Consider the following 110,394-nt stretch of genomic DNA (forward strand, 5'->3'; position numbering starts at 1 on the left):
TGACAGGGGGAGGCTCGGGAAAACAAGGACCCCCTGCCTCCACGATTCTCACCTCTTTGTATTATTTTTCCCAGGAGTCATTATTTGCTTTCTCCCTCTCCCCCCAGGGCAGGGAGAGCCCAGCACTGACCTCTTTCCTCGCCCCCACCCGGCTCCACACTGCCCCGGCTCTCTGCCATTAAACTCCTGCTGAGTGTTCAACTACTTTGTCAACACTTGGATTTCTTTTTTCCCTCAACTTCTCACACTTCCTCACACCACTCCCTTTCCAAATCCAGCCACAAAATACACTACAACCAGAGTGCTCTCTGGATAAAAGGGGGAAAAGACCCAGGAGTTTTCCTTGGAAACTTTCCTTAGCATCCCCATCGTCAGAGACAGCATCCCTCTGCAGTTCCCATGTGCAGGACGAAACATTCAGGATGCTCCTTGCTAGACAATTATAAAATTATTTCATTTTACACCTTTAAGCAGCTTTGAGTGACACTTACACTCCCCAGTTCTGCAAAATCAGCTTTTGTCAGGATCAGGGATACAGGAGAGCTGGTGGGTCACAGAGTCAGCCCTGCTTGCATTTTTCAAAAATGTGCATCTTTCTTATATATAAAGCTGACTTTTACAAGTATCTCAGAGTATGTATGTATTTATACACAAATATATCTACAGACACACATATTTCATGTATATATACCTATCTGTCCATAATTTAGGTGTGCTGGGAGCAGGGGCAGCCCACACCAGGAGGAGCCTTGGGGGATCCCAAACCTCCTGACCTTCCCTCCATGCTCACAAAGCAACTTCACAAACTCGCAGAAGAATGCATCCAAGCCTACAAACCCTCCAAACAGCACTTCCCATCTCCAGGATGTGATGTTGGCCCTGGGGGTTGAGTCCTCATCTCCTCCAGGGCCATGCTGACCACACTCACCCACCACACTCCACCTTCCTGCTCCCTGCCTGCTTCTGTTGCCAGGGAGATGGGGATGCTCACACAGACCTGCTTTGTGTTGTGTAGGTATCAGGTTTTGCTATTTTTAGGGTATTTATTTTTTAAAATTATGGGCTGTGCCAGGCACATTCCCACAGGATGAATGTGCTCAGAGCTTCCATCTCACCCACCCTGCGCTGTCTCACACCTTGGCTGTCCAGGTCTCCCATTTTCCCCTTCCCAGCCATCAGTTCCTGCCCTCAGCCTGCCCACATGAGTTCCTGGGCATTTTTCCATCAGGGAACTGAGTTTTGGGGTTTTCCTGGGATCAGGCTGCAGGGACAGGAGGGACAGGCCTCCCCTGCTTTGGGGAGGAGAGCGCTGGATGGGAATGGTGCCCATCTCCACTGGCAACCTCAGCTCCACAAGCACAGCTGCTTTAGAGCTGTGGTCTAAATGGAGACCTTGAAATATCTGTATCAAGAATAAGCAAATACACACAAAATGTATTCCCACCACTCAAGGAGGAGTAAGTAAGAAAAGTAGGAATTCACCTCACACAAATAGAATTGAAAGGACAAATAAAAAACACTATAGGAAGGAAACCCACAAGTTCAACTCACACACCACTGCTGTGCATCAGTGTGGAAAGTGAGAATATAATTTTTTAAAGGAACTTAACTCTTATTACTCAAATATAAATTATCAATCCCACCAATTCCACCTGAAGGTGAAGTGCCTTACCTATAACTTACCCAGATTTTACTCTTGCCCCTTTCAAAGCAGAGAAAGGATCTGAACAGTGACACGCTCAACACGACATGAGGATTTTCATTTTCACTGAGAGAGGCTGTGCCTAAATATCAGCACGTTGCTCTCCTGGGAAATTAGATATATTGTTCTTCATATTCCAATCTGCCATAATTGGGCAACTCTCCAACGTGTTCTCTCAAAATTAGAGCACCAAATGTATCACAGCAAACTAGAAAGCACTCACAACAATTTTTTTTTTTTGGCAACTTGATTTTGTTATTGGATTGCAAAAGTACATAAGTGCTTAAGTTAAAGCATGCAGTACTTTTGCAGAGCAGTGAAAGCCAGATTTGTTATGCATTTATGCAGCACTTTCACAGCAGTGTGGTACCATATCACAGCCCAAACGCTGCTTGTGCTGTTTGTACAAGTCCTCTGTTGACTCCAGAACAGGGAAACTCCCAGGAGGAAACCAGACAGGGTGCAACCCAGCTGCTTCCAGAGAATAACAGTAAATAAGCTGAGCAGGAAAACAAAGGGAAGATAAACTGTTTTCACAGGAAAGTTATTTCTGAAGGGGCAGAACAAAGTAAGATCAGGCAGTGGCTACAAGGCCTCCCCACAAGGTGCCCAGAGCTCCCCTCACCTTCCCACACCTGCAGCAGCACTGGGCAAGTTTCCCTCAGCTGACACAGGAAAACATGACTGAATTCCCAAAAGCAAGTTTTAAGGAATGTATTCCCTTTCTCTCACAGCTCTATGGCCTCTAATAACACAAAATGAAGGAGCTCTGGCTTGTCCCCACTAGGCTCTGGGCTCACAACCATTCCCTGGACTCCAATAGGAGAGGGGAGAGTGCAGGATTTGGCCACAGATTTGCAGGTGAGGGACAGATCTGGGCTATTAAAATGCAGTTTTAATACCTCCAGTTGTCATCCTGTGGGATATCCCAGCTGGGGGAAGCTTTTGTGGTGGGCAAATAAAAGGTCAGGCACGGCAGAGCAGCCCTGAGGGTGCTGCCCTCCCTATTCATCCCTCCAAGAAACATCTCCCAAATCCATCAGCCTGGCAACTTCCACAGAGAGGGAAATGTCACTTGCTAAAAAACCTCCCCAAATACTGAGGAGCAATCCTTGCCACGGGGACTGCTCACATGGCATTCCCAAAAATCTAAAGATTGGGATTAACCCACACTGCCTAAACCTTTTCCTCCTGGTTTATACCACATTCTAACACTTTATACCACTTTCTAACTTTAGACCCCATTCTAACACATCAGCTCCTTACCTAAAGCCCTACTGTGCAAAAATCCTGGCACAAGCACTGAAGATTTTGGAGAAGAGACCCTCCCACCCTCCACACTCACCTGGGCAGGTGGATCCACACTCCCACACTGCAGGGAAATGTCACTCCTGGAAGTGCCACCACCCTCCCTCACTTACCCCAATGGTCAACACTCTTCTCTGCAGATGGACAAACAGCTGTAAACCTAAGAAAGGGGTTAAAATTGTCATTGGAGTTCTTCTAAATTTGTAATTTCGACAATCTTATAAATGTAGGGAAACTTCTTGGATCACAGGGAAACCTCCAATAAAATCTTAATTACTGTGAAATTGGTGTTATTTATCATGCATGCATCTCTCACTATATATTAAAAGGTTTCCTGAAAACATATCTATTTAATTATAAACCTGAAATAAAAGCAGGCTGAATTCAGAGTGCCTTATTCTATCCTACTTGTTCTGATCAATTTTTCTGCTGGGAAAAGAATGATATCAACAGTTCAACATTAGAGCTGTGCAGTATCCAATCAAAGGTGTTTAAAAAATTAGAGGGACATCAACACTTCTGTAAAACAGGGCAGAGAGCCCACTACAAGTCACAGACTCACAAGAGAGAAGGAACCTGTCCCTGAGACTGAGCTGAAAGTGTGCTAAAATAAAGGTGCAATAAACCCTCAATGATTCACACACAGAACATCCCAGCTGGCAAACTGCAGTTTTGGGGGTGCTTACAACAAAGGTGCATCAGTCTTGGTACAGAGATCCAAGGAGGGGCCGTGAATTCTCTGGTGGAGCTGCAAAAGCTTTGGGGCCAGGAAAGAATCCCAATTTCTCTCTCTACAGGTCACTAACACACAAGAGGAGTGTGTTGTGCACAGGTATTGCCCTGTGAATGCCACCCCTCCCCAGCTGTGACTTTGAAATGTCAAATTTCTGAGCAGCTTCAAGAACAGGTACTGGTTTTATCATAAAACACTAAATCAACAGCAAATGAACAAAAGCTTTCAACTGCTGTGAGAAGTCCTCACAGTGCCAGTGTACTGACAATAATGGGCCAATTCCCCAGTCCAGAACTCCATGAATTTGAACTACTGGAGGGAGATGGACATTACTAGCTTTTCTGACTAACAATAAGAGCATTTATCTTTCAACTGAGAAAAAATCATATGGAGTGAAGAGCTGCCTGTGCACTTAAAACCAATGTTATTTAAAACAGAACCAAGAGCTCTCCTCTTACAGATCCCTCCCTCCTCCCTTGGCCTCTCTAAAATATTTCTAAGCTACCAAGCAGGGAGAGCAAAGAACAGCACACCATGGAATAACTTTAATTTTTCAGTTTCTTCCCCACTTACCTGCCGCAGCTTTGCAGTGCCTGGCCAGTGGTGATTAACAATTAAACCAGCTCCTGCTACAGTTCAGGGGATGCTCTGACAGTGTTTTGGCCAAAAGTCAAAGGTGTTCCTTTCCACTTAGCACAATGACACAATTTAAAGGCTGTTTGGAGTTTACAAACAATGAGTCTTGGGGTCAGTGTCACACAGTGTCAGTGAGCACACCCCTGTAGGAGCTGATCCTATTTCAGACACACTCATCTCCCATGGGCCTGCTGCCAGTGCCTGTTCACCGCAAGGCTTGGGCCAGCAGCCTCTGGACAGATTTGTCTGTAGGCAAGGAATAATCATCAAATTAATCAAAATTATTAGGTTAATTTGTCCATGAGAGGAGGAATTAAAAAAAAAAAATGTAACCTAAAAGCTAAATATTCAGTGCAGAACATCAGAGATGCTTCTCATATTTTCATGTTGATAATCAGAAGTGTCCCTGGTTATTTTCCTTCATAATTGTGCTCCAAACTGTGTTTTATGTCCTAGCTTCTTCTGCAAACCACTTTAGCTGTGTTTGAGGGAGCAGGCTGCCCTCAAGGAGAGGCTGTTTTATTAAACCTTCACTAGACAAACACAAAATATTTCAGATGTTTCAGACACCTTACCCTGCTTAAAAACCAACCAGACCAGACCCACTGCCCACTGATGCTGCTCCAAGACCCCTAAGACAACAATCAAATGCCAAAATTCATGAAATCACACACATCCAAAATACTGATAAAACAAAACATTACAAAAACATCCCAAAGTGCACCTTTAGCAAACAGCATCCCCTCAAGTAGACTCATCTTTTACTGCACCAAGAAAAATAAATCCAAGTGGAGAAAAGATTTAGAGAAAAATACATTAGCAAATACAGATAAATTTGTTTTTAATAAAGGAGTTAATTTTCTTTCAATCCTATATAAAACAATAGCAATTAAAAACTTCATTTTTGAAAGTAAAATATTTACATATGAACAAGTAACTGTGCAAAATTTACATGAAAAAAAAATGGAAAGACAGGATTTCCTAAGAGACAAAATAAAAGGGGTGTAACAGTTGTCAGGTGTTGATAAAAATACTGATCAGCATTCAGTTTACACGCAAGAGAGTTAAATTCTACCATGAGAGTTCACACAAAGAAAGCCAAAGTATTTACAGTCATAAAAGTACTATCAATAGACAATTTAATACAATAACCTCTGAAAATATAAAGAACCAATTAGTATATTTGTAATAAAAAAATAGGTACAAAGAAGGGACTTTGCTCTGGACATCTTTAAAGTAGGCCCACAGCTTGCATACAGTCTTTTAGCAAAATAATTATAGTTTACATAGCCATTTTTATGTTATGTGCCAAAAATTATGTACAATTACTGACAAAATACACCAACCATTTTTCAACACTTGATTCACACTGAGAAAGTCTTTCGATGATTCCTCTCAACTTTTGATTTTATTTAATCTAAGCTTTCACTTTAGCTAAAAAACACAGTGCAAGTAAAATATATTTATGCTGAAAAGGTTTCTCTTTTTTTCCTTTTTTTCCTTTTTTAACTTTACAGCTTTACAAACTATAGCAAATAAAATGCATTTTTACAGATGCTGCTAAAACATTCAGAAGTAACCCTCCTTTATGGGATTTCAGGGCCTCTAATAAGCAATAATGTGATTAAAATTGAGGTTATGTTTAAAATTAACTGTATATCCCTCTAGATTTTGAGCATTTGGGGGAAAGATAAATATTTTTAAAAAATCAGTTTGCTTTGCTAACTGACTGTTTAAAAAAAAAAGCTAAATGAAATGAGGTCATTTGCTGTAGACATATGCCTATGTAATGGATTTAGTTGAATAAAACTGAACTAAAATGAACAATTAATGTTGAAACTGCTACAGGGCTGACAAAGGGTAGCTAGTTATTTGCTAAACGATTCCATCAGTCTTTATATATGGCTTGTTTGGCAAGAAGGCCACTCAATCAAGAGATGAGTTAAAATTTAATTGTCCTTTTATAATATCCACAGGCCTTGTAAGTATCCTCACTGTTACAGAAATGTATTTCTCTTATACTGAAGAGTTTATTTATAAACAGGAATATAAAACTGTTCCATGTAAAGAGGTGGTTGTTTTTTAAACAATATCCCATTCGCTCGTTACAAAAAGGCGTCATTTGCAAATATATTAAAAAATGTCCTCAGGCGTCTCTCCGTCAAAAATACCTTGATCTTTTCCATTTTACTTAAGGAATGCTTTGTATAGCAATAGTGAATGGCTTGTCTCTCGCTCATTTTCTAAACAAAATATGAGGTCCCTGAGGTTCACCCGCGTTATCCTTTGTCGCGTAAACTGTCTGGTTGTTCCAACTCCAGAGCTGCCTGGGACTGCTGCACTCGAACCAGATCCCTGGGAAGCACAAGAACAGGTCAATCAGTCCATGCCTGAAAGCACTGCAAAACTTTACAGAGAAAATGTGTGACCTAAAAACTCTACACAGTCAGGTGTTGCTTTGATTTTTTAAAAAATTTTTATGCCTTCTGATGTTTACGTTCTTGTAACAAACTTTTTCACACTCTTTTTGTAAATAACTTATTGTTTTGCACTTTTTTATAGAAGAGGAGAAATTTGATAGACTGTTGGTTTGTTTAATTGGAGAAGTGGCACTTTCACCCTCCAATCCACTATCACTTTTGGAAATCTATAAATGTTAGAGTCAGAAAATAAACTTCCCGTTTTTACCTTAAGGACAGTAGTGTGTGTGCATTGTGTTATTCTGTGTCCTATAGTAACAGTCAGGCAGCTGTGCACTACTAGATTTGAGATTTCCTTTTTAATTCTGATTTGTTAACAACAGTTGAACAATCACAAATTTTCAGTGGCATTCAATACAGACGATAAAGCCCCAAAGAACTGCCTGTGTTTTTAGGAAGGTGCTAAGGACAGGCAATCCCAACAACCAAAACAAAAGGACAGGATTCTTCACAGTTCCAGCATAGATGCCAAGGGCAGCCCTGGAGCTGTGGATGACCTGGGGAGCAGTCCTGTTCCCAGGACTGTGAGGCCTTGAATCCATCATCTCCATGGCAGGGTGCTCCCCTTCTGATGGCAACAGCTGTAACCAAGCTCAGGACTGAATTTAGGAGAAGCTTTCCTAGACACAGTCACGTATTCTCTAATAACCCCTGAATGCTTCTCCCTCTCTCAGCATCACTCATCCCTCTGGCACACACTGGGAGTCTCCCGGAGCAGCAGGACAAACAGAAAGGATATTATTAATCGTTTATGAAGAAGAAAGCAAAAGCAGAAGGGAACAAACGAGCAGAGCGGGCCGGGGCGGAGCTGCAGTTCCGCGCAGTGCCCGGCAGATGGCGCGCACGGAGCGGAAGGCGGGCAGTGCCCAGCTCCAGCGGGAGCCTCCGTGCGCTGCCAGGGCATTGACCGAAATAATGAATTATTCCGGCAACGGGATCCAGCTCCGAGGCTCAGCTACACGTTCATTTCCCCCTCCAATTTAATTTATTATACTAATGTTATCTTTTATTTTTTTTTATTAAACTTTTATACTTCGCGACACCAAACATGCCCCAGCAATGAATACTTATCAGTCACTGTGCTTGGAGAATTTTCAAAAATTTTTCTCAATAAAAACACCCCAGAGTGATGCATGAGCCATGTGAATAAGCTGCTGAGGTTGTCACTAACAGGTGTGAAAATAATGTATTTAATCAATGAACATTACTAATGATCAAACCAACCTAAACCTGCACTGGAAATGCTCACTCTGGGTTCGCAGAACTCTGGGCAGTGCAGGTGAATTTGCTTCACCACACTGCTATCAGGAAATTGAGATTTTTGATTCTCGTGCATTCTGGTGACCCAGCAAACATCAAAACACTAAAATCCTGTTGTTAGGGCTGCTCAAATGCTGAATTTTCAAGGGAAATTTTAAGGCACTTGGACTATTTGGCCATCAAATTTTCACCAACTTCAGAGGAAATCAGAAGATGCAGGACAGTGTTGGATGCTAACTAAATTTTCTCACATATGATTTCTAGAGAACAGAAAGAATGGCTGGAAAGGACTTTACTCTTGTTTTTAAAATATTCTTTAGTGAATATGCTCTATTATGTAGACCATAATACTTGAAATGCAAAGGTAAAATTTCAGGAGTCATTGAAGACACAGAATTATGTATAGAATAAGTTAAGAAGCTTTTTAGTAACTTTCAGTAAAATCACATGGATATAAAACTCTCAAACTGACAGCAACTTGTTTTGTTGGATTTGGAAACAAAACAGAGCAATTACTACTTAGAAGTGATTTTACATGTAATTAAGAGTCAGCATTTGTAGACATCAAAAGCTTCCATTTACAAAACTGTGTCTAAGTAACAACAAACCTTATTTTCCACACTTCTTGTAATATGCCTTAACCACAAACTGCATACAAATGGTGACAAGTGGAGCCCAATTTAAAAATGTCAAGTGACACAGCAGCAAAAGCACAGCTGTGAGTATCAGATCAAAGGCAGCTGCTTCTTAATTAAGCAGACAAAAAGATTGGATTTCCAGGGAACCTGTAGTTAATTGGTTAACCAGTGATTAATCCAAGATAACTAAATTAGTCAGATTGAGATGAAATACAAACAAGTGTTCACAGGAGATGCAAAATACATCCCATAACCTAAGTGACATTAACAGACCATTAAGGTGGCACAGCTGAGCATGCAGGAGTAAGCAATACCAACATTAACTCTGCATGAGGCACTTCAGCATATTCTTCTGAGACAACTTCATTTGTGTACACATCTATCTTTGCAAAGTGCCCCATTCTGTAATTTTCATAATTTTAAACCACATCTAAAAACCTTTAATAGAGTCATTTGTCAGCTTATATAAAAACAAGTCTTATTCTCAGTAGCAGACATTTTAGTAAATTTCAAAACTTAAAATTACTTTAAAAGATGCTCGAGAGGCTTGATTTTTTATAAACAAAAATAACATTTACTAGTATTCAGATTTTTCTCTACCATTTTATATCAAGCACATGTAAATTACTGCTTCCAGCAATTCAGTATAAAACAAGGTGAACTCTTTTGAGGCTTTTCTGCAGTATAAATGCTTTAGCACTGAAAGTTCAGAATGCTCCAGGAGTAATAAACAGGACTATTAAACTATTACTATTCTGTCACTTGCTATCAGACACAAAACCCCACAGGGGAAAATCCTCAAATAATGAAGAGAGCTTTTGGTCCAACAAATGACAATTTTCAAGAATGTTTTGTTCTTTTTAAACATTAGAGTAATCCCATATTGAATATCTCATGTAGAAAGCAATTTTATACCATTTCTTGTTTATTAACTTGTTTAGAAATACAGCAGATAATCATGTACCAGAATGTAAATTAAATGAATCAGACACTGAGCATTCCAATACCTAGTCTGCTGAGAATTTTTTAAAAGGCAGATTCAACAGAAAGAATATACAGAGGATGTGCAAGAACATCCTGATCAGATGGAACTGGTCAAACTGATCTGCTGTGGAGACACTAAAACTAAGGCCAATCAACTGCTGAAGAGAAAAATTAGGTAAGCTCCTGTAACTTGAAGCTCCTGCTGTCAAATTTAGCACTGACTTAATTCACCCCACCTACCTCATCATTACTCTGCACTTCAAGTTAGATTGGTTATAACCACAAAAATCTCCTTCCAAAACTAGGGAGGCCCAAAAAGCTGAGACTTGTTAGATCAGAGATGGTTTTTCTAAGATCCCTCCAGTTCCATGAATCAGGGAATGACCCCTCAGATTCTATTCCCTGTGCCACTACAGGTGCTAAAAATTGATCCTGGCCTTGGAGTGAGCAAATCTGAACACAGAACACTGCTGCTGCTCAGGGAGCTTTCACAAACTGGGAAAAAACTCTGAACAGAGAGGTTTGCACAGAGGCTGAGGCAGCAAAACCAAAGGTGACAATGATACTGTACCTCTGTCCCTGATCCAGATCCTGGGGAATCTACTTTCCTTTTCTTCCTGGGCCCGATGGCAGCTAACGCAGTCAGGTTGGCATCCCTCTGTCTCATCTGTGCTAGCTCTTGCTGCTGCATCTGTGTGTGCCACAACAAGGATGGGTCATTACTTCTCCTTCAACTTCCAAAAGAAAAGTTTATGTTAAGCTCAGCACTCACCTCCTTGGCCTTCTGTTTCAACCTAAGCTGTTCTGGATCTTCTTGTCGAGATCGAGACTGTGTTGATAAAGGAGGAGCAGGAGGTGGTTGGAGGAAAAGAAAGAAAAAATAACTCAGTTACAAAAGCAGTTAAAGATTATATATGAAAAACTTCAGCAGGAAGTGAGGAACACCTATCACTCCCACAGAGGGTAACAGTGGTAAACAACTTCTAGAAAGTAAAAGTTTTGCTTTTCTTAACATTTCTATTTTTGAAAAAGGCATCCCATTTTTCTGCTTTGTTAAAGATAGCCAAGGAGTAGCCAGACAATTATGTCATAAATGCAATCATTACAAGACACAAATTACACAGATCTGTGAACTGAATTATACACTTTGCATATGAACAAAGGACTCAGACCTGCACTTTTTGGAACAATTCCTCCCCTTGCTGGGTAACCAAGCACTTACTCAGAGCTGATTTTCTGCTACACCTACACACACAGGTCAGGCTGCAGGCTGAACAAAGTGCACCTGAGTGACCCAAGACCATTTACATCAGTAATGCCCATTTCACTGGGCACCTGCATTCCTTGTGTGTGTCACACTTTCAGAATAATGAAATATTTAGATTAGAAAAGACCTTTAAGAACATCAAGTCCAGCTGTTTCCCCAGCACTGCCAAGCCCACCACTAAACCATGCCCCCAAGTGCCACATCTACACAATACTTCCAAGGATGGTGACTCAACCATTGCCCTGGGCAGCCTGTTCCAGGGCTTGACAACACTTTCAGAGATTAAATTGCTCTCAATATTCAATCTAAACCTCCCCTGATGCAACTTGAGGCCATTTCTTCTTGTCCTATCAAATCCTGAGTGTTGTTAATCCCTTACATTTTTTAGGCAACAACAAAATAAATTTGGATTTTGACATTGTTAACTCATGCTGGATCACAAAACTATCAGAACACAGGTTGTTTTGTGAATTATTTCTAGGGTACTTTTATCTAATCACATTCATTCTATATTCACTGAGTAAAACCACAGTTTACTATTCACATTCATGTTTACATCAACTGATTCCTATTTATTGTATTTCTCCAATTTGTAACAATCTTTCTGAATTCTAATTCTAGTCTCTCTCTATTACATTTAAGAATACCATCAAGCTATAAAATTCATCTTTCTTTGCCAATCCAAAATGGAAAAATTAAATTTCAAGACTCTCTTTAATTTGGGAATATGCAATGAGAGTGGCACAGAAGCTGTTTCCCATGCTTTACAATGAAAAGCAAAACTGAGCCCTAGTTAAGAACACATTCATCAAGTTCCATCTTTGAAGATTAGCCTTCCCCTTCATTGCAAGTGTTTTAGAATGAGAAGAAACTCTGCAGTTTTGATGTCAAAAGTGACACTTTGCAGACACGTGTGAAAGCTGAGCACTTGCCTTTGCTGCGCGCATTAAAATTTCCCTTTCTTGTTCGTCTTTACGCTGCTTTTCTATTTGATCAAGTTGTTCAAAGAACTTGAGCTGTGCCCGAACGTCACTTGCTTGTTCATATCTTTCATCATCCTGAAAACACAGCAAATACATTTCTCATTACTCCCTTAAAAACAAAGCTGTTAACTTGTACTGTACTGGGGAAGAACATACACATTCAAAGCTCCAATGTTCACTTTGTCCTTTTCAGACAAATAGCAGGAGTATATTTACACCAGTCAAACCAGCTAGAACTCTTAAAAGCATTTTGTTCTATTCCATGAATCATCAGATTTTGACTTCTAAACTAATATCATCACAGCTTTAACCTCTCAAACATATTTCACAGAGCTGTGTGGTTTTTTAAACACTGCTCAGGCATTTGCATCTATTAGGAACACACATCTGTCAGATAGCAGTCTCCTGGGAATTCAAAGCAGTGCTTTTATCTGTCTGACTCTACAATCACTCACACACTAAACATTTGACATAATAAATAAAGGGGAGGGCACAGCTTCTCTGCATTTGTTTTAAAACCATTTTGTATATGCAAGCTGAAAAGCTCCAGTCATCCACGTGTATTAATATCTTAATGGAAGGTGAATCAGTCAAAGAGAATAAACAACCTGATTTCACAGAAAAAAGAGCACCTGAACTCCTGCATTACAGTCAACACCACAGCCTGCTGATTTTGTGCAATTTTTGCCATTTGATTTGAGCAATTAAATCCAGTTACCTTGTAGGAAATATTCCTTTGTTGAGCAGTCTCTGATAGTTTTTCCACGAGGTTTTGTAGTCTTTGTTGTGTAGCATGTGATACGTAGCTAACTACATCAGGATGGATTTCTGTTATTCCATGTTTTTTACCTACAAACAAAACACAAGTGGGTTGCAAAAAATCATTTTACAATACAACTACATATGAGTAAAATCTCAGTCATAGAAATTGTAATCCCCTTTTCTAAATATGATTTGCAGGTTTTTCTCAGACAAGGATTAAACAGGAAATTAACACATATTAAAATTCCTATTAGTTTAACAAAATTGACAATCTATTAATAAATGCTGTGTACTACAGTGTAACAAAAAATTGAAGATTGCTTTTTGTTCCACCATCAATTCTAAATTACTAAGTAAAGCTGATAGAAGTGCTTCTGGACTTATTTCATTGTTTGTGTCATGCTTGATACACCTTATCAGTTTATACAGTCAGACTTTCAGCCAGATTGAGTAGTTTTGATGTTGAATCGCCATCACTTTAGAAGGCAAATCTATGTTAGCTATTCATTGACACTATTGACTTTTCATAAGACAAATGATTTCCCACAAGCATCTGAATATACCAGAAAATACCAGAAGGTAACGACTCCAGCAACTTTTAATTATTCAAACCAATTTCTTTGGAAAATGTCTTCAATTAAACCTAAGAGTAGTGAAATTTGTTTTTATTAATGTTCAAGATAAAAGAACATACCTATTTCTAATATCCTTCTTTGTAAAGGTGCTGGGAAAAGGAAGGTTTCATCTTTACAGGACCGTGTTAATGTGCCCACGAGCTCAGAGTTTGTTGCCAATATCCGAGCACTTTCTTCTGACAGGTTGACTCCAGCCATTGATGCAACATCATTAATGTCATCATCATCCCTTAAAGGAAAGAAAATTTATTATAATCATAACATTTAGTGCCTATCTGCACACACTGCTATGATACCACAGCTGCACATAATGAATTCCACCATAAACCTGAATAATTAGTTTTACATTTTATTTGCTTTTGTGATATAATAAAATACAACTCATTTGTTTGTAAATGAGAAATTATTGCTTTGACTTCAAAGAGCACTAATTTTGTACTTCCTGTTTTTTCCAAGATCCTTTCTTATGTAATGTTCCACCACCTTGAGAAACAAGACATCAGACGAATCACTACTACAAAACAATAATAATCTGCCCTCACCACCAAGACAGGCTGTACCTCAAGTAACTCAACCAGAGCTGGGAGAAGGAATGAATTCCATTTGCTTGTCTGGGCAGGAATTGTTTATGAGGTTTAGTGCCAGCTAAATGCCAAAACCAGTCTGGCACGAGTATGTCCAGTGCTGTTTGTTGAAGTCTTTAATGAATAAGCAAACCTGCCCCCCGAAAATCCACCTCAGGGTTATTGTGAGTTTCCCCAGATGGATTCAGCACCAGAAAGGTCTGAGTTCAGCTGCCCAAGCACAAACATACAGTTCCTCACCTAAAAGAGCCTCCCCCAGGTTCTTTCAGTTTATTCTTCTGAGCAGCAGCTACTTGTGTCGAAACAGTGGCAATAGCTTTGTTTCCAGGTAATACTGCTGGTTTTACCACAGGTACTGCAAGAAGACAGACAGGATTTGTACTCCATCAATAAGAGCTCACACATGCAAGCCAGTCACAAGTAGTTATGGCAATAGGTCTGGTACAAAGAGTTGACCTCTATAGCTTCTGTCAGCATTTCACCCAGGTGAAAACAGGACCCCTCCCACACAATTCCAGCAGCCAAACCATTTCTGTGCCAATGCTGCCCTGACAGATCTGTACCCTCAGTCACTATGGCACTACACAGTGGAACATTTTAGCAGTAGTACAAAAAGGGCACTTATGAACTGACATTCATAGAACCACAGAATGGCTTGAGCAGAAAAGGACCTTGAAGATCATCTTGTTCCAACCCCTCTGACACTTTCCACTAGACCAGGTTGCTCCAAGCCCCATCCAGCCTGGCCTTGAACACTTCCAGGAATGGGGTATCAACAACTTCTCTGGGCAAGTATTACCTGAAGTGTGGTTTAGGGATTGCTACCAAATATGGCACATCACAAATATCTTGACCTCTTACCTGTCTGCAGTTGATTCAGTTGGATTTGAGGAGTGGTGAGCATGATACGACTGTGTGGTTGCCGCAATGCCACCATGGGTGTCTGTGTCAACGTTACTTGTGGAGGCCTTATCAATGCCCCTGCTTTTTGAGACTGTTGAATTACCTGCAAATAATAACGAAAAAAAAAAAAACCTGTAAATAATCTGAGAACAAACCCTAAGAGAACTTTAACCAAGATGCAATTTAAGTTATACTTTTTTAATCAGATCTTTGACTGAGCCAAACCACCAACTTAAGAAGAACTATCAAAAAACCCCTGTGCAACAACCAATGCTGCACTCCAGCTCACATACCAGTGGTGTGGACTGCCCTTGTTTACTGACACCAACTTGTGTGGGCTGAGTGAGGCTGATGACAGGTTGCTGGAGGGTACTGGTGACAGTGGCAGTGGCCTTGCCCGCCGTGCGCTGCACCGAGGAGCTCAGCAGCACGGACGTCACCGACGGGATCGTGGCTATCGTCGCCTGCGTCGTGGGCTGCTGCTGCTGCTGGCTCTGCTGGATGAAAGCTGCAGAGTCTGGTGTTAACTGTCTCAAGGCAGGTAAACTCCTCTGAAAAGGGGAAAGGAAAGAGTTTGGTTGATTTGTTTAATATTAATTGTCAAGAAGCATTGTGTTCTGTTTCAGTCCATTGGATCGGTGTGTGCACACCTGAGGAAAGGTGAGCACACAGAAATACCAACCTGCTCCTGTTTAATAAGCAGGACAGAGGGACAATACCTTCTGGATATCATGGGCATCTAGGCTATGTAGCCCACCTGGAACCCCTGGTATGTATTTAACAACCCAAGCCCATGCTGCCTTCCTTGACTGTTGTCCTACAGCTTAAAAGTCACACTGGAACGCCAGGGAAGATTTCTGAATAGCTCAACAGAGACCAGAGTGTTTTGGTGCCTTCTTAAATTAGTCGTTTTCTTATGGCAACAGTTTTTGTCCTCAGGAACAGCTCAAGGTTGAACAAGCATTTAAGAACCCAGAAATGTCAACACACACCTACAACTCCATCCCATAATCATACATTAGTCAAGCAGTTACATTCTTACAATTCAGTGCTGTTGTATTTTCACTGATTTCACTGATGGTAAATGTTCTGCAATAAATACTATTTTGAGATTTGCTGAACTACTATAAAATTTATGTCAAATGTGATTTATCATTGAAAGATGACAAATTTCCTGCTTCTCCAAATGAGTTTACAGCACAGGCAAAACTTCCCCAAAAGGTACAATTTTCTGTATCACTGAATCCCTTTGCTTTCTAAGACTAAAAAGAGAGCAATAAATCAATTCATAGCTTTGTGGCTTAAGTCATAGAAAGAAAACTTTCCAGATTTCTCAAAAGAGCTACTATGTGTCACCATGGTAGAAGTTACATTACTGACTGTGCCAATGAATCACAGTAACAAACTCTAGGAACTAAGACACAAAAAGTATTTTTAAGGGAGCAAAAGCCTAACCAGGCACCATTTAAAACTTCCTTTAACTTAATTTTGGAATTGCATCTATAATGGCAAAGGATGTGCTTGTGTTCATTGCAGCTGATATACAAGCACAGAGATAAAGGAAGAGTAGTGAAGATAAGTTACCTTCAGGAAAGGCACAAGGTAAGGTTGAGGTGAAGAATTAAGTTCTCTGTAGAGCCTACTGGTAAAATCTTCTGGTTCAATTTTTCCATCCTTCAAAACAGAAAACTCAAGTGAACAAACTTGTAGAAATTAATTTTTATAACTATCCAACACTAAAAAAAAAAATAAGACTTGGGAACACACTGAAATTAGGTGTTTTTATCATCTCTCACTATTTTTAGTTACCAGCAGCTTTATGGTAGTAACCAACTTTACTACAAATTTCAGGTAATAAGATCTGAAGACCTCTGGTTACTGCATGATGGAATACACAAAACCACAACTTAAAGGTTGCTAACAAGTAGGCTAAGCAATACTAGCATTCACTCTATAAATATTAATAATGTCAAGCTTTTATATTAGCATCAGGCAAGGATTTGATTTAGCTCAAATTTTATACACCCCAGCCACTGAATTAAAAAAAAAAAACAAACCAACAACGAACTAGTTTTGAGTCTGAATTTGCCCAGATGCTGTATTTAACAACTTCTGATGAACTTTTCTTACCAGCAGACTCTGCACTAATTCCTTCACGTTAGCCGCAGTCTCTGAGGACTGTTTTCCAGATGATGCCAGTTTTATTAATGTGGACAGAAAGTTTTTGCATTTCTTCACATTTTCCATAGTTTCCTGAGCAGGAAGGGTAAAAGGAAAACAATCAGAGAAAGGAAGACAAACTTCTCTTAATACATGATCTGACCATATACTCCATGAAATAAAGTCCTTTATTTCATGAGGACAGAGTAATATTTATACATACACGTCCCTCACACTAAAACATAAACAGACAGATTATTATTTTTCTTCATATACTCATATATATTGTACATTTTTGTTACCAAAATTTAAAGAATTGTGATTCTTCATGAAATGAGGAAACACCAAGTATTTTAAGAATGGCACATGGTACATGGGAAAATACATGTTTTAGCAGGACAAAAAATAGTAAAGCTGTTGTTTCGCAGTGCACAGTACATGGATTCTCCCTGGATTTTGCAATCCTGGAAACATGCAGTTTGAATCAATCAGTGCAATTGTTTATCCTTTCTTATAGTGGTTCTCCTCTGCAGTGCTGAACAATTCACTGTTCTATAAAATACATCTAATGTACTTTTAAATGAGTGCTTTAATACTGTTACAGAAACAAAAACACTTTGTAACCTATCAAAATTCAAGTGACCTGTACCCACACCTTGTAAATTATATGGTTCTATTAAAGTTTACCTTTTCAAGGTCAACAGCTCACAGGATTCCTGCATCTTTACTAATCTCCACTCCCATCTGTGTTTACAAGTATGTGTATATGCACACCATGCATATGTGAGTGGAAAAAAATAGATGTTACATTTCTCAGAATCTTACTGTGGCAGCAGTGGAGGTGGCTGTTGTCCCTTGCACTGTTCTCTGAGGAGTTCCAGTTTGTACAGCTGTTGCTGTCCCCAACGTGGTTGTTTGTGCAGTACCACCCAGAACGATCTGAGGCTGCAGAGTATAAAAACACAAGATTATTTTCCGTGGAATGTATCAAGAGCCTGTTTTCCTGAGCCATCCAACAGAAGATGAGGCACAGGGCAGTGGAACACTTTTCACAGCTGCTATAAATAAGTTGCTCATGCTCTGGTGCAGTGGAAGGAAACGGCCACCAGATGGCACTAAAAACATTCGGAACGGGACAGAAAGTTGATTAAAAATTGCGCGATTTTTGGTCACCGAATAAAACACCATAAACATAATCTCAGCCAGTGGCCTCCAAACCTCAGCTAAAACAAGTGCTGAATTCCTGTGAATTCAATTTATCTTTTTGACTGTTTCATTAAATGCTACTTCCAAAGAGAGGAATTTCTAAAAAGGCACAACTGACACAAAAGCTTTGGTCTTATCGAGGTCTTTGTGATAAACAACAGGACAAAACATTTTCCTAGTTTTGTAGACAAATTGGTAATCTGAAGTAGAAATAAAAGCTCCAAAGAATCACAATTACAAGCAAGATCCTCTCACACAGCTCATTCATGGGCTTCCAACAGTCTAATTATTAACAACAACCCAGACTGAGAGACAAATTCCTACCAAGCTCCAACTGACACTCAGAATGTTCACAAATCATTTGTAAACTTGCTCTTTATATAAAGATGCACCAAAAAAAAGAGCTGTCAAAGCTAACTTTATTGGTATTTTGGAAGAAACTAAGGGAGATAAGTATTTAATATCTCTCTTTTTTTTTTTTTTTGAAATCAGGATAAATTAAGTCCATGGTGTGCTCATTACAGCACAAAATATGCAGATGGAATGATGGTGGGGTGTTTTTTTGTCCTGTATAACAGCAGTGCAAATTAAGGAGACTCAGTTAGGTAAATTAACTCTTAGATCTAGAAAGATCACTGGCATAGGGAAAGGCTCTCTGAGGGGAAAAAGGTTAACTGGATGCATAGCAAAACCTGCATGTTTTAAATTAAAACTCTCTAATCCTGTCTACTCAAAGGATGAAGAAAGCACAATGAGACAGATTAGGTGACAGCAATCATATTGGATCACTGCTGCCCAGAAGCCATGTGGAGAATTTCACACTCTTGCACTGGTTTTCAAACTCTTGACATCTCAAAGAAAATGCCCAAGCAAGCCCAAAAGGAACGGAGGGCAGCCCAGACTGACATCAGTCTCTCTGTGAGTTATCAGTCTCCAGAGGACACAGACCAAAGCAGACTCATGTGAAAGGAGAAGGCTTCAGGAAGAGAAGGCTGCCAGTGCAGTCATCTTTGCAATTGTAAATTTTGCTGCAGAATTCAGAGGGCTGCAGATCCACCACAGGAATAACACCACAGCCCAAAACCCAAGGGGAATTGCTGTCACCTCCTTTAAGCAGAAAGCATAAAGGTATTTCATTTCAGTCAGCTCTGTGACTGTACAAACTACAAACACAATACCTTTAAATGGAGATATGTACAGGTGTAATATGAAATAATACCAATATACACATAAAAAATTACACCCGTACATCCAAAACATACACTGAGACCTGCAGATGGTTTAGAAAGGCTAATCCAGAAGGCATTTCTTCCCTGCACTGAGCAATTGCATGTCCTGTGTGGCTGGCAGGCCCAGGCACACGTCCCTTCCCCACACACCCACCTGCACAACCGGGGGCCGCTGCAGCGTGGTCGTGGGTTGCACTGTGGTTTGAGCCTGAGACACTTGCTTGATGATAGTAGTTGGTGTCACCTGTCGTGCAATAATGGGTGTTCCTGGAGCCTGGGGAAGAGGGGAAAAAAATTATGAATATATCAGTGCCTATAGTTACATACCAACTGCTCTATCTGGTGTTCTGATTCTGCATTATTACAAATAGCAAAGAATGCATCTGAAGCACTATGGAACTCCAAGAAGGATTTTCAGTCTTGAACTTAATGCAACTGTCAAAAATCTTGGTGTACATATATCCACATAATTTTTTTTCTTTTAGTCTTGTATTTATTCTGGGGAGAACAGTTGTACACATTAACCATATATGGTCTCCTTTATATCAAAGTTTTCAACTTAATGAGATTCAGATATGTAAAAATATTTTTGATGAGTAACAGCCAAGCTGTAACAGAATTAGGAACACAATGCAATGCCTATGCCTTGTGGAAAGTAGATTTAGATTGGCTATTTGGAAGAAATTCCTGGCTCTGAGGGTGATGAGGCCCCAGCACAGGTTGCCCAGAGAGGTGTGGACTCCGCCAGGTTGGGATGGGGTTTGAAGCAACCTGGTCTAGTGGAAGGTGGCCCTGCCCATGTCAGGAACTGGATGAGCTTTAAGGCCCCTTCCAACAGCTTTCCAACACAAACAATTCTGAGATTCTGTGAATCTATAAACAGGCTGTACATCCCAGTTAGATCTATGGTTTCTTCACTAGTATCACACCTTACTTCCTCCTGTGTTCTGCACAGAACAGTTTTTAGCAGCTGGACTGACCTGCACTGTGGATATCTGCACTGGGGGTGCACTGGTAGGTGTAGCAGGACGAGGAGTCAGAGTGTTCTGAGGCTGAGACTGGGCGTGTGCCTGGGCCTGCATCTGTGCCAGGGCCTGCTGGGGGATCATCAGCAGCTGCCCGTTCTCGCTGCGCACCAGCACCATGCCTGCAAAACACAGTGGTCAAGAACACATCTTTGCAAATATCCAAGAACACACTTTTCTGTTTGTTTTTTGTAATTCAAGTTGGGTACATATGGAATTAATGTACTGCTGAAGGACTAGGCAGCTAGCAAGAGAGGTTTAGAATGAAAGTCAAATACTCAGCTGCATTATTGTATTTTGTCTAGAATAACCTAATTTCAGAAATACTCTATCTAAATGCTTAGTATGGTGTGTACAGAACACAGTGAGGTGTATCTGCCCCAACCACAAATATTCCATGTGACAGAAGTCAAAATGATCCTGTAAAAATCCTACCTGCTCCTTACTAAGAAATTTGTTTTATGAGATATTACAAATAGAAGAAAATCCTGCCATTATGCAAGATGCCTGTTAGTTTGTCTTTAAGAGGGGAAGAAAAATAATCAAACCTAGGCTTCACCATCAACAGCAACACAATTGTCTAAGTTCTAAATTAATTTCCCATAACCAATTTAGTAATGAAAGTGGCTATAAAATCATAATCTCTCTCATGTGCATCAGCAACAGACTGCACTGTGCCATGTTACACCCCAAATGAAAAATAAAACAGAGAGGGAAATGAGGAAGTCATTCCCTGCTCAGTCACTCAGATCAATACACTTAACCCCACTGGGTAGCTGTAGGGAAGCAGAATTTAACAGGCAGAATTTCAGATGTGATTCTCTCTTCCTTGAAGGCACAAACAGGATCTGGACAACATGAACTGTGTGCCAAGAGCTCCTTCATTCAGCTTGCCTCACTCGCTCCCTGAGAGCCTCAGGACCTCATCAGCTCTGAAAAAGCCACCTAAGGAAACAAACTGGGCACTCAAAATGAGTTGGCTTTTCTGAGCAGCTACAGGAAGAACCTTCACCATGAAAATCAAGAGGTACTAGTGAAATCAGAAAGTTTTTCTTAAGTGTTGTTCAGTGAATCAAAAGCCCATACACACTCCCCAACAGTATCTGGAGATGTGGTCTATTGCATCTCAGAGCATGACTACTTCAAAAGAATCAAGCTTTTATTTGCTTTTCTATTCTGGTGAAGTGCTGAAATGTTTACAGACAACGCCTTAAACAGTTTTCTTGGACAATTTTGCAAAAATTCATATACTGATTTCTACAAAAATGAGTTCAAAAGAAAAGCCTTAGTTGATTTGCCCCTAATTTTTTCCTTACACTCTCTACATTAATGAAGCAGAGTCACACAGAGATGTTAAACTATTTACATCCAAAATGTGACTTTCCATCACAACTTATTTAAAAGTGTTAAGGTGGGACCCACAAAGTGCTATGGACAAGTGTTATATCTAGAAACAAATATCCTCAAAGGGTTTTCTGTAGGAAGGAGGAGGGAGAGAAACTTATTTATTATCCTGCAGACTGTAGAAGTAAATACTTTTTGTTCAGCTGTCAGGTCCAAAAAACTATTTTCCAAGCCATTCCAAAAAGTAAAGTTTCTTCTCCTGTAACTTATGTAGGGAGAAGTATTTCCTTTAAAACAGCAAAGGCACACACCACCATCACATCTTAGGAAACTTAAAGACCTTAATAGTGAACACAGAGCTTGATGCTGTGGGCTGCCCATCAGAACCATCACTACATTCTCAGCATCAGCCTAACACTGTGGGGAGGGGCTACTGGCAAAGGACAGAGAAATTGAACATTTTAAATACTACAGAATGACCTGCTACTACATCAATCTCATTCCTGCACCAAAAGAACCTGGCATCCTCTTCCATGTGCAAACATAAAATCTTGGGAAATGAACTCACACTGCCCATTTTTTTTTGTCATCCCTCATAACGATCAGCTGAAGCAGCTAAATGCTGAATCAGTTGAAATCTTCAATATTATTATAAACTAAATCATCAGTACAGTGGAAATCTGATTAGAGGAGCTATTTTCAAGACAACATCAAATATTAAGGCTTTTTGAGTACTTATTTAGTTTCTAGCAGCTGAAAAGGCCCCATGGAACTCCCTATGGCCAAGCTTTCAGAAGTCCTCCAATGCCACAGAACTACACTGACACCCCACAACAAACCCTTTTTCCTAAAATTCACCAGTTTGGGAGCTCCCTAAGGTATCCTAAAGTTAATGTGCCATCCAAATTCTTCAAAGAGTTATGTGTTTTTCTCCTTACAGAAGCAACATGAGAAATACTAAACCTAGTTTTGGATGAGGGGATGTGTTTAAACTTCCTTCTCAGTGTAAAAGTGACTGCAGTTATTGGAAAGCACCAAGCCAAAGCAGCTCCCCTGCAGATGAGACTTTTATGGCATCAGGCAGTGGCTCAGAGCTCTGTGATACCTGTTCCTGCCTCCAGCTCAGCAATGTGTCTGCATCACACACCAGTATGGTCAGCTTACTGCTGTGCACCCCAAAATATGAATGAGGACAGAGAAAAGATGGGAAATAACCACAAAGTGAAGGTTCAAAACCTCTGAAGTGCAAGCACAACATCTGAACAATGAAATATTCTCCCTGAGCTACATGCAAAATTAGAACATGCCTACACACTAACATAGCACAACTGCTCAAACAGACAGTTGAAAAGCATATTAATGTGAGCTTTAGAAAACATATCAAGAAAGTTCAATTTTTGGCAGCAGACAGACAAAACAATCATTTGTAATTCAAACCCTGACTCTAAGCACTACCCTGTTAGATTTCCTAACTCCAGGAAGTCTGAAGTACTTCTTTAAAGTATTGAAGTCATAATAAAAAAGTAACTCATACAAAGCCACATTTATATCTGTTGTTATTTAAATAGTTCTTTCATTCCCACTCAAATTTGATACACAGTTATTTTTAATTTATATAGTTTCTAACATGTCATTAAGTCAGCCTCTGATAAATTCCTGAACACACAAGGCTACATACAAACATAAAGACAGTTACTACCATCTGCATAAACTTTAATCACAGTATGATGATATGAGACATTTTACTGCTTGGAATGTTAGCTTGTTGGCAGCTGGGTGACTTTGGAAAAGGTGTAAAAATTCAGAATGTGATGAACTTGAAATCTGTGTGCAGAAGTTCTCCAGTACTACAGTGGGCAGGCAAGGAAGTTTTGACTGAACACAAAACCCCTCCAGCTTGATGGGGATTCTTTAAAAGGGGAGATGGAGCTGCTCTCTGAGCTTCTGTCCCCACAGTCCAACTACAAACTCTTTTCCAACCCAGTTAGCTAAAAAAGGAACTCACTAACCCAAAACTATACCCAAGCTGGCATTAAGTGGATTTTCAGTGAAGTTCAGAGGGGTCATTGGAGATAAGTCCCATTTATCACCTACTTTTAAACAAAATCACTGTGGGACTGTAACACCCCCTCTCCCCATCCATCCATGAATCTCAGTTAACAATTCATGACAATGAAGAACAGGAAGGGCTGACGGCCCCATGTGGGGAAAAAGGAATTTCTTTCCAAAACTGACATTTTAAATATTTAAACACAGGTAAGTATCATAACCTCAAATTCCAATGCATAAGGCTGCAAATGCTGAATGAACCAGGCCAGAACTGACTACCAGGTACCAGAATTCAGCTAGAATTGTGTAACTTATCTCACTGTTTCAATTAAATTCAGCAACATATTTAAAGATGGAAAACATCTTTGTGTTTTATCAACCAGGTTTTTGTTCCTGGATTAATGGATTAATTACTGCTTGAGATCAAACACCTAATCAACATCACAGGAAACATTCAATTAGAAAAAGGTGACAATGAAACCTGGCCATTTTAAATATCTTTCTGCCTTCTTTTTCCTAGAAAGTCTGATCACGTGTACTCCAAAATCATATTCACTATTAAAAATGCAAACATTCAAGAATTCTTTCCAAGTCTCTCATTAAAAAACTAATTAAAATTAAAATTAATTACCATTTTTGTTAGAAGTTAGATGCTTAAGAGAATCCTGAAAGAGGTTCATATTTGAGTTTGAATTAAACAATTCATCATGGCTCCAAATGAAGGATTAACAAACTCAGTTGGCTGTTTCTGATGCCAGAGTTGTGCTCCTGACCAATACAATGGTCATCCCACATGTTCTTGCAGTGAAGATCAATCCTGTTTACAGTGTTCAGGATGGAAAATGCCATCATTATGTGATGTAGCTGCATGATTCTGCAGGGTCATCTTTGCCTCTTGCTTATTTGTAATTCCATTTGCTAATGACATTTCCATTTATAAAGTGTTGTGCTTTGGGGTTTTTTCTTTGTTAGTGTTTTTTCAATTAATAAAATGTGTAAAATCATGCACTGGAATAAAAAGTGAAGAGTTCTGGCCATTGGACACATCAGAAAAACACAAATCAGATTTTTTTTTCTAATACTTCCCTCTTCCTTCTTTCTTTGAAACATGGTTTGGCTTAACAAAGACTAAAGAAAAAAATTAACAGAATGATAAGGAAGACTAATAAAATATTTTGTAGCCTTTGCACACCATTCTGAGTATCTGTGTAATTTCACACACATACTACTTGCTTACTAGAGAACCCCTACATGCAGAAAACAAACTAAAACAGTTTCCTGATTTGTTACCAGTTTTAACTGGCAGATCTTGATTAGTAATATTTATAGGAGCTGGACTTTCCAGTGAGGGAGATAAAACCACCTGCAGACACAGCAGCACCTTCACATCATGTTCTGAGGAAGTGCAGCAGTGTCACCTCTGACAGCCACACCCAGCAGAAGGCCACTCCAGCAGCAGCACGTCCCAGTGTCACCTCCAGGACAGCTCCATGTCCCAGTGTCACCTCCAGGATAATGCTCCATAGCCCAGTGTCACCTCCAGGATAGCTCCATGTCCCAGTGTCACCTCCAGGATAGCTCCCTGTCCCAGTGTCACCTCCAGGATAATGCTCCATGTCCCAGTGTCACCTCCAGGATAGCTCCCTGTCCCAGTGTCACCTCCAGGATAACTCTCCATATCCCAGTGTCACCTCCAGGATAACACTCCATAGCCCAGTGTCACCTCCAGGATAGCTCCCTGTCCCAGTGTCACCTCCAGGATAGCTCCCTGTCCCAGTGTCACCTCCAGGATAATGCTCCATGTCCCAGTGTCACCTCCAGGACAGCTCCATGTCCCAGTGTCACCTCCAGGACAGCTCCCTGTCCCAGTGTCACCTCCAGGATAGCTCCATGTCCCAGTGTCACCTCCAGGATAATGCTCCATGTCCCAGTGTCACCTCCAGGACAGCTCCATGTCCCAGTGTCACCTCCAGGATAATGCTCCATGTCCCAGTGTCACCTCCAGGACAGCTCCATATCCCAGTGTCACCTCCAGGATAATGCTCCCTGTCCCAGTGTCACCTCCAGGGTAATGCTCCCTGTCCCAGTGTCACCTCCAGGGTAATGCTCCCTGTCCCAGTGTCACCTCCAGGGTAATGCTCCCTGTCCCAGTGTCACCTCCAGGATAGCTCCCTGTCCCAGTGTCACCTCCGGGATAACACTCCATGTCCCAGTGTCACCTCCAGGATAGCTCCCTGTCCCAGTGTCACCTCCGGGATAACACTCCATGTCCCAGTGTCACCTCCAGGATAATGCTCCATGTCCCAGTGTCACCTCCAGGACAGCTCCATATCCCAGTGTCACCTCCAGGATAATGCTCCCTGTCCCAGTGTCACCTCCAGGGTAATGCTCCATGTCCCAGTGTCACCTCCAGGATAACACTCCATGTCCCAGTGTCACCTCCAGGATAGCTCCATATCCCAGTGTCACCTCCAGGGTAATGCTCCATATCCCAGTGTCACCTCCAGGATAGCTCCATGTCCCAGTGTCACCTCCAGGATAATGCTCCCTATCCCAGTGTCACCTCCAGGATAATGCTCCATACACCAGTGTCACCTCCAGGATAACACTCCATGTCCCAGTGTCACCTCCAGGATAACACTCCATAGCCCAGTGTCACCTCCAGGATAGCTCCATGTCCCAGTGTCACCTCCAGGATAGCTCCATGTCCCAGTGTCACCTCCAGGATAACTCTCCATATCCCAGTGTCACCTCCAGGATAACACTCCATAGCCCAGTGTCACCTCCAGGATAGCTCCCTGTCCCAGTGTCACCTCCAGGATAGCTCCATGTCCCAGTGTCACCTCCAGGGTAATGCTCCATATCCCAGTGTCACCTCCAGGATAGCTCCATGTCCCAGTGTCACCTCCAGGATAGCTCCCTGTCCCAGTGTCACCCCTCCATGTCTCAGGGACTCCACCCATCCCATGGGGGACACACTGAGGGACTCCCTCTCCAGCTGGCAAGCACCCCACCAGAGGGCACAGCAAGGTGTGCTTGTGCTTCTCACAGGGCTTGACAGTGTACAAGGACCAACCTGTGAAATACAAATCCTACACAGGACCCTGATCCCCAGTGACATCATCTGTCACTACCTGATCCCAAGTGACATTATCTCTCTTTCTGATGCACACACTCAACAGAAGAACAGAAGGTTCAAGCTTACAGATATTGCTCGTTTCCCACCATGTGGTTCATGGTTAATCCAGATCAAGTCAGAACCATCTAGACTAATCTAGACTTTGAATAAGTTGTTTTTTTCTGAGACATAACAGAAGAATTAATGGATGTATGATCTTGAAAGTGTATGGATAATATCCTTTCCTAGCCTCCTGAGGATATTCTCTTCTAAAGTAAAAATATAACTATAAACTTCCCAAGAAAAAACAATTGGGGTCAGGGAGAGCTGTTAGGCAGCAAAGAATCAATAGAGGTTCTTCATAAAGAATGTCCAAGCCTGAAAGAATAACCAGAGGACTGATACTTCTGGTGTAGAAAACCAAAAATCCCTACAAACATCTCTAGAAAAGGAGGTTATTGATCATACAATGCACTGACACCTGACAAACCTTCAAATCCTAACTAGATCTGCCAGGGAAGTTCACTGAGAGGTTATCTTCACGTCAAAGCCCTTTGGGCCTTAAGCTCTTGAGCACACACTCATTTGTGGCAAGATGCTGCAAACATTTGACATGGCAGAAAAATCTGACAGTAATCCTAAGTGGGCTGTGCCATATTAGCAGGAGAAAGCTTTAGGAGAGAATCCTTTTGGTATTGTCAGAACAAATTCTGTTGCAGAAAAGAGAAAGTGAATGTGTGTGTAAGGTTATGCAAGTTATCACACATACCACAAAAACCATCCAAAGCCAAGGGGCTGAGTCCATGCTGTAACTGATTGGATCAGGTTACACAGAAACCCACAATGACAAAACCCTTATAAAAGGACAATGTTTTTAAGATTTTTCCAACACAAAAACGCTGGAATACCAGAGTGAGAGCTGGAGAAAAAGACAGTTGCCAATACAAGCTGCAGGAAGAGCTTCCAGAATAAGTGCTACGTGTGACAGGGTTCCTTACTGCAGAAAAGGGAAAGAGAACCTGGTACTGACATCAATGCTGTCCAAGAATCCACCAGTAACTGATCCACCTGCAAAACTCCCACTCTACAGGAATGAAAGCCCAAGGAAAGCAGAAAGAACCTACTGAAGTCTACAAGTCCACTGTAGCTCTGTGAAAATCTGGGTCATTAAGGAAATCTTCCCTAACAATAGACAGTTTCTAGCAGATTTAGAATTATTTACACACATTAAAGAGCAGCCCTCTGTAACAAACCAGATGAGTAGCAGCTCATGAAGGACCATCTACACACCAACTCATAAGAAACAGAGATTACAAATCAAGACAGGTAGAACAGAACTGTAAATGGTAACAGAAGTGCAGATTAGATGTTATTGAAGACACACTACTTTGTACTTGAGAAGAAATGGGCACCACTGTTAAGTATAAATTAGATACACTTCAGTTTAGGTACCTGGAACCTCAGGAGACCTGTGCTGCACAAATCCAGAAAAAATCCTACTTGAACTTTCTTGCCAAAGCCTTTGGCCTCATCAGCAATCTGAGCTTTCAAGTTTCATCAACAAACGTGGTTGTTTTGAGATTTCTATAAAGACACCTTAGCTCCACAGGGATGAGCACAGTGCCTAAGGAGAAAAGTCTCCACAGTGCAGGGATCAGGAGGTATCAGAAATGACCCCATGACCATGTGAGACTGCAGCTGCTCCAGAAGTGCTGCCCTGCACTGGCACTTTGAGGCCAGGCTGCACAAACACAAGGCAGTGGTAGATATGTTCCCTGCTGAGCTGCAGGTCTGCAGGCTCCAGAAAGCTGCCAGGCAGTGACAGAGCTGTCCAGCACACAGCACAAACCTGGGCCAATGCCCTCATGCCTTGCTCCAGGGCAATGGGCACCCCAAAGCTGGGAGGATGAGGTTCTGCACACAGCTGTGCTGAGCACACAGCACACCCTGTGCCCAAGGAAAGGGACCTGTTAAATGCTCAGCACCTGCTGCACTCAGGGTGTTGCTACAACTCACCATGAAAAAAAACATGGCATGGCTGTCAGGTGTTGCTTCAGAGCACCTCTAATACAAAATACTTGGAGTTTCTCCCAATAGGCACTGAAGATTGGCATGGCACAGAGTTTTAGACAGGAACTACAAAAGCAAATTCCATTTCCTTTTCAACGCATGTCACTCTGGAGTAAAGGAGAATTCTACCCAGACACAGCACCTAAAAGTTAAGATACAACCTACAACAGCAGCACTGCACTGTTGGTTACCACTGCTCTATCCAGCCTGCACACACAGGTTCCAACCAGCCATTATGGTCTCAGCAACATCAATTCTTCAACAGCTGATTTATGATTGTTGTCAACACAGGTGAAAGATACGTTTGCAAATATCCTCAAGAATCCTGCATTTTGTACAGACCAAGTACAAAAGTTCACATTATGAAAAACTGCTTGTTTTTTCTTACAGAAGAGTCAATAGACAAAAAATTCGATTTAATTTTAAAAGCTTTTGCTTACTCGTCCATGCAAGAGTTCTGTTTCAAACAACACAACTAACTACCTAAAACTGTACTGTCTAAAAGGTAAAGAAGTGAATCATTTGTAAAGTATTGATTCACAAACCTTTTAAGAATATAGTTAAAGGAATAATGTCATGTTGGAATGCCAAAAAGACACTGCATTTAAGAGTGATCCCATATGTAAAAAATCTTACCTGCTCATTTGAAGAGGTGTGTAAGAATTGTTTTGGAAAATGCATCATTTTATATAGCAACAATTAACAAATGCTTCAACAACAATGTGATTTGCAACTATTTTGACTTCTCTGGAAAGCTAAATTCCTTGAAAGTGTGTTAACATTCCTTTCTAGTCAAGGATACAAAGCTAGAACACCAGAGTGCTCTGTCAAATTGCAACCCAATCATCACACAAATCTGTCTGATGTCGAAACAGCTCTAAGAAAAACACTATCAAGAGCTAAACCAATTGCTTTAATTATTGATCTCCAAGCAATTCAGATGCAGCTCTGCCATTAATTCCAATATACTTAGATCAAACAACAAAGCAATTATACCAAAATCAGATCTGGGTTTGAGAAAGGAAGACACAAAATAAAGTGTCACTAATTCTTTATGTCTGTTATTTTAAATAGGAGGTTTTAAAACTCAACCTGTCTTTATTTGTGACAGTTTGTTTGTACCAAGGTGTGTCAACATTAGTGCTGCTCAAGCACCTGAAGAAATGGGAAGGCTGAGTTACTTTGCATTTATTAGCAGAGTCTGCACAGAAATATTGAATGAGGAGTAATGCTTTAAATCACTGCTTTGAATGCAACAGCCTAAAACAACTAAGTCCATGAGAAGCCACCAAGAACAAATTTATTTTAATTTGTCCCCACAGTGAATGCCCTACTCAAGGTATAGACTCTCTGTAATTTTAGCTGATGGCACCTTTCCAGCTGAAGCTGTGGAGACCCAGAGCTGGACAATTGCACTGACTGACAGCTCCCCAGGGCAGCCTCAGCACAAACATTCCCTCCACATCCTCCTCTGGGAATTCATGCCTCTCTCACTGCCCATACAGAATTCTTCTGCTCTGAGAATATGCCAAACACTATGCCTGCAAGTTCAATGCAACCATCAACTGGGACATGATATTACATGCCATTTGGCTGATAGCAACATTTATTAAGTAGCTCTGCTTTTGCGGTTAGTCTGAACACAGAAGGAGAATTATTTTCACACCTGTAAGCTTGAATTCAGAATGCTTTTCAACAAAATCAGGTTTCGTTTTGATTTTTACTAACCATCAAATGCACAGTCCTGAGTAATGACTAAGCTTAATGACTGGGTATGACTAACACTTATAAATAATTAGTGCCTTTCTCCCCCTCCCGCATGGAGGACAGGGAAGGAAAGAAAATCAAATGATACCCTGGTAAAAAAGGAAGGAAGAAAGGAACTAAGAGGTTGAATCTCAGTGCATGAACACTTGTATATTCTTCCCATCTACCCTTAAAACCACTGCAAACACCACTGCACATGTGTCTGTTAAAAACTAATAACTCCTCATGCTTGTCTTTTAACTTCCACACAGCTCAGTCATTGTCAGCCTCCCTCCAGTCCCCCACTGATCCCTCCACAAACACCCTTCTGCTCCCCTCCATGGACTCTGTGGCCACAGGTGCTGCAAGTGCCCAGTGCTGCTCCTTGGAGCTGGCACTTGTGACTCATGAGAGCACAACTGGTCCCACTGGCCACACCACGACTCAAAAAGCACCTGATGTTACTGCACTGGGAGAGAGGCTCTGAACGGAGCCCTCCCTTAGAGAAATGTTTGATTCATGAACTGCAGGAAGGTGTGCAGACAGCTGAGCACAGCCTTGCTGCCCCCCAAACCCTCTCAGAAAGACTTCAGCATAGCACCACACCTCATTGCTTGGCTTTTGTTTATACTCTGATATCTGGAGCACACATTTTTCACCTGCACTAGTTGTCAGCACAGTCTATCCAGCACGTGCTTTATTCTGCACAAAAGCACTGGGATAGCTTTTAACAGTTCAATTACTCTCAGAAGCATATATTAATCAGGTTATAATCATAAGTTGGACCATTTTTACAAGATAGAGGCTTACTCAATTCAATACAAATCTTAGGACAGTCATGTCAGTCATGTAAAATAATATTACACACTGCTGTGAGTTTTATGTTATTCCTTGTCTGGGTGCTGGGTATGTGTTACTGAAAAATACATTTTAGTAAGGCATTTTAAGGGAAAAAACATCAAAATTAAGATTCATAAGTTTCATAACATTCGTAAGTTACAAGTCAAATTTATAAACAGAGATCTAGCATGGCAAAAAGTTACTTAATTTTCATCAACATTCTTTTCCAAATCCCACAAAAAGAGCTTGGTATCAAACTGGATCTTGCACTAAATTCTCTACAAATACAAGTAAAAGCACCATCCCTATTTAACCTATTTTATAACACATTTTGCTGAGCATCAGCCTTTGATGTTCAAAGTGCAACTTTCTGATTACTGGTAATCTAAGTACAGAAACCCATAGTTTTAAAATGTTATTTTGAGTCTGACAACAGTTACAGACTCAAAGATCAGATACATTTGTACAACACCTTAAGACAGCTCTACTGAGGTGCTGAACAGATCCCACTGCAGGTGTATCAATTCCCTATAATTATCACCTCTTTCTTGAGTACTGATACATCTATACCATTATCCAGTGACAACAATCAACATTTTGTTCTCACAAAAAATACTCTGTATTTTAAAAAAACCCTTAAAGGCACACATAAGAACTCAAGGACAATTATTATATTTTACATTAAATTTTATGCTAAAGACACATTAAGAAAATTGCTCCAAGAGAGGAGGGTTTGTGGTAAAAAAATGGCTCTCAGTTGAGACACCTGCACCTCCAGAAGACAACCAGCATTTCTGGGAAGAAATTCCCACAGAATAGAACTGGTGTAAAAATGTCCAGAGTAAGCGGAGGTAAAACTGTCCTAGAAGGTTTAAAACAAACAAAAAGCTCTATTCATGTGTCTATGGCAAAAAAAAAAAAAAAAAAAAAAAAAAAAAAAACACACCTCATTTAATCTGAAATATGGACGATCACTTAATCTTTACACCTGTTTAATTACAACCTGTACACAGAGCAGGCTGTATCAGCAATTTTGCTTCTCTTACAAGGAAGCAGATCCAAGAGAGCTGATACAATTATTTGCACACAGGAACAGACCTGTGGCTGTGCAAAGAAAAAGCCCTTTGTCACCTGGGAGCAACAATCTCTCCCTAGTTTGGCCTTCCTTCACCCAGGGTTTGGGGTTCCTAACACACCTGAAATAACTGTCCTTTAACCAGGACAAAACCTCCTCTCTATCATTGTCATAGATTCATGTGTTTCTTCTCAGTTATGAGAAACTCTATTTTCAAAATTCTACCTCTCCAAACCTTCTTTCACAAGAGATAATGTGCCTAACAAAGCTAAACTTGCTAACAGTCTTCCAATCAGCAAAAGCCTTTTTTCCTTACATGAAGCAATGGTAACAAATTCAAGAAGTTTCAGACAGATTAATGAAGTTACAAACATGCATAAAGTTTCAAAACAAAAAATAATCTTGACAAGAGTAGATATTTTAAGGTAAAAATTATGATTTTGAAGATTTCTGTCAAAAAAATGAACATAGTAACAAAAAATGTTTAATGTGTTAAGTGACTTCTATGTCCAGTTCCTTCTGAGCAGAGTCAGTACGGATCACACAGTTTTTACACAAAGCAACCTTTCCACACACCTGCACTTTCTCTTTCCTTGAACCCAGATAGTTTAAATATCAGTATTTTCAACTGTGTTCTAGAACTACTTCATAAAACTTTTAAGAATTCTATTTACCTATCATTTCCCAAAACAGGGAAGGCAGACAACAGTAAGAGTTCTCATACAACAAAATACTTCATTTGAAGAGTTTGTGATATAATTTGTCTCCTATCAGTGGCCCAAACTCATGCATTTCACCTCACTTTGCTAACAGGGCTGCAGCATTCTCTGTTAGAAGGGATTCAAATCCTGGGCAACATTCAAATTTGTGGTCCTCAAACCAAGAAGGTTTCACAAGCAACCTGCTTAAATTTCCAGAGATGGAAAACATGTAACTTCTTGCAGAGTGCAAAACACTTCAGAGAAATAAATCACTTCTGGTTATTGACCAATAACCTTTACCACAAGCTTAGTGACACCAAAACCCCAGAAGATCCCAATTTGAAGGTCATACAGACATATCCATACATACACTTCCAAAGGCTGTTGGGAACAGTATTTTCCATAACAGAACTGAACAATATATAATCAGAGTTAACAGCTTTCATAGCTTAACAGAATCACAGTTATAGTCCCATTAGATCCCATCACTTAACGACACAGCCTTATCAGATGTGCACAACACCAAGACACTGTTTCTAACAGAACCAGAAACCCCAAGTGCACAGCCCTCTGAGGCTCTTTGGGGTACAAAGCCAAGCACTCAGGAGTCCTCAGTTATGGAAGGTGCAATGGGAACAAACACAACTCTCAGTCTGGTGACATATGGCAGATCTGATGTAGCAGATTCCAAATAAAGCAGAATGTTCCTTTTGCTGATGCATGATTTGAACATAAAATCCACCCTGCACCCAGAAGAGTTCTGCAGAAGAGATCCATGGTCATCTTCCAGAAAGACAGATACTGCTTTTCAAGCCAAGTACAGGACTCCCAAGCTCTAATCCTGGCAAAATATTGATTCCTGCATGGCCTTGGGCAAGTCAGAACTTCTCTAACTTGCTCTTTCCCCCAGCTCTAAAGCAGAGTTTATCCTACTTCACTTACCAAGCACACAGGCAGGTTGCAAGGATTAAAACATTTTGTAAAATGCTTTGCAAGTAAAACATACTGGAAGTTCTCTAAGAAACCCCCATTGTCATGGTGCAGTGCAGACATTATTTTTAACAAAATCAAGCCATGCCAACACACTTAACAGGCATAATATTGGCAGCACATGCAACATACAGGGAACTGTAATGAGGATATGTTTGAACTCGCTTATAGTCAGTGAGAAATAGAAACAACCACATTCCACTACTTCATAGTATTTCCCCTGGTCCTTTCTGTGGTCCTTATTTTATGGGGTTCTGATGATTCCCTCATCTATCCACATCCTAATTCCTTCAGGGACTGCTCAGGTACATGTTTCAAGTACAAAGCAACACAAAGAATGAGGCACTCAGTATGAAAAAGTTACATAAATTGCTTGCTTTGATTCTTCTCAGTTGCCAACCTTCTCCATTTTTATCCATTCTCCTTTGCCCAACCAGCTACTACCCCAACTCCCAACTGAAGGAAACAGAATTACTCCTGCAGAAGTTGTTTCCCAGTTACTCCAGCTCCCAAAGTACAACTGCTCAAGTCAGAAGGACCCAAACCCATGCTTTAAATTATGTGTTCAGGCAGTTTTCCCATCCTAAAGCCACAATAACCATGGCCTGAGTGAGAATCCTTCTTGGATAGGATTCACAAGCTAAAAACCAATCTGTTTCTACAAAAAAAGGTCAAATTTAATACCAAATGAAGTTCTGAGCCTCTAAGACCATGAGGAAAACCTTGAGTGTGCACATTCATGTGGTCCATCTCCCAGGATGTGCAGATGCAGAGCCCTGATGCTCCTTCAGGAATCCTTTGCTTCTGGGAAGCATCAATGCTAAGTTTTAACCAGTGCTGGAGTTCAGAACTCTGGAACACCCCACTGTTCAAGGGGCCTCTTTAACAGCAGTTTCTCATCTAGAAAAGGCCCATCCTGCCCTCACCACAGAAAAGGCACATGAGATGCCCTTCAGATAGAAAGCAACAAAGAAATCTGTAGTCTCATCCCCTACCATCAGCTACTGGCAGATCCAAGTGAGTTTTGGGAAAGTAATAAAGAAGTTTTATTTTTAGGTACAAGGCAAAACAATTCTCTTCTACAACAGCTGCAGAACTGCCCCACTGCTAGTGGGAAGACTGGTCATGACTGTAGAAGTAAAAAAAAACCCATGATGACATGCCATCCCATTTGCTATCTTCAAACAGGACCACATGTCACCAAACCATATTTAATCAGGAAAATACCAGTCTTTATGATCTAGCCACCAAATTTTCATAACTACTAACAGTCATTCAGAAGGTAAAAGAAAAGAGAGGGTAGAGGGAAGTGAAAGTTTCTAGATTTCAATTTCACCTAAGCTAGTGGAGAAAATTGGCCAGACCTACCTGCTCTATGCTACTCTCACTGCATACATTCAGCACTCACCAATCTGCTTCTTTCTCTAAGCAGACACCTTAAAAATTTATTATGAGGTGTTTGTACATAAAGATAAAGGAGAAGACAGTAGCAACACAAATTTGCAAGAAGGGAAATCAAATCTTTGAACCCCAAGCTGACAGCAGTGCTAGGTAAGCATAAACTCACACATGCTGGGCCTGTACCACAGCACTGCTGGTCAAGGTGGGGTTTACAAAAATTATTTTAAAGTACCCAAGTTTTGTCAGTTTACAAGGTGATCCTACCCTGTGTCAGCAATGACCTCCAAACACTGTACACACTCTTACAATGCAAAAGATAAATTTTAGTGAATTATCCCAGTTACACTTTTCTGCAGACTTTTCTGAGCACTTCTAACCATGGAACATTGACTTACCACTTTGCACTGATTTTCTACCTCTTCCCATATGATTGCACATAACACATTTCTCATTGCTGAAGTACTCAGAAACAACGAGCTTCGTTCAATTCATTTCCAGTCAGTTTCAGCAGTGTTGCATCCTTAAGGCAGTGTTGTGTAAACTTTTGTTCCTACCCCCTTACAAAATTATTTCACAGTATTTCCATCTCTTTTCTAAGAGGGTGTGAATAAGGTTATTTTGGGACCATCATTACCCAAATCTGTCCAACTGGAGCACACAGTCCCAAGCACAGGCTACTGCAGAAAAGACTAAGGACAACAATCCCCTTCCTCAAAGATGCCAAAGTGGAAAACCATCATTAATACACAGATACAACAGCTCAGTTCCTTGGAGAAGAAATACACCAAAAAGGTCACAACAATTATGGCCCACTGGCTCTTCAAACATCTCCAATTTGGTCAGTCAAGGTTTGCTGCATAACTGCCTTGATGCAATACAAAGCATTATTCCAGTAGTAATATATTTTAAACACCATTGATGGAGTTTATTTTCCACACAGTCTTTCAAAGAAAACCTTGTAAGGTTTCTAATTTTCAAGTCCCAGCTTTTAACTCCTGCTGACATTTTACATTCTGCTTTCCATACATGTGACACTGTAACTGTACTTTGGAGAGCTAGAAACAGTAATTCTGGATAAGAAAATAACAGTAAAACGTGTGCTGTCATGGTCAAACCTTCCATCAGAATTTTTTAAGTGTTGGTAATTCTTGGTGTGAAAAGCTGTGTGTGTGCAGTGTATGATTTCAAACTGCTTCAAGCACTGTCACACAAACTCTTACTATTAACTTTTAGAAACAAACTTGTGAATGCAAATTCAATGAATGCAGTAAGAGCAGAGCACACAGGCACTGCAGCTGCAGCTTCACAAACTGCCTCCAAAAACCTGTATTTAAAACACAATCTCACAAGCACAGCCACCCATTCTCCTTTCACTATGAGTGTACCTGCAGAGGTGCTTGGCCCTGAGAGATGTCTGGAAGAGCCCAGCACCCACCAGTTCTGAAGTGTTTTGAAAGAGATGGTTTATGCAAGGCCTTTTCGATGCTGGTTACTTTTGCAAAGTATAAAAAACAAACTAAAGCAATGTAAAAGAAAAATAATCAGTTCCACTGAAAAAAAAAATATTTTTCAATATTAAGCCTGTCTTATCATGCAAGAACTCAGTTCCAACCTATATGTATCCAGTCATATATACTTGCTTATTTTAAGTCATGCTTATTCTTTTGAAGTCATAAATATTTCTTTAAGTGTAGGACAGAAAAAAGAAAAAGCTTCATAAAAATCCAAGTTCTTAGAACCTGTATTGTTTTACTTTGATCTATCAAGAACTCCAAAGGAACAATTTATGGTCCAATTTTGCTTAAGGACTGGCAATGCTGCTTCCAAGAGTAACACATTTCAGGATGCTGTGGCAGTCTGGAAACATCAGCTACCTGGAAAAAGGTCCCACTGGATTCCACAGTAGTATTTTCCCTCATAATCAGGTTTATAATGCAGTATTAACAAAAAATGTAGGCATAAATGGCACTAGACTAAACTGGATCAATCCTTTGATACAGTATGGCAATAAATAAAATAAGGCTTTTCCAACCTATCAATTTACAGGCTTCAAATCAAGCACCACAACTTCAAGACCTGAATTTTACTGCTATTCTTTAAATTAGCAACATGTCATTCAAATTACTCATATATGGAATAATCTTTTACAGGAAAAAAAAAGAGGAATATTTGTACCAGTTAGTACTTGGATACACAGAATGTTTGACAGACTTCATCAAACTACATGGCATCACATAGCACAGAGAGCATCTCACACAAAAACACAGAGTTTAGTAACACAGCACATAATTCCTGATCTACTTTATGTGACAGGTGCATTGCTCTGAGGCTGGTCAGGAGTTCCAAGAGATGTATTTTACTAAGACCACTTGCATTTTACTAAGACCACTTGCATTTTACTAAGACCACTTGCATTTTACTAAGACCACCTACTAAAACCATCACCAATTTTATTCAGTGTTAGTAGCAAAATTCAATTGCTGCTCTTTGCATACTGCCCTGCAAACAGTGAGCACTAAGAACACAGCCCTTGTAGGTATTGTTATGAAGCAGTGTGTAGGTTCACACAAGTATTTGCAGCTAAAAATCAACGTGGAGACAAGCAACAAGCCTGACTCAAGAATAATAGCAAATATATAACATTAAATCTCCAAATCTGGGATATTTAAGGAGGGACAGAACAATTCTAAGGAAATAAATGCTTCTCATCCTGCTTTTCACACATCCATTGAGTTCAGGACTAGATTCCTTGTCCAGAGATGCTCAGCACTAAGCATGAGACTAGCTGCTACAAAAGCTGCAGCCCTAGACACAACAGGGTGAGGTAAGGACATAGGAAGTCTGTCTTTTGTATCAGAATGCCAGTGACTAAAAAGATGATCATAAGCTTCAAATCTGTGAGTTTTTAAGTCAGACTTTGAAGGTATTTAAAGCCAAAGTAGGTAGTTTTCATGTGTTGTATCTGCTGCTTCTCTGTTCATGAGAGCTCTGTGGTACTGGGGGCATGCAGGGACAGGAGGGAGCCAAGCAGCACATAAAGGTTACAAACTGACAAAACCACCTGAAAATTCAAAATGTCTGTTGTGCTGATGAAATAACAACATTTCATTAGATAATGTTCCATTGTCACACTTTGGCAGTTTGCAGCTTCATCTACACTCCCATTGGAACAAAGATACCAGGCAGAATTATTTTCAGTTACTGCTGAAAAGACTTTCTGGTCACCCAAAATCAGACACTAAGTAGTGGAATGCTACTATGCTACTACTACTCAACACCAGACCATTCTCATTGTTACAGGTCATGCCTTTCCACAATTCACAATTCAATGGCACAGAATCTTACTTGGATTCCTTCCTCCCTGCAAGATACACACTTCCAAAATAAAACCCCTCAATCCTCTGACTTACCTGGTGGTAACTGAAAATTCTGAATGTTAGTCGGATTCTGAGGTGGCTGAGGCAAACGAGGTGCTAAAACTGTAGGAGTCAAAGTTGCTCTGATTCCACTCGTAGTTGGTGTTGGAGTCCTTGGCAGACTTTGTGCCACTGTGTTGGCAGTGCCTTTAGCCATTCCTGTGGGGGTGCCAGGAGCTGCAGGAGGTATCCCACCAGGATTGGGAGCAACATTGGAGAGCCCAGCTTGCATAGTTTGCCCAATAATCATGTTACCCCCTGTAGTACTGGGCTGGCCAGCAGTAGCCAGCGTCTGCTGTTGGGACACTGCCTGCACTATAGTTTTAGGAGACTCAGATTTGATGACCTGTGTGGCAGGAGCTGCTGGCACACTGGAACCAGACTGGCTGTTCACAAGCGACGTCTGGAGGGAAACTCCAGATCCCACAGTGGCTGTGGCGACAGCAGGAAAACTCCCCACACTGATGGTGGAATTGATCACAGTATTGCTCCCGTTCTGAGTGGCTGCAGCAGCTGCAGCCACCGTGGGTCCTGCAGTGTGCATGGGGGGCCTCACCAGCGTCACCGTGGGCGCCCCGGCGCCGACGCTGGCCGGCGGCTGCGAGGAGATCACCGTGGGCGAGGAGGAGGACGCAGAGGACACAGCAGTGTTAAGGAAAGAAGTCTGGATGACAGTGTTAGAAGCTGAGGGTAAAACAGCATTGACAGCGTTTCCTTTCCCCACGGATCCGGGTCCATTGTTAACGAGAGGGGCGACGGCAGGTGCAGGAGCGGGGTTGGCAGTCACGGGAGTCCCAGAGAAAGCAGCACTTCCTGTGTGGTGAGAGTTCATCACCACGTTACTCCCATTCAAAGTCTGCACCGTCGTGGTCCCGATCTTGCCGTTCCTGGTGGACAAGGCAGTTGCCATGGTGCTGATAACCACCGATTTGCCCTGACTGAGGGTCCCTGGAGCAGCAGTGACTTCAGATCCTCCTGCTGCTGCAGTGGTGGTGCTGGTGCTCGTTGTGGTGGCTCCATCCAGAGCTGAAGTCTGGGACCTGGTGTTATGATTAATAACACCCCCCTGCACTCCTCCTGCCCCTGCAAAACAACAGCGAGGTTAAACACAGCGAATGAGCAAGAAGAGAAGTCCAGCAAAGACAGAATGTTCTCCCTTATCACCAGGTCTTCTCCATCTCCCAAGCTGCCTGCCTGGAGCCAGGAAAACAGGACAGAGTACAAACTGAACATGGCTTTGAATATGTTATCTTAAAACCTCCAATATCCCACCAAAGACTGGCAGATCCAGTGTTAATTGTACCGCCCCTGGTTTTGACACTACAGTACAGAACAGGGAAAACAGATTTAATATGAACCAAGGGAATAAGAAGATCATCTAAGACCTCCTCCCCATTCTGGAGCCTGACATCCCATTTAGAAACAGGACTGCAACTGCAAGGGGGGGAAATGGCCATGGAAGACACATTATTAAAACATATTCCCTATACCCAGCACACATTACTCTCTAATCCTGTCATCTCCTACAAAGTAAGTCAGTCAGACCAGGAGGCTCAACAACAGCAAAACATGAAAAGTGAAAGGAAAGAAAAACATCAGCCTGGCAAGATAAGAAGTACTGCAAGGCCTGGAGCAGGTTTCTAGAAGACCCCTCTTCCTCGTTACAGAATTTGTTCCAATGGATCTGAAGTTCCCACAGCCCCAGATAGTTAAAAATAAATAAATAAAAAGCAAAGCTGGTTTTCAGAAGGGACAAGATGATGTAGCTTCTTGTCCTGAATAATCCTCATGCCCCTTGATAAGGCCTGGTGTTAGCACAAGTACAATCACACACAGTCCAGGTCCTGGCCCTAAGGAGACAGAAATGGGAAAAGAATAGTGACAGGCAGACACTGAGATGCACATTATAAGGGTCAAGGAGATCCTCCTAGAAGAGCTTCATCAATCATAACAGACGCTCTGTAGTATCTTCTTACACTTCAGCAATACAAAATCAAAAATAAAAAAGGGGGGAGGGGAGGAATTGCAGAGAGATTCTGGGGAGACATTTCTTTCAATCCCCCTGAAAAACAGCTTCCCTCCATTCCCACGTAGCGAGCCCTCGGTCCCAGCCTTCACACTGCCCCCCTCCAAGGCTCACAAGACGCAGGGGGGAATATTCCCAGGCAGCTCCGGGGGTGGGAGAAGGCGCTGTGCAAGGTGGGGTGTTGTGGCCTGAATTCCCCCCCTTGCCGGGACCCGGCGTTGTGACTGCCCCCCCTTGAGGGCAGAGGAGGAATGGGAGGTCCCCGTGCCCCCTCCAAGCCCCTGGAACAAGGGAGGGGGTGCGGGGGGAATATCAAGGCAGGCAGATATGGGGGGGAAGCATTTTGAGGGACTTCCTCCCCTTGAAATCCCCCCTCGCTTCCTCCTCTACAGGAAATAGGTGTCATGATTAATAACACCCCCTTCCACTCCAGCAACAGCGAAGGGGGAGGGGAAGGAGCATTTACACAGACAGCTAAGGCGGCATTATCAAGAGGGAATCCCCCCCATAACCTCCACCCCTGGAAAGGGAAGGGGAGCAATCACAGGCGGCATGGGAGGCACAGCCATGACCAAGGGGGTGGGCTCTGCCTCCTTCAGTCCCCGAGATTAACAGAGCCCTTTTACACTCCGGCAACAAGGGCAGGAAAAGCAGAGGGGACCGGCAGAGTCACGGACGGGCACTGCCGGCTCCTTCTGCGGGGCGGCTGCCCCCACACATGATCCAACACCCTCGAGTAAGCACGGGCGAGGAGGGAAAATAAAGGGGAGGGAGCAGAGGCGCGGATACACACCGAGGGGGCATGATGAGGGGAGGCTCTCCCCCGTATGATCGATACCACCCTTTGCACTCCCGCTCCTGCCACAACGAGAAGGAGGAGAGAGGGAAAAGGGGGGAAAGCAGTGAGGGAAGGAGGCAGCGGGAGCTGGGGAGTGGGGGGAGGGGAGGGCCCCTCTCCCTCAGAGCCCCCCACCCCTGCCCACGTTACCTGCTTTTGTGATCTCTGGGGCACTCAGTCCCATCTTGCTGCCGCTGCTGCTCTCTGTTTGGGCATTAGCATTGCCTCCTACTACTACTCCTCCAGGGCTGGGGCTAGGGCTGCTGCTGCTACTGCTGCTGCTCACAACATGGTTCCCCAGCAGCCCCCCAGCGGCCCTCAGGGGCTCCTGCGCCTTGTGGTGCTGGTGGTGGTGGCCGGAGGCCGCCAGCTGGGACTCCAGGGAGCCCACCAGGTCGCTCACCACCTTCTCATCCACCTCCGTGTTCAGGAAAACCTCATCCAGCAGATCCGAGCCCGCCGCCATCTTTTTTTCGGAGGGTTCCTGTGAGCGGCTCCCTCCTCCCCCCCCTCCCCTCTCACGGCTCCCTCCTCCCCCCGCCCCGCTCACACTCGGCCCCCCCGCCCAACAGCGCACGCGCGAGCGCCCGGCCCGCACATCACCGGCCGGGCAGGGATTCCGCCCGCCGCTGATTGGCCGGCGCCCGCGCTATAAAAGGCCGTGCAAATGGCTGCGAACGCTTAGTTGGGAGTCGGGCGGCGGCGGCGGCCCCCCGGCGGCCGCGGGCGGGCGGGGGCTGCGGCCCTTCGGTGCGGCCGCGCCGCGGCCGTGGGGGGTTCGGGAACCGCGCGGGGCGGCGGGGGCGGCCGCGGCCGCCGGCGGCTCTTTGTCTGCCTCGGCCCAAAATGGCTGCATGTTTTCCCTGCTGCTCTCTGCGTCCGGGTCTCCCCCGCCGGCGCGAGTCTGAAGGGCGCCCCGCACCTGTGCCAGCTGCGTGTAACTGATCCACCGGCGGGGCGGGCGGGGCACACGCCCAGCCCCGGGCGGGGGCAGCGGGCGAGGAGGAGCCCTCGCGCCTGCCTCCCTCCCGCCGCCGCCGGCGGGGCCAGCCGGGGGCTGCAGCCCCTCGGTGCGGCCGGGCCGCGGGGGCGGGCGCGGGGCGCGGTCTGACTCAGCACGGCCGGGGCCAGCTCCGGGAAAGCGCGCCCGGCCGCGAGCCCAGCGCCGGGAAGGGAAAAGGAAGACGAGAGAGAGGGGAGGCGGGGGGGAAAAGAGAGGGAGACGGCAATTTTGAACGGTCCAGTCGCAGCTGCGAGCCGGCACGGCGGGGCGATCCCCGCCCGTGTGTCAGCCCGCGTTACACCCCCGCCGCCGCTTAACCCTTGGGGGAGAGCCGCGCTCCGCAGCGGCGCTCGGCGGGGAGCGCGGCCCGGCCCGGCCGGCGCCGGCTGCAGGTGGACATGATCGCTTACAGGAGGCGCCTGCACTTTGACCTTGTTGTGCAACCATCATAAAGGAAGTAAATAACGTAAAAATACAACCCGCCTTTCAATAAATGCGTTCTTCTGCCAGGCGCTGTTTCCGCAGAAAACTGTATTACCAGATGCAATTGAAACAATATTATCAGATGGTACAATTTATCTTTCACAGAATAGAATCATAGAATCATCAAGGTTGGAAAAGACCTTTAAGATCAAGTCCAACTGCACTGCCACTGTAACCCTTAAACCACTAAATCACATCTCCCAGCACCAGATCCAGATGCCTCTTAAACACCTCCAGGGGTGGTGACTCCACCACCTCTCCGGGCAACTTATTCCAAAGCCTGATTTAACTTAACTTTAAAGTTTTAAGGGGTAGCAAGCTTAAAATAGCACCTCTTATATCAGGATTTTAAAATAAGCTTTGCTGTTATGTTTTGGGAATGGGCAGCATTAGAGGCTGGAGCTCTGTTGTAGTGGGATGGGCTGAGCACCTGCTGGTTGATGATTCTGGGGAATTGACTGGCCTGGAAGCTGCTGCCTGGAGGAACAAATGCCATTTTTTTAATCTATGAAAAGGAGATCACTTTAAATATTTCCAAGTTTTCTGTACAAAGGGCTGCCCAGATGTGGGTGTCAGCTCTTCCCCCATGACACATTTGTGGTGATCACTTAACTTGTAGTACTCTAGCATGAATTAAATTGATCTGCTTGACAGTCAACCCCATGAGCAATGGGAACAGTGCTCAGGTACTGTCCAGTTCTCACCCTGTCCCCAAATATGCAAATATACCTGCTAGGGAGAAGCTGTTTGCCAAAAATTCCCATAGAAACTGATGTGTATTTGCTCTTAACATACAGGCCCCAAAGAATAGAGCAAATACCTTTAAATCAAAAATCCTAGAAGTTCAGCTCATAGTGAGGGATTTTACTCTTCTAGTTTCTCTGTCCTCTTCTCACCTGCACTAGGCTTTGGCTGATAACTAAAATTTACCATGTTAAGCCTTTCCCAAAGCTCTGCTCACTTACTCCTGTGGCATCACCCTGAGAGACTGCCTACATCCTCTGAGTTTTATATTAATATTTTATTCTTGTACTTAAATGCTTTTCTCAGTCATCACTTGAAACTCAAGGGTGAACAAGAAACTGCCCTTTTCATCTGTATGAATTTTAACTCCCATTTTATCAATTTTTGACAAATTACAGTGCTGCAAAGTAGATGTGATTTTGCAGACACCACTGTAGGTCATGTTACCCTTTTCTTACAAGGCAGAAATGCTGCTTTGAGCAGGGCAGTCCCAACCTCTCTGCTGCTGCCTCAGTCAAGCACATTGCTAGTTTTAGCTATGGTGAAATTCTATAAGCAATATACCAAAGAACTCTCTGGAATAGAAGCCTGGGCACATTCCCTACCCAGCAGAAGAGTTAATCAGCTGCTCAAATGATTTGTTAAGGGTGAAAAAGCTTCACTTAAACTAAGCCAGCCTAAAGGTGCAGAGTGGCTGAAAGAGTTTCTTTGGTGGCATCTAGCCAGGGCACAGCCCCATGCTGGGCCACAGTGCCCGAGGAACAGGGCAGGAAGAGATGGAGGATGTTATCAGGTGGCAGCAGCAGTCAGCATGGAGGGGCAGAGCAGCCTGCATTCCTGCTCTGCTCTCATTCTAGGACAGCTTGAATGTAGTTTACAGATGCCTACAAAACTAGAAATAAAAACCTCGAAATCTTCACGTCCTCATTCTAACACTCTCTTTAGTGTACCATATGGCACATCTACCATATTAGGTAAACAACTTTACAAAATTACAAGAGCAACTGAGATTCATTACAACTTGTGCATTATAAGTGTGTAGGATCCATTACTGAATAATTTATCTTTTCATACACTCTGTCTCTTGTTTGACGTTGGAAGTAAGTTTCTAGACTGAATTCTTCAGCCCAGGGATTCCAGCTCCTCTCTGCTGTACTAGTCCATTTTAAATGAGACAAAAAGAGTAACTTGCACAGGAATTCTAGGAATGGAGTGCAGGTAATTATTAGTGCTGGTGTAGAAACAGTCAAACTCAATATACAATGAATGCTGTGGATTTCACCCATCAGTTACATCAAAAGATCTTGAACATTACAGGCACATATGGGTTCTCTCCTCAAAGAGCAGAAGCTAGCAGGAGCTATCCAGAACAAATGGAGAATTGTCAGTTCCTTTAACCCCTTCCTTTATATTATTATATATTATTATTCCTTTTATATTATTATATATTATTATTTAAAATACTTATTTCAACTCCTAGATCTACAATGTAGCTCATGACACAGAGACTGTCTCAGGTTAAGGTAATGCCATTCTCCTTCTGTTTGTTTTCTAAAAATTAAGGTAGTTTAGAACTCATTACAGAAACGTCTGACAGAGGTATGGATTGGGGTGACAAGGGACAGAACAGAGAAGCCTACGGATGGTTTTAGTCTTAACTGACCCATCAGAAGACTAAAGGCCCATAAATAAATAGATTAAAGACTTATTGTTTTGATGGGTGATTTCTTGCTCTTCTTTCCTGCCCCTCACCCAGGATCATTTGAAACACTGAAAGTTGGCATTTAACCAGTAACACCTTGATTTCAAAAGTTCAAACAAGATGGCAAAATTCACACTTGTGTCAGTTTCCACTAGAAATTGTTCAGCAAAACCAAAATTTTGGGTTCATTCATAAAGCTGCACTAACCTTGTAGCCGATATCCATCCCTACCTTTCTGCCTTGTACACAATTTTCTTCTTTTTTTTTTTTTTCTTTTGTAAGAGCAGAGGAGTTCAATGGATAATTTGGTAAGTAGAGTGTGTTAGGAGCAAAGGAATGAAGTCTTGGCTGGAGATGATGCAGTTCTGTGCAGAAGTTCCCTGTTGGTAACCTTGAAAGTCTGTGTGCTGATTCTTCTGCAAACGGGTGTCAGTCTCCACTAGCAAGTGATCAGCAAAAGCAGCAAGACTTCATTTGGATCCAGAATACAAATCTATAGGAAAAATATTCCTGGTTTAAGTATTTTTCTTTAAGAGCAAATGCAGTTTTACTCCAGACATGCACAAGTAAGTAAATAAAGCAACTTCAGTGCCCCTTGAAGTCTATGCTCTTGATTGTCTTCTCCCTGAAATCTCAAAATATTGTTAAAGTCTTGGCCTTCAACTCATCCCATGTACTTCAGTTGTCCTTAGGTGAATCCCCTGAAGAAGTCTAATGCTCCTAATAGGGATTAATATTCATAATTAGGGTATCTCCTAATAAGGATTAATATTAATAATTAAGTATGGTATGCTGCAGGAAAATGTCTTAACCCTTGCACTGTAAAATAAAAAGAGGTGAACAATAGATTTGGACAGCAACAGTACAGTCCCCTTTTCTCTTATGATAATTATACCTACCCATATTTCCACTGAAGGACAGTGTCTGTCCTCATGGTACTGGACTGTTTCTGCCAGCCACAGAAGCTCCAGCCCTGTGCTGCAATTCAGTGTTCTGGACAGAAGCCTCACATGATGCTGCAAGGGAAGAGAAATGGCAAAAGCAACCCCCTAAATAAGTGTTTGTACCTGCATAACAAACACAGAAGTAAAGCAGAAAATTATTAAATAAATACATTATGTGACAATTTAAGGGATATCCTCTCTTTAAAACCAAGGTATTTAACAATACCTAGTTATTAATTAGGAAAGACAAAAAATGTCTGTTACAGGGACACTACTTGTGAGCTTGGTTTTCAAACCAAAACGTTAGCTGAGCACACAACTGCCTTGGCAATCTCCTAAGCATTTCTGGGACAGAAGACTGTGCCTCTAGAACATGCTCCATGCAATTCCCACAGGAGTTATTTATGTGTGCCTCTCCTGAGGCATTCCAAAGTCCACGCAGCTCCACATCCGGCGCCCCGAGGAAAATGCCCGGAGAATACACTATGGGATAAAGGATTATTGCTTCAAACCCTGCAAGCATCAAAGAGCTGGGGAAAACTTTTTCCTTCCCAGCTGCTCTTCATCTGGCTGTCATGCTTGTTACTGCCAAGATAGGAATTATCAATACCCAGACTCATCTGTAAGGGAATTCTTAAGGAACTTTACTCACAGGAGAAAATGAAAGTTTCTAAGCACACACCCCAGCAGCTAACAGAGATTTCTAAAGCAAATTTTCTGAAGGGGATTACTAGCAAATGTCCAGAATTCTGTGTGTGGAAGAGACAAGCAGCAGAGATGTCAACTAAGATTTGAGTTTTATCTGTTCTGAAAAATTTCTTGTGTGAGCCTACACAATTCATGGGAAAAAGAAAAATACTATTAGAAGATTAGAGGTCCTTCTGGTCACTACAACCAGCTTCAGTTATTTCACATATTTTGAATTTAGCAAATTATTAGAACTGACTGGGCAAAATGAAAATGCTTTCCTCTCTAAGTAAATTAAAGGACTTTTGGAAAATTGAATCACTATTTCCAAGACAGAATATGTCAAGAAAATGTGCCTACTGATGGGTCTCATTACTGGAAATCCAATTTGCACATTTTACAGTCAGGATTTGTTAGAATATGTTTGAAATATTTCTTTTTAGAGAAAGGTGACTTTGGCAGGTTTGCTTCAATTTTTCTGTGAGTCTTTGTGAGCTAAGTATGATCCTTCTAGGGATGTTTTATCAACTGTTTATCCTCAGACAATATAATGGTACATGATACCATGGATATTCCAGTAATGGATTCCTGCCCTCTCTCGATTCAGAGCTGGACACATTTAACAATTGACCAGTTATGGTAATCAGTGTTCTGATTACCATACTGATTACTGGCCTTCAAAAATACATAAATAAAAATAAGTGAAAGAACCAAAGATGAATCTTCATCCTGTTTGTTCTTGGTCAGTGCCAAGAGCAGGTACAGCCAATGCCACATCAGCTGTGAAACAGCAGTTGCTGCAGATGAAAACATTTGTCCTATGGAATTTCATATCACAATGTCTAGGGAATGTAACTTACTTTATCTAAATCATTCAGTAGACCCATGGTTCTTCTCTTTTAAGATAGAGGAGTATTTCAAAAAAAGATTTTGTGTGTGCCTCAATGCACACTTTTTAGGTCAACAATAATATCAAATGAAATTAACAGGCTGTAAAGTTGGTAAAACTTTCAGCACATGTTCAATATATAGGGCAAAATCCAGATTCTTTTACATTTGAACTGGAAGAATAATCACGTGTGCAAGCAGTTTGAAAGTCATCTTAAGAAGACAAAAATGGCTAAATTATTTGCCTTACTCCATTTCTAGTTCACAGTCTGTCAAATGCTCTTACCAAGCCTTAGGAGACAACAGAATTCCTAAGCAACCTTAGTGAGATTATAAAGAAAACAGATACAAGAGACACTGGACTGGAAAACCAGTGTAGACAGAAGAGGTATAAAAACATCATCATTTACAGAAAGAAAAAAAAATGAAACCAGTCCAGTACAGGAGGTTTGTTTTGGTTGTAATAAAATGAGATTTTATCTAAACTTTTTGTGGATTTGGAATGCAGAAAGTATGTAAGGAAGATTTTGCCGAGTTTTTGTTTTGTTTTTTTCTTTAATGACTCCTCTGTAATAACTGATTAAAATAAATCATGCCATAGCTTCCTTATTGAGCTGTCTCAGACTTAATGAAAACACAGCTAAAAAGGTTATTAGATGAGTTTATCTTTTTTCTGGATTCTCCAGCAGTCTAAATAGTTAAGGATATAATTCCAGACTCTAGGTTACTTTTTTACACTACCTAAAATATATTCTCATTATTAGAGTGAGTTCTGGAATTGCCCCTATTCCTTTAACAAGCCCATTTTGGAAACTGCAAACAAATCAAAGAAGTCAGTTAAATATGGGATGTGTTCCCATAGTTGCCTGAAGAAACCAGTGCATGTTTTGAAGCAAGACAGACAAAGATTTTATCTCTTAAAAGACAAGATGGGCAAAACTTCCAGCCCAAAGGAAATGACACACCTGGATGTAGGGCCAAGGGAACCATGTTAAGTTGTTCTTTACTGTTACCTACCTTTGTTTGTTTGGGCTACCTTGCAGTATTCCTCCAATACCACACAAGGATGACAAATTGGCTGTCACTTTCTTCAGACCAGTTCATGCTCCAAGTTAAACTTGCACAAACCTTTTGTCTCCAAAATGTCCTACTAGCAGCTGTATGTCCCAAACAGCCTTTGGAAGTTTGGCACAGCGGATGTCATAGGCAGAGTAAATGCTGAGTAAAATCTAGAGTCCAATATAAAGATGTGAGGTCTTCTGAAAAAAAATTAAACATATTAATCAGAATGAAATGAAAAAATTGAAAAGCCAAATCTCTTTTTTAGTTATTTTACAGGAAAAAAAACTGTGGTTTACAAGTGCACTAAATATCAAACAAACACCTTGTCATACATGAAGTGATGGAGAAATGAGGTATGAGGCACAAATGATGCAAAGGCTTTGGAGCAGTAAATGTCAGAATTGTCACGTGTTTGTGAAAAGTGTGTACACAAATACTACAATGGTAAGGAGAAGTGTGAGTTAGAAGGTGATTAAATCCCAGTTTATTGTTGTACAAAAATTAATGACTTCCTGAAACTGCACTAAAATCCTATTGCTATGAATTACTGTACCATTCTTGGTAGCTTTAGCCTCAACCTGAATTAAAACCTATAAACTTTCAACTCCAAAGCCTCTTCAGTCTTATTTTAAAAAGGAAAATAACCAAGAAAAATGAAGAACACCCTAGAAGATAAAACAATGACTAATAATTCATATCCTCAAAGGCATTTCTGAAACATGACTTTTAAAACAAGTCCAGGAACAATTCAAGCCATGAAAGCTGCAGCAGATGTTGTGCAGGGAAAGAGCAGCACACTGCCAAGGCTGGTAAAATGATCCCTTACCTCACTGAACAGAAAGAAGCTGAATCTACAACCCATTTGTAAACCAGGTAAGGAGGGGGAGATTCTTTGGCTGAGAAGAATGAATGCAAATGAGGTCTCTGAACTGGAACACCTCATAAAGAACTCTCTCCTCTGTGTTCTCAGCCCAGTGATGTACATTATTGCCCTATGGTTTGATTTGCACAGCAAGAGCTGTGCAGCTGGGTCTTGCTTCAACCCCACTGAAGCCTCAGTGCCAAGGAAATAGAGCTCAGTACTGATGGCTGGAATGTGTTCAAGAGTTTGGAGAGAGAAAAGTCCAGAGAGGGAAGGAGGAGCCCTTAAAGAAACATTGCTGTCAACCTTTCTGGAATTTTAGCCAAACCCAGATTTCTGTCCAGGGAATGGTGACATTTTCTGGTGTGCAACATCCAGGGCTCTACAGTGTGTTTTGTACTCTCAAAACCATTTGATTTTGTTCAGAAAAGACTGGTCCCAGAGTGATGTATCAGGCTGTACTCCCATCTGCTCCTTGGTTTCTCCTCTGAGACACTGTCAGGTGTCTCTGCTGTACTAAGTAGGTCAGTTGTGACAGTCTGGTTGTAGCTTGGGCTCTCTTCAGCCCAGAAGTGGATTTAATCATTGGTTATCACTGCAGATCTTGAGCCTCTCAGAAAGTTGGGCATGAAGATCAATACACAGATTCTTATTCTCCCAATTAATGCATAAATGTGAACCTTTACAAAATCTTCTCCTCCTCTGCAGCATTTCATCCCTATAAGCCAATTTTTGCTTCCTTTCTCCATGCATTACTTCCTCTTTTTTTCTTTCTTTCAGTGTGTATTCAGTCCACCTTTTGCTCACTTCATGCTGGAAGAACTTCATGAAATCCCACTTTTATCCCATGCCCTCATCAGTGCATCTGTGAGGATACACAGAGGTTTGCCATTCACTTCAGTGCAACACTTTCCAAAGAAAAGCAGCCTATGCAGCAAAAAACCCAGTCAGAAACTTCTCCTAATGGAGCTCAGTATCTTAGGCACTGTTCAGTTCTCCTCCCTCTCCCAGATAGACAACTCTATCTCTTTATGCCCTAATTATTTCTAAACTTAGGTCTGAATCCTCTTACTCTTTTCAATGGGAGATAGATGCATAAATGCCTTCTTTAGAATGTGTCTGACTTAAAAGTCTTCATCCTTCAACTTTTGTCACCCAACTGCAAACTTCAGCTTTGTCAACCTTTCTTGTATCACATACACTATCCATTTAACTGCCTTCATGAAAGGATCTCTTAAAATTATACCCAGCTTCCATATCTGTGAATAAATCACTACTTACTTAGCCAGGATAACTTCATCTTGCCATTCAAGATCCAGAAAGCCTTGGTGTAAAAGGTACTTGCACTTCCTTAACTGCTTCATTCTCCAAAACTTCAATGACAAAGTGAACTGCAAGAGCAGGCAGGATTTTGGGCTGAGTTCTCAGTCTTGTGTCTAGTACTGAGTTGAGTTTTAGTCTCATTTCTATAAAGCAGACACCTTTTCCTGAGATGTAAAGCAAACTAATATCATGAAACACTATTTTCTCCATACATCATTGTATCTCTTTTTCTTAGGTTGTGGGAAATTGAGAAGCTAATTTGACAAAGCCCACATTACCTAAATACAGGTTACCAATTCTTCTATTTTTTCTACTTATTAATATTTCCAATGTTTGTTCTCCTTATTCCATTCTCCACCCCTCACTCTTCCCATCATTTTAGTTTCCTTCAGTTCAATTTACATGCTTGTTTTTTTATTCTACTTCATCAGCTTTTCTTTGTGTAATATAGATCCACTCACAAAAGTGGATCCTTTTTTCCTTCTCATCTTCTCTGTTTCTCCATCCTGTTCCAGTCCCTCCTTCATTCCTGGTCTCTTTTCTGCTGCCCATTCCCCACACCTCTACAGAACAGTGTCCTGTCCTTGGTGACCTTCCCCTCCTTCCCTGCAGCTACCAAAATCTTATTTTGAAATTACTGCTCTAACATCTCTTCCTCTAGGGCTCAAGCATTTCTCTCTTCCTTTGTACCATTTGTTTTGTTTGCCACACCCAAATTCAGATCTCTGTTCCATTTTCCATGCTTATTTATTTTCTTTCCTCCATTTTTTTTTAAATTTTTGCCACCAACTGCAAAGGCATCCCATTGTCCCCAGGTGCAGGAGGTGATGCTTCAGCAGGCAGTGCCTGGCTCCCTTCCTCCAGCAGCTGGAGCTTGTTACAGGGTTTCTGCCAACTGCTGCTCTGTGCTAAACTCTGCCACAACTCACCTGAGTCAGTTCAGCTCACATTTCCAGGGATGTGGCCATCATCCACCACAAAAGCTCTCTCTCACCATCACAGACCCTACAAATTCTCATCACTGCAGAAAGTCAGAGGTTTCTGGTTTACCTGCTATGAAATGTGCTTAGATACAAGGCTGCTTGCCCTCTCAAATGCCTCCAGCTGCCATGGGAGTCTCCTGAGCTCTGCCAACACAGGTATTCCTGTAAATAAATCAGCTTTGCAGTTCCATGGTGTGACTGTGCCCTACCTGCACTCTCCAAGGACCACAGGTACCTGCAGTCCAAGTGGCTGTTGTGTGAATCCTGTGTCTGCTGTGATCATGAGGTGCCTCTCTGCCAGATTTCTTCCTACAGCCACGATGAACAGCAGTCAGCATCTTCATACAGAGCCAAATGTTCCCTCTTCACATGAGGGATGCCTGGGATAGCACACTTGTCATGAATTTACACAGTGAGAGATGCTCTTTGCTTCCTCCTTTCAACACTTAGTGGATGAGGAACTGTATTTTTTAGCAGAATAAATAATACTAACAGGCCACTTAAAACGTCAGGTGTCATATTTCTTCTTGCTGATGGCTTGTTATCTCTGACTGTTGTCAAACACAAGATATTGAGGAAATTCATTACAATAAGAGTATCTTCCAGAAGCAGGCTGATTTATGGCCATGGTGATTATAACTAAAATTCTGTATGTTTGCATATCTCTCCTTACCACTGTACAGGTCATGCCAACTTGGTGTAGTTTTCTTTTTCCACACTGCTTTAATTAGCCTTCCTGGAGGATCCACATCACTCTGTTGCTACATGTGACTGTCTCTTTCTTCCCTGGTATTAAAAAGGGAAAAAAAAAGTGAAGGAATAAAACAATCATAATAATACCTTGTGTTGAATAAGGAACAAAGTACTGGAAGTTACAGCTGTTTATGAACCAGTGACATTTTGGTTTGCATAAAGAAAACAATAAACTGAGCTGCAAAACCTGGAGCCCCATTAACTATTACAAAAGAAAATTTTAAGAATGGAAATAAGAATTGTCAATTTAAACATACTGTGGATTTGGAAGATGATGACCAAAAAAGGGAGTTCTGTTTCTCTACCTTTGGCTGCACTATTGACATAAGTTTTTCATTATAAATATTTTTTTGTGGCTGTCCCAAACAGTAACAATTTTTCTAATTTTTTTTCTATTATTTCTTTCCCTATTATTTCTCCATTTAATCTTTTCTACACTCAAAACTAGACAGTCCTCATACAGAGGAACTAGAGGTGTTTTTTCATTAGGGAAGTTTCTAACCATCAATTTGCCCACTAAAGGGCACTGTTTACTGCAGCAAAAAAGGAATCTCTGCTTTCCCTCTCTAAGTTATACTTAAGGCTGAGCTCAAAATCTAAAAAGGTTGACTTTAAGGGCTGAATTTCTTATTCAAAATAACTGCTTTTCCAATTAATATATATTATTTTTTTTACTTTATATTTTTTAGGAACTCTGTGCTAGAACAATTTAACAAGAAGACTGCACGAGTGGAAAGGAAGCATCTGCCCTGTTCAGGCAGGGGAGATCTGCTCTTCAGGCTGTACAGACAGCATGAAGAGTAGCACATATATAAAATACATAAGGTCACAGGGCAGACAGCTTGGGAGAACAGCCCTGCGAGCCATGGTGGGCAAGGACGCGGGGATGAACCTGTGGGCTGCGTTCTCGCGTGTCGCTGTTGTATCGCTGATGGAAGGAAGGATGTAACCAAGGCATGGGCGCCCGCAGCTCCAGCAAACCTCCCTGCTCTCAGACAATGGCTCCCGCTGCATTGTCCCCGGCTGCTGCCTTTGAATCTTATCGAGTCACACAAATTAGCGAGATCCGTGCACTCTGACCCGCTGCCCGAAACGCAACTGCCCTGCCTGATCCCCTCAGCCTCCGGCCGCTGAGTGATCTCCCCTCCGTGGCCATGGCTGCCAGATGCTGCCGCTTGTCTCTCATTGACCCGCAGATGGCCGGGGAGCCGGAGAGCCCCCGGGGACACCGCACGGAGCGGCCCCATCCTCCAGCTGCAGCCTGGCACGGGGTGACCGCGCCGGGGCGAGCCGAGCCGGGCCGGGTCACAGAACAAAGGCGCGGGGCGACCCGCACAGGGCAGGGCCCGCCGGGCACCCGCGGCTCTGCTGGAGGGAGAAGGGGCTTGGGTAGAGGCGGCCATGGTTGATCCGTGAGGGGAAGGCGATGGTCTCCTTCTCCCCGCGCTGCGCTGTGTGACAGCAGCTCCAGGACAGCGGAAAGGGGCAATGACACCCGGTTGAGAGGCAGTACCACACAAGGGGCGAGGAGCCACACGACGGGCAGTGGCACGGCCTCAGTGTCACAGAACCGCCCTCAGTGCCACAAGGGGGGACACTGAGGGCCCTCAGCCGCCCCCCGCCCCTCCCCGCGCGCTCCCCTCAGCCGCGGCAGCGCGGGAAGCCAAGTGCGCGCGCGCTCCCGCCCCGCCCCGCCTGGCCCCGCCCCGCCCCGCGGCGCACGTGGCACCCTCGCCCGCGCTGGTCACGTGACGCGGGCCCCGGGTGTTCCCCCTCCGCCCCTCCCCGTCTGACCCCGTCTCTCCCGTCTGGTCAATAGCGCGCGGCGCATGCGCGGTTCCGCATCACGCCCCCCGCCGCCTCCCCCCGGCCCGTCTCCCTCCGCCCTATATAAGGCGCGCGCGGCGGGGTCCCGGCTCCGCAGTGCGCGTGGGCGGCGCGGCGGCTCCGCGCGGCTCTGGGACCCCCCCCCCCCCTTTCCCCTCCCCCGGCTCCGCCGCCGCCATGAGCTCGGGGACCCCCTACATCGGCAGCAAGATCAGCCTGATCTCCAAGGCGCAGATCCGCTATGAGGGCATCCTCTACACCATCGACACCGAGAACTCCACCGTGGCGCTGGCCAAGGGTGAGGCGGGGCCCTGTGGGGGGCGCGGGCGGGCCTAGGCCGGCGCTGGCTGAGGGGACGCGGCGGGGGCCGCCGTGCCGCGAACAATGAGCGCGCCCGGGGCCCGCCCGCCCCGCGGGGCTGCGGCGGGGCTGAAGCCCCGGGTCCGGAGCGCTGCTGCTCTCCGTGAGTCAGCACTGACAGGGGCCGCGGCGGAGGGGCGGGCAGGGCCCGGGATGCTGAGCAGCCCTCGGCTCTCCCCGGGAGCTCCCGGGCAGGAGCGCTGCTGGCAGCGCTGGCTCCCTTTGCCATTGTCAGACGCGGGGAGGTGACGCTCGGTATCGCTGTGCGTGGTTCGGTTCCCCTCGCCCGGCTGTGCCCGGCTGTGTGTCGGTGCTCGGCTCGGGCCCCAGGCCGGCGCTGAGGAAAACAGTTGCTGTTGTTGTGTCTTTGTTCCTTCCGTGCTCGATAACTGCACTCTGCTCAGGTGAGCAGGGTGGGAGCTGCTGCACAGAGCGCTGGGGGCCTCTTGCACGTGGGTCTGGCTCGCCGACCTTGCTGCTCCTCAGCGAGGCTTTGCATTTTGTTTCCCTGTAGAAATACTGATCATTATCTTGGAAACGGTGTCATTTGGGTTCAGTTGTCACCTGTGCTAGGAACTCCTGTATTTCATCTCAGTACAACCTGTCCTGTCTTGTTTAGTCCCTCAAACATGAACTTACTCCTGTGCTGCTTTTCAAGTCCAGCTTGGCTACTTCAGCTAATGTGCATCGGCGTTTCCTTGCCCTGAGTTTTGTCCTTCCTTGTTTTGAGAAGTTCACACGTTCTTCATTGCCTGCAGCCAGCCATCGGGGTTGTCCACAAAACAAACACCTTTTGTTTTGAAAGGCTGCTTGCTGGCAGGAGGCACTGACTTGCCAGATTCACAACTACCCGCGAGGCAGCCTGTGCCCCAGTGTTTACCCAGCATAATGATGTTTATATGATGCTGGACATTATTTAACACCCAATAGAGTGCTTTCTGAAGTTAAAAATGCGAGTTTTCTCAAATTCACTTTTTTTCTAGTAATGTAGCCATTTATTTAAATGCACAAATGGAGCTGTTTGTGTTAGTGCTTGGCTCAAAGTACTGGAGAGGTTGCTGTGAGGATGCAGTTCCTTTCCTGTAGGTGCAGGAAGGTCTTCACCTTGACCCAGCAGCGAGTAGAAATGGTTCCTTACATAGTCCTGCCTTACACATTGCACTTGCCTCTTCAGAGCTGGTGTGTTTCAAAGGCATGTGTGATTAAAGTGCTTTATGATGTGAGTCATTATATGCTCTGGATGAGATTTCTGGCAGTTCCTGTATTTATTGGTTTCTCAGTGTTCAGTTTTGATGAAGTGGTTGTTGTAGTAGGTGGGGAATACATTTTTTCCTACCTAAAGAGCTGCTCCATAACTTTATATCACAAACCCTGCTTTTCGTAGTAGCTCAGAGGGGTTTTTCAAATTTAGAGACTTTGTAATTCTGACCTAATTTTGCTTTGCTATAAATGTAGCAACAATGTTGAAGTTAGTTAAGGCAGTATCAACCGCCTGTGTGGTGTCAGTGGTTTAATACTCTTGATGTCTGAGGCCCTAGAAGGGCTATGAATGACTGACGTGCTGTTGAAGTTGTCCAGACTGCAGGTAAATTGTTGTTAAACCCTGGATGCCACTGTTTAAACACTTCCATGTGCAATACAAGTGCCATTCTCTTTAGTTCTAACATAAAGAAAAATTTAAGTTGAAAGAAACCTCAGGAAGAAATCTAGTTCAGCCTCTCACTTGAAGCTAGGCTGACTTCAGTTGATTTATATTTGTTAAACCTCAATACATGCAGAGAATCTTAAATGCTGGAGATTCCATGGTCTTAATTAATCACTACAAGAAAGTTGTTTGTTTTGTTAGAGGCTAAACTTAAATTGTAAACAAAGGAAGTTTAAACCCACTGCTGTCCTGTCAGGAACCTGCTCCCCCTTAAGTAGAAGTCTGAAGAAATTGGAGTTTTTGAACAAAAAATATCCATGTAAGCTCTGCTTTCCAGTAGGTCTTGCTGTGCTTCCTGACCCTTCAGAGCTTAAGCTCAACAGCCCTACACGAGTAGGAACTGTGTTGTAATCCAGGAGCTGCAGTGCTGTGGGATTGATTTTCTGTTCATCTGCAAGCAATTGTGAGTAACCTCATGGTAGACGGCCCTTCCCACCTCCACAGGAACTTTAGCTGCACTTTGTGCTGTGCCACAAACAGTTAAACACCTGAGGTGCAGGGACAGGCAAGCTCAACTCCTCCAGCCCTGTTTTGTCTACAGCAAGGCCTTGGCTTTCCACCTTCCCTGTTAGAAACCTCGGGACCAACTGCAAGGGCAGCTTTGGGCTTTGCAGATCCTGTGTTTGTCCATGTGGAGGTTGATGGGCTGATCATGGTGCTTTCCAAGCTAGCTGTGGAATCCTGCAGGAGCCCTGGATACCTTTAGTACATCTTGCCATGAGCTGTAATAATGTAATTTTGAACAGAGAGCTCAGTGGTACAGTTGATGTCCAGAAGGCTACAAGCATTGCTTTCAGTTTATAATCTGCTTCTGGTTGACTGGGTTACAGCTGTAATATGATCAAACAGCAGCTGGAGATCTAAAATAACTTGGAGAGGTTATTTACCCCAGGAACTCATGGGAGATGGCCACTGAAAGGCAGTGACTGACGGCTTGTCCTTGTGCCAGTGAAGATGCCCCTCCTGTTAGGTGCAAGCTGAGGTGCTGAGCAGTGTGACAGGGACATTCTGGCATTCACCTGCTCCTTGGGAGCTCACTGTGTTAACAGGCTGAAGGCCATTTGTGGCACTAGGGCTGCCTGGTGTGAGGTGAGCTCCCTGCATACACCTGGGACAGGACTCTTGAGCATCCCTGCTACACCTGCCAACACTCCTTGTAAGTTAGGAGCAGCATGGTGTGCTGGGGATGCTCCATTTTTGCTGCATCCACTTTTGGTGCTCTTTTTCCTGGGAGGATGTGGTGCCCCCATCTGTGTGACAGGAAGAGTGGCTTGTCCTGGTGGAGGTGTTTTAGTGTTTCTGTGATAACCTCTTAGAAGCAATTGAGAGAGTCCAATACAGAATTCTTCCACTGGCAGAAATGTGCCTCAAGCCAGTATGTGCTGGTACTCATCTGAGCTGGGAGTGCCTCTCAAAGGCAGAAAGCAGCCACCCAGTGAACTTGGGAGTTTCTGTAACTTGTGGCTGAAATTTCAAGCTTTTACCTGTCAGTGCCACAGTGATGTAACTGTGCTATCTGTTTTCCTGTGCCAATAATCCAGTCTGACCTCTTCTTTCCTAATGGCTCAAATTAATTTATGCTTCTACCTAGCAGTTGCCACAGTCAGCTGAAGTCTTTTTTTTTTTTCCCCACTCTGATGTGTGACATTGCTGGTTAGTGTCTGTTCAAGTATTCTGGTAGCTGGCACTCAGTAAAGCCTCCCTAAGCACTTAGATTTATCACTGGTGGCTTGCTTTGTAGTCACATTAATCATAAAAACAGTGACATCGGAGTAGAGAGGGAATTTTAATAGGAAGTTTTTTATCATTGATAAAAATGTATTTATAATAATAAATGTATGAAACCAAAGGTGCAGATTTGAGCTCTAAAGCCTTCTATGGTTTCCCCTTGCTGCTTCAGGGGCCTCCCCTTGTCTGCTGCAGTTGTCTGGAGCTGAATGCCTGCATGGGACAGCTGCTGGGGAGGGAAGGAGGGTGCAGCACTGTGGGGAAGTCCTTGGGTTTGGAGTAGGATTCTTCACTCCAGCTGGTCTATGGTCTTTACCTTCACAGCTTGATGTAAACAAAACTGTTTACACAGGCTGCTGAAAAAGTTGGCATTTGAGGGAGCAGATGTGCGTGAGAAAGAGATGGAGGGTTCTGGAAGTAGCTGTTGTTGTTGTTACAAATGGCAAGTGTTGAAGGAATAGTTTTTGATTGCCTGGGTGTGAGTTAGCAGAGTGCTGCAGGGGCAGTTCTGCACTAATGTCACCTTTCCACGCTCCAGTGCGATCCTTCGGCACCGAGGACCGGCCCACAGACAGACCGGCTCCTCCCAGAGAAGAAATCTATGAGTACATTATATTCCGAGGAAGTGACATCAAAGACATCACTGTCTGTGAACCTCCAAAAGCTCAGCATACTCTGCCACAAGATCCTGCCATTGTCCAAGTAAGTTAGCCTCAGGTGTTGGTAAAAAGCTGAGATTGCTGTTGAAGGACTGCATTTTGGTAAAAACTTAGAGAAATGAAGGCAAGTCAGTGTCTCCAGGAATCTTCAGATTATTTAAAGCATCCTGAATTTTGTTGTAATGTTTAAAGTAGCAGCAGCATTAAGACCTCAGTCAACAAAAGCCAGAGCTAGCTGAGAATGCAGAAAATCATAAAGAGGTAAACTAACCCTTCTCAGAATTTACTTAAGCTTTAGTAATGCTGTACATGAAGTAAAGAATCACTGCCAAAGCAAGCTGACTACTGGACACTGTAAATGGAAATGTACTTTGTCTTGTTACAGTCTTCACTGGGCTCTGCCTCTACATCATCCTTTCAGCCACATGTGCCTTACAGCCCGTTTAGAGGTATGCCACCTTACAGCCAGCTTGCTGCCAGCTCTTTGCTTAGCCAGCAGTATGCAGCTTCCTTAGGTTTAGGTAAGTACAAACTTTACTTGCTAGAATAGAGGGATGGTCTTGTGTGCAGCTGCTGTGAAAGCAAATAACAGTAACTAACACCAAACTCCTTGCCAAGTGCCAGGCTGCAAGGAGCAGTGAATAAGCAGCTCACAGCTTTGTGCAATGGTTTTACTTCAAGGAGGCCTATGTTTCACTTGCATGTGCACACACTCACGTGAAAGAAACAAGCTAAATAGCTGAAGTTTCTTTCTCAAATTAATGGGATTACCTGACAGTTGAGGCCAGTTAATTTCTAACCTAACCCACCTCACACCACATGTGAAAAGAACTTGTATTTCCAGAGAGGACTGTAAATAAGCTGCTCTAATGCTGTTCTAGAGAATCTTGTATCTCTTTCCAAGTCCTTCAGATGTTTCACTACCTTGTATCTTATCCATGTATCTTTGCTCTCTCTTCTTCCCTCTATCTCTTTAGAGAAATTGGTAAGCCCTCCAGCATCAGCAGCTGCTTCCAGCCCTAGTTCTTCTCCGTCTCCACAACCTGTTTCAGAGCCTGACATGTCTTCAGAGCCCCATCAGCTCTCTTCCAAGGGTAACAGCAGTTTGAGGACTCCAAATATTTGGAAGAACTGCATGGCACTTGCAAACACTGTTCTTGTTAACCCCTCCTAGAATGATAGTGCTTATATGGGTAATGCCAGTAGAACTAGTTTGTTCTCAGCTTTTTTTTTTGCCTTTCATTATGTGAAGTGTGATTGCTCCTGTCCTAGAAGTATCAGTTAGAGAGACAGGAGAAAGGAAAAGTCCAGGAGAGTGGATCCTCTTGTGTAAGTATCAGGAGCAGGATGAAGTTTAGAGATGCTAATGTGCTGCATCCTGTCCAGGAACATGTGTCACTATAGGGTTTGGGTGAGGAATTGGTCAGCCTTTCCTGGAAAAAGAAGCACACTGCTTCAGTTGTGGCTGGCCTTCTGGTTGGAGACTTAGGCTGATCAGAAATTTGGTTGTATTTTCTGTAATTGAGGAAACATCGGGGTAGATTTCATGCATGCTGGGGCATTGTACCTTGTCCAGACTCCCAGTTAGTAAAGCATGATTCCTGAGTAGCAGAGATAACGTGGTTCTGGGTGCTTGCTTCTGTGTGTAAAACCTTTAGAGAAGGTTGAGATACCAGACTGACCTTCCTCAGAGCAGGATGACCAGGTGCAGCCTGCATTTAAACATGATAATTGGTTTCATCTGGTTTTAGCTAAGCATGTATGCTTGTGTTGGCATGAAGCTTTTTACTTACTCTCTGCTTTTGGCCATCTATCTGTACATAGTTTCTCAATACTCTGGCTAAACTTTGAAACTTTCTCATGTTAAACTTGCACATCAGCTTTGTCCTACTCAATAATCCTTAGGATATGTCTGTCTTCCTTGCAAGTTTTCCAGGTATACATTAACTGGGAACCTGCATGATGTAACCTACTGGGTATATCTCATGTTGGACTTGGGTGACCCAGAAGTGTCAGTGGCTTGGTTTGTGTGAACTCTTCAGCTTTTCACTTTTCTTGCTCTTTTAATATATTCAGTTAAAGTTTGCTTCCAAGCAGTTCTTATGCATAACTACATGAACCTGTAGTACTCCAAACCTTCTAATGAAACCTAGAATGCAGTGTTTCTTCTGAGTACTGAAGACTGTCACTTTTTAATATAATTGGTGTAAGGTATACCAAACCATGAAAAGTATTTACGTGTTTTGTAGTGTGAATAAATAAGCCTGGATGGAAGAGCAACTGAAGTCTTGGTAACACTTTGGCCTTGACCAAGAAGGAATTTAAAAGGGTAACTTTGAGATCCTGGTCTGGTTTCAGGTTTTCTTTGTCTGAAAGCTCTAACAATAAGCAATGAAGTTGAAGGACTTCTAAAAGCAGCTTACAAAAGGGGATATAGCTGAGGTGCCTAAGCTTTTGCTGCAAAAACTTTTTGACAAAGTGGGGTAACTTTGTTGAACAGTTTCAAAATGGTGAATTTTTGTTTCAGATTTAAAGTTACCATGTAAAGTAAAATCCTGCATAAAGTAGAAATTAGATTTTGGTCTAAACTGTCTGAGAGACTGACTTGGCTTGGTTGTTTAATATTTGGTTTAAGAAATATTTGGGTATATTTCCTGAAACAGAGGCTCTGGATGTGAGAGCCATGACTTGCATGGCAGTGGTGCCTTACCTGGTGCCACTTAAACTTAGCCTGTAAAGATGCACACTCAAGGCTTTGAGTCATTCCTGACCAAATGGTTTCTCCCTAGAAGTGGGCAGGGTTTGAATGGTGTTGGCTCATTTTCTGAGAGGCACTCAGTCATTGGGATTTTTTCCAGGTGCTGGCTTTCCTTCTGTCCACCCAGTCCGCAAAAGCCCCATGGTAGAGCAGGCTGTCCAGACTGGCCCCGTTGACAGCATGAACTCCCAAAAGCTGCCCCCGGGGAAGGTGCCTGCGGGGATCCCGCGCAGCGCCCGGCAGCTCCCGCCGGCCAACGGCAAAGGCAGCGGTACGTACACCCTGCTGCAGCCCTGAGCTGGGCTGGAGCAGCCTCCCAAGGGGCACTGCCACCCTGAGCTGCCTGGGGATTGCTCCTGTGCTCCTTTAAAGTTTATCCTTCTTGTTCAGTAGATACAGTTCAGGCAGCACCTGTGCAAACCCAAGGACAGGTGAATGATGAAAACAGAAGACCTCAAAGGAGAAGATCGGGTAGGTTAAGCTGATGCTAAACAGTCTCAACAGCCTGTGAAGGCAAGTGGTGTTAACTTCAGTGAAGGATTAACTGACAGAAGACTGGGAGAAAGCTTTGGGCATCCAGAGATGTTTCCCTAACAAAACAGCTTCTGGAGTCGCAGAAGTTCAGAACATTCCAGGGACAGAGTTCTAGCGCCTTTTCTAGCAAGTTGCAGGTATGTCATAAAAATCAATGCTGTGACTTGGCAGCAGCAACTGGATTTCTCTGAAACCTCAAGTGTATTTACTGGGAGAGGCAGCCTGTTTGAGACTTTCAGAGCTTTTGTAACAGACAGCAGCTATGGAACACTCACCTCCATAGAGCAGAATTCTTATTTCTCAGTGGCAGTATAAGCATGGGCCAGAAGAAAGTGGCATTTAAAAGAGGTTTCTGCCCAAATAAAATGTGAAAGGATAGGAAACAACACTTCAGACTCCTGGGTCTTCAAATTAATTAGTGTGTAAAATGGGTTGTGGCTTATCCAGAAAGGAGTGGATAGCATCTTAGTTGGAAACCAGAAACTAGACAGAGTATGAGCTCCCTTTGTGGGTAGATGAGTCTTTTGGTGGATTTTCTGAGACTTCCTCTTTGCCATCAAGATGGGTTTTAGGCTAATTACAGTGCTGTGTTTGCAGGTGAAGAGCAGACAGATAATTTCCCCCACCTCCCTCAGCTTTTCTTGCTGTAGTGCTTGTTCTGACTTCCTCTCTGCACACTGGAAGGAAAGTTGGGTGCACTCTTAGTGGTAAGACTGACATCCAGGAATGCTGCTCAGAAAGTTAAAGTGTTGCTGTAATGTGTCTTCTACAGCCAAAATCAGAAGTTGCTTTCAAAGAGGTGTGGCCTAACCACAGGACTGGAAGCCAGAAACTCCTGAGTTCTATCCCTGGTTTCCTCTGGTCTTGAGCAAGCCATGTAACCTCCCTGTGCGTTACCAAGTGTTTAAACTCTCCTGCTTTCAGGAAACAGGAGAACCAGAAACCGTTCTAGAGGACAAAACAGACCAACTACTGTGAAGGAAAATACAATAAAGTTTGAAGGTGACTTTGACTTTGAAAGTGCAAATGCACAATTCAACAGAGAGGAGCTTGATAAAGAATTCAAGAAGAAACTAAACTTTAAAGGTTTGTGCCTTCATTAAATATGAATTGCTGAGCTAGTAGTAAACACTGCATAGACAAACTGGTTTTGAGAAACTGCATGATTACCTCTCAAATCTTGTTTGAGGGAGCAAGAGAACAGATGGCTCTGCTGTGTGTGCCTCAAGGAGGTGTAATACATTTCATTATCCTCAGATGACAAAGCAGAGACGGGGGAAGAAAAAGGGGACCCTGGAGTGGCAACCCAAAACAATGATGGTAACGCAGAGGAGGACCTGCTGGGGCCCAACTGCTACTATGATAAATCCAAGTCTTTCTTTGACAACATTTCTTCAGAACTGAAATCTAGGTGAGTGTTTTTTAAAAGCTTGGTTTTTAAATGGAATTTTACGCATAAAATTTCAGACATAATCTATATGACGTGGTTTAATTACTTAAAAATTTTAGAATAGACTTTAGACAGGGAATATTGCCATGCATTTGGTAGCTCACAAGTGATGTGAACCAAGCTTCATGCAGTGGGATCAAACAAAAAGCATTTCAGCTGATATGATACACTTGCCTAAACTATGATAGAGGAGTTTCTATTTCTCTTTCCCAGTACTGACTTTGAACCCATTGATTTTAAACAAATTCCTTATCTGGCTTGTGGGAGAGGAGGCATCAGGGTCATGCTGTACTGAAGGTGCAGCTGGCACACAGGAGTGAGCTAAGCCTGGAGATGGGGCAGAGAGGTAGCTCTGGCTGTGGAAATGCATTAGGTTAAATGTTGGGAATATGAAGGGAAAGCTTCAGCTGTCACTGCCACCACTGATGCCATCAAGTGCCTGGAGAAATGAGACATCCCTTTGGTGTCAGCACGAGGGGTTCCTTGGCTCTGTGACTGCAGAGGGGATGGGTTAGAGCAGGCTCACTGCAACCAGTGCCTGTTGCAGTGCAGCTCAACTAAATCAGGGGTTTGAGGCTTCCTCTCCGAGTGGGCTGGGGGTTCTTTCATGTTTGTGCTGAAGCTGAACTCGGCCTCGCTCAGTTCCAGGCGCACCACGTGGGCTGAGGAGAGGAAGCTCAACACAGAGACCTTCGGAGTGTCCGGGCGGTTCCTGCGCGGCCGCAGCTTCCGAGGTGGATTCCGAGGTGGAAGGGGGAGTGGAGCAGCAAGGAGAAACCAAACCACTCACAGAGCTGGTACTGGCAGAGTGTAACTTCAGAGGCAAGTGCTCTAGCAAGAGTAAATACTCTCTCTGAGCCAGGTTTGTCTCTTACTCCTTGACTGAACTGTCTGTGCAGTCTATTTTGCCCTCCAGTCTCATGGATATATCAAGAATTTTTCTTTGTTGGATCTGATTAATATTTCTAAAGGGTAGAAGGAGATAGGGGTGGTTTAACATGTTGATTTCTTGGTCTCACCTCTCTGTGAAGAAGCTCAGCTCAAGCAAGCAGCTTTTGGTTTCTAACTAAGCATTTCAGCTGATACAGGGGTGTGAGCTTTGCTATTTCTCTTCTTGGGAGAAGAACCCCATAATATCAAATCTAATTCTACCTTTTTTCTGAATAGGTTCAAACATCTCTCCTGAGAAAATGAAACTGTATATAAAAAGAAAACAACCAACTGCTGCACTAATGTGGGAAAATGGTTCATATTGTGTACTGTCTCTGCTCAAGCGACAGAATTTCATGTACTACTGCTTATATTTTGGACTTACTTTGGACCAGCCACTGTCTGCTGGAATATTTTTTGGAAGAGGGAATGTGTTCAGGGGTACCTTCTTCAGGGTGTCTTTTCTTTTTGTTTGTGTTTTTCAAGTGCAGACTAACTTACACGGTTCTTCTTTCTGGGTCTCTCAAGGCTGCTATAGTCTAAGCTCAAAGTCAGACTCCTTTTCTGAACCCTGGAGAAGAGAAATCATGCTGTTTTAACACAGAACCAAAGCTCACTTGAAATAAACCAGCTATAATTTGTTTGTTCTGAGTAACCAAATGGATCCTTTGGTGCTGCTGGTCTCACGGATCTTGGCAGCAGGTGTGAAGTAGCACTTGGTATCTGGAGAAATGGATTCCTGGTGCAGAGGAGTTGTGTATATTGTCACTTGGGAATACTGGAGTGTTGATCATGTAGTAGTGTTTGACTGTACAGCTGTTTGTGGGCTGCTGCTGGGCTGGAGGTACCACAGGACCGTGGCTCTGCCTTGAGCTGCAGGGTGCTGGGAATGCCTGGGGCCTGGAGCTCCTGGCTGGAGCGTGGGGACACCATGTGGGATGGGAGCAGTGACTGTCCCCACTCATGTGCAGAGATTTTGGCAGTAGTGACTGTCTGGGAAGGAGACCTGAAGCTCTGACTTGTTTGCCTCGGTTTGTACCTTGCTGGAGGCAGCGCCAAATGCAAACAGTTCTCTGTACTCTGTAGACTGTGGTGGAACTCTTTGGAATGTTTTCATTCAACTAGGGATGGGAGACCATATAATGAAGCTTAACAGATGGGCATGTTTAATTTCTTTCCTCTATACCCCCATACTGTAAATAGTTTAGTTGTTTTTCTTTTGTTTTTAAAAATCTGTATGTGGGGAGAGGGCTGGGAGGGAGGGGTTACCTTTGTTTGCATGAAATAAGTGGGTTAAATTGCTATAGGCATGTGTCCCGTTTTTGGTTGGTAGGGAATTTTGTTGAAAAAGCACCTTGATGACTGAACCCCTTACATAGCTCAAGTTTTTTTAGTTATGCATTGACCTAGGTTACTGTAAAAGCTTGGATTTATTTTTGTAGGACTTTATTGCTGAGAATTAGAACATAGCAGTGGGGCTGCTCTTTGGAGTAATGTAAATTGTAATTATAATAAACATGTAAATGTTTAATGTTTCCCTCCACCTCTGTTCTGTACATAGCTCCATAACATCACTCCCTACACCTCCTCTGGCACCTGTCCTTGCAGGGCTCCCATCCAAGCTGCAGAAAGCCTGGCTGCAGAGCTCTGGCAAACCTGGCAGTGTTACAGTGCTGGAAAAAGGCTGAAACACCCAAATCCAGGCACTGCACATTGTACTGCTGCCCTGGTTCCCTGCTGGGACTCAGCCTAATGAGGGTGGTGTTGCTCCAGCCTTGCAGAGGGAGGCCCTGGGGTTCCCCAGGAGCCAGTGCTGCTGCTGCAGGCCCTGGCTCACACCTCTGAGCTGGGCTGTGCTGAAATGCCTCACTCAGAGCTGCTCTGCCTCTGATTCTGCTGCTGGCAAAGCAGCCACTGTGGCTCTTAAGTGTGGAGATGGAATTGCACTGCCCTGGCAGAGGATGGGAGAAATCTCACTGCTCCTGTGTAATCACCATTATTCACATGTAGCTGTGCCTTTTCAGTTGAGTGGGATCAATTCCCTTGTTTCCACAGCAAAGCTTCAGATCCCAGGCATAAGCTCATCCTGGATACTGCTGAAGTTCATGTCAAGCCAGGTGCTGTCCAGGAGCAGAGAGGGCTGGAGGCTGTGACTGAGCCCCAGGGCTTGTTACCTGTGAGCCCTTCTTCCTCAGGAGCACTGGGGGCTCAGCTGCAGCCCTGCCAGCTTCCCCATGGAAAATTCCCAGTGTATGGGAATTTGAGCAGGGAGCCAAGTGCAGCTTTTTTCACCTCAATGTTTCAGCCCAAGGGCTGATAAATTAACCTGGTGTTGCAGGATGCTTCCTCTGGCCCTTGTGGTCTGCTGTGTCCCTGAGCAGCAGCAGCACTGCTGCTTCCTTGGCCTTGACTCCTGTGGGATCCTCTGCCCACACTCTGCTGGGCAGCATTTCCCTGTACACAGCTCTGGGGTGTGTGAGAGCCCAGCACTGAGATCTGCTGCCTGGAGCACCCCTGGAGTCCCTCAGTGTCCTGAGCAGGGCCTTGAGTACAGAGCTGCCCCTTGCAGGCTCCTGGGCCACATTCAGCCCTTGCTGCCAGCCCAGTCCTGCTCTGACCCTGTCACACCCTCTGGGTGTGCAAGACTGAAGAGTCTTGAACCAAACTTCCCAGGGCAGTTTGGTTCTACACACTTGGTGGGTACAAAAAGGGGAGACTTTTACAATAAAAGAGCACCTCTTCCTATTGCTTCAAGTACTGAGACTTGGGAGTGTGAGCTCCTCTGAAATGAGGAAACATCTCAAACCAATTCCTGGGGTAAGAGGTAGAGAGGAAGCATGTGAGGGCAAATTACCAGAGGAGAAAGTGAAGGGAGCTACAACTCTGTTGTATCTAGCAGTTGCTATAGTTCTGGTTTAGCTCCTGGTGCATAAATCCCCTCTGGGAACCACACCAGCAATGTTTTACTCTGAACCAGACTTGGAAGCACCAGGCCATGCACCTCTGCCCTGAGCATGTGCCTGCAGCAGCACATTCTCATGCTGACCCCCAAAACACACCCCCCTCTGTCCTGTCCTTTAGCAGTAAAACACTCACAGGCTGCTGCAAGGCAGACCCAGCCTTTTCTCCTTTAAAGGTGCCCATTAGGAAATAAAAACCCCAACTCCATATTAGTTATGTTGAGACCATAATACAACACCCAAGACAGCTGCTTAAAGTAAAAAAAAAAGGGATATGCTGAGAGCTGAGAGAGTGCAGACAAGAAGCATTAAACAAAGTGAAGTGTCCAGGGAAAAAAATGCAAGCAAAGTCTCTGTCCTTTAATGGGTCACTGCTGCTGTTCTGTAGCCAACCAGATCATCCTGGGTAATTAAAATCCAAGGAACAGACAGGTTTTTTTTTTTAAATAACAGCTTTAAAAAAAAATCAATAGGTTTATTGTAGATCTCAAGAGAGCACAGTATGAGTAACTGGAATGCCTACATGTCTATACAGAATAACCCATCACTCGAATTAAAAAGAAGCAGCTAAGCAGGTGCATTTCATTCATCATGATGTTTTCTTCTGTTTTTTCTTTTCATTTTCTTCCTTTTCCTTTTCAATTTCAGCCACATACTTCTCAATTTCTTCAGGGTTTAGGATCTAAAACAGAAACATGGGTGACCCTCAGGATTCCAATAAACTTAAGAGACACTCATGAAGTGATCCTAGTTCTGCCATGGGAAGAACTGCTGTTTATCTGAAAGCAGGTACCTGCTGCAGACACAACAACATTCCTTGGCCACTAAGAATAAACTGAAGTATTTGTCAGTGCAAAATGTGAGATTAAGTGCAGGCAGATCAACAAGGACAGTATCAGAGACAGGCTCAAGGGGAGAGAAGCAAACAACAGCCTCACCTTCAGTGGCTGCTCCCGTCTCATGACTGCCAGCTCGATGTTCTTCCCACCAGACTGCACCACCTGTGTGAGGCACAGGGAAGCTTTAGGAGCCTGGCCAGGAATTCACTCCAACAAACCCCCCTCAGGTCTCTTTAGAAGGAGAATAGATATGGATGGGGTGTATTTCACTCCTTAGCTCTTAAGCTCTCAGCACCAGCAGCACTAACTCTCAGAAGGGTCTTCACAGTGGTGCCAGTGCCCTGGGCAGATGGAGAACACCCCAACCCCACCACCTGACCTGTGCTATTTTCTGTATCTTAAATTTCAATTAAAAAATAAAACATTCAGCACGTGCTTTAGCACATCTCTGGTGCATCTGTGTTAACATCCAGAACTGAAGTCTGTATTCCTCCCCAGAGCTGCTGGTAAGTTCTGTGTAAACTATGGAAACTGTTACCCCAAATATTCTGAACCTTGAATTCAATCCAACAGCCACAGCCTACAGTAAACAGCTCTCACAGATCCTTTGCAGTATTTCCTTGGGACATCCACAAATATTTTCCCATATTCACATCTAAGGAGTGAATCTGGACAGTGAAAAGCCACAGAAGAGATGTGAGGCAGCCTCACCTCAAGAAGAGCCTTGATGACAAGTTTAATAGTCAGATCATCCGTTTCAATGGCCTCATCAGTGTAGTTCTTCTCCAGGAACTCACGCACAGATTTGGCTCCTCTGCCAATGGCATTAGCCTGGAAACATTCAGGGGAAAAAGAAAATGAATGGGAGTTTAGAAAAGATTTCATTTGCAGAGTAAGAAAGAAACACAAAATTGTACAATTGCATAATCTGTCACACACAAGGGCAGTTATCTGGCACAGGTGGGTTGGTTTTGGGTTTTCTTTGAAAGCAGGACAAGGCTTCCCAAGGAAAGCTGAACTGCAGATGGGCACTCTCTGCATTTGATCATTAAGGATTTCTGCAGCTGTGAGACAGCACCATCTGGCCAGAGAGCTCCTCTACCCCAGTCCCACTGCAAAGGAGCCATGAACTGACAAATGTTCCATTTCCAGCAGGGTCTGCCCCCACTCACTCACCTTCCAGGCATGGTAGGTGCCCGAGGGGTCGGTCTGGTACAGCCGGGGGGTGCCATCGAAGTCGAAGCCCACGATGAGGGCGGAGATGCCGAAGGGCCTGCGGCCGTTGCTCTGTGTGTACCTCTGAGCACAAAGGACACGTCTCAGGCACTTCTGAACACGCTTCCAGGCTGCAAAGCACACTCTGGAGCAATTACAGCCACCAGAGTTGCTTTTAGCTGGCTCTCTCCTTTAGTCAGGATTCTGTATCCCATGGAGCCCCTGAGGCAGGCAGGTGAGAGGTGGTTCCTGTCCAAGCCTGTTCCTACACCTGGTTACAGCTTCCAGAAGCAGCTCCCCACCTACTGAGGCAGCCAGAGCCAACTCTGCAAGCCCCAGTGTGCCAAAAAAATCCCAGGAGGACACCTGAAGAGTTTTCACCAATGACTGGCACTGATTCCACAGGAAAGAAATCATGGCAGCCCCTGCTGTGAGCAGGTTCCACTGGAGCCATGTCACAGCCCTCCTGGGACACTGCCAGCAAAGTCACTGCCATGTCACACACCAGGGCCAGAAGGGCTGACACCCACAGCACCACAGCAGGAGCTGGGCCGGGTGTGTTTGCAGCAGGGTGAGAGAAATGGTCAATGTGCCAGAGAGACAGACACAAATGTGAGATTGGATACAGGAACAAAGTGAAACTCTGGAAGTGGTGCCTTGCTCTGACAGACCAGTGATTATTACAACAATCACATTATTACCATCACCACTGCTCCAACACATCTGTGCATAAGTAAATTAAATTTTCTCTAATTCTCACTGGTGGCTGAAAATCACTGAATAATACACTGGCAAATGAGTAATTTTCTCACAGAACACAGCTGGGCATATTTTGATGCTGCAATTCATTCTAAATTCATGACTATCAAACACAAAACATATTAAATACTGCACCACTTTGCTCCCCTCTTACCCATCCCTGCAATGGCTTTGCAGGAGCCATAAGAACAGACGGTGAGCAAGGCCCAGTGTTGTGGGAGTGAGTTAAGCAGGGTGCTCCTCATGACATGGCACATGGAAATGTGCAGGCCTTACAAGAACTAATTGCTTTATCTTGGGGGGGGGGGAAACTCAAACAGCACTCAGTTGTTCTTTTCCATTCCCAATAAAAACCTACAGTGTGTTTTTTAGCAGGTAAGTGGAGTGAGGCCAGAGCACAGACATTTGCACAGTTTGAAGAAGTGTCAGATATTCCAGGTGGTTCATGTTACACATGTGACACTCTAGTCCCACCTGTCACACACCTAATTGTACACCATGCATAGCACAGGCTAACACAGGAGCACATAAAACACCTCTGCCAGGTGAGGACACGTCCCCAGCAGCTGTGGGCAGCCCCAGGTACCTGTTTGAGGCTGGCAATGTAGCGTGTGATGTACTCCACGGTGACAGGGTCCTCCACAGTCAGCCTGTGGCTCTGGCACTCCACCCGAGCTCTGTTTATGACTATCCTGGCATCAGCTGTCAGCCCTGAAATGACAGAGTGGCCTCAGAGTCATGAAAACACCTCAGAACACCAATCTGGCCCTAAAAGGCCACAGGGTCAGTGTCAACAGCAAGGGAAAATCAAAGCAGAGCTCAGACTCTGAGGTTTGCTGGGCAAGAGCGTTTGTAAGGCAGCAGAAGGTGGTTAATGCACAAAACTAACTGAAGGATTCAGTTTACAGCTTCCATGTTTGTGAGTTAGGTGACACATAATTCTGAACCAGGTAATGGGACTATTACTGACAGCATTCCATGTCCCAGCTAATCTGCTGTGCTTATTCTCACACACATCATTCCTCATGCAGTCCAGTTTCATCTGCCCAGCAAACCTCATCTAGTTAATGAGGCTACAGCAGCATGATGTTAGCTGACAAAGTGTGACTCTTTAAAAAAAAAGATTTAAAGAAATTTAATTTTTATTTTACTTTTAGCTAATGCTGCCATTTTTCACTTGCAGCCTCATTTTTATTAGAGAAATTTCCTCAAGTTTGTGAGCACCCCTGCACATATCCCAGACCCCGGCTAAGGGAGCAAGGCAGGAGAAAGAACTGAGCCTCTCATTCCTGCACACTCAACCTAAACCCTGTTGTTTTAGTCAGTTAAATCAGATCTCCCCTTAAAAATATTATTGACACTGACACTCTAATTCTCCATATTAAAATAATAATAATAAGCTACTGTGGAAATACTGTGCCTCCCACAGTTCTCAGCCAGTCACACCCTGTATTTTGTGTTCTCAGATTCCACAAACACACCAAAAGCTGCCAAAACCCCAGAAGGGACCATGTACCTGCAAAAGCCATGCAGACATTGTCATCCAGGGCACAGATCTTCCTGACAGTTCTCTCATCCTGCAGCTTGGCCACTGACTTCTTCTCCACACCAAGGACAACAATGTCCTTCCCTCTTACTCCAACCTTCCAGGCATGAAAAGAAGAAGTAAAAAAGTTAACCCAGGTCCAAAAATCCTGACAGCTGCAGACTTTGCTCAAGTGAGCAGTAACCAAGCACAAACCCTCACACTGCAACCATTACCTCAGCTTGAAGTCAGGATTTTATTTCCCACTCAACCCGGAGGCAGGACTGATGTAACAAAAATTGCAATGCATTTCAGGGTGCAGTTTCATCATCAGTTTACAACAACCCAAATCCCTGTGGCTCCCAAGAGACAGACTCAGCTCCTCTTACAGCTGTCCTTACTCCAACAGCACCATCAGTGTTTCCACAGCCACAAACACCCCACTAGTCCAGTGGCACTGCTCAAGATCAGGCCAAGTAACACCCACAGCTGCCAAAATGTTCTGTCTGTAACTGCTTTAATTCCTAATTCATACCTCGAATACAGCTTTTCCAACATCAAGGAGGAAAAAAAAAACCAAACCCTTGACCCTTCCCTTTCATCCCCACTGTTTCTTACAGGGGCACGGGAATCAGCATGTTCCAAATGTTTCCAAAAACATTAAACTCAACAAAAGACAAGATGGGTGCTTATATTGCATGTTGTCTCAACTTTCACAGTATTTTTCATTTTTGAAAAAAACGAGGAATCTATTTGGCACTAAATCTTGTTACATTCATTCCCATCCCAAAGATGGTCAATTCTCTTTTTGGTAATGCCAATTAAAACATACTACAACTATTAATACAGTTATGACTTTTTCAAAGTAAAACTTATTGCTAGAACTTATTACAATCACTAATACAACGGTATTTGCAATTTAACAGTTTTCTTCTCCTCCCCTAAAAGAAATAAAACTTTCATTGAGGAAAAGCCTGGGACAGCTGGAAGCCGGGAGAAGCAATGCACTCAAAGGGCTTTCACCGACGCGTTCCCAATGCCCGGGACTCTGCCTCGTGCCCGAACACAGAATACCACAATCTGGGTTTGAGAGAGGATCCCTCCGGGCCTGCCACACCGCCGGAGAACCGCAGGCAGCTCGGGGCTCGGGGCAGCCCCACGGACCGTGGATCCCCCCGGGAATGTCCCGCAGCGGCTCCCGCGGCCTCCGGGCCCGCCAGGCCGGGCGCGCAGCGCGGCCCAGCCCCGCCACGGGCCCAGCCCCGCCGCCACTGCCCCGCCAGCCCCGCGGCCGCCGACTCACCGCGGTGGAGCCCTTCTTGACCGCCTCCTGCGCGTACTCCACCTGGAAGAGGTGCCCGTCCGGGGAGAAGACGGTGATGGCGCGGTCGTAGCTCATGGCTCCGGCAGAACCCGCACCGTCATCCGGGCGGGCCGGGGGCGGGGCCGCTGCGCTCTGCGCTGCGCACTTGGCGTACGCACTGTGCGCACGCTGCGCAGCGCCTGGCACGCCCCGCAACTGGCGCACGCACCGCGCAGGGAATCCAGGGGGTTTGGGTGGAAGTGACCCCAAAAATCACCCCGTGCCATGGGCAGGGACACCTTCCATTATCCCGGGTTGCTCCCAGCCCCGTCCATTGGACATTTCTAGGCATAAGGCAAACGCAGCTTCTCTGGGCGCTCAGTGCCAGAGCCTCACCGCCCTCGCAAGGAAGATTCTCCTAATATCTAACCTAAACCTTCTCTTTTCCAATGTGAACCCATTCCCCTTGTCCGGACACTCCACTCTCTTGTTAACAGCTTTGCTCCATCCTTGCTGTGAGTCCCTTTGAGGTACTGGACAGCCACCACGGGGTCACCCCGACGGCAGGCGGAACAGCCGCGATTCCCCAGCCTTCCCTCGCAGCAGAGTCGCTCCATCCCTGTCCCCGTGTCGCCGCTCCCTGTCCCCCGCTGTCCGCCCGCAGCGCACTTGGCGTAGCGGCCCCGCGCCGCTCCCCGCGCTGGCGCACTTGGCGTACGCACTTGGCGTACGCACTTGGCGTACGCACTTGGCGTACGCACTTGGCGTACGCAGTTGGCGTACGCAGTTAGCGTACGCAGTTGGCGCAGCGGGCGGCGCGGCCGAGGCGGCGGGAGCCGGGCGGCCGGGACCGCACCATGTGCGGGCGGCGGGGAGGCGGCGGCGCCTCCGATCCCGTTCCCTCCCCGAACCGGCGCCGCCGCCCCCGTCCCGCCGCCGCGGGGGCCCGGGGGGGCGCGGCGGGGGCGGTGCCCGGCGGCGCGGGGCGCGGCGCCCGCGGGTGTTCGCGGGGCGCAGATCGTACCATCTGCGGGCGCCCCCCTGGCCGTGCACTGCGGAGAATCCTCGCACGGCAATAGCAGCCAGATAATAACAATATTATTAGAGCCTGGAACCGATATATTATAGACACATAAAAATCCCCCACCATGTCGGTTGCCTTTGCTTCTGCTCGCCCAAGAGGCAAAGGGGAGGTCACCCAGCAAACTATCCAGAAGGTAAAAGAGCATGCTTTTATACAGACAATTTTAGACATTTATTCTGCCCATGCTCCTGCAGCTGGAGGCTGATTTCTAGGGCGATCAGGAAAACTCGTGAATTTGCGAGGGCTGCAGAGATGGACAGCTGGAGAGAGAGAGGTGGGGGAAGGAGGAGGAGGAGGAGGAGGTGGAACAAAGCAAAGGTGTTCAGATCGCTGCAAAGAGAGCGAGAGAAGGACGTAGGGAATAAAATCGGGATGGCACGTTATCCCTCCTGCTCGCCAAGGGGAAACGCTGCCAAGCGTACATTGGGAAACGGCAATAAAATCTGCAAATATGCGATTAATTTATGATGTATGTCAGCTTCTGGCCCCCAAAGAATCCAACCTAAAAAAATGAATTGAAATAAAATACTGAATTTGCAAGGGTTTTCTTTTGTATCTGGATGCAGAATTTTAATCTCTCAGAAGATAGAGGGAGCACCAGCCACTGGTCTTTTTCATAAACTATTATTATTATTATTATTATTATGTGTTTATTGATGTTTAATGACAAACAAAGGTTTTGAAAGATTTCCTCTGGAGAGGAGATGCCCACATGGGTCTCATGTGGAGGCCAGCTCAGAGAAGTTATTGTTTGCTGTTTCCCAGGACTGGCAGCACAAGCAGACCCTGGTACCCTTCTCCTGAGGAAGGTGACGGTCAGGAGCAGCAAGGCTGGAAATGCCAATACAGAATGTGATGTTTTTGCTGTCGCTGCTGTTTGTCAGGTGCATTTTGCCCATTTTGGCCGCTCAGGTGTGGTGGCAGCCAGGTGTGAGCTCTGTCCCTTCACAGTGACCGGGGCAGGAGTGCCGCTGCCAGCACAGCAGTTACCCTGTCACCAGGGCTGGGCAGCCAAGCCGTGCTCTGCTGCCCCTTTGGGACTTCCAGGGCACAAAAACCCCCTCGGTGGCAGCAGAGCAGAGCTGAGGGCAGGACACACTGCCCCCAGAGAGCCCAGAGAGATGACTTGCATCTCAGGAGGCTCTTTGGAAACATCCCATCTTGTGGAGCTCTCACAGCACGTGGTGTTGTGAACCAATTGTTGGAAATACGGAAATATTTCGGACCCGGTGAGTAAGTTTTCCTCCAACCTCCAAATCAGTTGGAATGATTTCATAATTGAGTTGTTTGTAATTAAACCCACACCCACAGACAAAGGGCAAATAAAGTGTCTTCTGTTCGATTTTCAAACCCTTTCCTTTTTGCATATTCATAAACTTCATGGAAGCTTCAAAATGTTCTTTCTTTAAAAATAGTGAGTGGAACCATTTCCCATCTCAGGTGCATCTGCTGGCAGGTGTCTTTGGGACTGTCCATCAGTGTTGGGCTGTTGGCAGTGATCTTCTCTCTGACAAACAGCAATGCTGAGGAAGAGACTTGCAGGCACAGGAACTGGATGGGATTTATAGTCAAGAATGGAAATGGAGCAGAGAGAGCAGGAGAAAAGCTAAACTCCAAAAGTCCTCATTAAAGTGAGCTTTTGAGAACATGTACAAATTTCAACGAAAAATATTTTTCTTATTTGCATCCATATTACATAAGCAGCTTATTTTTATTTATTAACTCAATTTTAATAGCCTTTCAAAGCTGTTCCTATCCTAGCATCAAATACTCCTAAAATAGATTTCACACAGAGGAAGTCAGAGCAATAGAGTAGTGCTGGTAGCTCCTCTAAAATAGTTCATCAAAGAGCATTTCCAGGGCAGTGAAATTCAGTTCTGAGCCAGAAATGGTTCTTTCCTCAAGAGCTCTCCTGCCCTGATGACACAGTGGTTCAAAAGCTCAATCTTGCAAGCACTTGATAGCAGTGGTACCTACAAGCTCCGTTATGCCAGAGGCAAATCTAAATTTCTACATTCTGGTATTATTTTTTATTCATTCACCTGGAGAAAGTGTGCTGCATTCACAAGAAATCTGGAGGAAAGGGACAAACTAATGTATCTGAAATTTCAGAACAAATCAAAGGGTATTTTAAGCTTTTAATCATATTATGAGCTCATTAAATAAAAGTCAGGACATATTGGGATATAATTCTCTTAAGCATGGTTTCAGTAGCTGCAGTGATGCAAATTTTATACTTCATCAGGTTCAGCTGTCAGCATGCTCAAGGAAAAGGAGTAGGTTTAATTGCTTGAAAGTTTGTTTCCTGCTTAAAAGTAGGCATGTTAGTGATACCTGACTTTTGGAAAGGGCTGGGTGATGCTTTGGGATGAGGCAGAGATAACTCACAGTGAAAGTGTTTTCCTTCTTCAATATCAGAATTTATCTGCCATTTAAGGAATGAGCTAAGTGCATGAATTCTTGTATGGGGATTTCAAGTAACCACTTTAAAGATAACTGTTTATAAGTGAATCAACCATGTGGCTCAGTAAAGTAATGTGGAGGTAATTTACAACAGCCAAAGCAACAAAACTGCACAAAACATCCAAGGAGGGTGGAGAATCACAAATTACAGGACTTTTATACCATTCTCATAGTAACATGTTCTGGTCCTCTTTCTTTTATGCAGATGCTAGATGAAAATCACCACCTAATACAATGTATTATGGATTATCAGAGCAAGGGGAAAACTGCAGAATGTACTCAGTGAGTATTACAGAGTGGGGAGTTTGTTAGAAATGTTTCCTGAAGGCTGACTCTTGCCTTTGCTCAGTGGCACAGCTGCTGGTTTGCTCTTGGAAACACTCCTGTTCCTTTCTAGGAGCTTTTCCAGTTCACGGAGAACTGTGAAGAAGCAGAAATGGTTCTGCTGGTGCTTGCTTGAGTAAACACTCCAGTTAGAGCACTCTTGAGAAAAATCATGTTCTTCTCAGCTTGCTGGCAGGGAAAACAGGTTTTAGGCTTTGGAGTTGTGGAATTTCATTTCTATCAGAGCCCTTGTTAGACAGAGAAGGGAGAAGTGTCTGATTGTTGGAGCAGCTGACTGGGTATCAGCGCTCAAAGATGGAGTCCCAGCTGCACAGTTCAAAGTGCTTTCAAAGGAGGGTGCATTTTGTGTCTCTCTTCCCCCAAGTTTATCCTTTTGAAGTTTATCCTTTTATAAAAGAGGTGTTGAGCACAGTGATCCTTGATGGGAAACATGACAGCACAGACACAGGTCATTGCTACTGCTGTTTATTAGGACAGATTAAAAATGGGTTAAGGTAATTTAACCATTTGTAAATAGAGAAAAAAAGAGATAAATACCTGGAATTTTGTGTATTGTTAACCCTTTCCAAATGAGCTTTACTCCTTGTTCTGTAGATACCAACAAATCTTGCACAGAAACCTGGTTTACTTGGCAACAATAGCAGACTCTAACCAGAATATGCAGTCCTTGCTTCCTGCTGTAAGTACCAGTACAATTACTGTAACTAATAATTAGTTATTCGTATAACTAATATCATAGTTATTTCCCTCAGATACATCAGCTATGCCAGAGGGAAATGTTCTTTGATTCTGTCACTGATCACTGTAAATGAACTGTTTTTTTAGTATTTTTCCAGCTGAAAGTTTTGAAGTGGCCAAGTAGACCACCAATCAAAAGTTACTTCTACTGCATTTAAATTATGTTTTATGAGACATTTGTGTTAATCTCTGTCCCATAACTCAAGGGTTATGATGCAGTTGTGCAGATCTGAACAGCTCCATTTGTTCCAGATTCAATATTCTTACCTGTTCCTATTCTAGTCTTTACTTGAGGGAAAAAATGCTGCTGATTTGCATCAAAAATCTAATTCAACACTCGGGCATCGGTTTGTCTTTACACATGTTGTTATTCTTGCTCAGTGGATCGGTTTGGGAAGTACCACACACAACACAAGCTGCAGCATAGCTTGGCAAAGGTCAATCTGTCACCACGCTCCTGTGTTGTCTTTGCTGATGCATTCCCCGCAGTGGTTGTGTTTGGAAACCCATGCGAGTGCAGGGGAACGAGCACGGGAGCCACGCTCTGTGACAAACACAGTAATTTCAGGCCCTTCACTGTGCTGCTGCCTGTCGGCTGCTCTGTCACGCTCAATGCCATTCACACAGAGGAGTCAAACCGAGAAAGATTTACCCAAAAAATCGAAGCAAACATTTAACCCAGGCAGTTTTTAGTCATAGCCGGGCTAATTTAAGGGGGCTGCTATTTTTCTAATTCAAAACCTAACCAAAAAAAAAAAAAAAAAATTTGCTTTTTTCCTCCCTGTTTGTTTCGCAGCCACCAACGCAGAACATCAACCTGGGCCCGGGAGGGATGAGTCAGAGCGCGTCCAACCAATCCCTCCACTCGCAGAGCAACCTCAGCGACGCCATCGGCAGCGGCCTGCCTCCCTCCTCCCTCATGCAGAGCCAGATCAGCAATGGTGAGCCCCGCTCCCCTTTGTGCTGCTTCGCTGTTGCCCGGCAACAAAATCATTAATGCGGAATATACTCGGGGAGCGGGGAGAGACCTCTCCTACCTCACCTTTCAGGCGTGTGGGGGTTCCAGGCTCGTGCTGGAATCACCGCAAAATGGCCACGGGCAGGGGTGAGGTTGGTTTCTGCAGAGTGCGTGAAGATGCATCCAAGTTTTTAGTGAGAAAAAATGATGTGTTGCAGTATTTCTGTCATGGAAGTGGCAGGGTTGGCCAGGGTAAAATGGAATTGCTTGCATGACTAACCACACAACCAAGCCCCCAGACTGCAAAGACCTTCCAGGATCCATTTCTCCTTACAAATCATTTGGTGTTGCACCAGTCTTTGTCCTCTACAGAAGGTTGTACTACACAGGCAAAGAATTTGCACCGACATTTCATATTAATAAGATAATATGATCTGTTTGGTTTTGTTCATGCGACTAAGCTAATTAAAAAACAATTTTTAATATGTGCATTTTATATTATGAATAATCTGTTTGTGTTGTAGGTCATAGTTATTCAGTCAGTTGTTTCTGTGGGTGTCTCCCAGAGTAACAGAGAGCAAAACCAGTTTCTATAAATAGAAATATCTGATTGTAAAATCACAGACCTTGGCAGGGGGACTCAAGAGCAGACACAAGCCATGAAATTACTTCTGAGTTTTTGAAAATCCCTTTGTGGTCAAGCCTATTGTACCTTTTACACGATTGGATAAGGGACCTGTAAAGTGAACTTACTACATTTTTCAGGGCCTTTGTTTTGAAAGATTTAATACTGAGTATGAGTAATATATTAACTCAGTCAAAACATTGTTTTGTGTTGTTAAGAATAGAAATTTTCAGTGCTACTGTTGTTGGTTTTCTGATTTGCTCCCCAGCCTCCTCCAGATCTCTGGAGTAATTGCTGCTGATTGAAGGAACCAGACTGGAAGCCATGAGAACTGGACTCATCCACATATTTTCCCTTACAATCACAAATTAGCCAACCCTTTATTTTTCTTATTTTAAAGAGGGCCAAGAATCTCTAATTTTTCCCATGCAAATAAGGGAAGGTTTACCAACACTTGCTTCACTCCACCTCTCACTCAAGGCAACCCTATCTCCATTCACACACTGTGTGGCCTTGTGTTGCACCAGGATCAGCTTTACAACTTAAACAAACCAGAGAAAAACACAGAGATAATTTTCTCTAGCAGCATTTTGACCCAGCTCCACTGATTTCAGAAGTGTCTCTCTTTATCTCTTGTTGAAAGTGCTGCTTGCATCTCTTCATCAGAGGAAAACATCATAATTTACAGCAAATGTTCTAATTTTGATGTCTATGAAAACCATTAAGGTTAATTAATGAGGTTTGTACTAAATGAGTTAGATGATTTTCAGAGACTGCAGATACACTCAATAACCCTGAATTAAAATATCATTATTTAGACATTGCAACACAATTCTGCCTCTTCTAAGGATTCTGCATTCTACCTAAATTAATTGAGACTGACAACAATAGGGCTGAATTTAGATAGACAACAATATGCACCATCACAGCTTGGATAGTAACAATCTACAGTGAAAACAACTTTGTAAAACTCATTCATAAAACTATTTCCACCAATAAACAACAAATAAGAACCCCATTTTCCCCAATATTAGCTACCCAACTGCAACAGAATTCTGAAAAATAAGCACATTGCCAGAAAAGCAGGATGATACAAATCCGGGATGTATCTGGAGCAGTCTGATGATTACATCCTGATGTTGGAAAGGGAGGAACAACTGGGATTGTAATGGTGAATTGGAAAATTTCTCTTCCTCTTCCTGAGGTACCTCCTGAGGTATTTTTAGTCAAACTTCAGGAAAGGGGGAGATAGGCTTGTTCTCTGAGCAGAGGCTGCATTGGTACTTCAGAAGCCCCAGCTAAGAAGGTGAGCTGGTTATAGAGGAACTATATAGTTATAGATAGTTATATATACCAGTTATATAGTACTAGTTATATATAGTTATATCCACTATATAGGAAAAGTGGATGCAGCAATGTGCAAAGTGTCTCTCAGGCACTGCTGTGCCTTCCCATTGTCACTGCCTGTGTGAAGGGGGAAAAGGAATCAGCTGGAGGACAAGAGGAAGGAAAGGGCAGATTTCCAAAGGCTGGGATGTTCCCAGAGTCCGTGTATTTTCTGAAGAACCTGAAATTACTGGCATTTTTTAATTCTGCTGCCTGCAGGGAAGTGGTTGTAGGGCATTGCTGCTGGTTTTGTTCTTCCCATCTGCAAGCCTGTACAGCCTGGATTTGGCTGCCAGGAAGAAGAGGTTTGCTTTAACTGTGCAGCAGGCACTTTTAATTTGTCTGTTATAACAGGGAGTGCTAATAATGAAGATTTTGGTTTTTTGTTTTGCCTTATTATAAGGTATTTCAGAAGGGCCTCATGCTCACTGTGCTTTGCCAATAACAGCTGAGATTTTCCTGTTGCTCTCTCTAATGTCTGTAGGTCCTAACCACGTGTCTATGCAGCAGTCAGGCCAGAACACCATGCCCACGACCTCTCTGAGCATGACAGTGAGCAGCCACGGGACTGGCCCTGGCTACAGCCACACAGTGCCTGCCTCTCAGAACGTGCCCATGCAGGGCCAGGGCTCCATCGGCAATTACGTCTCCCGGACAAACATCAACATGCAGTCCAACCCAGGTAACCCCTCTGCCTGCTCCTGGGCCCCCCTGGCTTCCCTCTGGCCTCAGAGGGTTTGCCACACATCACTCTGTTCTGTAAATATGTCCTGTAGACAGCTGCAAACGTACCTGAGGGACAGAGAGCTTTCAGACATCTCTGAATTTCCAGGTGTCAGGTGTGCCAGTGTAATTCAGAGCAGTTTAACACTTGCTTTAACTTTGGCTGACTCCCCACGGTTAGGGCTGAGCTGGGGAAAAGAGGGTCAGGTAGAGGTGCAGCAGCATTGACTGACAGCCCTGGCAGCAAATCCCACAGCCATGGGAGGGATCTGAGCAGCACCTTTGCCCAAGCACAAAGAACCTGCCAGGGTGTAACACATTCATTGTTTGTACATTACTAGTTCATTTTGTTATTTTATTGGTACTTCACATTGTTTGCAGGGCATTAAGAGACTAGCAGACAACTCAAAAAAAAAGTTTTCTAGTTGAATCATATTGAATGGGATGTCTGATGCTTTAGAATTCTTTACAGCAGCATGACATTTAGGAATCAAATAAATCCTAGTATACCAGTTTACCTAAACTCTATAATCATCAGGTGTATGAGAAGAAGGAAGCAGAAGAAATAATACATAGGAAAAGAAATGCAGCAATGAAATAGTCAGGAGGTAGACAGGAACAAACATCATTTCTTGTTTCTTCCTTTAACCCTACTGCAATAAGGTTTACATTCTTTTAAGTAAGCTAATAATAATCAAGGGCTGGATGTATTTTTAAACATCTGCTGAAGCAAATGGCAAGAACTGACCATGTAATAAGAGCCCTTCTGGATTCCAGTGCAGAAGAGTAGAATAAATCCAGTAGGAAAACATCTCCCCCTGTGGAAAATTCACAGAATTATCAGGATGCATGTTAGCTGAAGGTTTTAGCTTGCTTCTAAAGAGACTAGGAGAGAACTGCCCCATGTTCATCTTTGGAAAACAATCTTTTCCATGTCCATTGTAGTCTCCATGATGCACCAGCAAGCAGCAACGTCACATTACAACTCAGCACAAGGAGGGAGCCAGCACTACCAGGGACAATCCTCCATTGCCATGATGAGCCAGAGCAACCAAGGCAACAGCATGATGGGGCAGCGACCCATGGGCCCTTACAGAGCTTCACAGCAAGGTAAAACTGCAATCAGATTATTGATAGAACTCTCATTACTCTGATGACACTCAGTCTGTCACATTTACAAGCAGAGAATCCCAGCCAGGAGCACAGGAAATCCTGAATGGTGCAAGTATCATGACAATGAGATGAACTTGAATCTATTTTCAAGATTCATCTATTTAATTATTTTGGGTGTTTAGAAAAATAATTCTGTCTAAAAGGGATCATAAATCTCTAAAGAAAAGATAAACAATTTGATATACAGCTCATTCAAGGCACTGGGAACCTATTCAATTCTTTCTCATGGTGCTGGATCAGCCCTAACATGGCACAGTTAGCAAGGAACACATTTCTGGAAAGAAGATACATTTTGCCAGCAATTAGAATGAAAAATTAGGCCAAGGAAAGGAAAACACTAGAGGATAACTACCATGCTCTAAGACGTCTCTGGATAAAGTTCTAAGAGGTAATAAAGCTGCTACACTGATTCGAAAATAAACTGAATTTTGCTAAGAAACAAATTAATGTATTAATGAAAATATATTTAATTCTGACTGTGCTCTTGAGCATGGAATCCATTCCTGTGCTTTCTTTCTAATAACTCAGATTAGTAGATGAAATGCAGCCCTTGTTTCGGTGTTGCTGCAGAAGTGAGGCATTGTAGGATGTGTTACTGACTGTTGTGAGATTTCAATTTCAACCATCTTTGTCTGAAAATACAAATTTATTTCCTTTTTCTAGTGAGAAAAACATCTTTATAACTGCTCTCAATTGTTTACTTTTCCAGACATAAACTTTGTTTTCTTAAAAAAAAAAAATTAGATAAGAGAAACTCATCCCTTAGGAGTGCACAGGCTCAGTCTGCCTTGTCTTGTGCCTTGCAGGTTCCTCGCAGCAGTACATGGGTCAGGAGGAATATTACAGTGAGCAGTACAGCCATGGCCAAGGCTCATCAGAACCTATGAATCAGCAATACTATCCAGATGGTAATTCCTCTGTGCTGGGCTCACTGTGATAGAGCTCAAGTGCAGAGCACCACGACTGCCACGTCCAAGGGCATGGCAAAGCTATTGTGCTTCATTTCCAGTTTCAGTGCTGGAAAACAAGAATCCCAGGGGATGGGAGCCTGGTACAAAACATGCACATCAGTGCACCCTGCTATATAAACTGCTCCAGTTTATAAAAGCCCAGTTTGGATTAGTAAACACAAGAGTTCTATCTGGTGGTGTGACTTTCCTTGCCTCGTATTCGATATTCTCCCTAAGGAGTCTGTATTTGCTCTTAGCCTCATCTTGGTGCATAAGCAGCTTCATTAAATATATTAAATATACATTCAACACTGTGTCTATGGTTCCATTAAGAAGGTATTTGACAAATCCTTGTGACTCCTTGCAGGACATGGTGATTATGCCTATCAGCAGTCATCCTACACTGAACAGAGCTACGACCGGTCCTTTGATGACTCTACACAACACTACTATGAAGGAGGTAGGAAAACACAGCAAAATCTTAACAGTAAATTCAATATATTATTGAGATATCTGAACTCTAAATTAACTGGTACTATTAACTGAATTATGATGAAGCAAGGTGCATTTAGGAGAAGCGATGTCTCCTATAGAGCCTCTGTTCATTTTGTTGTTTCAGGATACAGCAAATGGAATTTCCTTCATAGGTATTTAAAAAAAATACCAGTAACAACTAGATAAGTGGTCTTTCTGGGATAAATGAATAAACATCATTATCTAGAAGAAAATAAAATGAGAGGGCTTCTTGAGAAAGCAGCTATTTACCCTGGCAGACTTATCCTTGTGACGTTTTCTTCTGAAGCCCTTCTGGGATAAAAAAATTCCTTTGGGGAACAGGTTGTTTGTTTCTTTGTTTAGTGATGTGTATAAATAAGTAACTCACCTATTCAAAAGAATTTAAAATCACTGGAGAAAAAAACATCTTTCTTGGCAAAATCCAGCCATCTGTTTCTAAGAAAAGTATTTGTGTATGAGTTCTAGACCGAGGCTCCTTACACCTTTGTTTTCCTCATCATCCACATGTACAGTGAAATATCTGCCTCATCTCTGACCAAACAATTCCAATATTTCCCTCTCCAGGAAATTCTCAGTACAGCCAGCAGCAGGCAGGATACCAACAGGGAGCTGCACAACAGCAAACATATTCCCAGCAGCAATACCCAAACCAACAGAGCTACCCAGGACAACAGCAAGGATATGGTAAGAAAACTTTCAGTCAAGTGTTTGCAGTGTTTCACTCTGATGCCTCCATTCCTAAGCTAAAATAGGCTGTAAACTATTTCCTTGATTAACCTTGGATTAACAAGGTACCAAAATTAGCCAAAGATCTAGTCAAGGGATTCTGGGCAGTAACATACATAAGTGTAGCACTGCACTCCATCCTGAATCCCTCTCTCTTTTGATAGAAGATAGAAAATACACATTTTCTTCATGTTGACTTTGTGTTAAACATCATCAGGAGGTCACTGCCTGGGTTCCCAGGCCTCCTACACACCTAGTCCTTCTGAACTGACATGGCAAAGAACATCAGCAGTCCAGAGGATCACTCCTCTGCTGCTTATGGTGGCACTGCCAGATTAGAGAGGAATTTAAACATGCAGTTGTTACTAAAATAAAGGCCAGGTAATTTGCACAGAGATCATAACTGAGCTGTGCCAATACAGATTTCAAAGAGGCTTCACTTAGAAGTATTATGACATTTCTTGAGCAAAGTTTAAAATCTGAAGTTTACACTGCTGCAACGACATCATTATTAGTATTAACACCTCCTAGTGTAAACCTAGAGGGGAGATCTGGGCAGAATTTACTCACAGTTCTTACTCACATAGATTACTTTGTTAGCATCATGTTTTAGATTGTGTTAGCTCTTAAAAACTCCAGCAAATCAAGGCTGTAATAGATTTTACTGCCTGTAATGGATTTTACTGTCTTCTCAGGTCCTGCACAAGGAGCCTCTTCACAGTATTCCAGCTACCAACAGGGACAGGGGCAGCAATATGGAAGTTACAGAGCTTCCCAAACAGGCCCATCCGCTCAGCAACAGAGGCCTTATGGCTATGAGCAGGTAAATTCTCTAAATCTCTGCTCTGAAAGAGCAGATGTGGCTGTTAGCTCTGTCTATAAATCTGTCTGGTAATTTGGTGCAGGTATATGGGTGATACTTCAGTAGGTCTTGTAAAATTCACAGACCAAAAGAAATTGCCTAACTTGCAGTAAGCCTCCAATATATTATCCTTCAACATTTCTATTTCTTCTTTTTTTTTATTTTTACAGGGACAATATGGAAATTACCAGCAATAAAAGAACACAGTGCTGTGTCAGATTCCTATCAATAGTATCTCAATCTTTTGAACTGGATGTACAGGCAGTTTTGACTAATTGTAATATGTTGGTTACCCCTTAGCACAAAGCAGCGTCTGTATGTGAACAGTGTTCATTTCATGCTGGTTATGAAGCAGTGCACTACTGGTAACAAGACAATGCTTTAATGGTTTGATATGTGGTGCTGTGTATAGTACTGTATGTTGATACAACACAGAAGTTTTCCATTTTACCCTCTCTTGTCCCATTCTTGATGTTTCTGAATAGCTTTAGGATCATTAGATCACAGTTGTGCCCCGTTCTGGAAAACAGCCAGGTTGTTCTGCAGTCTGGCCCAATGCAAAGCCCATCAGTCACATCTCAGTCCAGGGAAGTTCCCTGTGGTAATTTATTGATCTCTTTTAAACTGGATGCATTGAAGATTACCTGCCAGCCTCCAAAATCCATGGCTCTTCAGTTTACTTCTGCAGAACAAGGGGATGGATACGTTCCTTATGAAAGTCAGTTCTATGCTGTATGACAAAAAATAACTGCAACTTCTATAATACCTACCCAAATCCTATAATTCAGTAATCTGCAAAAGTCCACATTTCTGTTGTGTTGGTACAGAAAGAGGATCCAAACCTATGATCATAGAAATGTTAATAAATAGAGGCACCTTTTGTATGTCCATGAAAACAAAGGTATTTCTGTCATGGAAAGAAAACCAGAAGGGAACTCTGAGACCTGCACTGTCAGCCTGCTCGACATCAATATTGCTTCATATCGTGCTTAGCTGAGAAAAACACCTGGCAGAAGTCCCACCTTGAATATCCTACTCCAAATTTTATAACTTGCACATACATTTTTGTGCCAAATTTTGCAAGCAGGTGGCTGGCATCCTTCTTTATTCTGATTCTTGTGCTGCCCTTGCTCAGATTCCCCAGCAAGCATTATAACCATAAATATTGTCAAATTTGGTGGTCTGTTGTTCTCACAGCTCATCATCACTTTTATTTTCCTATTGTAGCTTGACAGAAAAATAGTTCAGAGGTAAAAGAAAAAAAAAAGCATTATTATTGCAGACAAGCAATTAAATTCAGCTTTAATTGTGAGACACTTGTGCATATAGAGAGAGGAGCTATTAATGGGGTCAACCAGTGAGAGAATACCTATAGAGGGAGAATTTAGAGAGAAAAACTAGTGGTATGTAAAAATCAGTATGAACAATGTAAGTCTCTTCTATTCAATTTTATATGTTCTTATAAAGTCTTGGGGGGTGAAAAAAAGGGCACTTTTAAAGTGCTTATATAAGTGTTAAACAAAATACTGTGTCCAAATTTCTCTGAAGCAAAAAGTTGGGGTGGCTGTGTAGCCCACAAACATTTTTTGATATGAGATTAACTGCAAATTTACAAAAGTAAATACACTGTGTAGGATTTTCTCCTTTTCTTTGTCTGACTGGTGTTATTTATGAGATTTCAAGTACTTTATATTTTGAAAAACAAAGACCACAAGGAAAACACATCTCTCAATTCATTACTTTTTTTTCCTTTAGAAGAAAATCTTTAACTGGACAACTAGGAAGTTTACTGTTAAATGTTGTCCAAGCACTGTCCTTCTTATGTTAATAATTTCAACTACTGGTAAAATAGAAGACTTTTTTTTTTCAGTCAGTCCTCATTTCTCTCATCTTTCCTGCTGGTGTTTTCATACAAATAAGTACTCTCAAATAGCAAGGAACAGAAAGGAAGTAAGATTGTTTTCTTTATAATAATTACTATTACAGGTAGCCAGAAGAATGCAATATTGCTCTTTGCCAATTTGGGAATACGCCTTTTATGTGGTTTTTGAAAGTGCTGAAATGCTTTTGAGAGAATATGAACAACACTTAAACTGAAACAGCAACATTACATCAATCTGAAATGTCTTACATTAAGAACTTCGTGAATGTTGTGTATATAATGTATTTGAAAGAGCACTTTGAAAATAGTTTGTACATTTATTTCCTAATTTGTACATGATTTTTGGTGTTAATATTTCTAATTGTTAATAACAAAACGTTTATTTAATGTGTCATCCATTTTTATGTATCAATGTGGAAACAAAGTGATGCCAGCATTTTGACTTCTTCCATGAATTGTATCATTTTCTGTTTTGTAATACAGAATGCTTGAAAATGGTTTAGTTTAAATATTATCTGAAAGTGGATTTGGTGGTACTTTCCTTGTGGCAGATGGAATGGGTAGCACAGGTTACCCTTTCCTTGGAGATGCTGATGGGGAGAGCTGGCCATGCCCCAGCACAGAAATCCCCGGGTGCTGGGCTGATCCCGGCGTGGGCAGCAAGGAGAGAGAATTCTGCTCCTGCATAAGGGCATGGACCTGCTGGAGAGGACCCAGACTGATCAGAGAGATGGAGCAGCTCTGCCACGAGGAAAGGCTGAGAGAATCGCGATTGCTTAGGGGAACTTCGGGGTGCCTTCATTGCAGCCTTCCCGTGCCTGAAGGGAGCTGTGAGAAAGACGGAAAGAGACTATTTCTAACGGGCTGGAGTGACAAGACAAGGGGAAATGGCTTCAAGCTGGCAGAGGGCAGGGTTAGATGGGGTTTGAGGGCAGGGTTAGATGGGGTATGAGGAGGATGCTCGGTACTGCGAGGGGCGGGAGGCCCTGACACAGGGTGCCCAGAGAAGCTGTGGCTGCTCCAGCCCTGGAAGCGCTCAAGGCCAGGCTGGAGGGGGTTGGTACAAGCTGGGATAGTGGAAGGGGGAACGAGATGATCTTTAAAGTCCCTTCCAACCCAATCCATTCTGGATTCTGCGCCTCGCGGCTTCCCTCAGCCCTCACGGGCCGGAGCGGGGCTGAGGCCGGGCTGGGGCGGGGCTGAGGCGGGTCGGGGCTGCCGGGGGCGCGGCTTCGCCGCAGCGGCTGCGCCCGGGAGGCCGAGGCGGGGCTGTGCCTGTCCCTCCATGGCGGTGCTGTGTGGGGCCGGGCTGGGCACCTCCCTCAGGCGCTGCGGGGCCCGGGGCAGCGGCCGCAGCCCCTGGAAGCCGCTGCTGGTGCTGCTCAGCCCGCCCGCTTTCTCCACGGGCTGCCCCCGGTGCGCCAAGGACAGGCGGCTGAGGCAGAAGAGAGCCATTTCCGAGCGGCAGCTGGTGAGTGCTGGGCTCTCCGCGGGTTCGGGGTGCCTCCCGCCGCTGGCCCTGCTGGAGTGAGGAAATACTGGCTAAAATATAATTGACTTACAGAATAGTGAGGAAATGAGTCGGCCCCGCGATATTCTCGGTGCTCACAGTGATCGTAGTAGCGGTTCTCTTCCCCTTTGGCCTCCTTGGGCGGGAAGTATCCATAAGTCTAGAAGGTAAAAAGGTTTTTAAAGCTAAAGGTCTAAAAGGGTGTTTTAGCTTTAAATCTAAAATATTGTTTTGTTTCTCACTGGTTTTTTAGTCTTGCGGTGTAGTCAGCTGCCAAACAAGCATCACTTTATATCAGAGAAACTTCAGGGTCCTAGAACTTATTCTTCATCTTATTTTTATATTTACACATCTCTGAAAAATCTTATGTTTTAATGAACCATAAATCACTCCCCATTAAAAGCTATAGTTTAATCTCTCGCCGTGTGGTGGTGCCAAATACTTTCTAAAAGAGGCTTTTTAGTAGTAGTATAAATTTGCTTATCAAAAGTTCAGGTGAGAGGAGGTTTTTTTTTCAGTTGTTTATCTTTGGTATCATAACATTAATAAGACTTTTTCTCCCTCACGTACTATTTGTCCGTTTATTTAAAGTGACCCTTAAAGCCCATTCTCATTATTGAGTCCCTTAGTAACTGAGAGAATTAGAAAGTTCCCATGATCACAGTCATGCTTTCTCTTTTCATCCCTCTGTGTAAACAATTCCACCTGTCAATGAATGTACTTCCCTAATATTTTCCCCTGGGAATTTCAGCCTCTTTTCTGGAGATAGATGAAGTTATATTAACATAGCATAGCCTAAGGCATTTGCTTTTTGAAAAGTTCTTAAAAACACTTGAAAGATGAGGTCTGATTTTCTTTATTATTACACTCAGTAGACTGAATTTAGTTGATCTGTGAATGCCAAGAGTTCTGGTTCAGAGTTCTGCTTTCTTATTTTTATTTTTTTTACTGTTGAATGAAATTCATCATGGCTAAAAATAGCAGGTCTGGCTAATAACTAAAACTTCTTGGAAGCTGAGTCTGATAAATTGTATTTAAAGGTAGCAACCCCCACCCTTGTTGCAGACACGTTATTTCGTGGATCAGCGGAAAGTGCGCGTGGTTGGAGGACAAGGAGGAGACGGGGGCCAGTCCTTCCACAGTGAGCCCAGAAAGGTGTTTGGAGGTCCTGATGGTGGGAATGGAGGTGATGGGGGTCATGTCATTTTTAAAGGTAAACCTCACTGAATTTGTTCAGTTCTGTGCTGTTGTCTTCTTGCTTAACATCCCACCCCAGCAAAAACAGCCCTGCGTGGATGGTAAATGGCAAAAAGGTTAAAATGGTTATTTCTGTATAAAATGTCTTTGCTTCTGAAGTTTTGTCGTGAGCTGTGATAAGGAGGACATAAATGACACTGACAGCCTTAGAAAGAATTTTGAAAATTGAGGTATTTTGCAGATACTTCAGTGAGTGGTGCCTGACTGTGTTATGTTAAGATCTGATTAAATTTTCCTCTTAAGATGAATAAAGCTGCTTCTGCCACCACTGTGCTATAAATCTAATCTAGCAAATTAATTTTGGTTTGGAATGACCACATTAATAAACCTAAGCAGCTAAGTACAGACAGTTAAACTTCGTCACAACTTAGATTGATGTTAGTCTTCCCTGATATCTTATTGTTGAGACAGTAAATAAAACATAGGAACAATAAATAGTAAATAGGATGTGCACTCATGCAATATTCAAAAAGGGGAAGAACAGTCATGAATAGTCTTTTCCGTGCCTGTTTTACTAAAGCAGTGTGTTCAAAATGTATGTATTTTGCTTTTCAGCTGACCAGCAGATGAAATCCCTTGCTTCAGTGTTCCGCTTCTATCAGGGCTTTCACGGAGAGAGAGGAGGAAGCAAAAACTGTTATGGAGCTAACGGTGCACACATGTATGTTAAAGTAAGTGTCGTGGGGTAGCTTGGTACACGACTCATTTTCAGTCTGGAGAACCTTATTGTGTGCAAATCTCATGTGTGATGGAGGGTGAATGTCTGATGGTGCTGTTTGAGTTCAGAAGGTGAGTTTCATGAAAGACAATTCTCTTTCTGGGCTCCTCACCTTGAGAATATGTAGGAGTGATTTTCAGCAAATCTGAAATCAGCTGGTGGAAGATCTGCTGCAGGCTTTGAGCTTCGCTGTGATGCTTGCACCTCTTCCCTTTGAGGTCCCTGTTGGTACTTTGGTGAAGGAGGATGGTGCAGTTGTGGCTGACCTCACCCAGCATGGAGAGGAGTACATTGCAGCTCATGGAGGAGCTGGAGGGAGAGGGAATCGCTTCTTTCTGTCCAACGAAAACCGCGCTCCGAAATTATTCACTCCAGGAGAGCCCGGTCAGGAGAGGGTCCTTCATCTGGAGCTCAAGACAACAGCTCATGCAGGACTGGTGAGTTTCTGTTGGTTCAGCTTCCACTTGACTGACTGAAGAAATAATGTGAGAGAACATTTTCTTGGCCCCTGGCTTGCTTGTTTGGAGACACAGCTCGATGCTTTCTTGCTGTTACTTGGTAGAAGGGTGTCCAAAGTGGTTCACAGAGCTGTCACTCTCATGCTACTTGGTGTTGTACCACTTCTGCTAAAATCCCTACTATACATAGAGAAACAAGATTCATCAGTGGCTACTGATGATGTACAGCAGCTTTGTCTGCTGGTTCTGCACATGAACACTACAGTACAGAGAATTCTTTTAAATTGGTTTATTTTCTTGGTTTGGTTTTTTTTCCCCTATATTATAAAGTTCAAATCATCTGTTTCATCCCTGTATTTATCTTTTTGCAGATCTTAAACATTTGACTTTGTTAGTGACAGGTTTATCATCCTCTGAAATGAAAAAGCCTCGACTTTGAGCTTAAGCTATTTTTGTATTTGAGTATGGAAATATTCTAACACCAGCTGGCAAACCTGTGAAAGTTATGCTTTGCTGCAAAATGTTCTTGATGTAGTCCAACAACTGCAGAATAACTGTCTGGTCTAGTAGAATTTTGCAGATTTGTTAAAGATTGAGACATTTGTGTGTTTGTATTCCAGGTGGGCTTTCCCAATGCTGGCAAATCCTCACTTTTGAGAGCCATCTCCCGGGCAAAGCCAGCTGTAGCTGCCTACCCATTCACAACCCTGAACCCCCACGTTGGCATTGTCCACTATCAAGACTATGAACAAGTGGCAGGTAAGAGTTTGAAGTTTGTTGTGTGTACCTTGATAGCAATTTGTGTCACCTTTGTAAATGCTTTAAAATGCTGCAGAAATAGATTCAGGAGTTCTGCAGTGTTCTTGGTAGTTCTAAAGAATTTCAAAGAAAACTGTACTGAAAGCCCATTTCACGTTCACTTGTAGTGCCAAACTGTCAATCTGTATTTTGTGTGCACTGGAGTAATCTAAATTTAAGTGTTTTAAAAGATAACAGCAGCAAACTTAGCATGAGTTGTGCTTTAATACTGAGGCACTGAAACATAACTCTAAAAGTACTGTCACTGGCTAGTAAAAGACTGGGGGGGATTTTTGAGGGTTTTTTATTGCATCTGCTGGATTCACTGTGAAATTTCCCTTGCAGTTGCTGACATTCCTGGCCTGATCAGAGGTGCTCACCAGAACCGTGGGCTGGGCACGGCCTTCCTGAAGCACATCGAGCGCTGCCGCTTCCTGCTGTACGTGCTGGACCTCTCTGTGCCCCAGCCCTGGAGCCAGCTGCAGGACTTGAAATATGAACTGGAAGCATATGAAAAAGGCTTGTCTGACAGGCCTTGTGTTGTGGTTGGGAATAAGGTTGACCTTGCTCAGTCCAGGATCAATCTGGCGCTCCTCAGGGAGCAGGTAGCTGAGAGGGTCATTGCAGTGTCTGCTCTGACAGGAGAGAACTTGGAGGAGCTGCTGTTGCATCTGAGAGAACTCTATGACACTTATGTGAAAACAGAACAGTCACAAGGACAAAGCCCAGTCAAGTGGTAGAAGCCACAAGTGCTGTGAACTGTGCTGGAAGGAGAACAAAGTTAAAATAGCAGTTTGATTTGAGTGCCTCTCTGTGACTGGGGCTTCCTGTGGGTTGTTGTTGTTGTTTATATGGAAGGGCACAGCATGGGGATTTGTTCTGGACTGCTGCTTTGGAAAGATTGTTTTGTTTGTTTGTTCACCTTTGAGGTGTCTCTGAAGTTTTACAACACAGCTTGAAAATTGTAATCATGGTAGGAGTTGAACTGGAAGCCTGGCTCTTGTTTGGCATACTATGGAATGAAGAGATTGCTGTCTAGTAAAAATGACTGAAATTCAGGATCTGTAGGAGATGTTGGCTTATTTTATGAAGTGTACTGAAGTCACTTTCTCAATTTTCACAAATCAAAAGTTCTAAAATAAAATCAGGTGGTCCCATGTTATATGTTTTTATATGATGGCAAGTTTCAGTCATGTCTTAAAACTTTTCTCCTGTTGTGGTGTGGATTTTTCTCCTCAGAGGGAGGCACAGCTCAGTAATGAGCATGAAAAAAACTGCAATTAATGATGGAAATTATTTTCTCATTAATATAAATAATTTACTATATTTAAATGCTGGCAGCAGCTAAGTAGCTAAATAAACTGGCCAGGAACCAACCATTTGAGACTCACATCTGAGTTTCCCCATTTAGGAATCTCAGGCAGTGTTCTGAGAAATCCTAGGCTTAGATACATAAAATAAAATAAACATTTAGGTCTTTGTGTGTACGTGTCCCCTTTTTTTTTCAACTGTATCATTTTATGGACTGTGTTCTTAAACTTTAGGAATTCAGGAATCTTAATTTAGAACAGTGATCTTTGCCCTCTCCTCATACTGAAAGAAGAGCTGCTTCTATATACTCTGGTCATATTTTCTGTAAAAGATTATTATCTTAATAATGGAAAGTCAAAATTCATCAAAACATATAATTAAACTTTTTCATAAGGGACCTGAACAGGCTTGTGGGGTGCTGAGACACAACACTGTCAGAAATAGAGGAAATTACTGAGTGGATATGAAAAACACTAAGCTGTAGCCTCTAACCACTTTTTGTAATACACCACAGTGAAGGTGATAATTCTCTCTGCTTATTTTTCTGCACATTTTTGATTTCATCCCTGGCAGTCTGATGCTTCTGTGTGGAACATCCTTAAAAGAGGGTTTTTAATTCTGAAAAAGTACAGGTCAGCTTGGAAGCCTGAATTGATTAATAAATTATGGCCAACCCAGTAGTTACCTCTCCTAAATTCACATTCTGAGTATTTCTACTTGTGGTCAGGTGTGGGAAGTAATCTCTGCATTATAAGCAGTGATGTTGGTATAAATAGGATCAGGAAAAATTCAAAACTAATATTAAATCCTAAAGTCTCTCCTGTGTTTTGCTTCATCCCTGGGATTTACTGAGTTGAATTAAATAGAAGTTAATATTCAGTTCTGTTCTTCTGTTTGGCTTTGTGCAGCATTTTTAGGCTTCACTGCTGTTCTTCCTGCTATTACTACATGCTTTTCAACCACTTTTAATAAAACCAGGGGAAGGTTGCCTGAACATCAAAGCTGGTGCAGCTTCTTAGCAGATTATTTAATACCCACAGAGGCTTTTCACTCTCTCTGGTTGGGTTTGAGAATGCCAAGGGCTGCTCCAAAAGCCTCAGGACTTGAGTGTGACAGTGGTCACAAGGGTTGCAGGATTCTGAAGAGAGAGGTGAGAATGTTGACCTCATGTTCAGAAGGCTTGGTTTATTATTTTATCATATATATTACATTATGACTATACTAAAAAGAATAGAAGGAAAAGCTCTCAGAAGGCTAGCTAAGCTAAGATTAGAAAAGAAAGAATGACAAAGGTCTGTGTCTCAGCAGAGAGAGACCCAGTGGTCAGTAAATCCAAACATCCCCCCGAGACCAATCACTGATCCACCTGCTGCACTCCACAGCAGCAGATAACCATTGTTTACACTTTGTTGCTGAAACTTCTCAGCTCCAGCAGGAAAAATCCTAACGAAAGGATTTTAATGGAAAGGTGTCTGTGACACTTGAGGAGCTCCCAGCCTTCCTTCAGTGCTCAGGTGTCCCAGTCCCTGCAGGGAGGGCAGTGTTGTTGCTGCTGTGTGAGAAGCACTGCAGGTTTCCTGACACCTCCGGGAATGTGCCATTGGTCCTGCTCTGGGCTCTTTGTTCTGCTGAGGTGACAGCACCAAGCTCCCAAGCCGTGTTCCTAACAGGCTTCAAAGAGGCTTTGCAGCCTCAGGTACTCCCTGAAAAGTGCCAAAAACCTCCAGCTTTGTTGTTGGAACAGCTCTTTGGAGAAGCTTGGACTTCCTGTAGTCTTTAACCACTTAAATCACATTTCTCCAGGGTGCTCCTTCACAGTTAGCATGAAGATCTCTTGGGTCTCGTTGTAGTGGAGCTCAGGACTGAGGAGGAACCTCTGGTTCTGCTGGAAATAAAGTATTTGCAAAGGAAATGCATTTTGCCTATTAAAACAGAGAGGGAAAAAATCATTAGTTTAATGGTGAATTGTTTTGGGGAGCTGCTGTGTGCTATAGGATGTCTTTCCACTTTTTTTTGGCACGGGCTGGGGTGGGTGGGCTTGTTTTGATTTAGGTTTTGGTGGTTTTCATCCGCACGATTCCCTTTTGCTTTCCTTTGCTGAACCCTTTGATGGTGACTTTGCTCCTTAAGCTGGCCAGAGGAGAGAGATATGGTAGATTTTATTTCTCATTCTGACAATAAGCCATGGGAATTTAATGTGAATTGAAGTGCAGTCAATTCTATTTCCTGGAGAAGCCTGAACCATAATTTTGTTTAGCACTTTACAATTCTAGTACTCTTTTGTATTTTTTCAGTACACAATTACAACATTATTTCAGTGCTAATTGTAGGGGGTTATATTTATTTTATTTTATTTATTTTCCGCTTTGTAAGTCCTTGGAAAATAGAAGTGGTATCAATTGCCTGGAAAAAGAAAATCAAATGCTAATGTAAAAGCAAGCATTAGAAAGGACTGCGCTTTTAAATATGTGGATACTGAGGACTCATTGCATTACATTAACTAAAGCCTTGAATCTGTGTGTTTAAGCATGAGATGTTTTGCAATCTACTTTACTTACTGTTTCCTAAAGCACTTAACTAATTTTTATTTTTTTTTTTACATTAGGGAAGGATCTTCCATTATTGTCTGAGTCCTTATTAAGAGTCTTCATAGTAGATTTGTGGAAAGTGAATAAGTACTCTTGACTTGAACATGCTGAACAACCTGTTACCTGTTCATTAATTCAAATCAAAGACTGACAGTAGCGGCTGTGAACCAGAGATGCTCGTGCACATGGGGTGGGATCTGGTCATAGTCTTTTCTGTCCTGTCCTCCATGGGCTTCCAACAAGACTCTCCAACACCTGCACTGGCAGCGCACTGTTGTGGAAAAGGCTTTGGTGAGAGTTGAAACAACCCCCTGACACTGCTAAGCTTCATCCCAAGGTCACTGTGTGCCTGGCCTTTGAAGAACAATTCTGTTTTCTGCTAGTCTTCCATGCTGCAGGTCCTAGTGCCATTCTCCAGCAACAAATTTTTGTTTTTTCAAATAAGGATTAAATGTGCCTGCACTGCAGAAGTCTGGAAAGACTGCAGTTGTTGCTTGGAGGGGAGTATTATTATTTGGAGGGGAGGTTAAATTTGTATGCCAATAACGATAAAAGATGATTTTGCAACTCTTGATAACAGAACAAAGCTCCCTTCAGGCTGCACTCTTGATTTTTCTCTGAGCAGTTCTGAAATTAATCATGTGGTGTGTGCCCATTTTTCTGAGTCATAATACCTAGCTGGTGGAAGGACAAAGGCAGGGAGATTTTCATCAACCTTGTTTTAATGTTGAGATTATGTTTGTCCTTCGTTTCCCCACTGAGAGTAATTTTTCATCTCCTCTTTTCTGATTGAAATAGAATTGTCCAAGGAGGCTTTAACAGCATCTGATTTGTCATCCATAGGGTTTGGGGTTTTTTTCTCTGCCCTTGTGTGTATAAAATATAGCCCTGACTCCTTGAACTGTGCATTCCTTACTCATCTCTCTTCTTTGCATGTTGCTATATTCTGCCTTCAAGGTGAGGACATGTATTTGTGTATTTTATAGACATTTCCTGGCTGATGAGTGAGAAGACAAACTTTACTACAAATCTGTATGATTATGGTTTAATAACTCACTCGTGTCTGCACGTTCCATTTCATTAAGGCTGTGGTTGGTTACTTTGTTACAATCCATTTTATTCTGGTAACATTCAATTAATGCAATTGGAGTGAGTGGCATAATGCAGAGGTGTCCTGGGCTCAGTTTGGTGGGCTTTTAACCTGGCTGTAGCACTGCAGCAAACTCAGATGCTGTTATTTTATGTCATGATGAGTACAAGACACAAAACATCCTTGTGCTATTCACATATGCTGAAAATGTTTTATACAGACACAACCACCTTTTAAAGTGCAGGTTTAGAAATACACTTTAGATCCAGACATATTAAAACTGATTGAAAAGCTGAAAATGAACTGCTGAACAAATTATCTTTTGTTATTCAAATCCTACGTGGGGCCTTTTTGTCTTTGTAACTTGAGAAATCGATAGGCAATTAATGTGCTGGTAACAGTCAATATTTTAGAAAGCATCTGATGGTTTGGGATCAATTTTTGCATATGGAAAAGCTTCGTCATGGTTTAAAGATTTCTCATTTGAATCTTGGCATTTGGGCTCTTGGTGCTGAATTACCTTTGAGACTGGAACATCATTATTTCCCAAAGACTTGTGAATCCCCACCCAGTGCTTCCTTTGTGCACACACTAATCAGCCACTGTCAGAAGTTACTATTCCCTCTCTAAATCCAGATAAATTAATCTCCCCCTAAAAGTGGAAAATGCTTATGACAAAAAAATATTTGCATGAGGCAATGTAATTGCTAAAACACTGGTTGTCAAGAAGACATCTGTGATATTACAGATGAAGTATCCCTATTTTGATTATCTTATTCATGAAATCATACTGGTTTGTGGCTCTTCATTTCCTGTTGTTTTCCTCTCTTATAAATCAGGACGACGAGTTTGGGCAGCCAGAGTGCTTTGTCCAGACAGGACTCACATTTATCACAATGTCCTGGTTTGACAAGGAAGAGTGAGTTTTGGGAAGTTGTAGTCAAACCAATGAGTGGTCAGATTTGAATATTGGCACCTGGTGTGGGCACTGAGGACAGGGATGCAGCTCAGAACACAGGGGGTTAAAAGCAGAGCACTCCCAGGGGAATTCTCTTTGGTTCTGGTTGGGTGAAGAGGTCTGAGGAGGAGAGGGAAGCCATGTGGTCTGGGCTGGAGCTTTAGGTTTGCTGATAGACGAAATTAGACGTTGAAAGATGAAAGAAACAACGGGGAAGAAAAGTGCCTAAATTCAGTAAGAATTAGCAATTAAAAGGGAGAGCTGTACGTTAGAGGGAAATCTTTGGTATCAGGTGTATTGGGAAGTCTGAACCTCTCAAGTGCCTCAGCCAATGGGGAAAGAGAGAAGGGAAATTGGGATAAAAGGGGAGGCTGTGTCCTCCAAAAATCTGAGAGATCCCAGGGGAACACCCCATGGCCTCTCCCTTTATTCAAATAAAGCCAGAAAAGACTCCTCTGTCTCCTTTTTGGACAGAAACCTCTGGTGTTTGCAGATTAATTTTCCTAACAAATCAATATTTTCTTACTTCTTTACAAAATGTTTCTTCTCTCCACTTACCCACCCCCATAGCAGACATGTAATGGAAGTTTAAAGCAGTGGTGCAAACGGGCAATTACTGGGATGCTGAGGTCTATCTAAAAAAACCCCAAATCTGATGACATTAAAAACTCCAGAGCCAGGGGTTGTGGGTTTGAATCTTGCCCCACTGTGCTATGGGTTGGGTGCCATATTAGCTGTGCTTGTGCCCCTTCTATCTATAGGCTGAAAAAATGTATTTTATTTTGACAAGGTAACACAGCTCTGTTTCTAAATCAACCAAAATTTTCCAGCTTCATTAACTAATTTATGGCCATTAGGAAAATGGTTTTGATGGATGAAAATTTCATGGGTTTGAATTTTTTTTTTCCAATTACTGTACCTTATGTTTCTGAGTGATTTTTAAATCTGATTTCAGTGGTAGAAACTGAATCACGAAAGGCTGAGGTCCAATCTTAGCCAGGCTTGGAAAAGCCTATATCCCACTGAATTATAAGCATTTTGAATTAAAATATCTGTCTGGATTTGGACCCTAGCAACTTGCAGAGTCACAGAGAAATTCTGTGGCAAAACAGATGACCTGGAATTTGGGAAATAATCCTCCAGTATCCACTTTACCCTCTTCATGGAACTGCAGTCCATGGCAGTGCTCAGGAGCTTTAGGAGAGCTCACTCACACAACTCTTATTTGTTTTATAAAGCATTCAGAAATTCTTTCACTGTAGATAAAACTTAATCTGTAGATGGATAACAATTGCCATGTGAAACATGTACAATTTACTAACTGGTGCTGCTAATTGATATAATTATCACTAATTAAATGTTCTAAAGATAGTGATTTTTGTAATTGTTATTCAATGGCTTGAAGAGGCTTCTGAAGCTGATCAACAGAACAGTTCTGGAATTGTATGTGAAGACTAAATTAAATTAGTGCTACAGAAGTTATTTTCCTAATGTATTTAGCCTGAAATAAAACTGATATCACATTTAGCTAACCAGGGCACTTGATGAATGGGTGCACAGTAGAAGATTTGCTTTTAGTTAATACTCAGGCTGAAAAATAGCTATATTCCCTCTTTCATGCCAGGAAAGCCTAAGTGCTCATACATTAATCGAGAAAATAATTGCAGAGGGCCACAAATGTGCTTGAATAAAGAAAGAACTTGTTCAGATTTTCTCAGAAAATGCTATGCCTATTCTGGTCTTTCAGTTAATAGACCTGCTTTTTCAAAGGGAATTTGGTGAATTCTGTCAGTGCACAGATACCTCTTCAGAGTCTGTTGTAAAAGTGGCATTTAGGCTGACTAAAATTTATGTTCTGTGTTCTTTTGTTGTGAAGGAGGCAATTCTGATTTGATAACTTGTTATGCCACAGTTGGGAGTGATTAATATTGATTACAAATATTTCCTATTTACAAATGGTGACTGGAAGGCACTTTTCTGAAGTGGTGCACAGTGCTGGTTCTCAGTGAAGTAATTGTTGAGGTGAAAGCATGGTTATTAACATGAGTCAATGGTAACGACCTTAAATTCCTGATTTCCCCAGCTTTCAGTCATTTGTTCAGTGCTGCTGGAGCATCTCTCAGGAGGTGAGTGAAGGAAAGGTGAATTTCTGGGTTTTTTCAAGGGAAATCAGTATAATCCCTGTGTTCCCAGGGATTATCTAATTTTTGAGATTGTCACTTCCTAGTAGAGGACAGGAGCATGTGGGACTTGTGAGGGGGAATTTCGAAGGTGTTTCAGCTCTTATCTCTCTGAAATGCAGATGAACTGTTCTGCAGGCTTCTGTCTGCATGAGCTCTCCCCAGTGAGAGCTTCAGGAGGGATGTGTTGGGCATTTTGGTCCTCTGCTGAGGTTTTGTATTGCCCTGGTGCTGTATTCTTCCAATGACAGTCACATTTGACTTCAGTCTTTTCCTTACTTTGAATAAGCTGTGTGTCAGCATTCCTCTGCCTACACAGCTCCGTAAAGTTTTTGCAACCTTCATTTTGGTTAAAAATTTTAATGACACCAACAAAAGACCTTTTTCCTTTCATGAAAGCTCTTGGATAACAGTTTAATTCCCAGAGCACTGACCATAGGCTTCGTAAAAGTATTACACATATTATTTTATCCCTGTATATTTTGAATACTAGCTGTGTCAGAGGTATTAAATGGTGTTTTAACCAGAGTGGTCTATTAAATTTGTGCTTCTTAGAATCTAAGGTATAAATTATTTTCATAATGGAGGGTGATTGCTTTGTCAAACTGTTCTCAATTCATGGACACTGCAGGGTGTACTTGCAGCCTTGTGTTCAAGGGTTTATATGCAACCCCCATTATTGTTTGTTCTTCAATAAACAGCTTCTAAAGGCTAAAGTCGTGTGTGAGCTGTGAGTTAACAGCTAAAATATTTGCCAGAACTCTTGTTGCCCTCCTGGTAGAGAGGTTGTTGTTTGTGAATGCTCAGAGAGATCTTGAATGAGATTATTAACTACTTTGCAATCAGTTTTCCTTCAGTGTTAATTGTGGTGCTAAATCCTAGGATATTGTGTTAAAAATAATTCCAAAGTCGGTGTCACACCACAGACACATTTTTGTGTTTAAAAGAGCACATTTTTGTGTTTAAAAAACCACACGTTTAAGCTGTGGGTCCAGTTTTGCCATGAAGCCTTTACAACCCAACCAAAGTTCTTGCTTAGTGCCTCTAAATCATTAAAAAAATAAAAATCAGGTAATAGCATTTTAAAAATTGAACAATAGTCTTGTTCTTCCCCCACAGAAGTGCACACATAGCTCCACCTATGATGTTTGATACTTGGATTAAGTGTTAGCTCCCTTTTGCACCCAGACTGTGCAAACACATTGTAAATGATGGAGTAAAAGTGTGGGGCCTGTAAATAAGTAATGCTCGTGCATCCTTGGCAATAAAAATGGTGCTGATTGAAGGAGCCATTGACATTCTGAGCTTGCAACAGGAGGTGCAGGGACAGAGCTGGGTTTTCTTGCCTTTGAGGAGCTCACAAGTGTTCCTCCCTCAGGTAGTGGGGGGTTTGTTGAAGTAAATACCAACAATAGTTTTAAATCTCAAAAAATGGTGGCGCTGGATTATAGGTGAGACCTTTCACCCTGCAGAACTCCTAATTGCTGTTCTAAACCCCCATAGTTCCTTAATCCTGCAAATGCAACTATATTGACAGAAAATTGTTCTAAGGAGGAAAGGAGGAGGCTTAAAGGTTAAGGGAACAGAAAAGTGCTGTGAGATCCCTACTGTCCACAGGAACATCTGTGCAATCTTGCATGAAAGGCTGGCTTTGTGGTGTCAGAAATTGAGAGCTTTTCTCTTTTGTGGCACTCATCCAGGGCAGCTCTCAGAGTTTTTATTCTTGCCTGCAATTCTCACTTCAGAAGGAAAGATAACACTCCTTACTGTGCCTCATCTATTTGCAGAACAAGCTCTGCAGAGTGCAGGAGGTCTCTTTTAGGACCAGATCTGTACTGCAAAGTTGTGCTGGTGTCACTGCTCCACAGATGGGGTTGTGAAAAATCAATCCCCTCTCACAGAAATCACATTGTTCAAGTTCTTTCTGGCAAGGATATTAACCCCTGGTCTTTCCATCCTAGTTCTGCTGTGAAAATGAATGGTCATTTACAAACCATTAGCATTCTTTCAAATCAAAATATAATCACATCTTGCTACTTTCAAAGCCCTTCTCTCCCAGCAAATCTCATTAATTATCACAGACAGGTGTTTTTCAACAAAAGATCCTTGCATTCTCTCTTCTTCCCCAGCCTCCTACTTGAGCTAATGAAGCTTCAGTGATGTCTGTGGAACAATGGAGCAATTTCTGTAACTGCAGGTTGGAGAGAAAAAATAAGGGATGGTAATTGAGGAGGGGCTGGAGGAGAGGCTGAGGAGCAGAGTTCCTCTGTCTGTGCAAAGAGATCTCTCATTACTGGTGATTAGGGAGGAAGCATTTAGAGAGACAGAAAGAAAGTAGCTGTGCTAAAATTAAAAATGTTTTTTGGTAGTTTATTGATATGCAGATGCTGCTGTAGGAAAAGACCACAGACCTCTTAGGGGCAGCCTTTATGTCCTCGAGTTAATGGGGATTTGTATCAAGAGAGGGGAACTGGCATCACCTCCACTCTGCTCCTGTGGGAAGCCTCTTATCCAAAAAGCTCCCTGGCATGACTTGCAGCTGCCTGAATGCTGTTTACCAACACTCCCTGCATAAATTGGATGCTTCTCCCTGGAATTAGCCAGGTTTCTTTTCTCTGTGGAGATGAAGCCTATGTGCTTCCCCAAATATTTGAATCATATTAATTATTACAGCAAGTCCTCCTTCGTGGCTGTTGTAAACAGGTCCTGCCTGCTTAGCTTATGCCAAGACAATAGGAAAGAGGCAATTTTTTAGCCTGTAAAAATAAATGATACACAGGTGTTTTGCTGGGCTGGGTGACAAGCACCCCTGCCTCATCCAGTGGTTCTGCATTTTCATAATTCATATTGGCTCATGCCTAGAAGCTCCCCAGTCACTGCCTCTTCCAAATGCATATAGACATTTATATTCTGAACACTGACAATCAGCAGAATTCAAATACTCTTTTAAGCATATTTGAATTAGTCATCAGCTACTCTGAAACTTCAGAGCATCTCCAGTATGAAAACCAGGCTCAGGTGTGACCTCATGTCCAAGCATAAATAGTTTTTTTTCCTTCTTATCTGGCAAAGCAAGAGCTCTTATTTCAGGAAGGAATATAAGTATCTTCCCAGCAAAATCCAACAATGAATAAAATTACCTTCAGCCAAGTATAGATAATTCTGCCCACATGGAGGTCAGAGACCATGAAAATACTGTGCAAAAGGAAATGTACTCTTTTCTTCCCTCTGGGAAAGGAAGGTGTCGCACCAGGCACCTTTTCTAATCAGAATGAACGATCTAGTAGTTGCACCTCTCCTGTTGAGCACCTGAAGAGAACTTCAGCTGGAAACTGGTGCCTTGGGCACGTTATGGCTTTGTCATTTTTAAGTAAACCAGTGAGGTTTGTGAGTTATTGGCAGAGTTATTGCTGATGGAGCCTCTCCAGATCCCAGCTGCATGTAACACGCTCTGGAAAAGACCAGAAGCTGGAGAGAACTGAGTGATGTGCACTCACCAGACCCTCAGGGGGCTGTCAGGAACCTGCTCACAGAGGGAAGAGACACTCAGCTGTTCCAGGAGCTGGTTTATCTGTGACATGTATATCTGCCTCCTCAGGTAAACCCATGGACGTTCTGCTTCCAGTTGGATTTTATCATTTCTGACAACACCTTTTTCACCATAAAATATGCAGCAAGCTTCTTACAAAAATACTTTATTGAAGTTTTCAGAAGGGAGCAGACGCAGGGAAAGGTACAAGCAGGCTCAACATTTATCCTGTCAATTCACAGCACACATACTTGGAGGGGTGAGTTTTAACCCATATATAACAAACTGACAGAACATGTCACAAGTCTGAAATATCACACACACAAGACAAGACATCATTTAAAACCTGACTTCAGGTGACAATACTGATCTACTTGACAAATATCACTGAGATACAGTCTGATGGCATTTTCTTTTTACTTTTAGCAGCAGCCAAAAGCAGTTTGCTCGCAGCAGCAAAATGTCATTGGTGATCACAACATCATAAGCTTTGGGGTTCTGCTTTACCACATTTGGGTTTCTATTTGTAAATGGAGTTTTCAGACTTAGGATCTTGAGCTCCCCTGTGCAATACTGTTAAATACGAGCGTTTGCCATGGCAACTAATTACTTATTTGTGTTACTACATCTCTGAGCAGTGCCAGCAGTGGAATTAATCTGCTTTTTGGTCATACTGCCTCTGTGCCCAAAGAGGCTGCAGAACAAATGGGCAGCTGTGATGAAGCATGAGATGGGAAGCTGAGTAAAATGACCAGGATTTTTTGGTAGGACCAAGGCTAGAGCCCTGGTCTCTTGAATCTTGTGCTCTGTTTAATTAGTTGACAGCTCTAAAGAAAAATTTCAAATTAAACAGTAAAAGAATTGATGCTTGTGTTGACTGAATCAGCTCAAGCCAGGTCTCCAATGAAATGAGGTATTTTAAAAGAAAGGATGCAAGATTTCTGAAACTTGAAAAATTTAAGAGGTCTGAAGGGAACATTTTAAAAAGGAACATAACAAAAACAACACAAGATTTGCATCTATCTGAGCTTGTCATTCCCTAACACAGTGCCAGAAGAGTATCTTTAAGATCCTGCAAGAGAGATTTGAGGATGTCTTTGGGTTGTCAGGATGGAGCCTGTGGAGAAGCTGGCACTGTAAACTCCTTAGGGCAGAGATCTGTCCCTTCTTGGGGTGTGGAAGGGACATCTATTGCACCCCATGAAACAGGGATCCAGATTATGGCTGTAACAAAAATAGAAATGAGATGTTTTCCTTCTGAGGTTTGTTCTTTTCTTTCTGTATCATCATCATCCATGTGTAATAGGTGTGAAGAAAAATCTCTCCCATTTATGAGGAAGATCAGGTCTGCCAACAGCTAAGCTGTAGTTTAGCACACTAGTTTAAGCCAGATATTTGTTTTTATTAGCTCTTTCTTTTCAGTTTTCAGTTTATTGGACCAAAATGCTGGTGCTGCTCAGGCTGACTAGGTGGCAGCAGAGCTCTTTTGTGGCACCTGCAAGTGGCGGACACAGATTTCCCTGCCCGTGGTTAATGTCAATAAACCCCTTTATATTTCTCTGCGGTGGGATTTTGTTGTTGATGAACTAAAATAAGTTAATTGTGGGCTCTCTCCTGCCTTCCTCACCTGCCCCACACCGCTGCTCCTGGCTTCTTCCAAGGAAACAAGCTCCAGTCCCACACCAGTACAGCAGAAGTAAACCAAGGCTTGTCTCATCCTCACACTGGGCTGGCTTCACCCTCAGTAGTTCTGAAGGGCATAGTGAGGCTGAACCTTGAGCTTCTTGGGGCAAAGGAGTTTAATAAAAGCCCTCCTGAAGCTGGAGTGGCAGAGAGGGTACAGGACGGGGTTGACAGCTGAGTTGATCCACAGCAGCCAGAAAGAAGTCTCATACCAGAACTCGGAGATGCACTGGCCGTGGCAGCCAGCGCGGATGATCATCAGGAGGGTGTATGGTGCCCAGCAAACCCCAAAGATGCCCACAATGATGGCCAGTGATTTGGCCACTTTCTTGTCTCTGGAGAGCCTGAAGTGTTGTGTTGTGCTCTGGGACACGATCTTCACCCGTTTCTCTGAGGACAGAGTGGAGGCTGAAGTTTTGCAGCTCTTTTTGTCACAACACTTGGGTTTCCTGGAGCTCTCCGAGCTCGTTTCCAGCAGGTCTTTGGCATCCAGGCTGGAAGTGGAGGCTGCTGCTTGAGCTTTGTTCTTAGAGAGGTCGAGGGTTTCAGCTGACTCCTTCTGCTCCCACTTACAGCATTTCAAAGAAAGCTTTGCCTCTGGGCTCCTTTCCATCTCCTCAGTGAAGGACTGGTTGTGCACTTCGTGGAGAACGTCCAGGCGCATTTTGGTGCGCTTCTGGATGTTCAGGTAAATGCTCAGGTTGAAAAACATCACGCTGATGAAAGGGGTGAAAAACTCCAGCGTGGAGGCTGTCATGAGGAAATACCAGTTGTAGAAGAACTCAGCATAGCATTCCCCACTGGGGATGATGCTCTGGCCTGATATGTACTCCCAGCTGATAATGGCAGGTCCGTACAGCAGGAATGCCAACACCCACACCATCACCATCTTCAGCACTGCTTGCCTGGTGTTGCCTTGCTGGGCTCTGTAGGCGACCTGCAAGAGGAAAGCCTTGTCTTACACACAGTCCCACACCCCAGCTGGCTGAGGCTCCTCACAAATGGACTATTAGCATTCCTGGTAAAGTTGCTAGGCAATCCCCCAGCAGTGCAACAAATTGATATGCCATAGGCAACAGGAGCAATTGCTAGATAAATCACACTCTTACAGGGAAGATTTAGAACACTCATTTTACAGCTCCAAAATATGGTGTCTGCTAAGTGGAAATTTACTGGTTTGGTTGGAGCTGGCAGCTGTCTGCACCCACCACTTACTGAGCTGTCCCAGCTCCTCCCTGTCAGTCCCAAGGAGAGGGACTTGACCAACTCCTGGGCTAAATCCGTGTTGTATTTGCAATCAGGGAACGAGCAAACAGCGGTGGGTCAGATCTGCCTGGGAACTGCTCATTACCTCCTGCAAAAGGCCAAACATTTTGATCTCCCACACTCTCAGAGACCTCTCCACATTCCCTGCCACAGCTGGCAGTGCTATTTACTGCCGTGAAGCTGCGAGTCTGACTGCAATCCACTTGTTTGTCCTGGGGATAATAAGCTCTTGCAAGTTAGTTTACAGTCTGCTTACCTGGCTGGCTTGCTTGTACACTACTGCCCTGTCACCTGGGAAGGGAACACCTGCACAACGGGGACTGAGCCTTAAGTGATTTAATCATGCCAGGAATGCTAATCTGAAATCACAGCTGAATTTTGCATTTGTGGATGGTTATTGCCTCCCAGGCTGAAAAATTCATAATTTCTGGAGGATTCAAAGAACTTTTAAGTATTGCAGACAATCTGGAGAATAAAGCAGGAGGAGAGTTATGTCCCTCTCAGCTGCCATGACAGGACTCACCGCTCTTGTCACCGAGAGGAACCTGTCGTAGCTAATTAGGACGATGTTGAAGACCGAAGAGGTGCACAGCAAGTAATCAACCACCAGCCAGAGTTTGCAGAGGCTTCTCCCGAAGATCCATCTCCCCGTCAGCACATAGGGCACGTACAGGGGGATGCAGAAAGCGCCTGCAAGCGGAGGGGTCGGTCCCGGTGAGAGCCGGGCTCTGCCCGGGGGGACCCGCGGGCACCGGGGGCTCCTTCACTGTGCGGGACCGGGACAGCGGGAGGGGAACGGGACAGCGGGAGGGGACCGGGACAGCGGGAGGGGAACGGGACAGCGGGAGGGGAACGGGACAGCGGGAGGGGACCGGGACTGCGGGAGGGGAACGGGAGAGCGGGAGGGGAACGGGACAGCGGGAGGGGACCGGGACTGCGGGAGGGGAACGGGATTGCGGGAGGGAGCGGGACAGCGGGAGGGGAACGGGACAGCGGGAGGGGAACGGGACAGCGGGATGGGAGAGGGACTGTGGGAGGGGAACGGGACAGCGGGAGGGGAACGGGATTGCGGGAGGGGAATGGGATAGCGGGAGGGGAACGGGACAGTGGGAGGGGACCGGGACAGCGGGAGGGGACCGGGACAGCGGGACGGGAGCGGGACTGCGGGATGGGAGAGGGACTGTGGGAGGGGAATGGGATAGCGGGAGGCGAATGGGATAGCGGGAGGGGACCGGCAGAGCAGGAGGGTGTCGGGGGCAGGAGCGGGGCCCGGGGGAGCAGCCGGGCAGCCCGAGTTGCTGCCGTGCCGGTGCCGGTGGCACTTTACCTACGAGGAAATCCGAGATGGCCAGGTTGAGGAGGAAGAAGTTGTTCTGGGTGCGCAGGCTGGAGTCCGCCACGAAGGCCAGCATGACGAGCGCGTTGCCCGCCACGGTGACGGCGATGAGCAGGGCCATGAGCGCGCCCAGCGCTGCCGTGCCCGCGGCCGCGAAGCGCCCGGCGGCGGCGGCGGAGCCGTTCAGCGCCCCGGCGCTCTCCATGCCCGCGCCGCTCCCGCCGCGCCGCCGCCGCGGGGCCGCTGCCCCTCCCCGCCCCGCCCGCTCCCGCCTCCCGCTCCGGCCCCCGGCACCCTCGGTGCCCCCCGAGACCCCCAGAGCATCCCTAAATCCGCCCAAGCGTCTCTGCGTGCCGCGAGAGCAGCCCTGAGCGTCTGCACAATCCCACGGAGCTTCTCAGCCCGGGAGCACCTTTGTACTACCCAGAGCATCCCTTCATTCCTCCAGGGCATTCCTGAGAATCCACACATTCCCCTCTCAACCTGGTAGCATCCTTGCATTACCCCGGAGCATCCCTGATCCCCCCCAGAGCATCTTCTCCCATTTCCCTTCCCTTCTCAACCCTGGAGCATCACTGCATTACCTCGAAGAATCCTTGCCACCCCCTAGAACACCTCTACATCCCTCTTTCCCCTCTCAACTCGGAAGCATTCTTGTATTCTTCCAGAGCATCTTTGCATGCTGCACAGCAACATTCCTGCATCTCTCCAAAGCGTCCACCACGAGTTTATTGCTCCTGCGGGATCTGTGCCTTAATGAACAGAAGTGAGGTCAGAACTTCATTTGCCTTTTAATCAGCCAGGAGGGCTCCCTGGGCAGGTGGAACACAGAGGGTGATGATCTTGCCTCTGCTCCTCGTGGGCAGCAGGAGGAAGAGGTAAAGCTGTGTAAGAAAAACTGAATTCTTGGTCTGCAAACCAAGGAGTCCTCGGGGCCCCAGCTCCAGGAAGGTAATTCTTCCTTCTTCCACCACTTGTTCCACCACTTATTCCCTAAAGAGAATAACTTCTGTCTGAGGATTTGTTTCAGCTGGGGATTCTGCAGGATGAAGTCACCTGCCACTGCACAAGCCCTGTCCTTGGTGCCTGCTGCAGGTGGCAGGACAGAAAACATCCCCACAGGTATTGCCACAGGGGCAGGATCAGTTCTGCTGTCAGCACCTCTGGAGAACAGCACGGGGATGTG

At 43.6% G+C, this 110,394-nt stretch overlaps 6 protein-coding genes across 7 annotated transcripts; 3 read left to right on the top strand and 3 right to left on the bottom strand.

Annotated features, from left to right (window-relative positions):
• Positions 1-5,254: 5,254 nt before the first annotated feature.
• On the bottom strand, positions 5,255-42,575 carry TAF4 (TATA-box binding protein associated factor 4). The gene is made up of 16 exons (XM_058036130.1): positions 42,260-42,575; positions 39,240-40,328; positions 20,451-20,617; positions 19,625-19,744; positions 17,861-17,980; positions 17,006-17,128; positions 16,460-16,549; positions 15,169-15,426; positions 14,834-14,978; positions 14,213-14,327; positions 13,448-13,617; positions 12,710-12,840; positions 11,941-12,066; positions 10,514-10,570; positions 10,313-10,432; positions 5,255-6,734 (listed from the first exon to the last, which is right to left on the bottom strand). Exons 1-16 carry the CDS (start codon positions 42,573-42,575, stop codon positions 6,567-6,569), a joined length of 3,315 nt encoding a protein of 1,104 aa, XP_057892113.1. The 3' UTR covers positions 5,255-6,566.
• Positions 42,576-55,496: 12,921 nt separating this feature from the next.
• Positions 55,497-67,025, top strand: LSM14B (LSM family member 14B). 2 transcript variants are annotated; one of them, XM_058036322.1, is made up of 10 exons: positions 55,497-55,668; positions 59,702-59,865; positions 60,208-60,343; positions 60,800-60,916; positions 62,681-62,851; positions 62,971-63,051; positions 64,039-64,200; positions 64,372-64,525; positions 65,207-65,386; positions 65,732-67,025. In XM_058036322.1, exons 1-9 carry the CDS (start codon positions 55,548-55,550, stop codon positions 65,376-65,378), a joined length of 1,278 nt encoding a protein of 425 aa, XP_057892305.1. In that variant the 5' UTR covers positions 55,497-55,547; the 3' UTR covers positions 65,379-65,386; positions 65,732-67,025. The 2 variants fall into 2 exon arrangements, with proteins under 2 accessions (XP_057892305.1, XP_057892306.1); XM_058036323.1 differs by having other exon boundaries at positions 62,974-63,051.
• A 1,768-nt stretch (positions 67,026-68,793) lies between these two features.
• On the bottom strand, positions 68,794-74,248 carry PSMA7 (proteasome 20S subunit alpha 7). The gene is made up of 7 exons (XM_058036383.1): positions 74,096-74,248; positions 72,784-72,910; positions 71,854-71,978; positions 70,470-70,592; positions 70,005-70,124; positions 69,393-69,455; positions 68,794-69,136 (listed from the first exon to the last, which is right to left on the bottom strand). Exons 1-7 carry the CDS (start codon positions 74,189-74,191, stop codon positions 69,044-69,046), a joined length of 747 nt encoding a protein of 248 aa, XP_057892366.1. The 5' UTR covers positions 74,192-74,248; the 3' UTR covers positions 68,794-69,043.
• An 874-nt stretch (positions 74,249-75,122) lies between these two features.
• SS18L1 (SS18L1 subunit of BAF chromatin remodeling complex) lies at positions 75,123-89,040 on the top strand. Its single transcript, XM_058036118.1, has 11 exons — positions 75,123-75,312; positions 77,848-77,924; positions 78,582-78,666; positions 79,522-79,666; positions 82,179-82,376; positions 83,363-83,527; positions 84,397-84,498; positions 84,908-85,000; positions 85,621-85,740; positions 86,478-86,605; positions 86,815-89,040. The coding sequence occupies exons 1-11, from the start codon at positions 75,244-75,246 to the stop codon at positions 86,839-86,841; spliced, it is 1,209 nt and encodes a 402-aa protein (XP_057892101.1). The 5' UTR covers positions 75,123-75,243; the 3' UTR covers positions 86,842-89,040.
• A 754-nt stretch (positions 89,041-89,794) lies between these two features.
• Positions 89,795-94,750, top strand: MTG2 (mitochondrial ribosome associated GTPase 2). Its single transcript, XM_058036263.1, has 6 exons — positions 89,795-89,997; positions 91,102-91,249; positions 91,849-91,964; positions 92,230-92,448; positions 93,090-93,228; positions 93,613-94,750. Exons 1-6 carry the CDS (start codon positions 89,812-89,814, stop codon positions 94,005-94,007), a joined length of 1,203 nt encoding a protein of 400 aa, XP_057892246.1. The 5' UTR covers positions 89,795-89,811; the 3' UTR covers positions 94,008-94,750.
• Positions 94,751-105,117: 10,367 nt separating this feature from the next.
• Positions 105,118-109,413, bottom strand: HRH3 (histamine receptor H3). Its single transcript, XM_058036271.1, has 3 exons — positions 109,200-109,413; positions 108,396-108,562; positions 105,118-107,543 (listed from the first exon to the last, which is right to left on the bottom strand). The coding sequence occupies exons 1-3, from the start codon at positions 109,411-109,413 to the stop codon at positions 106,665-106,667; spliced, it is 1,260 nt and encodes a 419-aa protein (XP_057892254.1). The 3' UTR covers positions 105,118-106,664.
• Positions 109,414-110,394: the final 981 nt, after the last annotated feature.

Source organism: Melospiza georgiana, chromosome 17 (assembly GCF_028018845.1).
Source record: "Melospiza georgiana isolate bMelGeo1 chromosome 17, bMelGeo1.pri, whole genome shotgun sequence".
NCBI classification, from domain to species: domain Eukaryota; kingdom Metazoa; phylum Chordata; class Aves; order Passeriformes; family Passerellidae; genus Melospiza; species Melospiza georgiana.

Bases quoted from the DNA above. Each gene is read 5' to 3' on its own strand.
- HRH3 (XM_058036271.1), bottom strand. From the start codon at position 109,413: ATGGAGAGCGCCGGGGCGCTGAACGGCTCCGCCGCCGCCGCCGGGCGC. The intron at 108,563-109,199 runs GTAAAGTGCCAC...CTCCGCTTGCAG, and splicing joins CATCTCGGATTTCCTCGTAG to GCGCTTTCTGCATCCCCCTG. The intron at 107,544-108,395 runs GTGAGTCCTGTC...TTCCTCTTGCAG, and splicing joins TCCTCTCGGTGACAAGAGCG to GTCGCCTACAGAGCCCAGCA.
- SS18L1 (XM_058036118.1), top strand. From the start codon at position 75,244: ATGTCGGTTGCCTTTGCTTCTGCTCGCCCAAGAGGCAAAGGGGAGGTC. The intron at 77,925-78,581 runs GTGAGTATTACA...CTTGTTCTGTAG, and splicing joins AAAACTGCAGAATGTACTCA to ATACCAACAAATCTTGCACA. The intron at 84,499-84,907 runs GTAATTCCTCTG...GACTCCTTGCAG, and splicing joins TCAGCAATACTATCCAGATG to GACATGGTGATTATGCCTAT.
- MTG2 (XM_058036263.1), top strand. From the start codon at position 89,812: ATGGCGGTGCTGTGTGGGGCCGGGCTGGGCACCTCCCTCAGGCGCTGC. The intron at 89,998-91,101 runs GTGAGTGCTGGG...CCCTTGTTGCAG, and splicing joins CCATTTCCGAGCGGCAGCTG to ACACGTTATTTCGTGGATCA. The intron at 92,449-93,089 runs GTGAGTTTCTGT...TTTGTATTCCAG, and splicing joins CAACAGCTCATGCAGGACTG to GTGGGCTTTCCCAATGCTGG.
- LSM14B (XM_058036322.1), top strand. From the start codon at position 55,548: ATGAGCTCGGGGACCCCCTACATCGGCAGCAAGATCAGCCTGATCTCC. The intron at 59,866-60,207 runs GTAAGTTAGCCT...GTCTTGTTACAG, and splicing joins AAGATCCTGCCATTGTCCAA to TCTTCACTGGGCTCTGCCTC. The intron at 63,052-64,038 runs GTAGGTTAAGCT...TCCTGCTTTCAG, and splicing joins ACCTCAAAGGAGAAGATCGG to GAAACAGGAGAACCAGAAAC.
- TAF4 (XM_058036130.1), bottom strand. From the start codon at position 42,575: ATGGCGGCGGGCTCGGATCTGCTGGATGAGGTTTTCCTGAACACGGAG. The intron at 15,427-16,459 runs GTAACTTATCTT...TCCCCTTTTCAG, and splicing joins ACCTTGTGCCTTTCCTGAAG to AGGAGTTTACCTGCCTTGAG. The intron at 10,433-10,513 runs GTGAGTGCTGAG...TGGCACACACAG, and splicing joins TGAAACAGAAGGCCAAGGAG to ATGCAGCAGCAAGAGCTAGC.
- PSMA7 (XM_058036383.1), bottom strand. From the start codon at position 74,191: ATGAGCTACGACCGCGCCATCACCGTCTTCTCCCCGGACGGGCACCTC. The intron at 70,593-71,853 runs GTACCTGGGGCT...CTTTGTGCTCAG, and splicing joins ACATTGCCAGCCTCAAACAG to AGGTACACACAGAGCAACGG. The intron at 69,137-69,392 runs GTGAGGCTGTTG...TTTCTGTTTTAG, and splicing joins GACGGGAGCAGCCACTGAAG to ATCCTAAACCCTGAAGAAAT.